The 144179-nt window shown below is 46.2% G+C and overlaps 2 protein-coding genes and 1 long non-coding RNA gene across 4 annotated transcripts; 1 reads left to right on the plus strand and 2 right to left on the minus strand.

Moving 5' to 3' along the window:
* Positions 1-22569: 22569 nt before the first annotated feature.
* Positions 22570-30622, minus strand: LOC142256833 (uncharacterized). The gene is made up of 3 exons (XR_012727572.1): positions 30469-30622; positions 30164-30337; positions 22570-22778 (listed from the first exon to the last, which is right to left on the minus strand). It is a non-coding gene; the product is annotated as an uncharacterized LOC142256833 (long non-coding RNA).
* A 23826-nt stretch (positions 30623-54448) lies between these two features.
* On the minus strand, positions 54449-80816 carry LOC142255805 (uncharacterized). The gene is made up of 6 exons (XM_075327252.1): positions 80298-80816; positions 61292-61448; positions 59668-59826; positions 58241-58406; positions 55266-55339; positions 54449-54631 (listed from the first exon to the last, which is right to left on the minus strand). Exons 1-6 carry the CDS (start codon positions 80814-80816, stop codon positions 54492-54494), a joined length of 1215 nt encoding a protein of 404 aa, XP_075183367.1. The 3' UTR covers positions 54449-54491.
* A 394-nt stretch (positions 80817-81210) lies between these two features.
* Positions 81211-113331, plus strand: PTH2 (parathyroid hormone 2). 2 transcript variants are annotated; one of them, XM_075328043.1, is made up of 4 exons: positions 93113-93197; positions 94440-95118; positions 102799-102911; positions 112844-113331. In XM_075328043.1, exons 3-4 carry the CDS (start codon positions 102802-102804, stop codon positions 113289-113291), a joined length of 558 nt encoding a protein of 185 aa, XP_075184158.1. In that variant the 5' UTR covers positions 93113-93197; positions 94440-95118; positions 102799-102801; the 3' UTR covers positions 113292-113331. The 2 variants fall into 2 exon arrangements, with proteins under 2 accessions (XP_075184156.1, XP_075184158.1); XM_075328041.1 differs by lacking the exons at positions 93113-93197; positions 94440-95118 and adding an exon at positions 81211-81288.
* Positions 113332-144179: the final 30848 nt, after the last annotated feature.

Consider the following 144179-nt stretch of genomic DNA (forward strand, 5'->3'; position numbering starts at 1 on the left):
CAAAACCACAAAGCTCCGCAATCTGTCACTGGAAGTAGCCAGGGATAATCCTTTCACAGCACCAAATGTTGTGAGAGGCGAAGAGAAAGAGGGCGACGAGTGTATATAGAGTCTGTAAAGACACGTTAGCCGGGATTTGGCAATTCCTTCCCTCTCCTACAGTCCTGCCCACGCAGCGGGGGCTTGTGAGAACACGTGCCTTGGTACACTAATCGGATGATGATGTCAGCAGGTGAATCACTAACGAGCATTTGGAAACCGTCGGACTATCTGGACCGGCTGCATCATAATGACATTATACTGTATACAGTCATATGTAAACGTTTGGGCACCCCTATTAATGTTAACCTTTTTTCCTTATAACAATTTGGGTTTTTGCAGCAGCTATTTCAGTTTCATATATCTAATAACTGATGGACTGAGTAATATTTCTGGATTGAAATGAGGTTTATTGTACTAACAGAAAATGTGCAATCCGCATTTAAACTAAATTTGACAGGTGCATAAGTATGGGCACCCTTATCAATTTCTTGATTTGAACACTCCTAACTACTTTTTACTGACTTACTAAAGCACTAAATTGGTTTTGTAACCTCATTGAGCTTTGCACTTCATAGGCAGGTGTATCCAATCATGAGAAAAGGTATTTAAGGTGGCCACTTGCAAGTTGTTCTCCTGTTTGAATCTCCTATGAAGAGTGGCATCATGGGCTCCTCAAAACAACTCTCAAATGATCTGAAAACAAAAATTATTCAACATAGTTGTTCAGGGGAAGGTACAAAAAGTTGTCTCAGAGATTTAAACTGTCAGTTTCCACTGTGAGGAACATAGTAAGGGAATGGAAGAACACAGGTACAGTTCTTGTTAAGCCCAGAAGTGGCAGGCCAAGAAAAATATCAGAAAGGCAGAGAAGAAGAATGGTGAGAACAGTCAAGGACAATCCACAGACCACCTCCAAAGACCTGCAGCATCATCTTGCTGCAGATGGTGTCAATGTGCATCGGTCAACAATACAGCGCACTTTGCACAAGGAGAAGCTGTATGGGAGAGTGATGCGACAGAAGCCGTTTCTGCAAGCACGCCACAAACAGTCGCCTGAGGTATGCAAAAGCACATTTGGACAAGTCAGTTACATTTTGGAAGAAGGTCATGTGGACTGATGAAACAAAGATTGAGTTGGTTGGTCATACAAAAAGGCGTTATGCATGGAGGCAAAAAAACACGGCATTCCAAGAAAAGCACTTGCTACCCACAGTAAAATTTGGTGGAGGTTCCATCATGCTTTGGGGCTGTGTGGCCAATGCCGGCACCGGGAATCTTGTTAAAGTTGAGGGTCGCATGGATTCAACTCAGTATCAGCAGACTCTTGACAATAATGTGCAAGAATCAGTGACGAAGTTGAAGTTACGCAGGGGATGGATATTTCAGCAAGACAATGATCCAAAACACCGCTCCAAATCTACTCAGGCATTCATGCAGAGGAACAATTACAATGTTCTGGAATGGCCATCCCAGTCCCCAGACCTGAATATCATTGAACATCTGTGGGATGATTTGAAGCGTGCTGTCCATGCTCGGCGACCATCAAACTTAACTGAACTGGAATTGTTTTGTGAACAGGAATGGTCAAATCTACCTTCATCCAGGATCCAGGAACTCATTAAAAGCTACAGGAAGCGACTAGAGGCTGTGATTTTTGCAAAAGGAGGATCTACAAAATATTAATGTCACTTTTATGTTGAGATGCCCATACTTTTGCACCGGTCAAATTTTGTTTAAATGCGGATTGCACATTTTCTGTTAGGGCAATAAACCTCATTTCAATCCAGAAATATTACTCAGTCCATCAGTTATTAGATATATGACACTGAAATAGCTGCTGCAAAAACCCAAATTGTTATAAAGAAAAAAGGTTAACATTAATAGGGGTGCCCAAACTTTTTCATATGACTGTATATAGTAAATAATATTAGGTATGATGAGATAAGCAATGTAACGCACATCTGGAGACAGCACTATTTCAGCCTTTATTGATTTCTTTTGCTTTTGTCTTTTTTGTTTGAGTTTTTCTCTCTTATTTCTGAGCATTTTCAACATTTTTGGCCACAGACAGGTTTTTTTTAAATTTTAACGAAAAATGAAGGATACCAGAAAATAATCTTTTAACCATTACATTTTTTGCGACATCTATTTTACTAGTGTTTTCCGAAAGTTTTATTGTTTTACCTCTAGAACTTCTAGAACTCTAGAAACCACTAGGACTTTGTCAATCAAAAACGTTGGTAAAATGCTCAAAAAGATGCCTGGGTGTATTTGGACACTTCACATTGACCTACATTGTAAAATATAGAGCGTCTTCAGAGCAGACAATGCCACTTACAAGAAATCTTCCAGAAAATTGCTGGTGTTCCCCATTGACTTCAATGCATGGTAGTGCCCACTCGTCACTAGTTACCAGTACCGAACACTCGAGCATGGTAGTGCCCGCTCATCACTAGTTACGAGTACTGAGCCCCCGAGCATGGTAGTGCCCGCTCATCACTAGTTACGAGTACTGAGCCCCCGAGCATGGTAGTGCTCATTCATCACTAGTTACGAGTACTGAGCACCCGAGCATGGTAGTGCCCGCTCATCACTAGTTACGAGTACTGAGCACCTGAGCATGGTAGTGCCCGCTCATCACTAGTTACGAGTACTGAGCACCCGAGCATGGTAGTGCCCGCTCATCACTAGTTACGAGTACTGAGCACCCGAGCATGGTAGTGCCCGATCATCACTAGATACGAGTACCGAGCACCCGAGCATGGTAGTGCCCGCTCATCAGTAGTTACGAGTACTGAGCACCCGAGCATGGTAGTGCTCACTCATCACTAGTTACGAGTACTGAGCACCCGAGCATGGTAGTGCTCATTCATCACTAGTTACGAGTACTGAGCACCCGAGCATGGTAGTGCTCATTCATCACTAGTTACGAGTACTGAGCACCCGAGCATGGTAGTGCCCGCTCATCACTAGTTACGAGTACTGAGCACCCGAGCATGGTAGTGCCTGCTCATCACTAGTTACGAGTACTGAGCACCCGAGCATGGTAGTGCCCGCTCATCACTAGTTACGAGTACCGAGCACCCGAGCATGGTAGTGCCCGCTCATCAGTAGTTATGAGTACTGAGCACCTGAGCATGGTAGTGCTCACTCATCACTAGTTACGAGTACAGAGCACCCGAGCATGGTAGTGCCCGCTCATCAGTAGTTACGAGTACTGAGCACCCGAGCATGGTAGTGCCTGCTCATCAGTAGTTACGAGTACTGAGCACCTGAGCATGGTAGTGCCTGCTCATCACTAGTTACGAGTACTGAGCACCCGAGCATGGTAGTGCCCGCTCATCACTAGTTACGAGTACCGAGCACCTGAGCATGGTAGTGCCCGCTCATCAGTAGTTATGAGTACTGAGCACCCGAGCATGGTAGTGCTCACTCATCACTAGTTACGAGTACAGAGCACCCGAGCATGGCAGTGCTCACTCATCACTAGTTACGAGTACCGAGCACCCAAGCATGGTAGTGCCCGCTCATCAGTAGTTACGAGTACTGAGCACCTGAGCATGGTAGTGCCCGCTCATCACTAGTTACGAGTACTGAGCACCCGAGCATGGTAGTGCCCGCTCATCACTAGTTACGAGTACCGAGCACCCGAGCATGGTAGTGCCCGCTCATCAGTAGTTATGAGTACTGAGCTCCCGAGCATGGTAGTGCTCACTCATCACTAGTTACGAGTACAGAGCACCCGAGCATGGCAGTGCTCACTCATCACTAGTTACGAGTACCGAGCACCCGAGCATGGTAGTGCCCGCTCATCAGTAGTTACGAGTACTGAGCACCCGAGCATGGCAGTGCCCGCTCATCACTAGTTACGAGTTCTGAGCACCTGAGCATGGTAGTGACCGCTCATCACTAGTTACGAGTACTGAGCACCCGAGCATGGTACTGCCCGCTCATCACTAGTTACGAGTACTGAGCACCCGATCATGGTAGTGCCCGCTCATCACTAGTTACGGGTACTGAACACCTGAGCATGGTAGTGCCCGCTCATCACTAGTTACGAGTTCTGAGCACCTGAGCATGGTAGTGCCCGCTCATCACTAGTTACGAGTACAGAGCACCCGAGCATGGTAGTGCTCGCTCATCACTAGTTACGAGTACTGAGCACCTGAGCATGTTAGTGCCCACTCATCACTAGTTACGGGTACTGAACACCTGAGCATGGTAGTGCCCGCTCATCACTAGTTACGAGTACTGAGCACCTGAGCATGGTAGTGCCCGCTCATCACTAGTTACGAGTACTGAGCACCTGAGCATGGTAGTGCCCGCTCATCACTAGTTACGAGTACTGAGCACCTGAGCATGGTAGTGCCCGCTCATCACTAGTTACGGGTACTGAACACCTGAGCATGGTAGTGCCCGCTCATCACTAGTTACGAGTACTGAGCACCTGAGCATGGTAGTGCCCGCTCATCACTAGTTACGAGTACTGAGCACCTGAGCATGGTAGTGCCCGCTCATCACTAGTTACGAGTACTGAGCACCTGAGCATGGTAGTGCCCGCTCATGACTATTCTTCATCCATCCTTTGTCCCTTTATTTCCCTTAGTTGTTGGATGCAATCTTAAGATCACTGACCTTCACCATGTATTATTCAAAACCCCCACATGTATAAGGTCTTAGCTCCACATTGCACTGATATTTTACTGTTAGCTGATTTATAGGCAGCAGATCTGCAGTGATGCTGCTTTTTACCATCTGCTCACATATTTTTCCATCCTTCACCTTTGTCATTTAGTATTTATACATGTTTCCTGTTCGGTTTGTGGCTCACCCACATGTACATACTGTAAATGATGTTCTCGGAGAAAATTCCCGAGTGTGAGAGATTCCGCATCCTTACAATCTGCGGAGGCGCTTAGATATCTAGCACTTGTTATCTTTGGTTACCGGTTCAGATCTTTGATCATTTATGGAATGTTTGATATCAGCCGTCCTCAGCGCTCTTGTGAAGTTTTAACCCATTCTTCTTTGTAGATGTGTTTTATTTGGGTGACATGTGCAGGTTTCAACGACGGTATGGAGTTTTTACCATGGAATCAGCATGAGAAATCAATCGCAGATGGACACTGCCCCGTAGCTTTGCATTAGAGTCAGAGCAATCCGATGTTTTATAGGATTGCACTCGCCCGAGCAAAACGCAAGTGGAACCGAACTCTTGGTCACAGACTTCAATAGTCCTTTGTTTCAGGGTGTTTTTGTGAGAAGTACCACACCCCAAGAAATTTGGTAGGTCTCAAGAAGGCATTAACAAGCTTGATAGTTACATTATATCATCTTACATGTTCCAACGAGCTTGATAGTTACACTATATCGTCTTACATGGGCCAATGAGATTGAAAGTTGCACTACAGTCTCTTACATGGGCAACGAGCTTGATAGTTACACTATATTGTCTACCATGGGGCACCATGCTTGATAGTTACATTACACTGTCTTACATGGGGCAACAAGCTTGATCTTGATTGTTACACTAAACTGTCTTACATGGTGCAATGAGCTTGATAGTTCGACTATATTGTCTTACATGGGTCAGCAACCTTGATAGTTACACTACACAGTCTTACATGGGGCAACAAGCTTGATAGTTACACTAAACTGTCTTACATAGGGCAACGAGGTTGATTGTTACACTAAACTGTCTTACATGGGGCAACAAACTTGATAGTTGTACTGCACTGTGTTACATTGGGCAACGAGCTTGATAGTTATACTATATGGTCTTACATGGTGCAACGAACTTGATACATACATTATATTTTCTACCATACGACAAGGAGCTTGATAGTTACACCATCTTGTCTTACATGGGGCAATAAGCTTGATTCTTACACTAAACTGTCTTACATGGGGCAGCGAGCTTGGTAGTTACATTATATTGTCTTACATGGTGCAACAAGCTTGATAGACTATATTGTCTTATATGTGCTAGCGAACTTGATAGTTACAGTACACTATCTTACATGGGGCAACAAGCTTGATAATTACACTATATCGTCTTACATGGGGCAAAGAGCTTGTTAGTTACACTATATTGCCTTACATGGTGCAACAATCTTGAAAGATACACTATATTGTCTTACATGGGTCAAATGGCTCAATAGTTACACTACAGTATCTTACATGGGGCTTTGAGCTTGATAGTTCCACTACAGTATCTTACATGGGGCACCGAGCTTGATAGTTACATTACAGTATCTTACATGGGGCAACAAGCTTGATAGTTACACTACAGTATCTTACATGGGGCACCGAGCTTGATAGTTACATTACAGTATCTTACATGGGGCAACAAGCTTGATAGTTACACTACAGTATCTTACATGGGGCACCGAGCTTGATAGTTACACTACAGTATCTTACATGGGGCAACGAGCTTGATAGTTACACTACAGTATCTTACATGGGGCACCGAGCTTGATAGCTACACTACAGTATCTTACATGGGGCTTTGAGCTTAATAGTTACACTACAGTATCTTACATGGGGCACCAAGCTTGATAGTTACACTACAGTATCTTACATGGGGCACCAAGCTTGATAGTTACACTACAGTATCTTACATGGGGCTTTGAGCTTGATAGTTACACTACAGTATCTTACATGGGGCACCAAGCTTGATAGTTACACTACAGTATCTTACATGGGGCACCGAGCTTGATAGCTACACTACAGTATCTTACATGGGGCAACGAGCTTGATAGCTACACTACAGTATCTTACATGGGGCAACGAGCTTGATAGCTACACTACAGTATCTTACATGGGGCACCGAGCTTGATAGTTACACTACAGTATCTTACATGGGGCACCGAGCTTGATAGTTACACTACAGTATCTTACATGGGGCACCGAGCTTGATAGCTACACTACAGTATCTTACATGGGGCACTGATCTTGATAGCTACACTACAGTATCTTACATGGGGCAACGAGCTTGATAGTTACACTACAGTATCTTACATGGGGCACTGAGCTTGATAGCTACACTACAGTATCTTACATGGGGCAACGAGCTTGATAGTTACACTACAGTATCTTACATGGGGCTTTGAGCTTGATAGTTACACTACAGCATCTTACATGGGGCACCGAGCTTGATAGTTACACTACAGTATCTTACATGGGGCACCGAGCTTGATAGTTACACTACAGTATCTTACATGGGGCACCGAGCTTGATAGCTACACTACAGTATCTTACATGGGGCACCGAGCTTGATAGTTACACTACAGTATCTTACATGGGGCACCGAGCTTGATAGTTACACTACAGTATCTTACATGGGGCACTGAGCTTGATAGCTACACTACAGTATCTTACATGGGGCAACGAGCTTGATAGTTACACTACAGTATCTTACATGGGGCAACGAGCTTGATAGTTACACTACAGTATCTTACATGGGGCACCGAGCTTGATAGTTACACTACAGTATCTTACATGGGGCTTTGAGCTTGATAGTTACACTACAGTATCTTACATGGGGCAACGAGCTTGATAGTTACACTACAGTATCTTACATGGGGCACCGAGCTTGATAGTTACACTACAGTATCTTACATGGGGCACCGAGCTTGATAGTTACACTACAGTATCTTACATGGGGCACCGAGCTTGATAGTTACACTACAGTATCTTACATGGGGCACCGAGCTTGATAGTTACACTACAGTATCTTACATGGGGCACTGAGCTTGATAGCTACACTACAGTATCTTACATGGGGCAACGAGCTTGATAGTTACACTACAGTATCTTACATGGGGCTTTGAGCTTGATAGTTACACTACAGTATCTTACATGGGGCACCGAGCTTGATAGTTACACTACAGTATCTTACATGGGGCTTTGAGCTTGATAGTTACACTACAGTATCTTACATGGGGCAACGAGCTTGATAGTTACACTACAGTATCTTACATGGGGCACCGAGCTTGATAGTTACACTACAGTATCTTACATGGGGCTTTGAGCTTGATAGTTACACTACAGTATTTTACATGGGGCTTTGAGCTTGATAGTTACACTACAGTATCTTACATGGGGCACCGAGCTTGATAGTTATACTACAGTATCTTACATGGGGCACCGAGCTTGATAGTTACACTACAGTATCTTACATGGGGCTTTGAGCTTGATAGTTACACTACAGTATCTTACATGGGGCTTTGAGCTTGATAGTTACACTACAGTATCTTACATGGGGCACCAAGCTTGATAGTTACACTACAGTATCTTACATGGGGCACCGAGCTTGATAGCTACACTACAGTATCTTACATGGGGCACCGAGCTTGATAGTTACACTACAGTATCTTACATGGGGCACCGAGCTTGATAGCTACACTACAGTATCTTACATGGGGCAACGAGCTTGATAGCTACACTACAGTATCTTACATGGGGCACCGAGCTTGATAGTTACACTACAGTATCTTACATGGGGCACCGAGCTTGATAGTTACACTACAGTATCTTACATGGGGCTTTGAGCTTGATAGTTACACTACAGTATCTTACATGGGGCTTTGAGCTTGATAGTTACACTACAGTATCTTACATGGGGCACCAAGCTTGATAGTTACACTACAGTATCTTACATGGGGCACCGAGCTTGATAGCTACACTACAGTATCTTACATGGGGCACCGAGCTTGATAGTTACACTACAGTATCTTACATGGGGCACCGAGCTTGATAGCTACACTACAGTATCTTACATGGGGCAACGAGCTTGATAGTTACACTACAGTATCTTACATGGGGCAACGAGCTTGATAGTTACACTACAGTATCTTACATGGGGCACCGAGCTTGATAGTTACACTACAGTATCTTACATGGGGCTTTGAGCTTGATAGTTACACTACAGTATCTTACATGGGGCACCGAGCTTGATAGTTACACTACAGTATCTTACATGGGGCACCGAGCTTGATAGTTACACTACAGTATCTTACATGGGGCACCGAGCTTGATAGTTACACTACAGTATCTTACATGGGGCACTGAGCTTGATAGCTACACTACAGTATCTTACATGGGGCAACGAGCTTGATAGCTACACTACAGTATCTTACATGGGGCACCGAGCTTGATAGTTACACTACAGTATCTTACATGGGGCACCGAGCTTGATAGTTACACTACAGTATCTTACATGGGGCTTTGAGCTTGATAGTTACACTACAGTATCTTACATGGGGCTTTGAGCTTGATAGTTACACTACAGTATCTTACATGGGGCACCAAGCTTGATAGTTACACTACAGTATCTTACATGGGGCACCGAGCTTGATAGCTACACTACAGTATCTTACATGGGGCACCGAGCTTGATAGTTACACTACAGTATCTTACATGGGGCACCGAGCTTGATAGCTACACTACAGTATCTTACATGGGGCACCGAGCTTGATAGTTACACTACAGTATCTTACATGGGGCACCGAGCTTGATAGTTACACTACAGTATCTTACATGGGGCACCGAGCTTGATAGTTACACTACAGTATCTTACATGGGGCACCGAGCTTGATAGTTACACTACAGTATCTTACATGGGGCACTGAGCTTGATAGCTACACTACAGTATCTTACATGGGGCACCGAGCTTGATAGTTACACTACAGTATCTTACATGGGGCACCGAGCTTGATAGTTACACTACAGTATCTTACATGGGGCACCGAGCTTGATAGTTACACTACAGTATCTTACATGGGGCACCGAGCTTGATAGCTACACTACAGTATCTTACATGGGGCAACGAGCTTGATAGTTGCAGTATATTATCTTATATAGTGTGATGGTTTAATAGTCTTAAATGAGACAACGGTTTGCTTGAACATAGATAGTTGACAATTCCAAAAATTTTGTTCACAATTGTGACACTTTGCAATGTTAGAGCCTCTTTGTAGACGATGCAGATCTATTTTTAACCCTTTAATCAGCTACTGTAATAAATTTGGGCCATTTTACAATTATTTAGTCTAAGTTTATGCTTTTTCAAAAATACACAGGATTAATAAGTCTGATTCAAAGTGGTTGGTGCTCACGTGCCATCTGCATCCACTAGAACGAATGGTCGCTGCTCGCTACAGTTACATAGAAATTCAGCTCTGCTACATTTGTAAGTGGATCCCATCGCACCAGATAATAAGACAATGCTGCCATCTAGTGGTAAATTACTATATTGCAATGATCATTCTGTAATAGTTTCAGGCTGGGGTGTTAGTGCAGGGGTAGATATATGGGATTGGTGTAATAGGGGGCCCAAGAGGTTAGGGGGCAACTACCACCTGCAAAACAGCAGCAATGTCTGTCACAGACATGTAAAGAGGGGCATTATCAGCTTTTGGACTGCAAAGGCCCTTATAATATTCTTGCACAGGGACCCCTTCTGTCTGTGCAAACCTTAGACGTTCCTTGTAAGCACACATTATATTAAAAATATTCCATTATGTTATTTTTAGTTGGTCATCATATACTTCACAAGTTGCACAATCCCAAAAAATTGTTTCTTGAGCGTCTCACATTGATCAGTTGAATGTATACAACAGTCAATATCTTATTACTGTTTCTATCCATACTATAGAGGCAGATACAATGACCAAATGTTTGTCTTTACTGCACAACACTGTCCATATAATTGTGATTACTATACATGAGCCTGATCCATGGACGCAGCATCTACAACTTACAGGACTTAGGCTGTGTTCATATTTTTCATTTTTTTATTGGGATTATGGAAAAAATTGCAAAGTATGAATTCAGCCTTAAACAATCTTCTTTCAATGGGTTACTTCTCCATAACTGGGTTCAGGTAGCTGGCATGGGTATGGTGAATCCAGTGGTTGGATGCATCAGATTTTTGTGCACTGACTTCACTGAGATCGAGATGTGTTCTATTTATGCACAGCAGCCAATCAGCAGAGGCCAAGCTGCAGAGGGAGCAAAAGAACAGCAGACTGAACCAATGAGGTGACAGTAGGCGTGTCTCAGACTATTACAGACTCCCAGGAAGATACAGTAGGTAAACTGCAAAATTGAATAATTTGTAAGAGAATCAACAAGGCCGATGATGCAGTCATCTGAATAGGAGACGTCTCCATTGATCTCTCCACTATTTATCTATCTCATTGTCATGCAGAGACTAGGGGAGCTCCGTGAGGCCAAATACACAACAAAACAATGGTAATATCATGACAAACAAGCAACGGTGGTCCCTAGAGCTAGTATGAGGGAAGATGGACACCTCCTCACTTACCTGCCGCTGTACCCAGCACTCCTAGCCAGTCCCTATACAGGTTCCTCACCGAGCCGAAACCTGAAGCCCTGAGATGACCGTACAATAGTCCTGGCTAAGGAGTGAGCAGGTGAAGGATGTTAGTCCCACCACTGCACTGATGCAACACACCTGGAAAGGAAGACAGACAGGGGAAAAACACCACAACAAACTGCTGCTGTCAGCAACAAAACTGCAGCCACTACTGCAACTCCAAAAGAGGGTTTCAGAGGCTCCTTCCAGCTCCAAGGCCAAAATTCAAATGAATCAAGAACAACCGCCACCCTCTGCTGATAGCAGGGGGTATATAAAGGTCTGGGTCTGGGAATAGTCCAAACCAAAAACACCTGATCAGGAGTCTGAGGCTGCTAAAAGCAAACTGACATTAACCCTCTCTTACCCAAAGGAAAGAAAATCCCATATAAATAGCAGAGTCTCACCAGGTAAAGTGAGACTCAGACCCAGAACCTGTCACTAATCTCTTATAGCAGAGAGACGACTGTGGCACTCATTTCACTTTGATGTACACCGGAACAGGCTCAGATACAACTTCTCCCTAGACTGCCCCGGTCAGGACAACTATAAAATGTTACTCTGTAGATAGGATTAATATATGTAGCTTTATGAAATTGTATTTTATTATATATTGTGTATTTCTCTATGATACAGGTCAAGGTGGTTTCCTCCATTATATGATGGAAGGTGTAATATAATGAATGAAGTTGGCCCTGGATGTCATAGTTGTTAAAATTAATCTGCTACCAGGTTTTTGCAAAGCGCCGCACGATGTAGGGGCAGAGACCCTGATTCTAGGGATGTGGAACTTAATCACTGGTGGGAGCTCGGTTGGACTACCTGGCAGAAGATTCACTAGCCCTGTAGGGATAATGTTCTACTGATAAAACCCTGATTTCATAATAAAAAACTATAACAATCAGCCCAGTAAGTGATACATCACTGGAATCATGGTCTTTGCCAGTAAATCCTCCTGTTGACATTTTTTTTAAGTGTGGTGGGTTTGATAAGATTGATGTTAGGAGACCTATGCCCCATTTGTGAACAGGGAGAAAATGTATTCAAGAGGTTTTCCACTACTAATGTGATCCCCTTTCTTTTATCCTAACTCTTCCTAACTAACACTTTCCTAATATACTTCTGCTAGCTACTATGCTCCTGTAAGCTTATATTTAAGAGGCTCGTAAATTGTTGTTGTAGCTTTGATCGGTTGGAGACCAGAATCGGACCAACGGATCAGGGATGTCACTGGTGGGGGTAGGGTTGCCTGTCGGTGAGTGACAGCAGTCTGAGCACTCATGCCCAGATCACACTTCCTTCTCCTCTCAGCCCCCACCAGTGACGTGCTCTGCTCAGTTGTTCCGATTCTGGTCTGCAGCCGGAAGAATCAAGGCTACAACAATAAAGGTATTTACAAATCTCTTATAGATACGTTTTCAGGAACAGAGTAGATAGCAGAAGTATATTAGGAAAGAGTTAGTTAGGAAGAGTTAGGATAAAAGGAAGGAGTTCACATTAGTAATGGAAAACCTCTGATAGAGAACACAACTGGTGCCAAAAGCTATTTACCAGGTTGAAAGCCAGAGATCCCTTCCAGGTAACTATTTTTTCCAAAGTAATTTGTGTCATGTAAAACTGTGGAAGGGCCGTCACCCCCCTTGTGTCCACCATCAGCCACAGATCGTCATGATGATTATCTGATCGTCCTGGAAGCTTAAGGTATTTACGACATGGGTGATGGTATATCTACAGAAAACAAAAATGCAGAGACAATCCTTTGTGCTATTGGCGGGAAAACTTCCAAAGCAGGTTTTAAACGTTGCGTTAATGCTAGAAAAATGAAAAACATATTGTCAGAATCCCTGTGTCGTGCGGAACCCAGAACACCATCTCGCTTGACGGGGAGATCGCCGGAATCACGACAAATTAGTATTGGCCAGTAAAATCGTACTAGAGGCGTTGTGTTTGGTATCAATGTAACTGTAAAATCGAGATATAAAATATGATGCTAATATCTTTCACCTGTGTGACCCAGGGGCCAAGATATGTAAAAAGCTAGAATTATGGAACTTTGTGAACAATCTCAAGCCCAGCCCACAAGAGACAGTAAAATGATGTCACAGAGAAAGGGGAGTCACTAAGGCATAAGAGAGACTCGCTCCAAGGGGGGAGTCAGTCAGTACTTGGAGGGCATCATGAAGGGTGATGCTGGCCGTTCTTCTACCATCTTCTTCTCTTGTAGTCCCTCCCTCCCTAAGTAGATGCCACTTCTATGGCATAAGCTTAGTAAGTTTCACGTTTTATACCTTTTATTTTTAATGTAACTGCCTACTGTATTTGTATTTTTCCCTTTTGTAAATTCTTGTATATTTTTTAAACACTGCCTATTTTCGGATTAAATATATAAAAATTTAATAGTTTCTCTCCTCATGCTTTATATACGAATCCAATAAACCCAAAGGGCCTTATGCTATCCTGAAAAGCTGGGTGGTGGCAGCGTAATTTGTTATTGCATAGAATTATTGGAGTGCTATCATTAAGGGTACCGAGGTGTATATTTATATTCCATTATCGGGAATTGGTGATATATACATTAACCCTTGCTGTGAGACCTCCAATATTTGGCATTATCAGCTCAGCAGCCTCATTTTATGCATTGTCCTACAGTACCAAAAGTGGCCTGCAGACAAGGGGGGCGCTAGAGAGTAGTCGTGTGTAACAAATCAGCGAACAACTGCGGGATTTTCTGAGTGACTTCCCCGGCTGTTCATGACAATTTGGCATGCTCCTGATCGAGGGAATGAGAAGGAAGGACAGGGAACTATCCACTGTGTACGGGGAAAAGTATCCTGTTAGACACTGCCAAAGAAAGCAACAGGTTGTGACAGGTTTCCATTTACTTTATTTAGCATTGAACTAATAGGGCAGCTTGACTGAATGCCAGGATGCTCTATAGAAAGATGAGGAGGCAGATACACGGGCCTTCATGTGGATGTGACATGGAGCAATTACATAAATATTCTTCCAGACCAAGTCTACCCCATTGTTTAAATTATTCACCTGATGCGTTGGTCTCCTACCACAGGATAATGTCCAATGCACGCTGCAAAAACTCTTCAAGAATGGCTCAGTGTTCCCCAGATCTTGATCTAGTCGAGCAGCAGTGGCAAAAAGTCTGAACCATGTCCCTTTCCCAACTTCAGGACTTAAAGAGTAACCTTCGTTTTAATTTTTATTTGTAGATATGAAAATAAGCAAGTTGGAGTTAGTGGAAGATAGATATTCTGCTGCAAGTTCTCCTGAAATTACAGTTTTCCATAAAACTTCATAGGCACCAACTAATATCCCCTATATCTCCACAAAGGGAAAGTCTATATTCTCTGAGGATAGGAGATGTCAGTTGATACTCATAAATTACTATGGAGAAGAGTAATTGTTGTTTCAAGAGAACTTGCAGCAGAATGTCTGTCTCCTCCTCTCTCCATACAACTTTATAAGCACCAACTAATATCTCCTATCTCCGTAAAGGGAAAATCTGTATTCTTTGAAGACACATTTTTCCATTACTCAGATATGAGATGACAGTTGGTACTCATAAAGTTGTATGGAGAGGGGACGAGACAGACATTCTACTGCAAGTTCTCCTAAAACAAGTTACTCTTCTCCATAGAACTTTATGAGCACAAACTGTCATCTCCTATCTTCAGAGAATAGATACTTTTCATTTATGGAGATAGGAGATAGTGTCCATGAAGTTTTATGGAGAACTGTCATTTCAAGAGAACTTGCAGCAGAATATCCAACTGTCTCTAGCTTCATAGAATTTAAAAAGCACAAAATGCCATCTCCTATCTTCGTAATGGGAAAATAATGTATCTTCAGAAAATACAGATTTTCCCTTTACAGAGATAGGAGGTATTAGCTGGTACCCATGAAGTTTGATGGAGAACTGTCATTTCAGGAGCACTTACAGCAGAATATCTTTCTATCTCTAGCTCATTAGAATTTAAAAAGCACCAAATGCCATCTTCTATCTTGGTAATGGGAAAATAATGTATCTTCAGAGGATACAGATTTTCCCTTTACAAAGATAGGAAATATTAGTTGGTGCCCATGAAGATTTATGGAGAATTGTCATTTCAGGAGAACTTGCAGCAGAATATCTAATTGCCTGAAGCTCCATATAATTTAAAAAGCACCAAATGCCATCTACTATCTTGGTAATGGGAAAATGTATCTTCAGAGAATACAGACTTTCCCTTTACAGATATAGGAAATATTAGTTGGAATATTTGGTGCCCATGACGTTTTATAGAGGAGAACTTGCAGCAGAATATCTAACTGCCTTTAGCTCCATAGAATTTAAAAAGCACCAAATGTTATCACCTATCTTGGCAATGGGAAAATGTATCTTCAGAGAATTCATACTTTCCCTTTACAGAGATAAGAGATATTAGTTGGTGCCCATGAAGTTTTACAGAGAACTGTCATTTCAGGAGAACTTGCAGCAGAATATCTAACTACCTTTAACTCCATAGAATTTAAAAAGCAGCAAATGTTATCTCCTATCTTGGTAATGAGAAAATATATCTTCAGAGAATACAGACTCCCTTTACAGAGATAGAAGATATTAGTTGGGGCACAAGAAGTTTTACGGAGAACTGTCATTTCAGGAAAACTTGCAGCAGAATATCTAACTGCCTTTAGCTCCATAGAATTTAAAAATCACCAAATGTTATCTCCTATCTTGGTAAGGGGAAAATGTATCTTCAGAGAATACAGACTTTACCGATATAGGAAATATTAGTTGTGCCCATGAAGTTTTATAGAGAAGAACTTGCAGCAGAATATCTAACTGCCTTTAGCTCCATAGAATTTAAAAAGCACAAAATGTCATCACCTATCTTGGTAATGAGAAAATATATCTTCAAAGAATACAGACTTTCCCTTTACAGAGATAAGAGATATTAGTTGGTGCCCATGGTGTTTTATAGAGAACTGTCATTTCAGGAGAACTTGCAGCAGAATATCTATCTGCCTCTAGCTCCATAGAATTTAAAAACACCAAATGCCATCTGCTATCTTGGTAATGGGATAATGTATCTTTAGAAAATACAGACTTTTCCTTTACAAAGATAAGAGATATTAGTTGGTGCCCAAGATGTTTTATGGAGAACTGTTTTTCAGGAGAACTTGCAGCAGAATATCTAACTGCCTAAAATTTAAAAATCTCCAAATGCCATCTCCTATCTTTGTAATGGGAAAATCTGTATGCACTGCAGACAGAGTTTACCCATGAATTGAGAATATTAAAAATTATTGATTGGTCCAGGATGAATAAGAAATAGATTACCTGATAAGATATATTCCAAAAATGCTTAATTTCACAAGCAGAGTTGATTTATGTGGGGATATAATGGTTACTCTTTACAGTCCTGTTGCAGGATACCACAAATCACCTTTCTTTTTTCCTAACCTTTCCTAACTAACAGTTTCCTAATAGAAAGAGAGATCTTGTGGGGTTCATGTCTCAAGATTTATTTTTTTGGGGGGGGCTTAAGTGAGACCTATACAAAATGATCAATGTAACTTAAATCCCTATCCAGACATGTTGCTTGTTACATTCACAGAAGGAATCCCAAGACCTGGAGCCAACATCTAAGACCAGAACAGACACTGAAGAACGAGTCTGAAGAAAAGGACACGACTTTATTAATTTATTTTTTTACAAAGTTGTAAACAATTACATATTTCGTGAAACGCGTCGTCATTTCGCCACATTTTACACTGTATGTACAGAAATAATCTACATGAAAATCTGTCAAACGCTACAAATAAATTGCATGACGTAACTAGTTATACAATTCTTTGTCAAACACATCTCTATAGGTACGGCCACTCGGGACTGAAATGCGTCGGGTTTTATGACTCACATTTAAATATAGAAAATCTGCTGCATATTAAAGTATTAGTAAAAGGGATGAGACTTTGGGAAATCGATCCACGTTCAAACTCTACAAAAATCGACCTCCGCTGCGGATTTATAATCTTTACCTCATCAATTCATGTTATAGATTTACTGAAATTGACTTTATGACAAATACTTCATCACAAAGCAGTAACCTATAGATGAATTTTGCAAAGGGAATATTTATATAAGTAAATAAGTAATTTTATATCTATAGACATATTTACAGATATTGTTATTATTATTAATTATTATTATTATTATTATTATTATTAATCCCTGGCCAATTTCCATTTATGCATTTTGGGTTTTTTCCTCCCCTCCTTCCCAGAGCTGTAAATTATTAATACCACCTCGCAATAAGATTCAACTCATCAGTACGATTATGGTGATACCAAACATGTCCAGTTTTTTTTATTATTTTAGCAGTGGGATAAAAATCAAGAGTTTGCCCTCCAGAATTTGGGGAGTTGTGCCCCTTTTTCTAAGACCAGTAATGGTTTCATTTTTCAGTCTATGGAGCTGTGTAATGTTTTATTTGTTGCAAGGCAGGATGACATTTTTACTTATATAACTTTGGGTTTGATATGACATTTTAATCTCTTGCTACAACATTTTCTGTTGTATTTCAGCAACCAAAAAAACCCCAGAATTTTGGTGTTCCCAAATTTTGTTTTTGTTTACAGTGTTTACCAATAGTGTTAATTATTTTTACATTTTGATAAATTGGACTTTTATGAATTCAGCCATACCACATATGTGGGTTTTTTAGTATCTTTATTGTTAAAGGGGCAAAAGAGAGGTTATCTTTAATTTTTATGTTTTTTACATTTTTTTCAAAACATTTTTTTTTTACTTTTCACTGTTTTTAAAAGTTCCCTTAGGGCACTATAACCTGCGATCATCTGATCGCTTGTGCTGTATACAGCATTGCTGTACATAGTGAAAATCACAGTCTCCTTTGAAGCTCAGCCATAGGTAGGCTTCAGAGGACTGCTGCTATGACAAGATCACCACCTGCTGGCATAGCAACCTATCAGCGACCCACCATCACGTTATGGGTGCGCCGATGGGAGCTTAAAATGGTGCGCCACTATGCTGGCTTGGTTAACAATCGGTGACAGAGATCCGCTCCACCTGCAATTGCTAGAATCAGGTCCTGACTGTAACACACAGCCATAACCTGCCAAGTGAGCTCACTCCGCTTACGATTTGCACTGTATATGTACGGCGGATATCGTGAAGGGGTTAAAACTTGAGATTAGGGAATTTATCAAGGAGAATTGACTTTTACTTGAACTTTACAAAAATCCATCTTCTCTTTTGTAATTTGCTCCGTACTAATTCAGCACATAGGGCCAGGAAAAGGTGAAAATACAAAATAAAAGTGACACTCATCTCTCTTGCCAAATCTTCGGCCACCTTTGCAGTTAGCTGTCCCCATTATGGTTTTCTTCTTATATCTGGGGAATCCTTAAAGGGAACCTGTCACCAGTTTTTTTCAGTTTTTTTTATTGAACCTAAAGTCTTACCTTCTGCAGCTCTCTCATAATCTTGCGAAGAAAAAACAAAAAGCCAGCACCAAATGTGCACTACAGCACTAAACATTCCAAACTGTACTTATTTTAAAAAATTTTGAGATTTTTGGCAAAAAATTGCAATTTCTTGAGCTGCTTCGCCACGTCACGGCAAATCTCATTTGAAGCAGTCCTACACTAAAATATTTTTATAAAATGTGCCATACGGCCTCACATATGAATAGTAGAACTGCTCTTAGCAGCACTCACCTGGTCTATTTCAATCCCGTACCCATGACTGAGTCATGGCTGTGGGCGGGACAGGTCCAAGCAAATGCTGCATGAAGTAAACAGCCTGTGGACAAAGCCTGATGACTTAATGTGAACAGTCACCAACCGCCAAAATCTAGACAGATGGAATACATCCCAAATTGGGGTGCAAAGCAAGGTGGAGGTCAACCACCGACCAATTCAATGAAGAAAAAACAAAAAGCCAGCACCAAATGTGCACTACAGCACTAAACATTCCAAACTGTACTTATTTTAAAAAATTTTGAGATTTTTGGCAAAAAATTGCAATTTCTTGAGCTGCTTCGCCACGTCACGGCAAATCTCATTTGAAGCAGTCCTACACTAAAATATTTTTATAAAATGTGCCATACGGCCTCACATATGAATAGTAGAACTGCTCTTAGCAGCACTCACCTGGTCTATTTCAATCCCGTACCCATGACTGTTTTTTCTTCTTTGAATTGGTCGGTGGTTGACCTCCACCTTGCTTTGCACCCCAATTTGGGATGTATTCCATCTGTCTAGATTTTGGCGGTTGGTGACTGTTCACATTAAGTCATCAGGCTTTGTCCACAGGCTATTTACTTCATGCAGCATTTGCTTGGACCTGTCCCGCCCACAGCCATGACTCAGTCATGGGTACGGGATTGAAATAGACCAGGTGAGTGCTGCTAAGAGCAGTTCTACTATTCATATGTGAGGCCGTATGGCACATTTTATAAAAATATTTTAGTGTAGGACTGCTTCAAATGAGATTTGCCGTGACGTGGCGAAGCAGCTCAAGAAATTGCAATTTTTTGCCAAAAATCTCAAAATTTTTAAAATAAGCACAGTTTGGAATGTTTAGTGCTGTAGTGCACAGTTGGTGCTGCTTTTTGTTTTTTCTTCTTTGAATTGGTCGGTGGTTGACCTCCACCTTGCTATGCACCCCAATTTGGGATGTATTCCATCTGTCTAGATTTTGGCGGTTGGTGACTGTTCACATTAAGTCATCAGGCTTTGTCCACAGGCTATTTACTTCATGCAGCATTTGCTTGGACCTGTCCCGCCCACAGCCATGACTCAGTCATGGGTACGGGATTGAAATAGACCAGGTGAGTGCTGCTAACAGCAGTTCTACTATTCATATGTGAGGCCGTATGGCACATTTTATAAAAATATTTTAGTGTAGGACTGCTTCAAATGAGATTTGCCGTGACGTGGCGAAGCAGCTCAAGAAATTGCAATTTTTTGCCAAAAATCTCAAAATTTTTAAAATAAGCACAGTTTGGAATGTTTAGTGCTGTAGTGCACAGTTGGTGCTGCTTTTTGTTTTTTCTTCTTTGAATTGGTCGGTGGTTGACCTCCACCTTGCTTTGCACCCCAATTTGGGATGTATTCCATCTGTCTAGATTTTGGCGGTTGGTGACTGTTCACATTAAGTCATCAGGCTTTGTCCACAGGCTATTTACTTCATGCAGCATTTGCTTGGACCTGTCCCGCCCACAGCCATGACTCAGTCATGGGTACGGGATTGAAATAGACCAGGTGAGTGCTGCTAAGAGCAGTTCTACTATTCATATGTGAGGCCGTATGGCACATTTTATAAAAATATTTTAGTGTAGGACTGCTTCAAATGAGATTTGCCGTGACGTGGCGAAGCAGCTCAAGAAATTGCAATTTTTTGCCAAAAATCTCAAAATTTTTAAAATAAGCACAGTTTGGAATGTTTAGTGCTGTAGTGCACAGTTGGTGCTGCTTTTTGTTTTTTCTTCTTTGAATTGGTCGGTGGTTGACCTCCACCTTGCTTTGCACCCCAATTTGGGATGTATTCCATCTGTCTAGATTTTGGCGGTTGGTGACTGTTCACATTAAGTCATCAGGCTTTGTCCACAGGCTATTTACTTCATGCAGCATTTGCTTGGACCTGTCCCGCCCACAGCCATGACTCAGTCATGGGTACGGGATTGAAATAGACCAGGTGAGTGCTGCTAAGAGCAGTTCTACTATTCATATGTGAGGCCGTATGGCACATTTTATAAAAATATTTTAGTGTAGGACTGCTTCAAATGAGATTTGCCGTGACGTGGCGAAGCAGCTCAAGAAATTGCAATTTTTTGCCAAAAATCTCAAAATTTTTAAAATAAGCACAGTTTGGAATGTTTAGTGCTGTAGTGCACAGTTGGTGCTGCTTTTTGTTTTCTCTCATAATCTTGCGCCTGCGCAGAGAGCTCACAGGTTCGCGCAAGTGCACCTATGTTTTCGGGTCTGACCGCAATGGGGCAGAGCAAAGCGTACCTGCATGAGCTGGGAATGACTGTGCAGGCACATGAGTTTATCCAGTACGTGGATGATGATGGAGGTGTCATCCACGTCAATCATCAAAGGAGGACTGCAAACAGTGGCAGGAGGGGGGGACAGGAGCCAAAAAAGAGCACGTCCATCCGACCAGAAAAGGTAATTTGCATACGTGGAGGGAGATTTTATAAATGTATTTCTGTGGTCTGCAAGGGGAGTCAGGGAACAAGGTGCCTTCATAGAATGCAGCCCAGGAGCTGCAGAAGGTGATATTTTAGGTTCAATATTGAAAAAACTGGTGACAGGTTCCCTCTAAACCTCTTCATGCTAGGTCAGGACTTTCGATCGTGACTAGTCCAGCATGCGCATCATAAGGTGGCGACGTTGTGACATCGATGTGCTCCATGACCTTACGATGCTCGCTCTAGGCCAGTGTTTCTCAACTCCAGTCCTCAAGACCCACCAACAGATCATGTTTTCTGTTGTTCCTCAATCAGGTTTTCAGGATTTCCGGAATGTTGCACAGGTGATGGAATTATTCCCTTTCTAATATCGAGGAAAACCTCAAAACATGATCTGTTGGTGGGTCTTGAGGACTGGAGTTGAGAAACATTGCTCTAGGCTGAGGCTTCCCTAGGACGTTTCTAAATATTGTAAGGTGACGACAATGATGTTACAAGGTATGCTGTAACCCTATGACGTGCATGGACATCCTAGTTTAGAGTTTTGGAGCAGGATGATGGTAAGAAGCACTGAGTACCATACGAGGTACAGCAAGCAGCAGGTTTGGCTGGAAAACTGAGAGGTGAGGTGTTTTTTTCCCTACATCTTACATATAGTGAGGGACATTTCGCTCATGAAGAACAAATTTCCCATCTAAAATTTGCACAATTTGGTAAATTCGAATGTTAACAGATCCGCTCATCTCTACTTTTAACAGAAGAAAAACCATCAGGAACTGTAGTAAGGATGAGTCCTCTATATGAATCCACATGAGCTTGGTGGCCCAACAAATCCACTTCCAATTATGAGCTTCATCCACTCATTTGACTTCAAGAAGCCAACTTTTGTACACTTCATCCAAGACAAGAGTAGCTTTACCTCGGTGGACAGACTGTTTATTGCTTAATGGATCCCATTTGGATGATCTGATGTAGGTACTCATTTGTTGAGATTCCCTTGGGGGCTTCTACCCTGTAGTCTCCTTTAGTTTCATAGGTCTCTGTATGACATGTGTGTTGCGGTGTCGGAGCGGGAGTCAACTCGGTATCTCTGAAGGAGAAGAAGTCAAGATGATCCACGGGAGTGTCCAGGTGCAGCACTGTCCAGAGACAGGAGACAAGTAGAAGAAGAGGTAACCATTAACCAACAGTAAACTTCATCTAACCTGATGCCATTTAGGAAATACTAGGCGGTCAGAGAAAGTTGGCTTGGAAATAGAATTAACCATTGGGAAAAGTTCCCACAGAGTCTTTTGAGACATTCAAAAACTACAAGTATTTAGAGTATAAACTGCGTCGGAAACTCTCCTTTTTGCAATCTTTTCATTTGACAGTGAATAGTTTAGAGTGGTTGGTTCACATTAGGTTCCACTGGGTTTTTTTCCACCATGCATTTTTTTAAAACCTCTTCAGGACATAAAAAACACTCAAAAACTCCTCAAATGGACTGAGAAGTGGATTCCCATAGAAATAAATAGAGAGGATTTTCCAAGTGTTTTTTAAACTGGTTTTAAGAAAAGTTTTGGAACAAATGAGCCCCACAAATAAAAACTTCTTATGATCTCATGGCATCTTACCTGACTATAACCCTCATATGATGTCTCGGCTTCTCACCTGACTATAACCCTCATTCGATGTCATGACATCTCACCTGACTATAACCCTCATATGATGTCATGGCATTTCACCTCACTATAACCCTCATATGATGTCATGGCATTTCACCTCACTATAACCCACATATGATATCACTGCATCCCACCAGATGATAACTCACATACGATGTCTCGGCATCTCACCTGACTATAAGTCACATATGATGTCACTGCATCTCACCTGACTATAACCTTCATATGATGTCCCAGCATCTCACATGACAATAACCCACATATGATGTCACTTCATCTCATTTGACTATAACCATCATATAATGTCATGGGATTTCACCTCACTATAACCCACATATGATATCACTGCATCTCACCAGACTATAACTCACATACGATGTTTCGGCATCTCACATGACAATAACCCACATATGATGTCACAGCATCTCACCTGACAAAAACCCTCGTATGATGTCACAGCATCTCACCTGTCTATAACTCACCTATGATGTATTGGCATCTCACCTGATTATAACCTTCATATGATGTCATGGGATTTCACCTGACTATAATCCACATACTGTATGATATCACTGTATCTCACCAGACCATAACTCACATACGATGTTTCAGCATCTCATCTGACTATAACCCTCATTTGATGTCACTTCATCTCACCTGACTATAACCCTCATATGATGTCACAGCATCTCACCTGACTATAACTCACATACGATGTCACAGCATCTCACCTGACTATAACTCACATATTATGTCACAGCATCTCACCTGACTATAACTCACATATTATGTCACAGCATCTCACCTGACTATAAGCCATATATGATGTCACGGCATCTCACCTGACTATAACTCACATACGATGTTTCAGCATCTCATCTGACTATAACCCTCATCTGATGTCACTTCATCTCACTTGACTATAACTCACATACGATATCACAGCATCTCGCCTGACTATAACTCACATATGATGTCACAGCATCTCACCTGACTATAAGCCATATATGATGTCACGGCATCCCACCTAACTATAACCCATATATGATGTCACATCATCCCCCCTGACTATAAGCCATATATGATGTCACGGCATCTCACCTGACTATAACCGACATAAGATGTCTCGTCATCTCGCCTGACTATACTGTATGTGATGATGTATGTACTGTATAATGCTGTATGGAACCCCCATGTATCTTTCTTTATAAATCTACATTAGAGCCAAACTATGGGAAAACAAACGCTAATATTAGAGTTGGTAACAAACACAGATATGCATATCAGGGCAGCGGACTACCAGTCATTATTTTATGCTGTGCCGGAGGAATATCGTTAACCTCTGTTTTGTTCTGTCTCTACAGCACCGTTAATAGCCACAGCTCATTAAATCCTTAGATGTTAGAGATCACCCTGGTTTATCAGAGCGGGGTAGAGGCAGGAGATATCCTGTGTGCTCTATTTGATGCCATCTTTAGACTGATAACAGCAATGGGGAGCAGGCTGTTACTGTGGAATCTTGTTATTTTGGTCTTTCGGTCATTGGATTCGTTGTGTTTTAGCTCTGCGCCGTCCACAATTAATTAATTGGTAGAAATGTTTTGTAGCCGAGTCCTCAGTAATATCGATGCTGACCAAGTTATTCTAAACCATTGGTGCAAAAGTGGTCCTGGTTCATGAGTTCAAAAAAATCCAAAATTACTCAGATGTTAGGGAGGTGCCCATATAGCAAGAGTTAATCTCTGCTAGTCTGTTGGCTGCCTCTAGGATCACATGTTATGAGAAACCTATGACAGTTTCTCCCTGCCTTTTTAAGACTGTGGAATCTCTCTTCCCATGCCGACTATAGCTTTTGATAAACCAGTCTGTGTGCTGTGTATCCCAGTTTGTGGTGTTTATACTGCATACTGCTTGGGGTGTTGTGGAAATCTCTCGTCATCTCATTGTTTCCTCCTTGCTCTTATTTTCCTTCTTATCACTTGTTGTCTAATACCTCTATGTGAGCGTGCTGCTTGATCGAGTTCTGGTTTTCCCTGTTTGTCTGTTAATAGGTTTAACCAATCTTGTCGTGACTCTCTCCTGAGGAGGGGGGGAATGGGTATTAGATCAGGGCTGGCCAGCTCAGGGCAAGGAAGGCGGCCCAGACATCCTCACCTTCAGAGGTATCTCTGGGAACAGGGATAGATAGGGTCCCCGTAGCCTGAAGGCCAATCTAGGAGCCCCAATCCCCTGTTATCTCCATACCACCCATAACACAGCTGCTCATTGATATGGCTGGCAGTGATCTTTGACAGCACTCCCATGCATAGGAGTGCTCTCTCGGCTGAACGCTCATGTGTTTTCTATGAGAGACATCTCTGGCTACGACTTTTCTCCAGTATAACAAAAGGATTGGCAGTCCAATAATGGATGTGCCAATTCCTGAACTCCACTGAAATCATCTGTCCAGGGGTCCTACATACAGTAGATGTTGCTTAAACCACCCAATATTGGCAAGTTCAGCTGATATTTACCTACTATATTTGGGGGTCTTAATTGCTTTCAGATGCTAATTGTAACAAATCTAATCTGAGGAACCAAAGGATGGGGCAATTGATTTCAAACCACCCAATCTTTATCTCCCCAAGCATTATCTAACAGGGAGAGTCAAAAGGCCTATATACACATTAGAGGGTTGGTCGTGTCGGCCTTCAGAAATGCAATATTTCACCTTCTTCGTGAAGACTTCTCACAACAATGTTGCTGTCCTAACTCAAAAACAAGGCTCAGAAATGCCCAATCAGGTAGAGTGGTGCTCGCACATTGGCACACCATTGCTCCATTCATGGTTTATGGAACTGCAGGAGATAGACAAATACAGTATACAACTTGATTATCTCCTGCTGTGTTCATGTCACACAGAGTTTTTAGCAAACTTCTCTGACTGTCATGGTGTCGTCGGGTCCTGTTCTCATTGCAGATTCTGACTCTTTGACCAATGGTTTCTCTGGTATCTGGGATCAACACAGGCAGACTCAGGCATGAACCTGCTGTGTGCTGATTCATAGGCAGGCTAGTGGGAGTTAATCTCTGCTAATCTGCTTGTTAGTCTTCTTTGATCACATGTGGTGGGAAAGCCAATCATATCTGCTCCCCTCGTATTTATGCTGGATGAAATCTTCAACTCATGCAGCTATAGTTTATTCTGTGTTGGTCTGTGAGCTTTGGTGTCCCAGACTTTCTGGTAAAAGTGTTTCTTTTTGCTTGAAACGGTTGTGGACTTTACCTGTCATTTTGTTGTTTCCTTCTTGCTCTTGCTTTTCTTCCTAATCTTTTATTGTCTTATACCTCTGTGTGTGCATGCTGAGTGACAGTTTTGGTTTCCTCTGTCTGTCTATTTCTGTGGGTTTCATCTCACTCCTGTCCCATCCCTACCTGTGGGAAAGGGAGGGGTATCCACTCAGGACTGGTCAGGAACAGGGTCAGGAAGGAAACTCAGGCATATTCACCATCAGGAGTATCCCTGAGATTAGGGATAGCTGAGGGTCACCTAGCTTGAGAGTCAGCTTTGGAGCCCCAGTTTCCCGCTATCCTATAGTCTTCATGACAGTTCATTTTAACAAGTCATTACAAAGAATTGTCGTGAGTGCCAATGATTGGACCCCCCCAGTTATCCCCTATTTGGATAGAAAAGAAACTGTCAAGGAGCAGCTGACCCTAAAGTTAATTTTATAACTTGGTGATGGCAGGGTTCAGAAGGTCAGGAATGATGGTACGGAATCTGCACCACAAATCCACAACAAATGACAGTACCGTACGGACAAACTGAGGACAATTGCAAAGGAAACCCAAGGCCAAGCAGTACTTAGTTTATAGCCATGGACTTATCTCAATGCTCAGTCTTCTTTTTCAGGAAGTGCAACTGAATCGTCACACTTCCGTCTGGAGTGTCTTGTCATCTATCACAAAATTACACAATCAGATCGATCCAAAGTCTTCTCACCTCAAAAGTGCAAAGGAGAGGAAGGATATGTCCTTCAATAGTGACATTGGACACCATGATAAAAAAAAGAGGGAGTGTCACTATTGGAGAACATGTCCCTCCTCTCTCTTGTCGCAGGATTGGGGAAATGAAGAGACGTGATATCGCACATAGTGATAGAAGACAACACCTGTACCGACACTCCGGTGTGAACAATGTGCCTCCCCCATGCCAGAAGCCGAGCTGCTCGGATCCGGATCTGCGGTGGCTCGAGGGTCTCCAGATCCGGGGGTCGTGCGGCCACTCAAATCAAGGGGGTATTTACAGGGGATGAAATAGAGTTCGTGACGCTACCCGTGGTATGTGGTAATTAGGAGTACCACCGCTGCAGTTGGGAGTACCCGGGGATGATGGAATAGGGCAGCAAGATGTTGTGACCCTCCACGGGTAGGGGGGATACCCCGGGGATCGATGATGGTGAGGGGGAGTGCCATTGGATGCAAAGGGGATACTTGCATACTGACTCAGTCCATTAAGCTGACACCGACAACTGGATATACCAAAGTTCTGGATACCGCTGCCGCTGAGGGGAGCTTAGTCTGGGTTCCATCCCCAATGGTGCTGCCTGGTGATCCGTGACCTGCCTCCTGGCACTCAGTTTGCTTCCCTGTTGGTCCTGGTAGTATGAAACCTGCCAGGTCCCGCTCCCCACTGTGGCTAACTGTGGGAGCTTGCTCTCAGGGTTCACACTTGGGATTTTCTGGACCGTTTTGGGTGGAAAGTCCTAATCTCCTCGTTGCCCTAGAACCCCGATTCTAGAGCAGGTGGGAACGGCTCTTGAAGACTCCGTTCTCCTCGGGTAAATTATTGGGTTGGCTGAAGCTACTTTCCGACCTAGGGTCCACATACCCTGTCGTGCCTTGGTCCCTGCCTGGTGATGGTGCAAGGCCGCCGGCTGTCCTCCTCGACAGATCCGTGCCCCTTGCCATGATCCCCTGCGCCCGGGGGTCCAGCTCCTCTAGGCCCAGACCACCGTCTGCCACCTTGATAGCTTCCCAGGAGCCCTGCTCCTGACCTCCGCTCACTTTCACTTCCCATGCTCAACTCTCTACTTCTGACACTCCTGACCTCCCCTCCCTGACCCCCTCAGGTGGGCGACTCTATTCCACTCAAGCCATCCACTGGTGTGTTTGGTGGGTGTGGTGCAGAGTGTACCTAGGATTTGATTAGCTGATGTAGGCAACACCATATAGTTAGGGACCCTAAACCAAGAAGGAGGTGGATACTGCACGGGAGGGCAGATTGTGCAATACCCTGTGATGACCTGATAGTCCAGAGGCGTCACAACAACACCTAAGAACTGAGTTGTCATTTTGTAAGGAGAAGAATGAGTATTAAGATAAGTAAACAGTTTTGCGCACATGGCTATAAACTCATTACTTTCTTGATCTAATCATCAAGAATATTGATGGTGCTCGCGAAACTTGAGAAAATATTGTAAATATCAGGATGGTATCAGTATGTTTTCGGAATGTGAAAGGAAACCAGTGTAGCCACAAGACAAACATGGAACTGTAGCACCCCACGGGACCTGCAGGGCATAACTCGTTACCGGGCGAGTGGTTTTGTGGGGTTGCTGTGAATGGCCTGACCCGGCTCCGTGGCCCCGTCATCTACAGGGAAAGAGAGAGTCAAAAAGGAGGGATGGGAGGGGTTTGCTTTGCAGCGCCACCCGTGGTGCGCGGCCAGGGATTAGCCGGCACTGCGAGATGTCGCTCTCCTCCGGGGCTGATGTTACCGCAGCCCAGATAGTCCAGCTCCTCACAGGTGCAGCGAGCCCCAGGGAGAGCAGTGGTGACAGGGGAAGGGCCGTTGGCGCTGAAGCACGAGATGGTGGCGCCGGCAAATCTGAGTCTCACACAGGGGCTGCGGTTCCAGGTCTTTTACTCACAGTTCGTGTGCTGTGTCCGCAGAGTACAGGTCATCGCCGTGATGGACCCCAGCCGATCCCGGATGAAGCAGAGGTTACTACCGGTGTTGTGAAGCATGTGAGACCTTCCTCCTTGTGCCTTGTAGTGTGGATGACCGTGGCGTGAAGCTACTTGGGAACCCCAGTGTCGGCTTTAGTTGCCATCCCGTACGCAGGTAGCGTGAAACTTGTTATGGACCCAACCGTGGCCCTAGCTCCTGTCTCTATCTGTTGCTGTGCCCCGAGACCTTTGGTGGTGGGCAATGGGATGTGAATGGGATGTGTGTCCACTTTCCCTGCAGTTTTGTTAGATTCCATGAAGGTTCCCCTAACCGAGGGCTCTGACCCGAAGAGGCTGTTGGGGACTCACCCTCTGGCTACCGAGTTGTCTCACAGCTCCACTCAGTCATCTTCTTCTTCTCTCTCAGTCTGCTCGGTGCCTGGTCGGCCCCTCTGGGGGGAGCCATAGCATCCCCCAGAGGACTTGCTCTTCTCTGCCTCAAGCTACTCTCTCTCCTGCATCCAAACTGTTCTGAGGTAAAACTCCTTCAAAAGTGAAACTAAGTGTCTTCACTCACTTTCCAGGCAGCCCCCACCTTTTTGATGACTCATCCTGCCCGGGAATTTCCCAGCCTGGCTTCCTGAGTAGTGTAAATGCTGACTCACTAACTAGGTGTTTATGTAAGTGTATTGTGCAAGCTCCAAGCACCAGCGGTTAACCTATTCTTACCAGGGATAAGCATTACACCTTAAGACAAATGCAATACTCTGTGGCAACTTAAGCCTCAGGGGCGCCACAGAAAGAAAACTAAACTCCATCCAGAAGTTGTTTTTGGTTGTATCGTAATCTAAGACCCCAGTGACATAAGACAACAGTTGTAACCACTCATCATTTATAGAACAAAAAACAATCATCGATGCACATACCGGGATCCTCAAATCCTTCTCCATAGAGTCTGTGGTGGGAAAACATTTCCTCTTTGTGTTGTCGAATGTAGATGCAGTAGATCAGAATAAGTAGACACGCAAGAACCCCAGCCATGGCCAGGAACATTGCAAGCAGTTTGTGGCCTCCAAAATATGTCTTCTTCACTTCTGGCTCTAAAAGAAAAAAGTAGCTTGAAAGATCTAGTAAAGAAGTAATGTCATGATAAGTTTCCAGTCTCAAACTACTTGTCATGTCAAAGCAGTTTTCCTGACTATACCCCACCTATGATGTCACAGCATCTCACCTGACTATAACCAACCCATGATGTCACAGCGTCTCATCTGACTATAACCCACATAAGATGTCATTGCATCTCACTTGACTATAGCCCTCCTATGATTTTAAGCCATTTCAAATGACTATAGCCCAACTATGATTGTATATCACCTGACAATAACTTATCTAAGATGTGAAAGTAGTACACCTGACTATAATGAATCTATAATATCATTGCATCTCACTTGACTATAACCCATCTATGATGTCATAGTACCTTAGCTGACTATAACCCATATGATGTAACAGCATCTCACCTGACTTTAACCCACCTATAATGTCATTGCATCTCACTTGACTATAACTCACCTATGATGTCAAGGCACTTCACCTGACTATAACCTTGATATGATGTCATGGCATCTCACCTGACTATAACCCACGTATGATGTTGTGCCGCCCCCACGACAGCCGACGGGCTGCTCGAATCCGGATCCGCAGTGGCTCGAAGGGTCTCCGAACCCAAGGCGGGGTCGCTCGGACGCTCGGAATAAAAAGGGGGGAATTATTTGGGTAGGTGGATTGGATACTGTTCATGACGCCACCCACGGTGTGTGGTAATGTGAGGGACCACCGCTGCCGTTAGGGAGCCCGGTGACGATAGTGTGGCAGCCTGAGATGTTAACCTTTCCGTGGGCAGGGGGATGATGTCCCGGGGCTCGGTGATGGTTGGCAGGGGACCCGTCGGGGGCAAAGGGGTACCATGTACTCACACAGTCAAAAGTCACTGACCCTGACACCAGGTAAACCAAAATCTTGGATGTTCTGTCTCCGTTGGGTGAGCACGCTGGGTCCGTGCCCCTTTGGTGTTGCTGGTTGGTCTGTAGCCTTGTCCCTTGCCATTGTGTTTCCTCTGTATGGCTCCCTTTCGCCTAGAACTACTCGGGTCCCGCTCACCTGCGTGACTAGGGTTCACGCTTGGAATTTTCTGGATGGATTTGGGAAGTCCTTTCCCTCCATTGTGCTAGTACCCCGATTCTGGAGCGGGTGGGGAACGGTTCCTGAAGACTTCGTTCCCGTCGGGTGAATTACTGGGCTGCGTGAAGCTACTTCCCAGCCTAGGGTCCGCGTACCCTGTCGTGCCCTGGCCCCTGCCCGGTTGTAGCACAAGGCCGCCAGTCTGCCCTCTGTAGCAGTACCGTGCCCCTTGTCACTACCCCCTGCGACCGGGGTTCCAGCTCTTTCCAGGCCAGGCCAACGTCTGGCACCTGGGACGGGTACAGGAGCTCAGCTCAACAGCGTGACCTTGTGCTGTCACCGCTGTCTCACTGCTCACTACTACTCTCTGACATCTCTGCCCTCCTTCTACCATCCCTCCATCTGGGTGGCCCTATTCCCCTCAGGCTGCCCAATGGGTGTTTGGTGGGTGTGGTGCAGAATGTTCCTCAGGATTTTTGTACACCTGTTGTTAGCAACACCAAATGGTCAGGACCCGTAACCAAGGAGGAGCGGGTACCATGCACAAGGGCAGGTTGCACGGCCCCCTTGTGACGACCTGATAGGTCAGGGCGTCACAATGTCATGGCATCTCACCTGACTATAACCACATATGATGTCATGACATTGCACCTGACTATAACCCTTATACAATGTCAGGGCATGTCACCTGACTATAGCCACCTATGATGTCATGGCATCTCACCTGACTATAACCCACCTATGATGTTATGGCATCTCACATCACTATATCCCACATGTGATGTCATGATATCTCATATGACTATCACCTTCATATGATAACATGGCATTTCACCTAACTAACTCACTTATGATGTCACAGCATCTCATCTGACTATAACCCATATATGATGTCACAGCATCTCATCTGACTATAACCAATTTATGATGTCACAGCATGTCACCTGACTATAACCCTCATATGATGTTATGGTGTTTTACCTGACTATAACCCTCATATGATGTCATGGCATCTCACCTGACTGTAACTCACCTATGATGTCATGGCATCTCATCTGATTATAGCTCACATATGATATCACGGCATCTCACCTGACTATAACCCACATATGATGACCATAAAAGCTTACCCTCTAAAGGAAAGAGAGAGGACCCTGCTGACCATAAGAGATTATACTCTACAAGAGAGAGGACCCATTACCGCTGCGAGTGGATAATCATGGCTTCTTACCTTTTTTTATGTAGCCATCCCCTTGATAAAAATGACAGATTACATAGTTTGGGATGTTCAAGAGGTGTTGCCATATTTTATAATGCGTTGAGTTGTTGATCAGTTTTAATATTGTCCGGTTTTCAGCAGAGGTTAAATTGGTAAAGATATTGAGGTCGTCATCTTCGTCGTTAAAGGGGTTACCGCTCACTTTGGAATCTGGAGAGGCGTTGAACTTATTGAGGAGGACATCTGCACTGGAGGACTCATTGGTGATGAGGTGGCCAACTATGGATGTACCATTTTGCTTTTGATCAACATGGACAACCTCAAGGGAAGAATTAGATCTATTGATCATGTCATTGTCATTGGCAGTAGAACCAATGGAGAGTCCTGCCGGTGGTAGAATGCTAGATGTGAAGCTCAGCACGTTGAATAATAGGAAGCAGAGGAATGAGACATAATACGTCCATTTGGAGTTCATTGTGTTTTTATTTTTCACTGTTCTGCAAAAAAATAATATAAAAAATAAATATATGTACAGTAAAGAAAATAATTTATAATATGGAAATGACAAGGCAAGATATAGCAAATATGAGAATTGTTGAGAGCTTCTGTAGATGAATATATAGAGAGAGCTGCGGTCAGGAAGCGAGCAAGAGTGGGGAAGCCATATGTCAAGTGTGACAAGTAGGAACTGCACAGATAAGCTAAAATCATCCAGCAACTGGGGAGTTTAGACCTCAGCAGCTAACAGGAAGTGTCCAGCAATGACCCAGGTGATGCTAAGAAGCAGGGAGTGTGTATCTGCCTCTGCAAAAGGAAAGAAGTGTCTGTTTGTCTCTCTGAAAAGAAGAGCAGTGCTGAAAAAGTGTAGTGTATGTATCCTGAAAAAAGTCAAACTACAGATGTCAGCTAGTGCAGGAAAGAGACTGTCAGGAGTGGAGAATAGTCAGGACACTTCAAAAGCAAACTTCGTGCAACAGAAGTATATAGGAGAGAAGTGACCAGTACAGAAAATACCCCTCCCCCTCAACTCACTGCATGACAAGGTACAGTGTTCTGCTCTGGGTACCCACATTGTAAGGACAAAGACTCTGTGTAAGGAGAGAAGATAATCTGTGAACAGACTGTGATATATGTTACTCTGAAAGCCCTGTGTGAAGATTACTAAAGCCTTCCATCTACTACTGCCTGGAACAAGTGTTATATAGCAGTGTGCTTGCTGGAAACTGTTATATCACCTCATGTATAGAAGATGTTGGTTAAGTGTGCCCTGATTTAATCCTTTAAATTTCCAAAGAACTCATGTTTACTTTGCCTAGCCTCCTTATATAGAGTGGTGGACATATAACACAAGTAAAGATCCCGTGTACTAAACTAAGCACTTAGAAGCTTAGAAGAGTTCCTAAAGGTGGGTTCTGATATGGGGGGGCTTCAGAGGAGGAATAATGCAGAGAAACAAGTAGTAAGGAAGTGGCTCAACTGCTTTGCTAAGCAAGGTTTGTAAGGTTACTATGGGGGTGGAAAATTAACTACCAAAAGTAAACCCTTAATATTTTGGAGGGTGGCTGTTGACATTTTGTGTGGGTAACCAGTGAAGGGTTACCTCTGTGTAGAGGTGAGTGAAGCCGAGGTGCAAACTTTGGCACTTTTTAGCTGTCCACATCATTGATTGAATTACCTAAACCCTTTGCTAGTGAAGTGCTGCAAGCTGCATTTCAAAGGCAAAGGTGTCAGCCTCTGCTGTTACTGCTGAATGAAACTGTCAGTTCAGGTTGTGAGGCAAACTAATCGTGATTCATTCCAAAACGTTTATGTCGCGGGCGGAGGAGGGGACGCTGCGCTCACCCACTGCTCGGGTCCGGCTGCTGCTGCTGCTCGGTGGTGGCTCGAGCGGTGGGCCGGATCCCGGGGACTCGAGCGGCGTTCCTCGCCCGTGAGTGAAAGGGGGTGGTTTGGGTTTAGGGATATTGTCCGTGACGCCACCCACGGTTGTGGTGAGATTGGTGACACCACCGCTGCTCTGGACGGGGATCCCGGGAGCGATGACAGGGAGCAGCTTGGATGTTGGTTCTCCCCTCCGTGGGTAGGGGGTTGGTTGTCCCGGGGCCCGGTGATGGGGTAAGGATGATGGTGGCAGGCGGATTACGGGACCTGGACCAGGTGAGGTGCAGGGTCGCGGTGGCAGCGCTGAGCCGCACGGCACGGTGGTACTCACTCAGCCAGTAACGAATACACAGTCTCCGGTAAAACAAACGGCTGGATGGACGGGTCCCACAGACGGCTGCGGTGTTTCTCCTCCCGGCAGGTTGATGGTGACTGCCTTTCCCTGCACCTGTGTAGTGTGTACGGTTCCAATGGGTTCCCACCGGTAACCCGCTCCCCAGCTTGGATGGGTGCTGAAGGAGCCCCTTTTGCCCGCAGGCTCTGGCCCTGGGAACTTTAGCCTTGGTGGTGACTGTGTTTCCCTTCACGGTTTGAGCTGTCGCCTTCTATCGGGACTTGACTGCTGGGAAACCCCGGAGGTTCCCTTCGCTAACGGATTTGACAATTTCAACGGCGACTCCTAGCCTTGTCGGGGTCCGTAAGCCCTGCCGGATGGTGCTGGCTTCTCTTTGTTCACCGGTCCGGTACCGCCGGGCCACCGCCCGTCCACGGTCCTTACGGCTCACTCCAATCGGCCTTTCCTGCAGACGGTCACCACTGTCTGCCAACCTTGCTGTAACGTCCGGGCCACACACCCGGACCGCTTTCTGTCTGCTCCACTACCACTTTACATCCTCTCACTTTCACTACTCAACTCCGAACCTTTCCTTTTCTCGCCTCCAGGACTGTGGACTCATCGGTGGGCGGGACCAACCGCCTGGCCCACCCCCTGGTGTGGACATCAGCCCCTGGAGGAAGGCAACAAGGATTTTGTGTTTGGCTTTGGTGTGCCTAACCGGGGTGTGGGGTGTGTTGGTGTTGTTCTGTGATGACCTGGCTTGTCCAGGGCACCACATTCCCCCTTAGTAAAATGCAGACCGTCCGCGGGCTGCCTGTCCATCACCGGTTTTATTTTCACAACTGAAAAGATAAAAACGGTAAAACATGTAACAAACATAAGCATACTTTTCACTCTTCCCCATCGGGAGGCACATTACTTTAAACGTTACCAACATGTTTGTAAATAACAGTTACGGCTTCCGCTCTCTCCCACCCAAGCAATCTGACCCTGATGCTGCCCCTAAGCAAATGGGCAGCACCCCTTGACCCCAGTCCAGCACCAAGTTGCCCGAGCGGGTTCTGTCCCTTTCAGGGGACCCACGTCCATGGGGAACCCTTGAACCCCCCGGAGGATCGCCATCGGTTCCGGTGGTGGCTGGGCCCCAGCCTACTCCACTGCGGGCCCTTCCTCCAATCTGCCTCTCCGGAGGCGGTTACGGTTTCAAGCCAACAACAATTTTATTTACATGCCACCAAGTTTGTGGTTGCCCTGCAAGTTCTCGGGCTTGTCCGTAAGTAGTTCCTTACGCAACGGTTGCAGACAGTCCCTACGGGGACAACAGTGCTTCGTAGCCAACGGACTACCACAAACAAAACTGTAGGGTCCCAACGGAGACTTGCCGTAGGGTCCCAACAGGGACTGGCAGTGGTAAAGGTAAGGCCCAGGGGCCGCAGGTCTGGGCCCTCTCCCACAGACGCTGCGGGCTCCGCTACCGGTGGCAGGGGTAACGGGTCGGTCGGGCGTTGGCCGCGGGCATGGGCAGTGAGGGAGGTAGCGTGGTGGATGGCAGCAGGACGGGCCCCTCAGCCGTATCGACTGATCCCTCGGGGACATAGGGGCGTGGGTCGCTTAACCGCTCCTCTGAGACCACCTCCACTTCGGATGCCCAAACGGTTGCGGCCAGGCCCTTCATCTCTGACGTCCACTTCGCCAGCATGAAGTGGACTTGGGCCGGGAGCTCCTGGCACATCTTGCTTCTGGATCCAGGAACGTGTTTCAGCAGAGTCCTGGCGTCCCTGCATGCTGCAGCGCTAGTTACATTCGGCTGCAACCACCGCTCCTCCAGCAGCTCCGTCCCCCTTAGTCTTTTTCCGGCTCCTCCTCTATAGGGGCGGGGTTTAGGCCTTCGCGCCTCCACTGCTCGAGGAGACGCTTGAGCGGGGATTTTTCGCGCCCAAGATGGCGGCTTCTCCAAATTTTCGGCCGAACACCTCCGGCGGTCACAAGGCGCACCTCTACCAGACGGCAGAGCGGTAAGATCCTGTTCGTGACGCCAAGTTGTCGCGGGCGGAGGAGGGGACGTTGCGCTCACCCACTGCTCGGGTCCGGCTGCTGCTGCTCGGTGGTGGCTCGAGCGGTGGGCCGGATCCCTGGGACTCGAGCGGCGTTCCTCGCCCGTGAGTGAAAGGGGGTGGTTTGGGTTTAGGGATATTGTCCGTGACGCCACCCACGGTTGTGGTGAGATTGGTGACACCACCGCTGCTCTGGACGGGGATCCCGGGAGCAATGACAGGGAGCAGCTTGGATGTTGGTTCTCCCCTCCGTGGGTAGGGGGTTGGTTGTCCCGGGGCCTGGTGATGGGGTAGGGATGATGGTGGCAGGCGGATTACGGGGCCTGGTGAGGTGCAGGGTCGCGGGGGCAGCGCTGTGCCGCACAACACGGTGGTACTCACTCAGCCAGTAACGAATACACAGTCTCTGGTAAAACAAACGGCTGGATGGACGGGTCCCAAAGACGGCTGCGGTGTTTCTCCTCCCGGCAGGTTGATGGGGACTGCCTTTCCCTGCACCTGTGTAGTGTGTACGGTTCCAATAGGTTCCCACCGGTAACCCGCTCCCCAGCTTGGATGGGTGCTGAAGGAGCCCCTTTTGCCAGCAGGCTCTGGCCCTGGGAACTTTAGCCTTGGCGGTGACTGTGTTTCCCTTCACGGTTTGAGCTGTCGCCTTCTATCGGGACTTGACTGCTGAGAAACCCCGGAGGTTCCCTTCGCTAGCGGATTTGACAATTTCAACGGCGACTCCTAGCCTTGTCGGGGTCCGTAAGCCCTGCCGGATGGTGCTGGCTTCTCTTTGTTCACCGGTCCGGTACCGCCGGGCCACCGCCGGGCCACAGCCCGTCCACGCTCCTTACAGCTCACTCCAATCGGCCTCTCCTGCAGACAGTCACCACCGTCTGCCAGCCTTGCTATAACGTCCGGGCCACACACCCGGACCGCTTTCTGTCTGCTCCACTACCACTTTACGTCCTCTCACTTTCACTACTCAACTCCGAACCTTTCCTTTTCCCGCCTCCAGGACTGTGAACTCCTCGGTGGGCGGGACCAACCGCCTGGCCCACCCCCTGGTGTGGGCATCAGCCCCTGGAGGAAGGCAACAAGGATTTTGTGTTTGGCTTTGGTGTGCCTAACCGGGGTGGGGGGTGTGTTGATGTTGTTCTGTGACGACCTGGCTTGTCCAGGGCGCCACATTTACACCCACCATCAGGAGACCAGTGACAACTTCGTTTTGTTTGGTCTGATTTTTGTGCCGGAAAAGGAAGTATCAGAGGTGGAAGAAGAATCTGCATAACAATCCAATACTATGTGATCCCTGCTGATAGAAGGTCATAGAAGCTATACATCCAATGCAAGTATATTCAAAAAGGTTTTGTTTTAAAGAATTATGTTATATGGCGAAGGGTAGGAAAAAGTAGTGAAAAAAATGAATACTCCCTTACTATTTAATGAGTAAAGAGAATTAATGAGTTAAGTAGCAATAACTGCAGGTTTACTGCTTCTATCCAAATGAGAGTTAATAAATCTTAAAGCTTATTCAATCTACCAGGAATTAAAGCGACAGCTGTTCCTTTTCCCCTGACGGCTCGCTTGTTGTTCTCGGCTTGTTTTCTCCTAGGCGTTTTCATTGACTTCTAAAACCTCTTGTTTTGTATCATTTGTGCAGTCAACAGATACATTCATACACAGCAATTACTGATAATGCTTTGCTAATATGTGTCACAAAGTACTATGTCTATGCCGGTAAATTATTGTTAGATCATAGGCAGGTAAAAAAGATAAAATCACTCTATAATGGTTAACACATAAAATACAACTTAATCATAAAAATAAAAATGTTTTGTAAAAAAAACAAACCAAAAAAAAATCCTAAAAGAAAAAAAAAATACATTCATGCCAGCAGTTACTTTCTCTCTCCTCAAGGGTGGTGTTTAGCCAAACCCAACCCACACAGAGTGTGTCTGGGTGGATTGGTCCTTATGGGGTGTTCCCAAGGACATAAATGCTTAGACTTTGTCCATTAGAATGGATGGAAGGATGCTGGATCTGGAAATGCGGGTCTCAGCCTTCCTGGCGAACAACAAGTCACATCACGCCATGTTGATGCAGTGGGGTCACACCGAGCCATAGCTTAATTCAAGGGAAAGGTTCAATCTACTTTCCTTCCTCTGTATCTAAATATTGCTCCCACCCCTAGCACCCAGGATATTTTGCTCCCATCCCTAGCAACCAGGGCATATTGCTCCCACCCCTAACACCCAGAACATATTTCTCCCACCCCTAGCACCCAGGATATATTGCTCCCATCCTAGCACCCAGGACATATTGCTCCCACTCCTAGCAACCAGGGCATATTGCTCCCACTCCTAGCACCCAGGGCATATTGCTCCCACTCTTAGCAACCAGGGCATATTGCTCCCACTCCTAGCAACCAGGGCATATTGCTCCCACTCTTAGCAACCAGGGCATATTGCTCCCACTCTTAGCAACCAGGGCATATTGCTCCCACTCTTAGCACCCAGGACATATTGCTCCCACTCCTAGCAACCAGGGCATATTGCTCCCACTCCTAGCACCCAGGGCATATTGCTCCCACTCTTAGCAACCAGGGCATATTGCTCCCACTCTTAGCAACCAGGGCATATTGCTCCCACTCCTAGCAACCAGGGCATATTGCTCCCACTCTTAGCAACCAGGGCATATTGCTCCCACTCTTAGCAACCAGGGCATATTGCTCCCACTCTTAGCAACCAGGGCATATTGCTCCCACTCCTAGCACACAGGGCATATTGTTACCACCTCTAGTACTCAGGACATATTGCTCCCACCCCTAGCACCCAGGATATATTGCTCCCACCCCTAGCACTCAGGATATATTGCTCCCACCCCTAGCACCCAGGATATATTGCTCCCACCACTAGCACCCAGGGCATATTGCTCCCACCCCTAGCACCCAGGACATATTGCTCCCACCCTAGTACCCTGTGCATATTGATCCCACCCCAGTATCCAGGGCATATTGCTCCCACCCCTAGCACCCAGTGCATATTGCTCCCTCCCCTTGCACCCAGTGAATATTGCTCCCAACCCAGTACCCAGGGGATATTGCTCCCACCCCTAGCACCCAGGATATATTGCTCCCATCCTAGCACTCAGGACATATTGCTCCCACCCCTAGCACCCAGGACATATTGTTCCCACCCCTAGCAACCAGGGCATATTGCCCCCACCCATAGCACCCAGTGCATATTGCATCCCATGTAGTACATCCATATACTGGCAAATCCCATGCCATTAGAGGCTACTACACATGTGAACCAAACTTTGTAGTGTATGTCATCAAGTGCCTGTGTGGTCTGTTATATAAAACTTGGTACCTAAACGCCAACATTTCGTAACGGCAACACATTCAGTCTTACAAAACTGTTACAAACTATTGATCAGGTTGAAAGACCACAGATAAGAATTCCTCAGGGTGAGGGCACCGGCTATTCCCATTCCTGTGCTTGGTCTATTCTATTCTATACCCTTCCTCTAGTCTATGACTAGAGACAGGACGGGTCGAAACATCACTTTTTGTTTTTTCTAAACTAAGCATTACATTGTTGCTTTCTTTGTGTCATACACATGAATAAACTGATCCTCATCATTAACATTTGTGAGTGCGGTGGATTTACTATTTACTAGCTGATAATGCAGCCTAAAGACACACCCCCGAGGATCCCGTAAACCACGACTCATTAGTAAATACCATAAAAATGATTACTATTTACATTGGTATTGGGATGGCATCCTACTCCTCCAGTACCTCCTATTGTGGACTGAGTGCAGACCAATACATTCTCTTATTACCAGATGAGACATGTTTCCTTGTGAAGATGATAAAATTTTGCACTACAGAAAAAACTTTCAAACCCGTCAAACCATATGACAGATTTTATTAAAAAAAAAAAGAAATCAGGACACTCAGAGGAGCAACAGGAAAAAAATAAAACCAAAAACTAACTAATTTTGACCCAGTTTCGTGTTCTTTTTTTATTCCCATAGCTCACCGAGGTATTCTGGTTTTAGGTTTTCTTAAACAATCCAGCATACAGTTTCAGAAATATAGAAGTTTTTTTTGTAGTGCAAATTTTTATCACCTTTACAAGAAGGGTGTGCTATATTAGATAATGCAGGCCAGTCTAAAGACACGCCCCTGAGGATCCTGTAAACCACACCTCCTTTGTAAAAACCATCAAAATTAGCACAAAATAGAAGGTCTCACATCTGGAACCATATGGAGGATTTAAAAAAATCCTCAAACCCATAATACTCAGTTAAAACTGGCTAAGTTTCACCTGGTTTTGTGTTTTCTTTATTTTATTTCCATTGCTCTTGAGTTTTCTGGGTTTTTTTCTTATAAAATCCACCATACAGTTCCAAGATATTTGAACTTTTTTTGTGGAGTGCAAATGTTATCATCTTTACAAGAGGGTGTGTCTCATTTGATAATAACGCAGAGCAGTCTAAAGACACGCCCCAGAGGATCCTGTAAACCACACCTCCTTGGTAATGACCTTAAAATGTTAGTACAAAATAGAAGGGCTCACATCTCTGGAGCCATATGGAGGATTTTCTTAAAAATCAAACCTACAATACTCAGGGAAAACTGGCTAATTTTGACCCAGTTTCATGTTCTCTTTATTTTATTCCCACTGCTCCCCTGAGTACTCTGATTTTAGTTTTTCTTATGTAATCTACCATACTGTTCAGGAGATTTAAACTTTTTTTGTGTAGTGCAAATTTTTATCATCTATACAATTGGGAGTGTCTCATTAGTTAATAATGCAGAGCATTCTAAAGACACGCCCCTGAGGATCTGTAAACCACACCTTCTTGGTAAAAATGAGCACAAAATAGAAGGCTGCACATCTCTGGAACCATATGGAGGATTAGAAAAACACAAAAACTCAAACCCATAATGCTCAGGGAAAACTGGCTTATTTTGACCCGATTTCATGTTCTTTCTATTGTATTCTCATTATTCCCCTGAGTATCCTGGTTTTTACTTTTTCTTATATAATTGACCATACAGTTTCAGAGATTTGGAAGGCTTTTTTTTTATCTAGTGCAAATTTTTATCACCTTTACAAGTGGGGTGTGTCTTATTATATAATAATGCAGACCTGTCTAAAGACACGCCCCTGAGGATCATGTAAACCACACCTTTGTAAAAAAAAAACCTTCAAAATTAGGACAAAATAGAAGGTCTCACATCTGGAACCATATGGAGGATTTTAAAAAACAACAAACCCTCAAACCCATAATACTCAGTTAAAACTGGCTAATTATGACCTGGTTTTGTATTTTCTTTATTTTATTTCCATTGCTCCCGAGTTTTCTGCTTTTTTTCTTATAAAATCCACTATACAGTTCCAAGAAATTTGAATGTTTTTTGTGTAGTGCAAATTTTTATCATCTTTACAAGAAGGTGTGTCTCATTTAGTAATAATGCAGAGCAGCCTAAAGACACGCCCCTGAGGATCCTGTAAACCACATCCCCTTGGTAAAAACCTTAAAAGTTAGTACAAAAAAGAAGAGCTCACATCTCTGGAACCATATGGAGGATTTAAAAAAAGAAACTCAAACCCATCATACTCAAGAGAAAACTGGCTAATTTTGATTTGATTTTGTGCTCTTGTTATTTTTTTTCCCATTGCTCCCCTGAGTATTCTGTTTTTTTCTTATAAAATCCACCATACGGTTCCAAGAGATTTGAAAGTTTTTTGTGTAATGCAAAATTTTAGCATCTTCACAAGTGGGCGTGTCTCCTTAGGTAATAATGCAGAGCTAAAGACACGCCCCAGAGGATCCTGTAAACTACGCCTCCTTGATAAAAACCTTAAAAATTAGCACAAAATAGAAGGGCTCACATCTTTGGAACCATATGGTGGATTTAAAAAGAAAAAAGAAAAACCTCAAACCCATAATACTCAGGGGAACAGTGGAAATAAAATAAAGAATTAAACCTGGTACTTTTGACCTAGTGACAGGTCCTCTTTAAGTGAAAGTTAAAATAGAAGGGTATTAATCATAGTGTTCCCCTTTAACAATATACAGTCACTTCATTTATGCCTATTATTCACTTTTTGCCTTATATGACCCCACAGTATTACCTTGTCTGTAAAGTCATATCCAATTCCATGTGGAAAACGCAACTAAACTCATATTCTAAAATTAAATAACACATTACTGGAATTTTTTGGCTTTCTCTACTTATTAGCAGAGGGTAGGGTCCCACGTAAAGGTCTCCGGCCGTGTTCTCATGCAAAAAACAGTATTTAGCGTTAAAAATAATTTTTGCAATTGGGTTTCATTAAAAAAATGTTCATAGTTTGCCTTTAATAGCTTCTATGTTGAACTGCATTACTGGGCGCAGACTGAGCTAACAGAGAATCAGTCAGTGAGCATATTCTTACATTTATACATTGTACTGCATTACTGGGTCCATAATGGGCTAACAGAGAATCAGTCAGTGAGCTTATTCTTACATTCATACATTGTACTGCATTACTGGGTGCAGAATGAGCTAACAGAGAATCCGTCAGTGAGCTTATTCTTACATTCATACATTGTACTTCATTACTGGGTGCAGAATGAGCTAACAGAGAATCAGTCAGTGAGCTTATTCATACATTCATACATTGAACTGCATTACTAGGTCCATAATGAGCTAACAGAGAATCAGTCAGTGAGCGTATTCTTACAGTCATACATTGTACCGCATTACTGGGTCCATAATGAGCTAACAGAGAATCAGTCAGTGAGCTTATTCTTATATTCATACATTGTACTGCATTGCTACCGTAGGTGCAGAATGAGCTAACAGAGAATCCATCAGTGAGCTTATTGTTACATTCACATAGGAGAGTTTATAGCTCTTTTATCTGTCTTTTTCTGGGGTCTCTTAGCTGACTATGGACCATAGACCACATCAAAGTTGAAAGTGCAGACCAAAAAAAGCCCATAAAAGCCAAATAGTGCAAAATTTTCAATACAACTTAATTGTAGAAATATTTAGCCCCAAAACCACTTAAAAAAAGTCTACTAGGCTTAGACTAATGCCTCCTAAATTTGTTATAAAGAAAGCATCTGCAGGCAACATTGATTGTCGACATAAAGGCCGTGCTCAGACGAGCATATTTTATGGTGTGAATACAGTCATACTGAGTTCAGGTGACAGATCCTGAACTTACAGCCTTGTAGACACAGATTAGGCGGTGGTCAATCCAGGCATTGTGGTCTGTATATGGGCCGTCTGAGCCCGGTTTAAGGTTTTGTTTCTAAACTATTGACCCTATTGAGGTTGCAGGTCACAAAAAAAATATCAGCATTAGGAATGGGACCTGTCAAGCGGAAATCCAGTTGCAGATTTTGCATTTTGACCTCCAAGTTACGGTAGGAGCATCCTTGCCAACAGGTGCAACTCTAGAGGCAAGCAAATTTAGGAAACGATCATCCTTACCTAGTTTATGCCCCAGGCCTGGTCCGTTTGCTATCGGCTCTTATAGCTAATGTAAGAGCTGAGCTGATGTGCAGGTGTTGTCACCTCTCGCACCTCCCGAGGATTCTTCTTTTACAGAAAAGAATGTGAATGTGACACTCCCAACCTACCTGTTATGGATACCAACATCCTGGATTCATTGTCCCAAGAGCACAGAGCAGAGAGGCAGACGGTGCCTGCTCAGCGGAGTGTTACAGCTGCCGTCTGCTGCTCTAGCCTATGTCTTACCTAATACCTGAAGGTTTCTTATTTATTGTTAATATTAACCATAAAGGGAATTGGTCTGCGCCTAAAACCTGATTCTATCCCCTTAGGCTCGTGCAGACAGTCAGAGTGTGATCCGACCAAACATCAGATCATACTTAGCCCAATGTTATTATATAGTACTTGTCTGTCTGAGGAGAGTTAAAAAAAAATTCGGATTGCTCTCAGATACCATTCGAGTGCACAGTCCAATTCTCCCAATGAGAGAAAAATAGTCATCTGTACCTAGCCTGTACCTGTCACATAGTGCACGTAGCCACTATAAAACATAATAGTTTTAACTTTAGTTGAATACAAAAAAAATGGTTATCTGGACCTAGCCTGTACCTGTTGCGTAGTGCACATAACCCCTATAAAACAGAATAGTTTTCATATTAGTTGGATAGACAAATAAATGGTCATCTATACCCAGCTTGTATCTGTAAAATAGTGCATGTAGCCCCTATAAAATGGAATAGCTTTTGTGGCACCCTGGACAAGCCAGGGGCCACAGAGCACAACACCCACTCACCCCCACACTCCCAGCAGGCACACCGAAGTCAGACACAAAACCCTTGTTGCCTTCCTCCAGGGGCTGATGATCACACCAGGGGGTGGGCCAGGCGGTTGGTCCCGCCCACCGAGGAGTTCACAGTCCTGGAGGTGGGAAAAGACAGTTTCGTTGAGCTCAGGCAGAGCTAGAGTCTAGTTTTGACAGTGAAAGTGGAAGGAGGAAAGTGTGGTAGTGGAGCAACTGACTGACAGCGTCCGGGTGTGTGGCCCGGGCGGAACAGCAAGGTTGGCAGACGGTGGTGACCGTCTGCAGGAGTGGCCTATCCGAGTTACCGTAAGGACCGTGGACGGGCGGTGGCCCGGCGGTAACGGACCGGTACACAAAGAGAAGCCAGGACCATCTGGCAGGGGCTTTTCGGACCCCAGCAAGGCTAGGAGTCGCCGTGAATTTACCGAATCCATTAGTGAAGGGGAGCTAATGGGTGTCCAAGCAGTCAAGTCCCAACAGAAGGCAACAGTCCAACCAACAGAGGGAGACACCGCCACCGCCAAGGCAACCGTTTCTCAGGGCCAGCGCCTGCGGGCAAAGAGGGGCTCCTCCAGCCCATATCCAAGCTGGGGAGCGGGTTACCGGTGGGAACCCATCGGGACCATCAACCGTACTTAGGTGCAGGGAAAGGCAGTCACCATCAACCTGCCGGGAGAAACAACACCGCAGCCGTCTGTGGGACCCGTCCATCCAGCCGAGTGTTTTACCGAGAACTGTGTCTTCATCATTGGGCTGAGTGAGTACCACCATGCCGTGCAGCACAGCGCTGCCCCTGCGACCCTGCACCAGGCCCCGTAACCCGCCTGCCATCCATCCCTACCCCATCACCGGGCCCCGGGACAACCAACCCCCTACCCACGGAGGGGAGAACTAACAACAAAGCTGCTCCCTGTCACCGCTCCTGGGATCCCGTCCAGAGCAGCGGTGGTGTCACCATTATCACCACAGCCGTGGGTGGCGTCACGGACAATAAATCCCCACAATCAATCCAAACCCCCTTTTCTCTCACGGGCGAGGAGCGCCGCTCGAGTCCCCGGGATCCGGCCCACCACTCGAGCCACCACCGAGCAGCAGCACCAGCAGCCGGACCCGAGCAGTGTGAGAGCGCAGCGTCCCCTTCTCCGCCCGCGACAACTTGGCGTCACGAACAGGATCTTACCGCTCTGCCATTGAGTAGAGGTGCGCCTTGTTATTGCCGGAGGTGTCCGGCTGAAAATTTGCCGAAGCCGCCATCTTGGGCGCGAAAAGTTCCCGCTCGAGCGTCTCCTCGAGCAGTGGAGGGCGAAGGCCCAAACCCCGCCCCTGTGGAGGAGGAGCCGGAAAGAAACTAAGGGGGATGGAAACAAGATGTCTGCGCCCGACGGAGCCGCTGGAAGAGCGGCGGACGCAGCCGTGGAAGCACCCGCAGATGGGAACGGGCCTGCCCAAGTCCCGGCCACGCTGGCGGGGGGCGCCACGGCCCCAGCTCTCGCTCAGGTGATGCCGTTCTCCTTGCCCTATGTGCCCGGAGCTGCCTGGCTACCGCAGTACGATGGGAAACCTGATGCCTTGCAGGTTTTCCGGAAGAAGCTCAGTCCGCTACTGGAATTGTATCCCCTGACTGATAAGTCAGGGGAAGTTGTACCGTGAGCTGATTAACCCGAAGACTCATGAGAAAATCCGCCAGTTGGTGATTCCCCAGGCTAACGTGCCCACCGTCCTACGAGCATACCATGATGGTGCTGGACACTTCGGATGGAAGAAGCTGGAAATGCTGCTGAGAGAGCGGTTCTATTGGAGTGGAATGCGGGAATCTGTAGAGGCCTGGTGCCGAGAGTGTGGCCCTTGCACGCTGAGAAGGAAGGACGAGGCCAGCCAGAAGGCGCCCCTACACCCGATTGTTACACATCAACTGCTGGAGCTGGTCGCCCTGGACCATGTAAAGCTCACCCCCAGCCGAAGTGGGTACACCTACGCTCTAACCATCGTAGACCACTACTCCAGGTTCATGGTGGTTGTCCCAGTCAAAGACCTAACTGGCCGTACCGCCGCTAGAGCATTCCAGGCTTATTTTTGCCGACCGCATGGATACCCTGAGAAGGTGCTTACAGACCAAGGCCCAGCCTTTGAAGCGGAGGTGTTCCATGAATTCTGTCAGTTGTACGGCTGCAAGAAGATCCGGACCACGCCTTACCATGCCCAAACTAACGGCATGTGTGAAAAGATGAACCACCTGGTCCTGGGTCTCCTCAAGATGTTGCCGCTAGAAGAGCGGAACCTGTGGCCGGAGAAGCTACCTGACTTGGTTGATATGTACAACAATATCCCTTCCAGCTCCACGAAGTGCAACCCAGCATACGTGATGAGAGCTCGTCCCGTCCGGTTACCGGTGGATCTGGACATGGGATTGGAAGCCCCAGAAACACTCCCTTCGACAGCTGAATGGGACGCTCGGCGGAGGGTGCAGTACCGACAGATTCAGGAATATGTTGAGAAGAACTTGAGTCGGAGTCGGGAGCAACAGGAGCAGCGCTTCAACCAGAAGGCGTCTGCTGGCCCTTTCCAGCCTGGAGATGTGGTGCTGAAGCGAAAAAGGAGGACCCACAAGCTGGATGATCAGTGGGAGCAAACCCCATATGTCATACAGCCCACAGGATGGGAGGATGGGAAGGCTTACCAGATCAGTCGTGACCAAGGGGGCACCCTGGCCACGGTTTCCCGGGACCATCTAAAGAGGTGCCCACCAGTGTTGAGGGCAGCGGCTGAAGTTCCGGTTCCTAAACCAGCGGAAAAGGCAAAAGAGGTAATCCACACCGTGATGGGTGACTTCCCAGCGGACTGGCCCACACAGAATGGCGCAGTGATTCTTCCAGTGATACTGTTCCCACAACCCGTGGATGAAGAAGTGATGGAAGTGGTCGACCAGGAGCCAGTGCCCAGGGATGAACCTGTACCCAGCTCCCATATGCCTCCGCCTGCCCCACACGATAGCAGGGAAGAGGGACTGATTGTTCCCCTTTCCCCACTGCCTGTCCCCACTGACATGGGACCCCGGAGGTCCACTCGTCCCAACCTAGGTAGACCCCCCACTTAGGTACAGGGAAACTGTTCTTTAAAAGGGGGGGGGGAAGTGCGTGTGTGTTAAGAAAGTACTGTTTAAAGTTTTGAAAGTTTTGCAAAAATGATAAGGATAATCTACCGATGAAGTCACCTGATTGCCATCTGATTTACTGCTGATTGAAACTGGTTGTTGCCGGCACCGTTGTCCCCGTGGGGACCGTTCAAAAAGTTGCATAAAGAACTCTTTATGAACAGGCCCGAGAACTTGCAGGGCAACCACAAACTTAGTGGCATGTAAATAAAAATGTTTGTTGTGGCTTCCACCGTTACCGCCTCCGGAGAGGCAGATTGGAGGAAGGGCCCGCAGTGGAGCAGGCTGGGGCCCAGCCACCACCGGAACCGGTGGCAATCCTGTGGGGGTTTCAGGTGTTCCCCATGGACGTGGGTCCCCTGAAAAGGACGAAACCCGCTCGGGCAACTTGTGCTGGACTGGGGTCAAGGGGTGCTGCCTGTTTGCTTAGGGGCAGCATCAGGGCCAGGTTGCTTGGGTGGGAGAGAGCGGAAGCCGTAACCGTTTGCAACCGTAACATTTTAAGTAAGAGTACCTCCCGATGTGGGAAGAAGTTATTATAATTGTATGTGTGTTACCGTTTTTCTATCTTTTTTCAGTTGGTGAAAATAAAACCGGTGATGGACGGTCTGCATTTAACTAAGGGGGAATGTGGTGCCCTGGACAAGCCAGGGGCCACAGAGCACAATACCCACTCACCCCACACTCCCAGCAGGCACACCGAAGTCAGATACAAAACCCTTGTTGCCTTCCTCCAGGGGCTGATGATCACACCAGGGGGTGGGCCAGGCGGTTGGTCCCGCCCACCGAGGAGTTCACAGTCCTGGAGGTGGGAAAAGACAGTTTAGTTGAGCTCAGGCAGAGCTAGAGTCTAGTTTTGACAGTGAAAGTGGAAGGAGGAAAGTGTGGTAGTGGAGCAACTGACTGACAGCGTCCGGGTGTGTGGCCCGGGCGGAACAGCAAGGTTGGCAGATGGTAGTGACCGTCTGCAGGAGTGGCCTATCCGAGTTACCGTAAGGACCGTGGACGGGCGGTGGCCCGGCAGTACCGGACCGGTACACAAAGAGAAGCCAGCACCATCTGGCACAGGCTTTTCGGACCCCAGCAAGGCTAGGAGTCGCCGTGAATTTGCCGAATCCGTTAGTGAAGGGGACCTCCTGGGTTTCCAAGCAGTCAAGACCCGACAGAAGGCAACAGTCCAACCAACAGAGGGAGACACCGCCACCGCCAAGGCAACCGTTTCTCAGGGCCAGAGCCTGCGGGCAAAGAGGGGCTCCTCCATCCCATATCCAAGCTGGGGAGCGGGTTACCGGTGGGAACCCATCGGGACCATCAACCGTACTTAGGTGCAGGGAAAGGCAGTCACCATCAACCTGCCGGGAGAAACAACACCGCAGCCATCTGTGGGACCCGTCCATCCAGCCGAGTGTTTTACCGAGAACTGTGTCTTCATCATTGGGCTGAGTGAGTACCACCGTGCCGTTCGGCACAGCGCTGCCCCTGCGACCCTGCACCTCGCCAGGCCCCGTAACCTGCCTGCCATCCATCCCTACCCCATCACCGGGCCCCGGGACAACAAACCCCCTACCCACGGAGGGGAGAACTAACAACAAAGCTGCTACCTGTCACCGCTCCCGGGATCCCCGTCCAGAGCAGCGGTGGTGTCACCATTATCACCACAGCCGTGGGTGGAGTCACGGACAATAAATCCCCACAATCAAACCAAACCCCCTTTTCACTCACGGGCGAGGAGCGCCGCTCGAGTCCCCGGGATCCGGCCCACCGCTCGAGCCACCACCGAGCAGCAGCACCAGCGGCCGGACCCGAGCAGTGGGATAGCGCAGCGTCCCCTCCTCCGCCCGCGACACTTTCACTATAGTTGGATAGAAAATAAATGGTCGTCTGGAGCTAGCCTGTCACATAGTGCACGTAGCCCCTATAAAACACAATAGTTTTAACTTTAGCTGGATAAAAAAAAATGGTTTTCTCTCATATGTAAAGGAAGACTTTTTGGTGCACCGGCAAGGGCTGAGTGCTGCCTAAATTGAATCCCCTGACCTTCACGTCCACACTAACACTACTGGCATCAAGTAAACACACACAGCAACCTCAGACCTCTCGGTCTGCAGCGGCCCTCGTTACTGCATCAGTGTGCAGGGAACGGCAAATTATATATATATATATATATGATTGGTCACAGGGACTGTGTCACGTAACAACATCATGTCAGCCCAGGGAGAGTGAGTGCTGACACTGGAGAAGAATATAAGTGTTTTACCCACTAATTTTGATACCCAGCCATGATAAAGCCGACAGCTAGGTGCTGGTATGCTGGTATTCTCAAGCTGGGAAAGCCCATAGGTATTGCACCCCATATAAGACTCCCTCATTATTAATACGGTAAGTGGAAAAAAAAAAAGCTGCATGGGATCCCTCTTATTTGGATAAACATCCAAGATAAAAGCATAGCTGGGGGCTGCAGCCTGTAGCCGTGGGCTTTATCTGTGCTGATATCATAATATGATGGGCCCTACGCCAATTTGTTTTATTTTTGCACCACTATAGAGATGCAGTGTGTGCAATTCAAAGCAATCACGCACACTGTCAGACAGAGTGGGGGTGTGGTCTGACAGCAACCAAAGATGCCGGGACTGCCGGTGGTTGGTGCAAGCAGTAAATACGTATGAGGATAATGAGCGGCCCGTGAAGTAGCGTCACAGCTGTGCGGCAGACTCGGTAAGTATAACGTTTTATTCCCAATTTTCCGTTTCCTTTATTTTTATTTTTTAAATTATCCAGGTAACCAAATCCAGATAGTTACAGAGTTTCCTGAGAACTCTGTGTTTGGGGTCGGTGCACTGATACTAAATATCCAGTATGGATCCCTAATTTTACAGTCTAGGTTCGCCCATCACTACTTGTTACATGTGAATTTTTTCATACAAATGTGCAAATTCCTATTGTGCTCCCAATAAGCCCAGCAAATGATCCAATCGCCCGACTGCGAGTGTCAAACGCTCATTCGTCAATTGCCAGCTTGCCTAATTGCATCTTAAAAGGCGTTTACAATATAAACACGTTCAGCGTACACAAGGTACTAGAAAAGCTGGAATGTGTGTGCCGCCTCCTCAGCAGGCGAACTGCTCAGATCCGGGGTTGCGGTGACTCGAGGGTCCCTGGACCCGGGGCTCAATGGCCACTCGATTGGAAAAAAAGGGGTATTTACAGGGGATGAGTCAGTTACGCCACCTGTGGGTCGCTGTCATGGGGAGTACCCGGGGCAGATGGAGTGGGGCAGCCAGGTGTTAATCCCTCCACAGGTAGGGAAGACCTTGGTACACTGCAGGGTTGGTGCATGGTGCTGTGCAGGCTTGCTGGGCAATCATAACGCAGGGAGAGGGGCAGTGTACTCACTCAGGTTGTTGTGATGTTAGATACAGCCAATGAAGCAGACTCACACTGTAGTAAACCAAAGTCTCCGGGTACCATTGCAACTGCAGGGAGCCCGTCCGGGTGTACGTTCCCACCAAGGTATCACTTAATGGTCCGAAGCCTGCCTACATGCACAAATGTAGTTGTTCTTGTGACCCCTTGGCCTGAAGCTGTCCAGATCCCGCTCCCTATATGTAGTGGCGCTATGCTCTCGATGGCTGCCACTTGGGATCTCAGTGTGTCGCATAACCTAGAAAACCCTATTCCCCTCGTTGTACTGATGCCTTCGATCTCTGATCTCTTGGGGAAGTTCATAAAGAGACTCTTCCTTCCAGGTGAATTATCAGGACGTTGAACAGTTTCCTGATCTAGGGTCCTGTACCCCGCCGTGCTCTGTTCCGGTCCAGTTACTGGACTTTTCGATGTCGACCGTCCAAGACTAAGTCAGTACACCCCTTTCCAATACCTTGCGACGGGGTCTCCGACTCCTCTGGTCCCGGCCACTCAACCTAGGTCACTCCCAGGAGCTACAACTCACAGCTCCTCACTCTTTAGTAGCTACTACTCAACTCCAACTCTAAACTGAAACTCACTTCCTTCCCTCCCACCAGTCTGCCTGACCCCCTAGGTGGGTGGCGCTTTTCCAGCTAGACCAATCCACTGGTGTGTCTGTCAGCTCATGATGTGGGGTGTGGTTGGGAGTTGTGGTGCTGATGGGAGTGATACCAGTTTTCAGAAACCTGCAACCATGAGGGGGAGGGGTAGGTCCCGCATCATAGAAAGAGGATGCAGTACTTTGTGACACCCTGATATAGTCAGGGGCGTCACATGTGCACATGGCTCCCTGCATAAATGGAGGCTATGCTCCCACAATCAGTTTTTATTGGGCTTTTGACACCGCAGAATTTCTGCACCCTAGTAGATTGGTGCAGAGACTGTAGTCATGGGTGAGGGATTGAGTCCGGACTCTACGGCACGCTACATAAAAAATACCTGGCTCTGGCTGGGTGTGTGAACTGTGCTGTGTAGGCTGGGAACAAACATAAGCCACCGACTGGTCAGGACTGGATAACTACTCACACAAAGACCAACAGTTCACTTTAGGATGCCCTCACACAAGTGTATAGCTCGCATGAGTATCGGAATGCATCACTCGGTGCGGCCACACACTCTCTGGACAGGAGCATGTCAGCCGCATAGAAATACATGCAGCTGACCCGCTCCTGTCAGCAGAGAAGCCAGCCGAGCCGGGTGATGCGTTCAGATACTCATGCGAGTTATACGCTTGTGCGAGTCAAGCCTTAAACAGCTACTCTACAGTTTATTCTCCACCACAATGTCAGACCAGATAGCTGCAAATACCATCCAGCACATTACAGTTTTCCATAGCATTTTAAGACACATTTCAACTCCCCACTGGGTTGCTTTAGATTTTACTGGTTCTGTAAACCCAGCACAATCCAGTCCAGCGTTACAACACACACACACACCTTGTCATCTTCCATTTCTCCTTAGCAGTTGCTCAAAATCTTTTGAGGGGTGGTCAATAGGCAGACCTTGCTCTTAGTTCTCCCAGGGTGTGTATGATTCCTACCTCTACAATTCTCCTACATATATCTCCTGTATCTCCCCCCCCCTCCCCGGAAGGTGAGGGGGGGGGGGGGGTTGGGTAACTTTAAAAGCTCATGCCATAAGTGCCCTCCTCTATGTGTCTTCCAGGGTGTATTGCAGTCCCTCCTAATTTTTGACAGCCCACGCACGCTTTGCATGATTTATGAGTCTAGGTTTCCCACTAAGAATTTTAATAGAATGTGTAGGAGGTCCTCCTTTAATATGTAACGCAGGCTGTATCAGAGTCCCTCTTTCCCTATAATTTTTGGCAGTTCCTGCATTGTCCACATAGGCTTTGTAAGGTTTAGAGTACCTCCTTCATAAATTAAACCGGTTATGTCTGACCATGTCACACACACAATGTGTTTAGCGTGTGCTGTCCCTGTGCTATCCGCATAGCACAAGGACAGCCTGAGCCTCTATACTTGCCTATTCATGGCGCTGCTGTGTCCGGTGCTGCTGTTGCTGCTTCCGGTCTGAGGGACAGTGAATATGCGATGAGCGGGGGTCGGAAGCAAGCGACTGCAGCGCTGGAGACTGGCGACTATAGAAAACCATTTTATTTCCCGACATATGTCACACTGATCACATCAGTGTCCGGTCCTTGTGACACCCATGCTGCCAGAGAAAAATGAACATGTCTACGTGTGGGGCACATAGACACGTATGCTCCACACAGACTGTGAAAACACTCCTGTGTGCAAACCCATTGCTTTTAATGGGTCTATTTATGTCCGTGCCTCCGGTACGTGTGAAAACAGACCTCACATGTACCGAGACAAATGTGTTAAGAAGGCCTAAGGTTGCATTTACTGGTCAATACCGGTAAGTGTAGCTTTATTTCCCCCTCCACGATGTTCTCTACTGTATCATAGGCGATGGGGAAATATGGTGAAAGACTCGAGCATTCGTGCTCGCTCATTATTACTTTAATAAAGCAGGTGGCTCTGGAAAAATTGAAAACCTTTCCACTTGGAAAATAAAATAATCTTTAAAAAGCAAAAGATTACAAGAGTCAAAAACTTTTATTCATGGATAAAAAACAAAAACACTTTCTACATTGACAATTGACATTGTATTAAATACAAGGAGGTAAACTACTTCTGTATTGTGAAAGTCACTGCAAGGCTGACCAGCAGCATGAACATTGAGATACTGAGCAGGACCGTGATGACCACCATTCCTCCAGAGCGTCCTTCAAATACGAAGCGCATCTCTCTCGGATTCGGAGGAAGATCTGTAGTTCAACCAGAAACATTTATTAGCGTACACTGTAATAAGTCCTTACTCAGGTCGGGTCCAGATGAGAATATGGCGTATGATGTGAGAATCAGATGGATTATGCGAAGGACACTAGGCTCAGGCTCTGCTATGAGTGAGAGCAGAGTTTAATCTACTGTGATTGTATTAGGTGCGGAGAAGATGGGAACACTAAATTTCTCCATCTGTTCCACAAGTCAGACTGTATTGATGACATCCAAGTCTAGTCCAATGTTGCACACACCCATAGACTTGATAGGTGCGAGACTTCCTGACAAAAAAAAAAATAAGATCTTTGTGATTGGATCACAGGTGTAGAGAAGATGGAGAGATTATTCTCTCCATTTTCTCAACTGCCTATCTCTGCATAAGTCAGACTGTATTGATATCTGAGTGCAGTCTGATATTTCACACACCCATAGACTTGTATGGGTGCGAGACTTCCTGACAAAAAATAAATAAAATCTTTGAGCTTCTACCATTAAAAATTGAAGGAGTTTAAACATGTATGGAAAATAAAATATATCTAGAATGGATGTCTGAATGAGGTTCTACTCCAGTCCATTTCCGGCTTTAACTGGAGGAATTCGGGGCAGTATTTGGACACTCACCTCGCGTCATGAAGGGCTGGGACCAGTTGGTGTAGGCAATCTGTTTATTACTGTTATACAACATAAAACGGATCCTGCAAAAGAAAACCATGCCAATTGCTTTAAATCCAAAGAACAGAAAACTACTACAGAAGAGTTTATCTGTCACAAGCTCAATGCATACTAATTAGAGGGGAGATCTATAATATGCGGGGGGGCAGGGTTTAAAGTATCAGGATGATAAAAATCAAATGTCCATGCAACAAACTCCAAATTAGAACTAGGAAAATCAATTCTCTAGATTTTTATTTTAGATGTTTTCGTTAAGAAACTCATCAAAAGGTGAAGAAAGCAAGTCCGGTCATCAGACGCGAAAGAAGATAACGAACAGAGCCACAAATTGGCCTGACAAACTTTTAATGGTGCTGTAATGTTACGGGAAGGCATTTGTCTGCATGGCAGGAGGGGGAAATAGCCCCACTGAGTCTACTGACGTCAATTCATACACGTGGGAAGATCACAATGTTTACTGGTTAAGTGTCAGATGAGCAGAAAGTTTTTAGCTCCACCATGATCTTAGGAAGAGTACAGTAGTTTGTTAACCTCTTGTATCAAGTAGCTACCCAACTGCTCAGTTTGCATCTATAATGCTATGTGAAAGGCCTCTTTTTCAGGTGGTGGGGGGGGGGGTACCTCAAAGTGCCCACCCCCTAAAAAAAAAAAAAAAAAAAAAAAAAAAAAAACCCTCACTGTTAGTGTATTCAGGCTTTTGGCAGCTTAACCATTTCAGGTTTCGAAAGACACCTATCGGTTAAAAGAAATTACCAGACCATTCTTCTGGTGTGCACCATATGGAACATTTCTTTCTTTGCAATACAAGTGAATAGGAAAAGTCCAAAGCCCCCCTCTCCAGTTTTCTTTGGAGAATTTTCAAGTTTGAGGGGAGTGGGGGCAGGAGGAACAACTAGAGCCTAGGAAGTGACCAGACAGTTGACCCAGGGCACAAAAGCCAACGTATACCGAAGAGTCACTCGCTGGGGCCCAAGTTTGAAGCATCAAGTGCACATACCCTTAGCGTAAATTAGGCAAAGGGTGGGGGCAGGAGAGCTCGGGGCAGAAAAAAAAAAAAAAAATAAAATAAAACACACACAACAAAAAAAACAAGTGCAGTAGTGTCTAATCCAAGTATCACTATGTAGTTAGAAAGGCGATACACTCACCTGATAAGGTTGTGTGAGCCACAACCTCTAGCATTGCAGTATTCGCTTGCTTCAACTCTTCAGATTCACCTATGAGACTGCCACTCTTGTTTTCATTTCAGCCCTGCAGTATTTACACCCCAATCAGATTATGCACACTTTTTTTCCCCCATTTATCCATTTTCTGTGATTTTTTTTTTTAAATTGGGTAGGGAGGGGGGGGAGGGGAATTGACAACTGTGACGCCCTGGACAAGCCAGGGGTCACAGGTAATGACATCACCACACCCTACACCCCGGTTAGGCACATCAAAGCTAGACCCAAAAATCCTTGTTGCTTTCCTCCAGGGGCTGATGTTCACACCAGGGGGTGGGCCAGGCGGTTGGTCCTGCCCACCGAGGAGTTCACAGTCCTGGAGGCGGGAAAAGAGCAGAGTTAAGCTAGGGAAGTGAAAGTGGAAGGAGGAAGAAGTGAAGTGGAGTAGAGCAACTGACTGAGAGCATCCGGGTGTGTGCCCCGGACAGAGACAGCAAGGTTAACAGACGGCGGTGACTGTCTGCAGGAGTGGCCTATCGGAGTTGCCGTAAGGACCGTTGACGGGCGGTGGCCCGGCGGTACCGGACCGGTACACAAGGAGAAGCCAGCACCATTGGCAGGGGCCTTTCGGACCCCGGCAAGGCTTGGAGTCGCCGTGAACTTGCCAAATCCGTCAGTGAAGGGGACCTCCGGGTTTCCAAACAACTAAGTCCCGATTGAAGGCAACAGTCCAACCGTATGAGAGAGACACCGCCACGGCACCAGTTTCTCAGGGCCAGCACCTGCGGGCAAAGAGGGGCTCCTCCGGCCCATATCCAAGCCGGGGAGCGGGTTACCGGTGGGAACCCATTGGAACCAACAGAAGTACTAGGTGCAGGGAAAAAAAGACAGTCACCGTTAACTACCGGGGAAAAGCAACAGCAGCCGTCCGTGGGAACCGTCTTTCCAGCCGTGTGTTTTACCGAGAACTGTGTCATCGTCTCAGGCTGAGTGAGTACCACCGTGCCGTGCGGCACAGTGCTGCCCCCGCGACCCGGCCCCGCAACCGGCCTGCCATCACCCATCCTCCCACCCATCACTGGGCCCCGGGACAACCAACCCCTACCCACGGAGGGGAGAACTAACAACTCAGCTGCTCCCTGTCACCGCTCCCGGGATCCCCGTCCAGAGCAGCGGTGGTGTTACCAAAAATCACCACAACCGTGGGTGGCGTCACGGACAATAACCAAATCCCCACCACCAATACACCCCTTTCACTCACGGGCGAGGAGCGCCGCTCGAGTCCCCGGGATCCGGCACACCGCTCGAGCCACCACCGAGCAGCGGCAGCGGCCGGACCCGAGCAGTGGGAGAGCACAGCGTCCCCTCCTCCGCCCACGACACAACCAGTATATAAAAAGGTCGAGGGATTGCAAAGCAGCAGCATAGCTATGAGATCAGAGTGCACAGATCATTAGACCGTGTTTTAAAAAACAGGAAAGAAAGAAAAAAAAAAAAAAAAGAAAAAAAAGAAAAAAAAAAGTCCAGTGGGATTGGGGTATATTACTGCAGAGCTGAAACACATTGAAAATTAAAGTGACAGTTCCATAATAAGTGAATAATAATCTGAAGGGTTAAGTAAGGTGGGAAGGTGCTGTAGCTGCATAGTCATTCCAACTGTAAACGGACCTGTTATATACACATACTGCACTTACAGAAGCAGAGAAAAGAAATTGATTGTTACTTCTCAGAATACAACAAGAGCCATCATATCTAACTTACAAGTACGTCGTCCCCGGGAGAACTCGAATTACTTGATCAGCGTTCTGATTACTGAGGTCTGGTCCTACTTGAAACACGTATAGATCTAATGGTGAAGGTTCTCCAAACATGGATTTGCATTGTGGTACATTGAATCTGTCTGGTACAACAAAGGTTTCATTGTTTCCTAGGTAAAAAAAAAAAAAAAAAAAAAGACAAAAGAAAGAAATACTCAATGACAGAGCTAAAGTAGGAAACCAGTCATAATACTAGGACACTATTAGACTGCGTTCACATGCATCGGTTACAATGTGAGAATGTGGCAGTAGGGTATGTGCCTATGGTGTCTTTCAGATTGATTTGAGGAAGGGCGGGGGGGGGGGGGGGGGGGGGATGAAGGAGAAAAAAAAATAAAAAAAATAAATAAAAAAAAAAAAATAGTAATGTAGCCATAACCCCTGAATTCTCCAGAACCAAGCTTACTGTGTATCAAAAGCATCCTATAGGGAATGTCCACTTCAGTCCTGTGGAAGGTCTGGCTATCATTTCCAAAAGGTGGTCTTGAAGGGCTGTTCCAACATTAGCAAATATTCAGCTATCGACAAGATTGAGAATTCCACTACAGAGACCATCACAGATCCAGATAACAGCGCTCTGAAGTGCTCTCTCTAGATCTATGGTGTAACGCTGAACATCAATTATTGCTGGAATATAAAGGGAGACCTGCAAAGTGATTTGTTTTCAATAAGTGGAATTGAGACAATATTTTTTGGGGAATGTGACTGTACGCCACAAAGAACGCAGATTGAAGAAAACAAGAGTTTTGGGTAGGGCTGAGATACTTTGAGACCATAGGAATGAGATGAATCTGCAGACTAATGCTGGATCCTGCTAAATTTGGTCAGATCTATTGACAATCTGAAGTCTGTAATTGGACCCGTTGAAGCACAAAGGAGGTGCGAAACGGCCGTCGTCCACTGGGGGCCCGTACCCGGCTCTTTCCTGCACTGAATGAAGTAAATAAAGCACTTTGGAATATTGGATGGATTGTGTCGTGGCTTTTTCTCTTTTGTTGGATTGGACAATCTGAAGCCTGTGCTGACCTTAAGGCCCCGATGCACAAGATTAAGTGGGCTGAGGAACTCACCAACAGTCCAATGAGTATGGGCTTCAATGTAAATCAGGCTCTGGACTCGCATGCGAATAGCACTCGGACCCTGGCCTTACTGAGGGTGAAAATGGGAAATCAGATATTTGTTGACCAGTTTTAGACTTTGATTAATGGTAAAGTATGATGTACACAGGAGATCCGGGTGCTGCCCAATAGTGCACACTACAATATTACATCAGATTCCTAAATATTATGGCAGAAACACCTCTGTATAAGATTTGACATTTGGAAGCACAGTAGTGATGTAGAGAAATAGCTATAATAACGCTCTGCTTACCCAGGATCTGGACCTCCACCTCTATCAGAGAAGTACTTCTAGGAGCTACAGATACATCCAGTGCCCGGAGCATCCATGCCTCATACAGGCAGTAAGGGGGCATCAGCCAGATCACAGAAGAAAGGATTATGTCTTCAGAAAAGAGGGAAATTTCATATTCTGAAAAAGGAAAGAAGTGGGGAAAAAAAAAAAAAAAAAAAATTATAGAAGTGGGCAAGAGGGGTCATAGAGAGCAATGGGGAGACAACATCTGAAGTAGAAGCTCATGTGGACTGGACAATGGCAGGAGGAAGAGAAAGCCTTTGTAGAGCAGGACTACTAGACAGGAAAAAAAAAAAAAAAAAAAAAAACACACCACACTTAGCAATTCTAACAAAGTGGAGTGGATTTTACTGTGCATTTAAAAGGGAAATTAGCAGATTTTTGCCATTTCATCTGAAGACAGCATAGAAAGCTAAGATTTAAGACACAGAATTCAGCGATCTGTCACATGGCAGGCTGTGTGTCATTTACTAAAACCCCAGTAATTATTGCTGCGACTAGCCGACACTCGTCCAACTCCACCCCCTTCTGTGATAAGCAGCTCACTGTCTATAGACATTGTAAATACAGATACAAAAAAAAACCAAAAAAAAACAAAAAACCCCTCATGGTCTATAGTGTCTACAAGTGGTCATGCTTAAGGGCACAAAGAAAAAGGCCTTTAAAAGATGGCCACAAGACAGCACACTCCTCAAGATCAACTACATACAAAAAAAAAAAAAAAAAAGGAGGAGTTTTAAAAAAAAAAAAATTCATAAAAACAAAATTTTACTTAAATAGGTTTTTAAAAAAATTATATAATTTGAGATATATATATATATATATATATATATATATATATATATATATATAAATTTTTTAAAAAACCTATTTATCTCAAATTATATAATTTTGTTTTTATGAATTTTTTTTTTTTAAAACTCCTGCCTTCTATTTTTTTAATTCAAAATCTGAAATATATATATATATATATATATATATATATATATATATATATTTCAGATTTTGAATTAAAAAAAAAAAAAAGTTTATATTATGTACACCCCCCCCCCCCACACGCACACAATATTTTTTTCCCCCCATTTCTACTCCATATTCTGTATAGCTTGTAAGATTTAATGTCTATCTCCACTGTGGAAAATAGACCTGACTGTGCAAATTGTGGAAGGGTGAATGAGACCTAAGGCTATGTTTTGTAGGAGATAAAATCATGGGGGAAAATTCCCCCCCCACCATGATTTTATCTCATACAAAACATAGCCTCATAGTCATATTCACATTTGCATAATTTGCACAGACATGAAATCTTCCCTTTATACTTTGCTTAGTGCAAGCTATACAGAATATGGAGGAGAAATGCAAAAAAAAAATAAAAAAAAAAAAAATGTGAATGCGTGAAATGGCTTATCACACCCTCTGGTGTGTGTTTGCTGGACAGTATATATAAGTGCACCCTTTACTGGGCGTCTCCTTCCAAGCCTCATAAAAAAAAAAAAGCATACAATTAAAAAGCCCAATGTGCCACCTGCTTCACACTAACTTCCAAAGATACTTCCATACACAAAGCCAAGGAGAATCTTACTGTCTAGCTGTAACGCCGGCTGTTGACTGACAATGCATCTTGTAAGAAATAAGACATTGAGTAAACTCCTCCATGATATGAGCCTCATTTCTCCAGGAGAACAGCCCCACTCTGCTGAGCTGCCAGAGGCCAAGTGTCTGGGATTGTCTGCAGCTCTCTAGATTGCTAATTAATACCCTTGGTCAATGATCATTCACTGCTCTATGGTGATGACTACACACCCACTCATTAGGCCGGATTCACACACAGCAGAGATGGGTCAGGCTGCTTTCACACTTAGGCCTGTGACACACATCCGTGCCTCCGGTACGTGTTTGTCATTTTTTACACGTACCGGCGGCACGGAGACACGTTCAGCAATGCTACCCTATTGTAGCAGGCAAACACGTAAAACCACACGGAACGTGTGTCCGTGTGCGTTTGTACGTGTGTGCGTTTTTCAAAGCGCTGACATGTCAGTGTTTTCTCCGGCAGCACGGGTGTCACACGGCCCGCACCCGTACCACACGGGTGTAGTGTGGATGCGGTCCCGTGTGACACGCGCCGGATAAAACACACATGTCAGTGAAAAAAAAAAAAAACATTTACTCACCTTCTCCTGCCCTCCTGTCTCTGCCGCTGCTGCCACTTGCTGCCGACCGCCGCTCATTATTCCATTGAATATTCACTTCACTTCCTGGCAGCAGCAGCAGCGAGGAGACGGGCGGGCTGGAGACCGAGGATCAGCACCACGGACAGCAGCGCGGACAGCAGGAAGGACCAGGTGAGTATGTTAATTACCGGTTCTACGTGTGCTATCGCGGATAGCACACGTAGAACACACGTGTCCCGCACGTACCAGAGACACGTACTTACCTGCACGCAACACGCAGGGGAAATACGTGTCTCTCGGCACGTGCGTGAATTTCACGTGAATGTGGCAGAGGCCTTACGTTATTTTGCATCCGTCGCAATCCGTCACCTTGAGGAATTACGGTATTCTGCAAAATATTTTGCAGGAATCCAGTTTTTTCCCCATAGACTTCTATTAGCGATGGATTGTGACTGATGGCCTTGTGTTGAATCCGCCACATGGCGGATCAGTTGTTTACTTACTGACGGTCAGGCGGGAGCAATGCTACATGTAACATTTTTTGGAGCGGCAAAAAAACGCACTCCGAAGGATTCCGTCGCCATCCATCACAACCTATAATGTATGTCTATGGTGCTGGTTTCCGGTATACTCTACTGAGCATGCCCAGTATATTTGGCACACCCACTGGGATGTCCCAAACACAAACGGATCACGACGGATCTGTTGTAAAATGGATGTAACGGACGCGACGGATCAGTTTTTTCACAGGATTCCAGTGAACGGAATCGAGTGAAATAACACATCCGTTGCGTCAGTTGACATCTAAAAAACGACGGATCCGTCGTTCAGTCTCAACGATGGACCTGGCCAATTTAAAACAACACAAGTGTCAAAGTAGCTTTATTTAGGCTGCTTTCACACATCAGTTTTTTGGCATCAGGCACAATCCGGCAAAAAATGGATAAAACGGATCCGGCGCCGGATCCGGTTTTACCCTATAGTCTTATATTGGCACCGGATTGTGCCACATGGTGTTGCGTTTCATCTGGCGTGCGCCGGATCCGGCAAAAGTTGTCTGTTCGGCCGCCGGACAGGACGCACCATGTACGGCCTCTTTTACACATCACTTTTTTCCATCATGCGCAATCCGGCGTTTTTTTTGAAAAATGAATCCGGCACCGGATTCGTTTTTCCCTCATAGTGTTATTTTTGAGCCGGATTGTGCCGCATGGGCTTGCTTTTTGATCCGGCGTGCAACGGATCCGGCGAAATGTGTCTGTGTGGCTGCCGCAAGGAACGCAGCATGCAACTTTTTTTGTGAATGTCATAAAAACAGATTGCGACGGATCCGGCAAAGTCCGTTTTTTTACAATGGTAGTCTGTGGGCGACGGATCCGGTAAAGTTTTTGGGCATGCCCAGAACATATGTAAATTCACTTCTGGAATGAAAAAAAACCCCTCTCTCGCCGGAAGGGGAAAAATGAGACTGATCTGTTTTTTTGCCTGATCCGTCACATCAGTTCTGTCACAATCTGTGACGGTTCCGTCGCACCAGGCACAATCCAGTTTGTGCCCGAAGAAAAAAAAATGTGAAAAAGTAACGTTTTTTGTTGAAATTATTATATCATAATTATTATGTCATTATACAACACACCGGACGGCGCCGGATCCATCATAATACGGCAAAAAACGCAATGCAGCGACGGATTGAGCATACTCAGTATTGCAATGGATCCGTCGAAAAACAGAAGAAACGGATGGAAAAAAACTGATGCGATGGATGCGTTTTTTCGACGGTTCCATCGCAGAAAATGTTCTCGCCGGATTTTGCCTGATGCCAAAAAACTGATGTGTGTGTCCACCCCCGGAAAGTGTACACTCCTGAAAATGGTGCACAACAGATCGCACGCAACTACGTCTTGGGTGTCCACCCCCGGAAAGTGTATACTCCTGAAAATGGTGCACAACAGATCGCACGGTGAGTCCATCTGCACCATTATAGTCAATGGCCCCATTGGCGCATACATCCAAAACCCGGGGAGTTTGGATGGAAGCCCCAACAGGACCACCAAATGGAGATTGGAGCACAGTGTATAAGGGGCCTTAGCCTAAGGGCGGCTTTGCACGTTGCGACATCGCACGTGCGATGTCGGTGGGGTCAAATCTAAAGTGACGCACATCCGGCGTCACTTTCGACATCGTACTGTGTAAATGCTAGATGATACGATGAACGAGCGCAAAAACGTCATTATCGTATCATCGTTGCATTCACCGACATTTCCATAATGCCGGTGCCGCGACAGGTACGATGTTGTTCCTCGTTCCTGCGGTAGCACACATCGCTGTGTATGAAGCCGCAGGAGCAAGGAACATCTCCTTACCTGCCGCTGGCGGCTATTCGGAAGGACGGAGGTGGGCGGGATGTTTACATCCTGCTCATCTCCGCCCCTCCGCCGCTATTGGCCGCCTGCCGTGTGACGTCGCTATGACGCCGCACGACCCGCCCCCTTAGGAAGGAGGCGGGTCGCTGGCCAGAGCGACGGGCGCAGGGCAGGTGAGTGCATGTGAAGCTGGCGTAGTGATAATTTTCGCTACGCCAACTATCACACGATATCGTACTTGCGACGGGGGCGGGGACTATCGCCTGCGACATCGCAGCATCGGCTTGCGATGTCGCAACGTGCAAAGCCCGCCTAAAGCGGGCTTTACACACTGTGATATCGGTCCCGATATCGCTAGCGTGGGTACCCGCCCCCATCTGTTGCGCGACACGGGCAAATCGCTGCCCGTGCCGCACAACATCGCCCAGACCCGTCACACTACTTACCTTCCCGGCGACGTCGCTCTGACCGGCGAACCGCCTCCTTTCTAAGGGGGCGGTCCGTGCAGCGTCACAGCGACGTCACTGAGCGGCCGCCCAATAGCAGCGGAGAGGCGGAGCTGAGCGGGACGTAACATCCCGCCCACCTCCTTCCTTCCGCATAGCAGCCGGGAGGCAGGTAAGGAGAGCTTCCTCGTTCCTGCGGTGTCACGCGGAGCAATGTGTGCTGCCGCAGGAACGAGGAACAACCTCGTTACTGCTGCAGTAACTAATATTTGAGAATGGACCCCCCATGTCACCGATGAGCGAGTTTGCACCTTTTTGCAATGATGCAAAATCGCTCATCGGTGTCACACGCAACGGCATCGCTAATGCGGCCGGATGTGCGACACCAATTTCGTGACCCCAACGAGTTTGCATTAGCGATGTCGTAGCGTGTAAAGCCCCCTTAAGGCCTCATTCAGACATTCTATGGTTCTGTACGAGTGCTCGCCATAGTTTGTACTTGTATCTGTGATAGTCTATGGGTCTGTGCACATGTCCATGATTTTTCAAGGAAAAACGCACAGACATCTCCAGTTTACATTTGAGCATTGGATAAAAATCAAAAATAAAAGTCAATGGATCCATGAAAAATCGGACTGTCATGGAGAAGGTGGAGAAAGTCCATGCATTGTGGCCCGATCTTGGGCTGATTTATTGGGTCTCCTAAATGCACCCTTATACCATGAACTGCACCTGTACATAGGAATTCCATTGTAAAAACCATATGTACATTTTGATGGAGTTTTTGATCTAAAGGCCACTTTACACGCTGCAACATCGCTCAAGCGATCCCGTTGGGGTCACGGAATTTGTGACGCACATCCGGTCACTTTAGCGATGTCGTTGCATGTGACACCTATGAGCGATTTTCCATCGTCGCAAAAATGTGCAAAATCACTCATCCGTGACATGCCCCCCTATTCTCAATTATTGTTGCTGCTCCGTGTACGATGTAGTTCGTCGTTGCTGCGGCAGCACACATAGTTATGTGTGCCACCGCAGGAACGAGGAACCTCACCTTACCTGCGTCCTAGAAGCAATGCGAAAGGAAGGAGGTGGGCGGGATGTTACGTTCCGCTCATCTCCGCCCTTCCGCTTCTATTGGGCGCCCGCTTAGTGACGTCGCTGTGACACCGAACGAACCGCACCCTTAGAAAGGAGGCGGTTCGCCAGTCACAGCGACGTCGCTAGGCAGGTAAGTAGTGTGACGGATCTGAGTGATGTTGTGCACCACGGGCAGCGATTTGCCCTTGTCGCACAACCGATGGGGGCGGGCACGCACGATATCGGTAACGATATCGCAGCGTGTAAAGCAGCCTTTAGGCTCTGTGCACATGACACTTCTCGAGTGAGTTTTCTTATGCATTGCCAGTGGTTCTACCACCGATCTTGCTCATGTCTTTCGATTCATGCTATGTACAGTCCCTGACAGAAGTTCTGTCGCTTATCCATGTTATGTATTATGTAAATAAAAGCTTATAACCTGACTTTAAATTCATCCATTGGTTTTATAAATTACTCTTTTGAAAGCTGAAACCCTCCCAAATTGGTTTAGGTTATGAAAATAAGTTGCGGCAAAGCTGAAATATTGATAATTTAATGAACACAGAAAGCTAGGATTGGGTGCAATTATATGTCAAGCCGATGTCTTGCCAAACTCTGACATTTCTGTGTTCATTAAATGATCAATATTTCAGCTTTGCAGCAACTTCATTTTCATAACCTAAACCAAATTTGGGAGGGTTTCAGCTTTTAAAAGAGTAATTTATAAAACCAATGGATGAATTTAAAGTCAGGTTACAAGCTTTTATTTACATAACGTGGATAAGTAACAGAACTTTTGTCAGGGACTGTAGTTTGGACAGCGAGCAACATCCAAGCGGAAGTACCTGAAGAATGGACATGCCACTTCTTTTAACCATTTCCAAACCCTGAAGGGGTTAAAAAAAACTAACATAAGGCGTTATGACAAAGCCGTTGCTGTGCACTATGCTCATTTTATGGAGTGCTTATGCGGCACTTATCAAGTGGATTCCATGCAAAAAGTTAAGGTCATAAAAGTCGTCCATATCTGCTATAATTTACAACATTGTAGTGGCGTAAATTATAGTGAATCTATTGTTAACCGCGGCATACTTTTTAAAAAAAAACACTTTGGAGCTGGCGTAAAAATGCCAAAAGTATCAACATTTTTGCACAGCGTAGAGTTGTAGAAGATTTGGGACTTTTCCATGCCCCCTAGACTCCTCACACAAACATTATGATGCCCCTACAGTGTCGCTTCCATACAGACCCCCTGAATGTATCCGCTCACAGTATGATGACCCCACAGTGTCTCACTCACACATTATGAAGCCACCACAGTGCCTCCCTTAAATATTACAGTACCTCTCTTACTCATTAGAATGACCCCATAGTGCCACCAGCAGCTATGATGCCCCCAAGCATTTTCATACTACTGGTGCCTCACACACAATTTTATGCCCCCACAGTGCCCCCTTGCACGTTATGATGATGTAGCGCCCCTGAAATCCTCAGGGCACTACAGGGAACTGCATCCTCTTGGGGATGCAGGACCTACCCCCTCGGACCTGGAGTACCAGTGCCGATTCCACCAAAACACAATATAAATCCTAGTTCTCCTCTCCACACTAGGCATAGAGGGTGTGGACAGGCACATGAGCTTCATGGTTGCAATTCCCTATAGGAGGCAAAAATGCTTAAAGAGGCTTTTCCCAAAAGCAAATTGCATTTTAATCAATAGATATTACTAATAGTAACCACTAATCTTGTTGTTCCACTGATATTAAAATAAACAATGCAGCCTGCGACTGTTTCTTTAGGCTAGGAATACAAGGCTGTGACAGATAGCAGGACCATGGTATTGTTTCATTGCAATATCCTTTCAACGTGGTTGCACTATAACATTATAGTCACAATAAAGCCAAACCTTTTAGTTTTTTGTTTTTTTTTAAAACATCTTTTTTATTCAAATTTTTAAACATAACAAAAAAATTAAACAGTCAATTCCATGGTCAAATAGTAAACATCAGCATACACGAGATTGATTTGTTCGTCAATGCAACGTCAAACCTTGCAAAGGAAGAAAAAATAAAAGGTAGTATCACAAACAAAGAATAAGAATGTGAGAGTGAACCCTTCCACAATTATGTTCTTGCTATGATGTCGACTACCATCTCCATATGGTACATGCTAAGTGTCTAATGATGGTTCCAAAACCCCCAACGTCCCTCCCAGGTCTTCCAGACAATACTATTCTGTATGGTGGAAAGGGCTAATTATTTTCAGGATTTCCTGAGGACTATAATGAAAACCAATGAATTTTTTCCACAGCGGAAAAACTTTTCCTGCTGACTTTTCTTTACTCCTTTCTGCTTCTATCAGTTCCAGTCCACATAGATGTTTCATCTGAGAAATTATTGCTCCCATCGATGGAGTGTTTGGTTTAAGCGACTCACTAAACAAAGCCCGAAGAGCCACCACTAAAAATGTGTGGATGTGTGGCGCCCTGGACAAGCCAGGGGCCACAGATAACAACACCTCCACACCCCACACTCCCGGTCAGGCACACCGAAGTCAGACACAAACCCTTGTTGCCTTCCTCCAGGGGCTGATGTCCACACCAGGGGGTGGGCCAGGCGGTTGGCCCCGCCCACCGAGGAGTTCACGGTCCTGGAGGCGAGAAAAGTAGGACAGATGAGTTGAGGAGTGGAGAGAGATTAGTGTTGGAAGTGAAAGTGGAAGGAGTGAAGTAGCAGTTAAGCAGCCTGAAGTTGGTCCGGGTGTCTGGCCCGGACAGATCAGCAAGGTTGGCAGACGGTGGTGACCCTCTGCAGGAGTGGCCTATTGGAGCTAACCGTAAGGACCGTGGACGGGCGGTGGCCCGACGGTACCGGACCGGTACGCAAAGAGAAGCCAGCACCACCCAGCAGGGGCTTACGGACCCCGGCAAGGCTAGGAGTCACCGTGAATTTGCCAAATCCGTTAGCGAAGGGAACCTCCTGGGTTTCCCAGCAGCCAAGTCCCGTCAAAAGGCAACCGTCATACCGAGAGAGGGAAACACAGTCACCGCCAAGGCTAAAGTTCCCAGGGCCAGAGCCTGCGGGCAAAAGGGGCTCCTTCAGCACCCATCCAAGCTGGGGAGCGGGTTACCGGTGGGAACCCATTGGAACCGTTACACTACATAGGTGCAGGGAAAGGCAGTCACCATCAACCTGCCGGGAGGAGAAACACCGCAGCCGTCTGTGGGATCCGTCCATCCAGCCGTGTGTTTTACCGAGAACTGTGTCCTCATCATTGGCTGAGTGAGTACCACTGTGCCGTGCGGCACAGCGCTGCCCCCGCGACCCTGCACCTCGCCAGGCCCCGTAACCCGCCTGCCATCCATCCCTACCCCATCACCGGGCCCCGGGACAACCAACCCCCTACCCACGGAGGAGAGAACTAACATCCAGGCTGCTCCCTGTCATCGCTCCCGGGATCCCCGTCCAGAGCAGCGGTGGTGTCACCAATATCACCACAACCGTGGGTGGCGTCACAGACAATAACCAAATCCCCACAATCCAATCCCCACCCTTTTCACTCACGGGCGAGGAGCGCCGCTCGAGTCCCCGGGATCCGGCCCACCGCTCGAGCCACCACCGAGCAGCAGCAGCAGCAGCGGCCGGACCCGAGCAGTGGGAGAGCGCAGCGTCCCCTCCTCCGCCCGCGACAACTTGGCGTCACGAACAGGATCTTACCGCTCTGCCGTCTGGAAGAGGTGCGCCTTGTTACCGCTGGAGGGCTCCGGCCGAAAAATTGGAGAAGCCGCCATCTTGGGCGCGAAAAATTCCCGCTCGAGCGTCTCCTCGAGTAGTGGAGGCGCGAAGGCCAAAACCCCGCCCCTGTAGAGGAGGAGCCGGAAAGAGACTAAGGGGGACTGATGGCGTCTGGCCGCATGTAGCCCGCAGCTATAAAAGCAGGGACACCAGGACTCTGCGGCGATACTGGGTTCCTGGAAGACCTCATTGCCAAGATGCACAGTCCGACTACCAACGATGACGCTCCCGCACCCGGCACGGCGATGTGGCTGAGAGACCGGACCACCCCGCTGAGTAACCGTCTGCAAGCCCACATGCAGCTCCTCCTGGAGGAATGGGAGACCGACATGGCAGACGTGGTGGCTGCTATGCAGAGATGCGAGGTGGAAGAGGATTTGGAGGAGCGGGTAAGAGACCCACGCCCCTGTATTCCCGAGGGATCGGCCACTGCGGCTGATGAGCCCGGCCTGCACCCGCTCACCCTGCCTCCCTCCCCGCTACCCGTGTTAGCTGCTGCCGCCCCGCCACTAGGCCCGCTACCTGTCCAACCAGTAGCGATACCCTGCCAACCCGCCCCGGCGGACCAGCCGGCTGCAGACGCTCAGGACCCCCCTGAACCACTCCTGTGGGAGCCGCTGGGACCGCGGCCCCTTAACGAAAATGGGCCAGAAGTCCCGGCAGTGATTGCGCCAGACCCCGAGTCCAGGACCGTGGCATGGATGAAGGCCCGAGTGATTGAGTTCCACCGACGCCAGCAAAGTCAGATATACCTCATGATGGAGCAGTGGACCAGTGAAGTGGAAACGCTGGTTGCAACTTCCCCATTGTATGGGAAGGGAGCAGATGTGATGGAGCCGATGGGTAGCCCACGTCCCCATGTCCTACCAGGACCGGCCACTGCAGCTGGGGGGCCCTGCCCTGTCTCGGCCCTCGTATCATCCCTACCATTATTCCTGGGGCACCTCAGCATTGACCAACCTGATCTACTGCCCCACGCTACCGCGGAAGAATCTGATGTGCTGGATACTGGAAGCCAGGAGGCTGTGGCAGCTGGCGGCAACCCGCCTGACGCAGAGACAAGTGATGGTGACTCCAGTGACTCCAGCTCCGGTGCTGAGCCCACCCCTGAAAGTGAGGTGGCAAGTGAGCGTCTCCACTACGTGGAGAACTGGTGGTTTATTACACCCCGTGCAATGGTGGAAACGGAAACCGGGCACCCTTTTCACAGCAGGCCTGTCACTGCATGTTTGATATGCTGGTGGCGGAGGATGAGGCCGACATAGAAGAATTGGAGTAAGGGCAGCGGAATCCCATTGCAGTGTCCCCGTTGGGACCACCAGTGTTAAAAGTACCGTTTAAAAGTTGAAAATGAATGATAAGAAGAATGATAACCGAAGTTCACCTGATTGACATTCCGTGATTCAAACCGGTCGTTGCCGGCACTGTTGTCCCCGTGGGGACTGTTTTCATGTTTTGCGTAAGGGACTCCTTATGGACAAGCCTGAGAACTTGCAGGGCAACCACGAACTTGTGGCTTGTAAATAATTATGTTTGTGGCTTTCACCGTTGCCGCCTCCGGAGAGGCAGATTGGAGGAAGGGCCCGCAGTGGAGCAGGCTGGGGCCCAGCCACCACCGGAACCGGTGGCGATCCTCTGGGGGTTTCAGGGGTTCCCCATGGACGTGGGTCCCCTGAAAAGGACAGAACCCGCTCAGGTAGCTTGTGCTGGACTAGGGTCAAGGGGTGCTGCCTGTTTGCTTAGGGGCAGCATCAGGGCCAGGTTACTTGGGTGGGAGAGAGCGGAAGCCGTAACCGTTTTGCAACATTTAAGTAAGAGTACCTCCCGATGTGGGAAGATGTTATTATAATTGTAACCTGTTTTACCGTTATCTTTTCCAGTTTGTGAAAATAAAACCGGTGATGGACAGGCAGCCCGCGGATGTTCTGCATTTTACTAAGGGGGAATGTGGCGCCCTGGACAAGCCAGGGGCCACAGATAACAACACCTCCACACCCCACACTCCCGGTCAGGCACACCGAAGTCAGACACAAACCCTTGTTGCCTTCCTCCAGGGGCTGATGTCCACACCAGGGGGTGGGCCAGGTGGTTGGCCCCGCCCACCGAGGAGTTCACGGTCCTGGAGGCGGGAAAAGTAGGACAGATGAGTTGAGGAGTGGAGAGAGATTAGTGTTGGAAGTGAAAGTGGAAGGAGTGAAGTGGCAGTTAAGCAGCCTGAAGTTGGTCCGGGTGTGTGGCCCGGACAGATCAGCAAGGTTGGCAGACGGTGGTGACCGTCTGCAGGAGTGGCCTATTGGAGCTAACCGTAAGGACCGTAGAGGCGGTGGCCCGGCGGTACCGGACCGGTACGCAAAGAGAAGCCAGCACCACCCGGCAGGGGCTTACGGACCCCGGCAAGGCTAGGAGTCGCCGTGAATTTGCCAAATCGAACCTCCTGGGTTTCCCAGAAGCCAAGTCCCGTCAAAAGGCAACCGTCCAACCGAGAGAGGGAAACACAGTCACCGCCAAGGCTAAAGTTCCCAGGGCAAGAGCCTGCGGGCAAAAGGGGCTCCTTCAGCACCCATCCAAGCTGGGGAGCGGGTTACCGGTGGGAACCCATTGGAACCGTTACACTACATAGGTGCAGGGAAAGGCAGTCACCATCAACCTGTCGGGAGGAGAAACACCGCAGCCGTCTGTGGGACCCGTCCATCCAGCCGTGTGTTTTACCGAGAACTGTGTCCTCATCATTGGCTGAGTGAGTACCACCGTGCCGTGCGGCACAGCGCTGCCCCCGCGACCCTTCCCCGTCCAGAGCAGCGGTGGTGTCAGCAATATCACCACAACCGTGGGTGGCGTCACGGACAATAACCAAATCCCCACAATCCAATCCCCACCCTTTTCACTCACAGGCGATGAGCGCCGCTCGAGTCCCCGGGATCCGGCCCACCGCTCGAGCCAACACCGAGCAGTAGCAGCCGCAGCAGCAGCGGCCGGACCCGAGCAGTGGGAGAGCGCAGCGTCCCCTCCTCCGCCCGCGACAGATGTTTCTAGGAATCTTTACTTTGTCTACCATACTCTGAGATTCAGATTCGGGGGGGGCGTAATTGGTGGAAGAGCAGAGCCTGTGGTGTTTGTGGAAGTTTCGTTCCCCAACATGCTTGAATCTGGTCCCTAAAGCCTGCTTTACACCATACGATCCAGCATACGATATCGTATGCGATCATATCCGCCCCCATCGTATGTGCGGCATGTTCAATATGTTGAACGTGTCACACAAACAAATAATCCCCCGTCACACGTACTTACCCATCCATACGACCTCGATGTGGGCGGCAAACATCCACTTCCTGGAGTGGGAGGGACGTTCAGCGTCACATCGACGTCACACGTAAACATCCCGCCCACCTCCTTCCTTCCGCATCACCGGCGGCCGCAGGACGTAGGTAAGATCTGTTCATCATTCCGTTTTACCGTTCAATCGCAATCGCACGTAGCTGTTACATGCTACAATGTAACTTACGATACCGGATGTGCGTCACTTACGACGTGATCCCGCCGACACATCGTAAGATACATTGTAGCGTGTAAAGCACCCTTTACTCGCTTCCAATATATTGTTACTTCTGTGCACTACCACACCCCATGCCACAGGTTCGTAAAGGGCACCCCACACTTAGGACACTTAGGACACGCTGCAATCCGGCCAGGGCAGCTATGGGAAGGCGGGATGTTAAAGCCATACAGCGCTGTGTGCATGAGCTTGAAATAAGTGAAATTTTGACACCATCTTTTTGGAAAATCCTCAGTAATGCTGGGTACTGGAGTGTGAAGCTCTTCCTAGCTTGACGCACAGACACACATAGTTTGCTGAAAGCTCTTCTTCGCTTGGCCACATCTGCAGAATAATCCTCGAACAGAAGAAGTTTCATTCCTCTTAGACCCGCAACACACATCCGTTTAATTTGTACGTGTGCGGTACGTATTTGCACGTACCGGAGACACGTAGACACGGAGACCCATGTTATTCAATGGTAGATGGCACACACACGTAAAATCACACGGAACGTGTGTCCATGTGGTAAATACGTGTGTGCGCTTTTCTACCCGGACGACATGTCCGTTTTTGGCCGGCAGCACGCAGGCACGGACCCGCTTTAGTCTATGGGTCCGTGCCTGCACGTACCGCACACAGATTATCTCCGTGTTCAGCACGTTTCGTGCGTGTGCGTTTTTACACTAGCGATCTTATTTTTTTTTTAAATTAAATTCAGTATACTTACCTTTTTTTCTGCTGTTCTCAGTCATACTTACATTGGCGCTCGTTTTTTTTTCTTCCCCCGGCTCATACCGCTCCCCGATCACCAGCGCGGCGAGGAACAGCTGTGCAGAGAATACGCGGCAACAATTACTTTGAATATGCCGGCCGCTCATTAATCAATCTCGTATTCCCTGATTTCCCCACCCACAGACGCCTGTGATTGGTTGCAGTCAGACACGCCCCCCCACGCTGAGTGACAGCTGTCTCACTGCACCCAATCACAGCAGCCGGTGGGCGTGTCTATACTGTGCAGTAAAATAAATAAATAATTAAAAAAAACGGCGTGCGGTCCCCCCCAATTTTAATACCAGCCAGATAAAGCTGTCGCGGGCGGGGAGGGGACGCTGCGCTCTCCCACTGCTCGGGTCCGGCTGCTGCTGCTGCTCGGTGGTGGCGCGAGCGGTGGGCCAGATCCCGGGGACTCGAGCGGCGTTCCTCTCCCGTGAGTGAAAAGGGGTTTGGTTTTGGGGATTTATATTGTCCGTGACGCCACCCACGGTTGTGGTGAGATTGGTGACACCACCGCTGCTCTGGACGGGGATCCCGGGAGCGATGACAGGGAGCAGCCTGAATGTTAATTCTCCCCTCCGTGGGTAGGGGGGTTGGTTGTCCCGGGGCCCGGTGATGGGGTAGGGATGGATGGCAGGCGGGTTACGGGGCCTGGTGAGGTGCAGGGTCGCGGGGGCAGCGCTGTGCCGCATGGCACGGTGGTACTCACTCAGCCAATGATGTACACAAAGTCTCCGGTAAAACACACGGCTGGATGGACGGGTCCCACAGACAGCTGCGGTGTTTCTCCTCCCGGCAGGTTGATGGTGACTGCCTTTCCCTGCACCTGTGTAGTGTAGACGGTTCCAATGGGTTTCCACCGGTAACCCACTCCCCAGCTTGAAGGTTGCTGAAGGAGCCCCCTTTGCCCGCAGGCTCTGGCCCTGGGAACTTTAGCCTTGGCGGTGACTGTGTTTCCCTCTAACGGTTGGACTGTTGCCTTCTGTCGGGACTTGGCTGCTGGGAAACCCAGGAGGTTCCCTTCGCTAACGGATTTGACAAATTGCATGGCGACTCCTAGCCTTGTCGGGGTCCGTAAGCCCCTGCCGGATGGTGCTGGCTTCTCTTTGCGTACCGGTCCGGTACCGCCGGGCCACCGCCCGTCCACGGACCTTACGGCTGGCTCCAATAGGCCTCTCCTGCAGACGGTCACCACCGTCTGCCAACCTTGCTGTTCCGTCCGGGCCACACACCCGGACCAACTTCTGTCTGCTCCTTTACCACTTTCCTTCCTCTCACTTTCACTTCCCAACTCTAATCTGTTCTGCTTTTCCCGCCTCTAGGACTGTGAACTCCTCGGTGGGCGGGACCAACCACCTGGCCCACCCCCTGGTGTGGACATCAGCCCCTGCAGGAGGCAACAAGGGTTTTTGTCTGGCTTAGGTGTGCCTGACCGGGAGTGTGGGGTGTGTTGGTGTAGTGCTTGTGACGTCCTGGCTTGCCCCGGGCACCACATTCCCCCTTAGTAAAATGCAGACCGTCCGCGGGCTGCCCGTCCATCACCGGTTTTATTTTCACAACTGGAAAAGATAAACTGTAAACATATTACAAGTATATTAACTTCTTCCCACATCAGGAGGCACATTTCTTAGCGTTGCTAACGGTAACGGCTTCCGCTCTCTCCCACCCAAGCAACCTGGCCCTGATGCTGCCCTCAAGCAAATGGGCAGCACCCCTTGACCCCAGTCCAGCACAAGCTACCCGAGCGGGTTCTGTCCTTTTCAGGGGACCCACGTCCATAGGGAACCCCTGAAACCCCCGGAGGATCGCCACCGATTACGGTAGTGGCGGGCCTGGGCCATCACTTCCCTCCAGGCCCATCCTCCAAATCAGCCTCTCCGGAGGCGGCTACAGTTTAGCCATAAAACATATTTATTTACACACCACAAGTTCGTGGTTGCCCTGCCAGTTCTCGGGCTTGTCCGTAGCAGTTTCTACACATTGGGTTGTAAACAGTCCCCATGGGGACAACAGTGCTTCGTAGCCAACGGGCTACCACAAACAAAACTGTAGGGTCCCAACGGAGACTTGCCGTAGGGTCCCAACGGGGACTGTCAGCTGGGTCCCAGGGGCCATCCACAACACCTGGCTCCGGTACAGCTTCCTCCTGCAGCTTTCCCACAGTCCACCATCGAACAGCACGAGCCCCCAACGCCACCCTCACACAAGGGTGACACTGTCCCACAGGACTCCATTTTCAGCTGCCGATGATGCGGGTATGACTGCTCCTCCAACCGGACTCCCTAGCCTTGAGGGCCGTCTGGAACGTCAGCAGAGTCCCAATGGGGACCGACAGCAAGGTAACCGGGAACCGCTACCATGCTCTAACTTTTCTTTCTCAATCAGCAATCCCGTGGCGCAGCTGCCTTTGCTGCCGCTCCCGGTGCGGAGCACTTTCTGCTTGCTCCGGTTCAGGCGGGGTGGGAGAGGGGCCCAGCCGGAGTCCCCCCGTGCCGGCTACGACCGGTACCTTCGGTAATGAGGGACCCCGCTGTGACATGGCCTGCTCTGCCTCCTGGCAGCTGCATCCCCGCCGTGCCTCCGGTGCATCTTTGCTGACGGGCTCAGCTTTCGGCTTCTTCCATGGAAGCGGATCAGGGTGGTCACGAGCTTCTGCTGCAGGTCGGTCCGCCGGGGCGGATTGGCAGGGTACCGCTACCGGTGGTGGTGGTAGCGGGCCTAGTGGCAGGGCAGCAGCAGCCAACACGGGTAGCGGGGGAGGTAGCAGGGCGAGCGGGTATGGACCGGGTCCCTAGGCCGCGGTGACCGACCCACTAGGGGTGCAGGGGCGTGGGTCACCTACCCTCCCTTCCAAGACTCCCTCCACCTCACATCTCCGTATGGCCGCCACCACTTCCGCCACGTTAGCCTCCCACTCCTCCAGGAGGAGCTGCATGTGGACCTGCAGACGGCTGCTTAGCTGGACGGTCCGGACTTCCACCCACGCTGCGGTGCCAGGCGCGGGGACCACGGTGTTGTCGGTTGGACTCAGCATCTTTAGCAGCGGCCTCTTCCAGGAACCAGTGAATGGCCGCAGGGTCCTGGCGTCCCTGCTTCCATAGCCGCGGGGTACATGCGGCCAGACGCCATCAGTCCCCCTTAGTCTTTTTCCGGCTCCTCCTCTACAGGGTCGGGGCTTTGTCCTTCGCGCCTCCACTGCTCGAGAAGACGCTCGAGCGGGAATTTTTCGCGTCCAAAATGGCGGCTTCTCCAATTTTTCGGCCGGACACCTCCGGCGGTCACAAAGCGCACCTCTACCAGATGGCAGAGCGGTAAGATCCTGTTTGTGACGCCAAGTTGTCGTGGGCGGGGTAGGGACGCTGCGCTCTCCCACTGCTCGGGTCCGGCTGCTGCTGCTGCTGCTCGGTGGTGGCGCGAGCGGTGGGCTGGATCCCGGGAACTCGAGCGGCATTCCTCGCCCGTGAGTGAAAAGGGTTTGGTTTTGGGGATTTATATTGTCCGTGACGCCACCCACGGTTGTCGGTTGTGGTGAGATTGGTGACACCACCGCTGCTTTGGACCGGGACCCCGGGAGCGATGACAGGGAGCAGCCTGGATGTTAGTTCTCCCCTCCGTGGGTAGGGGGGTTGGTTGTCCCAGGGCCCGGTGATGGGGTAGGGATGGATGGCAGGCGGGTTACGGGGCCTGGTGAGGTGCAGGGTCGCGGGGGCAGGGCTCTGCCGCACGGCATGGTGGTACTCACTCAGACAATGATGTACACAAAGTCTCTGGTAAAACACACGGCTGGATGGACGGGTCCCACAGACGGCTGCGGTGTTTCTCCTCCCGGCAGGTTGATGGTGACTGCCTTTCCCTGCACCTGTGTAGTGTGTACAGTTCTAATGGGTTCCCACCGGTAACCCGCTCCCCAGCTTGAAGGTTGCTGAAGGAGCCCCTTTTGCCTGCAGGCTCTGGCCCTGGGAACTTTAGCCTTGGCGGTGACTGTGTTTCCCTCTAACGGTTGGACTGTTGCCTTCTGTCGGAACTTGGCTGCTGGGAAACCCAGGAGGTTCCCTTCGCTAACGGATTTGACAAATTGCACGGCGACTCCTAGCCTTGTCGGGGTCCGTAAGCCCCTGCCGGATGGTGCTGGCTTCTCTTTGCGTACCGGTCCGGTACCGCCGGGCCACCGCCCGTCCACGGTCCTTACGGCTGGCTCCAATAGGCCTCTGCTGCAGACGGTCACCACTGTCTGCCAACCTTGCTGTTCCGTCCGGGCCACACACCCGGACCAACTTCTGTCTGCTCCTTTACCACTTTCCTTCCTCTCACTTTCACTTCCCAACTCTAATCTGTTCTGCTTTTCCCGCCTCCAGGACTATGAACTCCTCGGTGGGCGGGACCAACCGCCTGGCCCACCCCCTGGTGTGGACATCAGCCCCTGGAGGAGGCAACAAGGGTTTTTGTCTGGCTTAGGTGTGCCTGACCGGGAGTGTGGGGTGTGTTGGTGTAGTGCTTGTGACGTCCTGGCTTGCCCAGGGTGCCACAAAGCCATACGGCTGAAGGCTGGTATTCTCAGGATGGGGAGACCCACGTTATTGGGAGCCCCCCAGCCTAACAACATCAGTCAGCAGTCGCCCAGAATTGCCGCATACATTATATGCGACAGTTCTGGGACTGTACCTGGCACTTCCCAATTTGCCCTGGTGCATTGGCAAATCGGGGTAATAAGGAGTTATTGGCAGCCCATAGCTGCCAATAAGTCCTAGATTAATCATGTCAGGCATCTCCCCGAGAAACCTTCCATGATTAATCTGTAAATTACAGTAAATAAACACACACACCCGAACAATCCTTTATTAGAAAAAAAACACTAACAAATTGCCTTGTTCACCAATTTAATCAGCCCCAAAAAGCCCTCCATGTCCGGCGTAATCCAGGATGGTCCAGCGTCACTTCCAGCTCTGCTGCATGAAGGTGACCGGAGCTGCAGAAGACACCGCCGCTCCTGTCAGCTCCACGCAGCAACTGAGGTGAGTAGCGCGATCAGCTGAGCTGTCACTGATGTTACTTGCGGCCAACGCTAAAAACAGCTGATCGTGCTATTCCCTTCATTAGCTGAGTGGAGCTGACAGGAGCGGCGGTGTCTTCTGCAGCTCCGGTCACCTTCATGCAGCAGAGCTGGAAGCGACGCTCGACGATCCTGGATTACGCCGGACATGGAGGGCTTTTTGGGGCTGATTAAATTGGTGAACAAGGCAATTTGTTAGTGTTCTTTTTCTAATAAAGGATTGTTCGGGTGTGTGTGTTTATTTACTGTAATTTACAGATTAATCATGGAAGGTGTCTCGGGGAGACGCCTGACATGATTAATCTAGGACTTATTGGCAGCTATGGGCTGCCAATAACTCCTTATTACCCCGATCTGCCAACGCACCAAGGCAAATCGGGAAGAGCCAGGTACAGTCCCAGAACTGTTGCATATTATGTATGCGGCAATTCTGGGCGGCTGCTGACTGATATTGTTAGGCTGGGGGGCTCCCCATAACGTGGGGCTCCCCATCCTGAGAATACCAGCCTTCAGCCGTATGGCTTTATCTGGCTGGTATTAAAATTGGGGGCGACCGCACGCCGTTTTTTTTAATTATTTATTTATTTTACTGCACAGTATAGACACGCCCACCGGCTGCTGTGATTGGGTGCAGTGAGACAGCTGTCACTCAGTGTGGGGGGCGTGTCTGACTGCAACCAATCATAGGCGCCGGTGGGCAGGGAAAGCAGGGAATACGAGATTGATTAATGCGCGGCTGGCATATTCAAAGTAATTGTTGCCGCGTATTCTCTGCACAGCTGTTCCTCGCCGCACTGGTGATCGGGGAGCGGTAAGTATGAGAGAGGGCTGCTGACTTCAGTCACTCGGGGGATTAGCGGTCACTGGTGAATCCTTCACAGGTGACCGCTAATCAGTAAACGGCACACAGACAGAGCCGCAGCATGACAATGAAGTCGGGTGAAGTTCACCCGAGTTCATTCTCATCGCGCAACTCTGTCTGCTGTCAGCCGACATGTATCAACGACATTGTGCAACACACAAACGGACATTCCACACGGACATTCCACGTACACATACACGGTCATTTTACACACAAACACGGACATTTTACACGTACACATGGCTCGCATACGCCATCACACGGATGCCATATGTACCGGAGAAACGCCCCAAAAAAGCGCAACACGGACCCGAAAAATAGACCGTAAGACACGTTCGTTTTTTTGCGGAAGTGTGTTTTAGGCCTCATGATCAATGGTTGGGTTCTCTTTCTGTAGGCCCTTATTATGTCAAACTTGTCGTTGTAGTCCAAAAATTTCATGATCACTTGGTGTGGTCTTGTCTGATCACCAGATTTTTGGGCATGGGAGCGCAGGTCTGAGCCCACCCTGTGAGCCCTTTCGACTCTACAGTCCTTATTAATTCCCAGAGCCGCCGGGAGATCTCTTTCACATAAGCGTTGAAGTTCGGCTATGGGAACCGCTTCATATCGCCCCACCATTCTCAGGTTGCTCCGCCTGGACCTATTCTCGAGATCTTCAACCTTGTCCGCTAGGCGTTTCGTTTCTGCGACCATTTCCTCTAACTGTGAGGACAGTTGCTTGTTATCTTCTTCCAGGGATGACACTCTCTGTTCCAACTCCTCTATCTGTCCTTTATGTTTGTTTAATTGCCCCTGAAAGTTGTGGAGGGCATTCTGGATAGCTTTCTCTATGGTTTTCTGGATCTCTGGCATGATATTAGCTGCAACCTCTGTTGCCATTGTTATAAAGTCTACCGTTTGCATGTGCATGTCAACTTCTTTGTTGCTGTCATTAGAGTGTTCAGCAGATTCACTCATAAAGGCATTGTGAAGCGGTTGAGATATATCAACAGAGACTTGTTCTTCCAGGGGGCTTGGTGCCATTTCTTCCTCCCTGTCGTTGCTGGCCCTGTCTCTTACGCGAGAGTAGTCCATTTTTTGTGCACTACGTAGGAGGTACCACTTCATAAATCACAGGTCTGTAAGTTGCAAAAGCACCGTCCCTTTAACGAGGGGTGACAATAAATTGTAGTGTGAGGGTCTTAGTATATGAGTGGCTTACTGTCAGCTCCTTCAGAAGCCAGCAATCAATTTATAAGATGCAGTTGGGTATGATGGCCACTAGAGGGAGGCAGTATCCTGCAGATGGCTCTGTGTGAGATGCACTATATTGTTTCACCCACTAGATGTCTCACTTCCTGCTTCCGGGGATCCAGCAGTCGGGCAGTTTTCAAAGAGAAAAAAAAAAATAAAAAAAAAATTGGAGGTTTCCCGCCGAGAAATCTCTCGCCAGCCTGTGTCAGTGCTCAGCATGCATCTTTCTCTGCCCTCCAGCAGTCCTCTCTCTTCAGCACAGGTGAGGGCACTACTTAGCACAGTCTAGGGGGCAGAGGGACACCAGTGGGGACCTCAACCAGCAGTTCAGTGATCCGTGGTACCCAAGGAGGGGAGGGGGGGGGCGTGGACCACCCCGACCTACCCCTGATCCAGTCTCTGTCCCTGGCCTCAGCTCTTAATGGCAGGCTCCAGCCCAGCACTGCTGTGTTCGGTCTTCCTCACTATAATCTGGCCAGAGCGAGGGATATCAGCGGCAGTGTCCACAGCAGGGGTCCTGGGTCAGGGGATCCTCCGGTCTCTACCCCAGTGCAGTGCGTCTGCCAGACCTTCAATCTGTCTCTCACCCAGCTTTTTCTCAGGGAGTCTCTTGCAGAGGCAGCTATCCACCAGCAGCTGTGTCTTTGGGTTGTTGGATGGGCACAGATCTGTCCCTGATTCTTAGTATGATCTCTTGAAGGTGCAGGAGCTCCTCACCACACGTCCTACATCCTCAGCGCCGGAACAGGAAGTCCACCTTTTAGCTTTTCATTGTCACGGTGACAGACAGTCATGTGGTTTCTGGCCATAGAAGGTCACAACGTTTGGCTGCGCATAATGCTCCCTGACTTTCTATTGTTCCTATTGCCAGTATGCATTACACTAGATAACTTTCCTGCTGGATTCATCTCTCGCCCTTTTGGACCCAGCAGGAGCTCGCCTTCCACCCAGCTGCTTATCATCAGTATTCTCTTGGTGCTTAATACCACTTCCTCCCTTGGACTGGTGCTGGTGATATTTTTCAGTTCATTCAAGGCTTTGTTGCAAGCAGGAGGCTTTTACTCCTCTGTCTGCTGAAAACTTTGCTGATCTTCTACCTGAGTCTTCTGTGGATAAGTAGTTCATGCATTTTCCCCCTGTGTGTCCTCCTTGTGTCATCTATAGTTGTTTAGTAAGGTTGATGAAGAGCTCATCCCATCCATTCCCTATTTAGGGTCCAGTACTAGTAATACCTAGGATCAGGAATCCAGCTTGGTGCATAGGTGCAGAACCTATCTAGGGTGGTGCGGGACCCCAAGGACCAGCAGTAGGGATATCTAGGGTTAGGTATCCGGCTTGGCACATAAGTGTGGAACCTATCTAGGGTGGTGAGGGACCCCAGGGACCAGCACTAGCGATACCTAGGGTCAGGTATCAGGCTCGGCACATAGGTGTGGAACCTATCTAGGGTGTGAGGGACCCCAGGGACCAGCACTAGCGATACCTAGGGTCAGGTATCAGGCTCGGCACATAGGTGTGGAACCTATCTAGGGTGTGAGGGACCCCAGGGACCAGCACTAGGGATACCTAGGGTCAGGTATCAGGCTCGGCACATAGGTGTGGAACCTATCTAGGGAGGTGAGGGACCCCAGGGACCAGCAGTAGGTTTGGTCAGGGGTCACCATCTTCCCTCTCCCTAGACACAGGGTTTCCCTTCCCTTTCGCCGTTCACTTGGTACTTCCCCGTACCTAGTGTGACATTTAGTTGCAGGTCTCAACCAACTTTTCCATCACAGTTGCTTCCATTGTGTCTTTCCTCTGACCTGTCTGCGGTTTTCTGTGCAGTCCTGGCCTGAATTTTGGACCACTTCACCCCCCCTTTTACACACTTCTTATCAGCTGGCTTGCTTTTGCAAGACTGATGAACCAGCAAATGTATCATCACTCATCAGAGATTAGTGGAATTACAGTCCTAGCTTCACAGCTGTCAAAAAGCTCATCATCATGGCCATCATTGGCATGCTGGTAATTGTAGTTCCCCAGCAGCTGATAAGGAGCACCCAGATACTCATTACAGGAAAGAAGGACAGTGATTAGTGATTCTTTCCTAGACATATGAGATGAACCTTCCACGCTCCAGAGATGTCCCACCGATGACCTCTACATTTGACATGATCCGCAGCAGACCCTCAACTGATCAATGACACTCAAGTGTAAGGATCCTGAAAGAATATCCTGTATATTTAGTTTATTTTAGGCTTGGTTGATCTACACGGCTATAAATAATGTGCCATAAATAGGCCGAGGACAGCGTGAAATGTTAGATTTCCTAATAAAGAAAGCAATAACCCACAGTAACTAACAAGCTACGATAGAAAACAAATATCCCTCTGTAATTAGCCGCTAATCCTCCCGCTGCACCATTGCCCTACAGATTATTCCTATTTATGCCTAAATTTAAGGCCCTCAATTGTCACCTACCATTAGATCATTGCGAAAAATAGACCCTGATATTTGGGATTCGATTGTACTTTACTATGAACTGCCCCATAAAAAAGTGCTAGAAAGTGAAGTTTGCATTTTGAAACGGTAAATTATTATTTTTTTAATTTTTTTAATTCTTTTTATTTATGGTATATTAAAGGAGTAACGGTCACTTTAATATTTTGTTTTGTCCTTCTACATAAATCAATGACATACGTGAAAATACAGATCTTTGTAAAATACTTCTTTCTCCTCTTGGAATATTCTTTCATTCTCAACATTCAAAATTCACGGATAACGTCCATCTTCAGTGATTACATAGTTTCCCATTACTGAGATAGGAGATGACAGTTGGTGCTCATAAAGTTATATGGAGAAGAGAATTTGCAGCAGGATGTCTGTCTCTGCCTTAACTGTCATCTCCTATCTCAGTAAAGCCCCCTTCACACGTTTTGACCATCCGATGGCCATCCATGTGTCTTCCATGTGCTATCTGTGGGCCGTCGGTGTGAGCGTGTATCTGTGCAAACTGAATATAATACATAGTAACAAAAAGGAGACAGATGCACTCTGTAGCGCTAAGATATGTGGAACAATGAATATGGGAATATATACATGCATTACTGCTATGGAAAACATGTAAAAATTGAGATACGTAGCACACAAAAATGGCCAGATTGTATATGAGCCCAACAGCCAACAGGAAGGAGACCCCATTTTTGTTGAGTCCCTATCAAACCAATGCCATCAGTCTTTTTTTTAAGATGATAGGGTTATGCCTTGTGATTGAGCACTAGTGCTCTTCAGCCTCAGGCAATTTCAATTCTCCATTTGCAGGTTCCTGTCTGCCATAAATTGTAGGGTTTTTCCAATCCAAACAGAAGCATTGGCTTGATAAAGACCCAACAAAAATTAGGTCTCCTTGCCGCTGGCTGTTGGGCTCACATAAAATCTGGCCAACTTTGTGTGCTGAGTATCTCAATTTTTTCATGTTTTTTCATAGCAGTAATGCATGTCTATAGTCTTATATTCATTGTTACACATATCTTAGCACTACAGAGTGCAACTGTCTCCTTTTTGTTACTATCCATCATTCCATTGGCTGTTGGGCTCACATAAAACTGGCCATTTTTGTGTGCTAAGTATCTCAATTTTTACATGTTTTTTCATAGCAGTAAAGCATGTCGATATTCCTATATTCATTGTGTCACATATCTTAGCACTGCAGTGTGCAACTGTCTCCATTTTGTTGGTCTGCATGTGTATGACATCCATGTGACAGGTACTAGAAAAAACCCATGACACTGAAATTAATGTTTTTTTATGAGTAAAAGATGTGCAAAGAGAGAATCATAGGGACACAAAGTAAAGGTCCTTTTTGACTTTAATTAGTATGCGTGTGAACGTGTCTCCAATACGTGTGAAAATGAACATCACACCTACCGAGACAGGAATGTGTGAAAGGGGCCTAATCAGTATATAAAGCACTTGTTGAGCATTGTGTATACAGTGAGCAGTAAGGCAGATGTGTTAATAAACCTTGTGTAATGCTGTGTTCTTGCCTCTCCCCTTCTGCAAGGACATGCTGTCACTCACTGGCGCGGCCCACTTATACCATGTGCCCAGCATTCCTGCTTGCTCCTCCACTTGGTTCCTCCTCCTCCCGCCTCCTGGAGTCTGTGCGTGCATCACAAAACCTCCGGGAGTGCTTCTAGGAAGTGCCTGCGTGCCACTGCCCCTCTCTTAAAGGAAGTGCCTCTCAGCCTATCACTGAGAGGCACTGGGTATTTAAGGCAAGCTCCCACTAGGGGAGTTGCCTGCTCAACACCATCTGTTCCTAGTCAGTTGAGTTCTGTCTAGTCAGTTGTCAGGTCATACGTCCCATCCTGACCCTGTCCGTCCCATCCCATCCTGTCTGGTCCCATCTTGTCCTTGCCTGTACCTGGTCCTAGCCTGTCCTGCCTGTTGGCACCTGGTTCCAGTCCTGTCCTACCCGTACCTGGCTACCAGCCTGTCCTGCCTATTAGCACCCGGTTCCAGTCCTGTCCTGCCTGTACCTGGCTACCAGCCCATCCTGCCTGTAGGCACCTGGTTCCAGTTCTTTTCTGCTCGTACCTGCTCCCTGTCCGTCCTGTCTTGTTGGTGCTAGAGACTCTGCCTTCCCGTCCTGGCCATGCCATTTGCCTTGCTTATGACTTTGCCTGTCCATGCTGCCCTACTGGTGCTAGGGACTCTGCCTGTTCGTCCTGCGTGTGCTGTCTGCCTCGAGCCACCCTGGTGGTCCCTGCCTGCACCTGAGACTCTATCCTGTCTGCTCCTGTGTCTACTCCTGTCCTGGTGGTAAGCTGCCACAGTTCTGAACTTTACCCCACAGGAGGGTAGGCCCGGGATACCCCTGTGGTCAAGTGGGTCCACTTCCATTTGCCGCTTCACCATCCCCGGGGTTGAGTGTTACACCTTGTCTGCCTACTCAATGGGGAGTCTGGCTGTGTCTGACAGCTGATTTCCTGCTCCCAGAGCTGCATTATGTTCTGTAGCTCTTATGCTATGCAGTAGCATTTTAGAATGTCACTACAGAGTATAATGCAGATTGTCTATACATTTACAGTATACTCTCTGGGTGGTCCAAGAGTATGTAAAAAATATTATTGACTAGGCCCAATACACAAAGCAGAAAGATAAAAGGACAATCTCTATCCAAAACCTTATAAATTATGGCATGCAATTGCCTCTAATATTATTGAATGTTGCCAAAATTGCAAATGATATGTCACTAATTCTTATCAAAAAAGATCTTTTACTCTAATTTTATGCTTAAAAAATACAAAACTATATAATCTGTGCATAATATTAAATGGAGTAAGCTAAACAAACGTACTAACTTCATCCCATAATGTGTTATTAAGGTGTTAATTTGCTTTTGTTGCTTTGATTTTCTTCTTCTCTGAGCCATTATTACTGCTAAAGACTAGATAGGAGCCAAGTGTTTGTTTCTAGAGTCTACGGTTACACCTTCCATGCCGCAGATAAGACACTAAATCGCCCATGAGATGTAAGAACAGAACAGGGGCTGGAGGTCACAACTCTGGAACATAAGTATTATTGTTGTCATTAATAGAATGAAGGTGGAGTCGCCAGGACCAAGCGCGGATCCACCGAATGAAAAAAATCTAATTAGGTTTGAAGAGACCATCGAAATGTAAAAGGATTTTACGTAGTTTACCATAAACAGTCAAGTAAAGAAAAAAAGCAAACCATAAAGGAAGACTTTTTGTTAAAATCTAGCAACATTTTATTGGATTTCTTTTCTGTTTTCCCCATATTCTTATATCTAGAAATACACATGTAGCGCCCCTGAAGCCATCAGGGTGCTACAAGGTTCTGCATCCCCACAAGGATGCAGGGCCTAGCCCCTTAGGGACCCAGAACCCTAGTGTCGGTAACACCAAAAACCCAGGTAATCCCAGTTTCCCCAACATTCCCCCACACAATGGTACTTACAGTCAGGGCCAGAAATATTTGGACAGTGACACAAGTTTTGTTATTTTAGCTGTTTACAAAAACATGTTCAGAAATACAATTATATATATAATATGGGCTGAAAGTGCACACTCCCAGCTGCAATATGAGAGTTTTCACATCCAAATCGGAGAAAGGGTTTAGGAATCATAGCTCTGTAATGCATAGCCTCCTCTTTTTAAAGGGACCAAAAGTAATTGGACAAGGGACTCTAAGGGCTGCAATTAACTCTGAAGGCGTCTCCCTCGTTAACCTGTAATCAATGAAGTAGTTAAAAGGTCTGGGGTTGATTACAGGTGTGTGGTTTTGCATTTGGAAGCTGTTGCTGTGACCAGACAACATGCGGTCTAAGGAACTCTCAATTGAGGTGAAGTAGAACATCCTGAGGCTGAAAAAAAAGAAAAAATCCATCAGAGAGATAGCAGACATGCTTGGAGTAGCAAAATCAACAGTCGGGTACATTCTGAGAAAAAAGGAATTGACTGGTGAGCTTGGGAACTCAAAAAGGCCTGGGCGTCCACGAATGACAAGAGTGGTGGATGATTGCCGCATACTTTCTTTGGTGAAGAAGAACCCGTTCACAACATCAACTGAAGTCCAGAACACTCTCAGTGAAGTAGGTGTATCTGTCTCTAAGTCAACTGTAAAGAGAGGACTCCATGAAAGTAAATACAAAGGGTTCACATCTAGATGCAAACCATTCATTAATTCCAAAAATAGACAGGCCGGAGTTAAATTTGCTGAAAAACACCTCATGAAGCCAGCTCAGTTCTGGAAAAGTATTCTATGGACAGATGAGACAAAGATCAACCTGTACCAGAATGATGGGAAGAAAAAAGTTTGCAGAAGAAAGGGAACGGCACATGATCCAAGGCACACCACATCCTCTGTAAAACATGGTGGAGGCAACGTGATGGCATGGGCATGCATGGCTTTCAATGGCACTGGGTCACTTGTGTTTATTGATGACATAACAGCAGACAAGAGTAGCCGGATGAATTCTGAAGTGTACCGGGATATACTTTCACCCCAGATTCAGCCAAATGCCGCAAAGTTGATCGGACGGTGCTTCATAGTACAGATGGACAATGACCCCAAGCATACAGCCAAAGCTACCCAGGAGTTCATGAGTGCAAAAAAGTGGAACATTCTGCAATGGCCAAGTCAATCACCAGATCTTAACCCAATTGAGCATGCATTTCACTTGCTCAAATCCAGACTTAAGACGGAAAGACCCACAAACAAGCAAGACCTGAAGGCTGCGGCTGTAAAGGCCTGGCAAAGCATTAAGAAGGAGGAAACCCAGCGTTTGGTGATGTCCATGGGTTCCAGACTTAAGGCAGTGATTGCCTCCAAAGGATTCGCAACAAAATATTGAAAATAAAAATATTTTGTTTGGGTTTGGTTTATTTGTCCAATTACTTTTGACCTCCTAAAATGTGGAGTGTTTGTAAAGAAATGTGTACAATTCCTATCAGATATTTTTGTTCAAACCTTCAAATTAAAAGTTACAATCTGCACTTGAATTCTGTTGTAGAGATTTCATTTCAAATCCAATGTGGTGGCATGCAGAGCCCAACTCGCGAAAATTGTGTCACTGTCCAAATATTTCTGGACCTAACTGTAGCTAGGGTGGGACCAATGTATGGCCGCCTAGAGGTGGAGCCACTTCAGTCCACTAGTTGACCAGGTGGGAGGGGCAGACTGTGGAGAGTAGTCGGGAAGACAGTAGTCAGAACTGCGGTGACTGCTGAAAGTGTCAGACAGCAGGAGTGTGAAGGTGGAAGCGAATGGACATCCTGACTCGGGTTAACGGTGACCTGATTCCCAGGAGAAGTGGTTGCTGGTGGAGTACGGTGGAGTACTCCCGGAACTACGCACGGACGGGGTAAAGGACCCTAGGATAGGAAAGAGCATCAAGCCGACCTGTTAACACCTGTACAGCAAAGGGGACCATCAAGGACTTTGCTGACCCTAAAGAATCCGAAGACTCAGTAGCAAAGGGAGAACCGGGGACAGGACTAGAGACTCCAACCCCACAGGGTTCACGATACCATCACATGGACAGAAGTGGACAAACCACAGAACGGGGACCCCCAGTGTTCTATACCACGGGGACCCACTTACCAGAGACAGGTGCAGGGGAAGAAGGTACCAGAAAACCAGACTGGCACTAGGACGAAGGGGACCTGGAGAAATCAACCGTTCTCGGGCCACCTGTTACCATCTCAAGAAATGAAGTAAACCAGTTGCACTGAATACCTATGTGGACTACCTTCTTCCGATGCCCACTGCACCATACATGCACTGGGGCAAAATTCTACTTGCGGAGGGACTACCATTCTAGCTGCCAATACCACCAGCCCCAGTAGAGACATTTTGCAGCGGCGGCTCCCTACACTTAGCTGCAACATCGCAAGTGGCGTCACGAATAAACTTTATTAAACCATCCCCTGTAAATATCCCCATTACAAAAAGGGCCCAGGGCACGGAACTGGGTAACGGTCACCATCGTGACATTCCCAAGACGTACACTGCCCGGAACCTAGTACCCCATATCCCTAGGTGCTACACACATATATTACCCCTCCTAAATTAGAGGTAATCTTGTTACACATAGAGATCTTTGGACATTGGTGACGATTCAGAAAACTGATGTAAATGCTTTGAAAAGTTGCAATTTCTCAACTTTTGGTCTTTTTTTCACCAGAATGAGCCAAAAAAGGTTGAGTTTTGTGGAACCAGGGTGGATTATTGCATTTTCATATCCGCTAGGCAAATTCGGCAAAAATGCTGGTGTTGTGAATGCCAGAAATGCTATTCCAGTCCCTTGTACAGTACATGAAAGCCCGCACCACTCACTAGAGGCACTGATATTATACATGTACCAAACTAGCACATGGGTAAAGGTAGAAAAAAAGCTTATGCCACTGCAGCCGCATTCACACCCTACTGGTTCCTGTACAGACTAGAATGTCCCTACCTGCACACCTAGAAACCACAGCTCCCTTAAAGGCCATCAAGCTGTTTCTCATACCTTGCGAGGAACCAAAGGGGAGGCTACTATGCACAACTAACCATATAGAGAAAGTTTGCCGAAGTAAAGGGTAATCCAAGGTGAGCAAACATAAAGCAGGTACACAAGTGAAAAAAGGAGAAATAATAGATGCAGGCAAAAGTAACCTCCTACAAACCTAACAGAAAACAGAAGAAAGGTGTGTGAAGGTGGGAAGCCCACCTGCAGTAGTCGCCTCAGGGACATCACTCCACCTTCAGGGAAGCCACGGGGTCTTCACTTTGGTATTTCTGGCCACAGGTATGTCGGTTTTGTATGAATATGAGTAGTGACGCCACTCACGGTTTGCGGTCAGGGATATGGGTGACCGCCACTTCAGTTCTAATGAGCGTCTGGGGCTGATGGAGTCTGCAATCGGATGGTGTGGCCTCCCATGAGTGATGCTGGCCCCAGGGGCTTGGGTGTGTAGAACAACAGGTCCCAGAATAACTCAGTCTCAGTCTAAAATGTCTTGCATCTGATCTTTACTCACTTTTAGATGTTTTGTGAGGTGCCCGGGCGATGCTGAGATTAAACCAGGAGAAACCAGGTATCCTTTAGGCCGGTCTAAGGGTACCCATTAACTTGCCTCCCTAGCACTTCTTGTTTTGGATAACCCCTGACTTGAAGTACCGTGGGATTCATCCAGGGAAGTCGCTACTGCCTTTTCTCCCCTTTTTGGCCCGTTTGCTGGCAGCGTGGAACAAGTGAGATGGCTCCAGGCTCGATCCCTCTTATGGGCCCCCTCGTTGCTGCTGAGGCTCGGACTCTAGATGGTTGGTGAGGGACTTGTAGTTCCCCTCATCGACAGATTTAGCAGATCAATAAATGGACGTCTACTCTAGGGACCTGTTCCTCGTGCATGCTTAGTCACCAGAGGCCCCATACTCGACTGACTGACTCCCTCAGTGTCTTTCTGACTCACTGGCAACCGTTCTCCCCCGCTAACGGCTACTCCACGTGCAGGGTCTGACTAGCGTGTGCTCACCTGCCTGCGTCTCTTAGCAACTGCTGCGTTCCACTAACAGACTGGCGCGCTCCCCTTCTTTCCTGACAGCCTCTGCAGCTTTAGCTTCCAGCCCCTCCACTACACCCCTTGATGAAATGTGGAGGCAAGCCCCCTCTTGGGTCTGCCCAAGGGTCCCCTCTCAAGGTGTGGGATACCTGGTTGCTATGTGTCTGTGCGTACACACCCTATTCCAGCCTTTAGGATTACCTGAAAGTAGTGCCCCAGCATGGGTGCAGTACTCAGTGGTGCCTGACCAGGTCAGGGACGCCACAAAGGCAAATGAGAAATACACAGAGCAAATACAACACTGGTTTGTGCTTAAAGAGGATAAACCACCAATATTTTCCTATATAAACTAAAGCCAGTGCTATACTGGCACTACCATGCTGATTCTATACATACCTTTAATTGTGAGATCAGATGTATACTTTCTGAAATATAGGCCGGTAAAGTTCGTGAAATGCACTGTTACTTGATTGATAGCAGCTGCAGAATATCTAAGAGGTGGGTCAGGTTTTGCTAGTTATTCCCGCCCCTGCTTGTCCTTTCTTGTCTGTCAGGTAACAGGAGATCATGTCAAGATTAAGGGGATAGGAAGAGGCATAAATAGGTCACAGTCTGAATACCTGGAGGGTAGTGGATCAGAGCAGAGGGACAAGGCAAAAGAATGGTCAAACAAAGTCAATGGTCAGGCAGCAAAAGATCAATTCCCAGAGCGTAGATACAAGAAGACAACTAACACAACTGAGCAGAAGATTAACATTGGCAGTGCTCTGGGACTTACTGCTCAGCTAAATAGCTGGGCAATTACAGGAAACCTCTGAAGAAACCCAGCACCTCACTGTGTGAAATTGGAGAACTGAATTGTCACTTCAAACACTGACAGCACAGCACGCCCCAGCTCCAAGTTGGATGACTCAGCTGTCACTCACCCAACTCAGCTGCCCTGATCACTGAGCAGAGGAATCTTGACAGTTCTATAAAACAGTGAAAAAGGAAGAATAAAGTTAAACAAATTGGAATAACTTAGTCAAAGTCCTGACCTTAATCCTATACAAATAATGTGGATGGACCTGAAATGAGCAGCTCATGGGAGAAAAGCTACAAACATTACAGAGGTGAAGCTGTTTTGCCGGGAGGCATGAGCTAAAATTCCTCCAAGCTAATAAAGAGGACTAATCACTAGGGATGATCGAATACCTCAAATATTCGGCTTCGCAAATATCCGACGAATAGGTCGCCACTATGCGAATATTTGATGTGCAATGTAAGTCTATGGGAAGCCCGAATAGTTCAGAATAGTTGTTCTTCAGGTTTCCCATAGACAAACATTGCGCATCGAATATTTGCGAATAGTCGAATAGCGCCGACCTATTCGGCAAATATTCGCAAAGCCGAATATTTGAGGTATCCCTACTAATCACCAATTACTGAAAACATTACTGTTGTTCTTGCGGGATGAGCACTGCATAAGTGGGTCCACTGGACCGAAGGTTCGTTCACTTGCCTCGGGGAGCAAACTGGACCGTCTGCCGAGTGTTCACTACTACTACCGTAGGTGAAAGCAGGTACATGCGCTAGTAAGCTGCAAGTAGAGGGCAGCCGCAGGGGATCAGCAGTACCCTGGCAGCTGGCGCCATGGACACAGTACAGTCTTTAGGTAGAAGCGGCAGCAGCAGGAGGGGTAACGGATCTGTCTGGGATGGATGGAAGGATGATGAATACAGCAGCAGCGACTGGTGTGGATACTTGCAGAGGTACTGTGTAATCCGGCCGGCGAGGATGGTAGCATCAGCAGCAGATCAGCAAGATGGCACAACACTGAAGTATAAACCAATGTCAGCATCAGCAAACAGCACAATATCTGCAGCCGCATTAATGGAATTGACAACTAGCAATGTAACTAACTTATTGCCAAGGCACTTCCTAGAGAGAGGAAGTACTTTAAATACCTGTAGCCTCTCACTGACCTGAGACGCACTTCCAGGTGAAGGGACGATGGCCCTTTAAGAAAAGAGGCGTGACCGTGTGCACACCCTTTGGGAAGCTTCCAAGGTGCACAGAAACTCCAGGAGACACCATCATGCATTGGGGATGGAACAGCCACCACAGGACGTCCGGACAGGTGAGGAAACCAACATCCCCACTACGGATGGGGCCAGGACAGTGCGGGTACGCCGTAATGGGCGTTAGTTACTGCTACACTAGGAGGTCACACCATATTCTGAAAACAAAGGTTCACTTACTTTTGAATCTCAAACACATGTTACACTGAATGATTTTCCTTAAAGGGAACCTGTTACCTACTCACCTGTGGTGATGGGTGTCACTTGTTTCGGTTTGATGCCTCCTTTATCTTTGTGATCAACACCCTCCTACTTGCTTTGTGTGAATGACACATCCTATGTCATCCACACAGTGTCCTCCTTTGCGCTCATGTGCACGCGCACTTCTCTCTGCCATGCTGACGACAGAGCAAAGTATTGTAGTGCGCATGTACGGGCATTCTTGGACCTTTCCCTGCACTTGTGCATTACATAACTTTACTCTGCCCTCAGCATGGCAGAGAGAAGTACGCATGCGCAGGAGTGCAACAGAGGACACTGTGTGGATGACATAGGAGGAGGAGGATGGGGATTGCAAGGATAGAGGAAGCGCCGGGTCCATATCAGCAACGCCCATCTGACCGAACTGGATCGGACTGCCCCACAGGTGAGTAGGTGACCGGCTCCCTTTAATAAAAAAGACAAAGTCTAATATTTTGTTACTCTTTTGTTTGATTTAACACTTGTTATTTAGTTTTAGAATTTGTGTGAAAATCTGATGTAGGTTGTGCAGAAAAATTGAAAATTAATTTTTCAACTCTAAGGCCGGTTTCACTCATCCGGCTTTTGTCCATTTTATCGGATCCGGCGTGCTCCCGTACAGTGTTTACATTACAATCGCCGGGCTGCAACTTCCTGGTCACATGCTCCGGTCACATGGCAGCATGTGACCGGAGCTTGTTGCGCGGCCATTGTACTTTATATACTGTACGGGAGCGCGCCGGATCCGACAAAGTGGAGAAATGCCGGATGTGTGACACCGGCCTAACACTTATATTGCAACACCAAGAAGGAAATGTGGTGGAATTATAAAAATCATAGGTCATTTCTGTAGTAAATACCTTCAGTATATACAAATTGCAATATTAATATGTGATTCTATAAGGGGTCTTGGCATTGCAGGACTTGATATAAATGCCAAATATTAGTAAAAAAAAAACTTTATTATGATACAACACAACTTCATTATTCTCCAACTTTGATTCACTAATGATCCATTCGGAATATAATATTTCCTATGTTGCTATCATCTGTCTTTTTAGCTGGAGAGGCCGGTGACTCACGTCTGGTCCGCGAGCCGCTCGCACTTAACAAGCAAACGAGGGCTCTCATTCTGTAAACAATTAGCCCTTCACCGTTACAATTTTTAACAAGGTCACCCTTAACCTCAACTCTATAGGTCAGAGGGTTTCCTGAACATTTTGATATCGAAAATTAAGTACAAGACAACAGGAAGAGAGAAGAAGGAATGGGGGTTAGGCGAGAGGTCCGTCATTTCTGCTGACTTTGAATTAAAATGAGCAATATTGGATTTTTCCCTGACACAAGTCTCTCTCCTTTTGCCTCTGCAAAAAACACTCACCTAATTTTTGCATGTCATTATTCGATTCATTAAAGCGTCCGAGTTACCCCCTTTACTGGTGTGAATGTAATCTCTTGAGAAATAAATGCTAAAAATAAAGTCACTTCTACTATTTTCGAACGTTCTCCTCCCCCATGTCTCGACACCAGAGCGCATCTTCATCGTTGTTAAAGAAATATCAAGAAGACCCATGAGCAGAGGTGACACAGTCAATTTTGTATATAGAGAAAAAAAAAGGCAAAGTACGTCATCTCATAACTGTACTTACATATCTATAAAAAGAGAAGAGAGCTTGGAGGATATGCAAAACATCACAGGACTTCTATCCCCTCAAGACAACGGGTTGACTGGAGATCCAGGTAATAATAACCTCCATTATCTTCTTACTAATACCAAATGTGGCTATCGTGCCTATTGGCCGAAAAATGTTCTCATAGTTGGAGTTGAAAAACTTAAACTCCAACTATGAGAATATTTTAAGTTAAGATATCTTAAAATTAAGATGTAGGAACTAAGTTATTTCTACAATTTAATTTTAAGATATCTTAAGTTTTTCAACTCCAACTTGGGTCAATAGACTTGATAGTCACCTAATTTAGTTTATAATTTATTAGTCATTACTGAATTATTTTTAAACTTCTGTTTATAACTCTATAAAGCTAATTTACTTTTATTTAGTTCTTTAGAATATTAGATATATTGGATTGATTGATGGTGACTACTAAGTCAGTCCTACATCTAAATTTTAAGATATCTCAAGTTTTTCAACTCCAACTTGGGTCAATAGACTTGATAGTCACCTAATTTAGTTATATTTTATTAGTCATTACAGAATTATTTTTAAAGTTCTGTTTATTATTATATAAGGTTTATTTACTTTTATTTAGTTCTTTAGAATATTAGATATTTTGGATTGATTGATTGATGATGACTACTAAGTCAGTCCTACAACTTAATTTTAAGATATCTTAGTTTTTCAACTCCAAGTTGGGCCAATAGACTTTACAGTCACCTAATTTTTAGTTTATTAGTCGTTACTGAATTCTTTTGAAATTTTTGTTTATAATTATATAAAGTTTATTTACTTTTATTTAATTCTTTAGAATATTAGATATATTGGATTGATTGATGATGACTACTAAGTCATTTCTACTTCTTAATTTTATGATATCTTAAGTTTTTCAACTCCAACTTAGGGCAATAAATATGATAGTCACCTAATTTAGTTATAATTTATTAGTCATTACTGAATTCTTTTGAAAGTTTTGTTTATTATTTTATAAAGTTTATTTACTTTACTTTAGTTCTTTAGATATTTGTAGTTTGCTGTTACTTTTAGAATTATCGATAAAGGGAGATGGATTGATCGATGGTGACTACTAAGTCAGTCCTACATCTTAATTTTAGTTCTACAGCTCCAACTTGGGCGAATAGACTTGACAGTTATCTAATTAAGTCTTAATTTATTAGTCGTTACTGAATTCTTTTGAATTTTTTGTTTATGATTTTATAAACTTTTATAAACTTTATTTACTTTACTTTAGTTCTTTAGATATTTCTAGTCTGATGTTACTTTTAGAATTGTAATTATCGATGAAAGGAGATGATTGACTGATGGACCTAAAAATGGATCAATAGTTGAACTGAAATGTATAGAATGTATAATATACAATCAATAAATGTATCACTTACAACTATGTACGCACCTTTCCCATCTTATATACAAACCTTGTTCCTTTGGTTTAATTTTCAAACAATAAATCCAGCAGGCATTCAATAGATGGTAACATGCACCATCTTCTAAGTATTAGAAATGGTCCAAATTAGACTTTGTGCAAATCAACTATAGCTAGATCCAAAATATGTCTTTACTAACAAATATTACAGAATGGGGCTGAAATGAGATGCTTGACTTGAGAAAGGTTTTTTTTTTCTACACTGATAGTTGTATCACTTTGCATGTATGACTTATACCTCTAAACCAGTGTTTCCCAAACCCCCAGTCCTCATGGCCCCCAACAAGGCATGTCTTCAGGATTTCCTTACTATTGAACAGGTGATGGAATCATTATTAAGGCATCACCTGTGCTATATTAAGGAAATCCTGAAAACATGACCTGTTGGGGGTCATGAGGACTGGAGTTTGGGAACCACTGCTCTAAACTGTTCTGAAATTCTGTACTGCCCCCTGCCTTGGATTATTATAGGAGCATTTTTCAACCCCTTCAGCACCTGGCGATTTTCCTTTTTTTCCTCCCCTTTTTCTAAAAGCCATAACTTTTTTGATTTTTCCGGCAATATTGCCATATGAGGGCTTGTTTTTTGCGGGATGAGTTGTACTTTTGAATAACCCCATAATTTTTTCCATATATTGTACTGAAAAACGGGAAAAAAATTCCAAGTGCAATGAAATTGCAAAAAAATGCAACTCCACAATTGTTTTTCTGATTTTTTCATTCATCATGTTCACTATATGGTAAAAGTGACATGGCGTTATGATTCAACAGGTCAGTGTGAGTTCGTAGATACCAAACAAGTATGTTTTTTATATTTAATTGGTAAAAAAAACTAAAAAAAAACAGAAATTTGGCACACAAAAAATGACGCTTTTGTCACTATTTTCTGAGACTTATAACATTCTATTTTTCGGAATCTGGGGCTCCGGGATGACTTTATTTGTGCCCTGAGCTGACGTTTTTAATTATACTATTTTTGGCTAGATGTGATATTTTGATCGCCTTTTATTGCATTTTATCGCAACATTGTGGCCACCAAAAAGGTAATCCTGGCTTCTGTTAGCTGCACATGTCAGCTGATTAGAACAGCCATCATGTGCCAGGAAAGGTGCAGGCTCAGAGTCTCAACCCACATCAAAGGGAGCGACACGACTTATGACGTAACGGTATGTCATAGGTTGTAAAGTGGTTAAGAACCACCAGAAAGACCCAAGAGCCTGAAAAGATTAAAATGTATCCACAACATCAGAAAAGTTTAAATATGTAATAGAAGGTGATTGGGAAGATTTTTAAAGTGTAACAAAACTTTAATTTGCTTATTTTTTAAAATAATGTTGTAGTGATGGGTCAGCTCTTGTTTCCTCCTCTGAGCTTTCTGCCAATCAGAACATTCTCCTATAGCAGCTCCTCCCCTGAGTTAATGACAGAGGTGCTGATCTCACTCATCACTGCCATCATATGTACTCCAATTGATTATGTTCTAATATCAGTGAAGGAAAATATATATATATATATATATATATATATATATATATATATATACAGCCATTAATGTCTAAACCGCTGGCAACAAAAGTGAATACACCCATAAGTGAAAGCAGCCGATTTGTGCCCAATTAGCCATTTCCCCTCCCCAGTGTCATGTGACTCATTAAGGTCTCAGGTGTGAATGTCGAGCAGGGGTGTTATATTTGCTGTTATTGCTCACACACTCTCTCATACTGGTCACTGGAAGTTCAACATGGCTTCTCATGCCAAAGAATTCTCTGAGGATTGTTGCTCTACATAAAGATGGCCGAGGCAGTAAGAAGATCGTCAATACCCTGACACTGAGCTGCAGCACGGTGGCCAAGACCATACAGCGGTTTAACAGAACAACTCAAAACAGGCCTCACCATGGTCAACCAAAGAAGTTGAGTGCATGACGCTGACGTCATAAATAGAAATTGTTTTTTCAAAATAGACTTGTGAGTGCCAGCATTGCTTCAGAGGTTATATGGATGGGGGGTGGGTCCGCCTGTCACTGCTCCTCTCCTAAAGATGATGCACAAGAAAAGCTTGCAAACAGTTTTCTGAAGACAAGTAGACTAATTACGTGGTATAACCATGAACTTTGGTCTGATGAGACCAAGATAAACTAATTTGGTTCAGATAATGTCAAGCGTGTGTGGCGACAACCAGCTGATAAAGACAAAGACAAGTGTGTCCTGCCTACAATCAAGCATGGTGGTGGGAGTGTCATGGTTTGGGGCTACATGAGTGCTGCCAGATGTGGGGAGCTACAGTTCATTGAGGGAAACATGAATACTAACATGTTCTGTGACACACTGAAGCAGAGCATGATCCCCTTTCTTTGTATTCCAACATGATAACCACAAACACATATCCAAGACCCCCACTGCCTAGCTAAAGAAACTGAGAGTAAAGGTGCTGGATTGGCCAAGCATCTCCAGACCTAAAGCCTGTGGAGCATCTGTGGGGCCTCCTCAAATGAAAAGTGGAGTAGTGCAAGGTCTTTAATATCCACCAGCTCCATGATACCATCTCTGTGATATCGACATGGAGGAGAGAAGAGGATCCAGTGGCTCCTGTAAAGCTCTGTACTCAAGAAAGTTAAGGCAATGCTAGAAAATAATGAATGCCACACAAAATATTGACACTTTGAGCATAATTTGGCCATTTTCCCTTAGGGGTGTACTCACTTTTGTTGCCAGAAGTTAAGTCATTAATGGCTGTGTTGAGTTATTTAGAGGACACCAAATTTACACTGTTATACAAGCTGTACACTGATACTGTACATTGTATCAAAGTGTTATATCTTCAGTGTTGTCCCAAGGGGTATACCCACTTTTGTGATATACTCTATATACTTATATAGAGAAAGATAAATACCTTAAAGGGAACCTGTGAGGTCCAATATGCACCCAGAACCATGAGCAGCTCTGAGTGCACATTGCTAATCCCTGCCTAACCGTCCCTGTATACACTAGTATAGATAAAGAGATCTATAGAAAAAGTATTTCAAAAGATCCTTTATGATATGCTAATGAGTGCAAGGACTAGTCACAAGGGTGTTAGTTCCTGTGCTCATTCCACCCTCTTAGCATGATGTTAGCATGCCCACAAGGACGTGCTAATATGCTATTCAATGCCCATTACCCGATATCACCAGTGGTGATGCGTGTACCTGTGTCCATTGTCACCACCTCTCAGACGCCGAGCTTAAGATTAGTGTGCATGATTAGCAGTCCCAGCACTTCAGGTCATGCGCACTAGATCTCTATGAATCCAGGACACGTACAAACAGCTTCATAGTGCGCATAACCTGAAGAACGGTGGCTAATGATCATGCGCACTAACCCTAAAGCCGGCGTCTGAGAGGCTGGGCAATGGTCATTGAATAGCATGGTAGCACACCCCTGTGGGCGTGCTTGAGCACAGGAACTAACGCCCTTGTGACTAGTCCCCTCGCTCATTAGCATATCATAAAGGATCTTTAGAAATACTTTATCTAAAGATCTCTTTATTTATGCTACTAGATACAGGGAAAGTTAGGCAGGGACTAGCATTAGGCACCCAGAACTGCTCATGGTTCTGGGGGCATATTGCACCTGATAGGTTCCCTTTAATAAAGTGATTTGCAAATATTCAAACCTTTTCTATGCTGACCAAAATTACATACATATATAAATAAATAAAATTAACTCCTGAGCAATCCTGCCAAAGCAAGGATCAGATCGGTTCTGGATCGCCGAGACTGAGATCGTTGATTGGATCGACTATCCAAGCCGAACCCATTAAATTCAATGGGAGGCAAAAGTGATGTGTTGTAAAATGGTGTGGAGGGCTGTAAAAGAAAGAAAATAAAAAAGGGTTAAAGCAGTACATACTAACAGAGTCTCCTCGTGGCTGCAGCGCAACTTGCGGGTCTGACAATTATCACTAATGCATATTCACCGCTTTGCCCTTTCTCAGGTGTCTATGATTGGCTGCCGTTGGACCACAACCCACCCTCTGAGACAGTGTCTGTGATTGGTTGGAATCACGCACGCTGTCTATGTGCTTATGATGATGATAAATAAATAAATAAAAATGTAGTAGGCCCCCTGTGTTGATACCAGCACAAATAAAGCATATGGCTACAGGCTGCAGCCCCCAGCCATCTGCTTATCATGGCTGTGTATCAAAATAAGAGGAACTGCATGCATTTTTCTATTTAATTATTTAAATAAATAAATAAGTGATTTTAAAAAAATGCATGCTGTTCCCCCCCCATGTTTAATAACCAGCTAAGATAAAGCCCGACAGCTGTGGGCTGGTCTTCTCAGGCTTGGGAGGCCCATGGTTATTGGGCACCCCCTCAGCCTAAAAATAGCAGCCTGCAGCCACCCAGGATTGCCGCATCCATTATGTGCGACAATCCCAGCACTTTACCTGGCTCAACCTGGCTGCCCTGGTGCGGTAGCAATTGGGGTAATAAGAAGTTAATGACAGCTGTGAGCTGCCACTAAGCCCTGGATTAGTGATTGGTAGGCGTCTATAAGACTCCCCCCACTAAGCCTGTAAGTAAAAAGGAAATAAACACAAAGAAAAATCCTTTATTTAAAAAAGTCCCCTCTTTCACCAATTTATTAAACACCAAAACCCCCAGGTCTGACATAATTCACACTGTGAGGTCCCACGACGATTCTAGCTCTGCTACATCTGAAGGCACAGCAAGCAACCATAGAACGTGACTGCATGCTGTAACTTCAGGCAGAGACTGAGCTGCAGCGATCAGCGGTGACATCACTCAGGTTAGTTGCGATCACAGCTGGAGGTTCCCACGGTTTTCCACCTGTGACCGCAGGTAACCTGACCTTAGGAGACCTCAATGAACTCCATGACCTAACTTTAGAAGGTCACCTGAGGTCAGGTTACCTGCGGTCACAGGTAGAGGGCCGTGGGAACCTGCAACTGTGACTGCAATTAACCTGAGTGATGTCACCACTCATCGCCACGGCTTAGTCTCTGCCTGAAGCTACAGTGGACTATCATGTTCTATGGTCACGTGCTGTGCCTTCAGATGTAGCAGAGCTAGAATCATCAAAGGACCTTGTGTGGATTACTTTGGACCTGGGATTTGGGGGGTTTAATAAAGTGGTGACAGAAGGTGGGGTTTTTTTGGTATTTTTTTCAAATAAAAGGATTTTTGGAGTATTTGTTTATTACTTTTCACTTACAGATTAGTAATGAGGGGTTTCATAGACACCTCCCATTACTAATCTAGAGCTTAGTGGCAGATGTGGCCTGTCATTAACCCCTTACCCAGATTGACACTGCACCAGGGCAATCAGAAAGAGCTGGGTAAAGTTCTAGGATTGTTGCATCTAATGGATGCAACACTTCCGGGCATTTGGAAGGCTGCTATTTTTAGGCTGGGGGGTCCAATAACGATGAGTCTCCCAAGCCTGAGAATACCAGCCCCCAACTGCCGGCTTTATCATGGCTTGGTATCAAAATGGAGGGGGACCACATGCTGTTTCTTTTAAAATATTTATTTAAATAATTGGGGGAAAAAAGCCTCTTATTTTGATACACAGCCAAGATAAGCACATGGCTGTGGCTTGCAGCCTGTAGCCGTATGCTTTATCTGTGCTGGTATCAATATATAGGGGAACCGCAAGGCATTTGTTTAATGTATTTAGTTATTTTACACCAGCAGCATAATTCTGTCAGAGAGGGTGAGGGCACGGTCACACTGCAGCCAATCAGAGACGCCAGTGGGTGGGGAATGCAGTGAATATGTATGAAAGATAATTATTGGTCCCAGAAGCAGCACTGCAGCCACAGGGAGACTCGGTAAGTGTTTACTGTTTTAACCCTTTTGCTTCTTTTGTCACAGTGGCCAATCACAGCCATGCCAATACTTGACATAGCTGTAATGGGTAGGAAGAGGATGGTTTTTGCCATCCAAACATTTACCGATTCTTGCAGAAAATGTTCGGATGTCCGATCTTGATCCGATCAGGCCAAAGATCGTACGATTTTAACATTTTCTGATCTTTGCCGATCAGGATCGCTCATCGCTACTTTGGAAGTCTGGTGGTGGTCGATCACGTATGGTTTCCCAAAGGTTGGATATGATTAAATACAACATTGGGAGCCTTGTTGTCCCCTTCAGCAAACACTAAGGAACATTGAAGTTACCCTGAACAATATTGTTGACATAAAGGACACTGTAGACAAGTATCTAAAATACGTAACTAGGATTGAACAATTAATTATTCATATTATTAATACATATTTTTCTATATTCACCAGGGCATGGAAAGAATTGCTGTTGGGCACGACTTTTTTCAGTTCGCGGTCCTTTTGGGATGCTGCATTGTGTTGTCCTCACCAACCATAATACCCACCATTCGGAACCCAGTCAGGCATGTACTGATGTTCTCCTTTCTATCTGGCTCTTATTCAACTCTGTCCAAAGGTTTTTCACACTTGGATGCAAATTGTCTCAACTTCTAGAGGTTGTCAGAGGCCGATTGTGGTCATAAAATTAATGACCGGCAACATAATCTTATTATTTTAGACCTGGAGCAGTATAAGTTTTTATTTTCTAAACACTTAGACCCCCTTTCAGAGGCCGCTCACCCAGCAAAACCAGTTTTCTCTTGCTGTGCACTGATGATGGGCAAACACCCAGAAACACGTCTGCAAAATACATTTTTGGTTTGGCTTCTTATCTGAAGTTAATATTGATGTTTAGGATTGCTACCTCCGAAAGGTGGCACTAAAGTTTTAGTCCTCTTCCTCTCTGATGAGTCCATTGAAATATGTATTTATTAAAATTTTGGAATTGTTTTTATTTTAATTTATTCATTTAAAAACAATTAAAGTGCCACTCCATCTGACCCCTGTCTTATACTCACCTTCTGGAGGCTTTACCTGCTACCGACGCCATTCTCTTCAGGCTTCGGCAATTTGTGACTTGCCAGTGACTCTAATGTTTCATGGAGTCTTCCAGAGGTCACAACTCAATACAAGTCTATGACAGCCTCATTCTGGCCTCATTATGGCCTCATTCTGTCTCTCATAGAGATGCATTGACTTGGTGACTTAAAGAGGTTTTCCACTACTCTTACATTGATGGCCTATCCTTACAAAAGGTCATCAATGTCTGATTGGCCGGGTGCTGACACCCCACATCCACGCCAATCTGGCTGAGACAGTTGCCGAAATGTTCAGTTTAGGAGTAACCTCTTCTGATAGTGTCGCGGGCAGAGGGGACGCGCTCGCCACGCTCGGGTCTGGGGCTTTTGCTGCTGCTGCTCGGTGGCTCAAGCGGTGGACCGGACCCGGGGACTCGAGCAGCGCTCCTCACCCGTGAGTGAAAAGGGGGTGGTTTGGTTAGGGAGATTGTTCGTGACGCCACCCACAGGTCGTGGTGATAATGGCACCACCGCTGCTGGTAACGGGGATCCCAGGAGAGATGGTAGGGTGCAGCTGAGATGTTATCCCCTCTGTGGGCAGGGGTTGATGATCCTGGGGCCTGATGGTGTAACGGGGAGGCTGGATGGCTGGGGTGCAGGGTTGCAGGGACAGCGCGGCGTGGTGCCTGACGGCACTGGTGTACTCACTCAGACAATCACTGACAAAGTCTATGGTAAACCAAAACGGCCGGATGGACGGGTCCCGCAGCCGGCTGCAGTGTTGTTGTTGTGCTCTCCCCGGACGGCTGGTGGTGGCTGTCTTTCCCTGCACCTTTTAGAATGTTCTGACTCCTGTGGTTGCCCACCGGTAGTCCGCTCCCCGGCATATAGGTGCTGTAGGAGCCCGTTTTGCCCGCAGGCGCTGGCCCTTGGATCTCTAGCCTGTGGCGGTGGCTGTATATCCTCTCTGGGTGGACGGTTGCCTTCAATCGGGACTTGGTAGTTGGGAAACCCCTGGGGTTCCTGTCACATTCGGATTTGACTATTGACGGCGGCTCCAAGCCTGGTCGGGGTCCGATGGCCCTGCCTGTGTGCTTAGCTTCACTCCGTTCCCCGGTCCGGTACCGGCGGGCCGACGCCCGACCCCGGTCCTTACGGCTCTGCGGAGTTCCACTAACTCCTGCAGACGGCCACCACCGTCTGCCAACCTTGCTGTCAGTGTCTGGGCTCCAACCCAGACACCCAAGTGTTCACTCCTCTCACTTTCACCTCCTGAACTGATCTGACACTTTTCCCGCGTCCAGGCCTGTGAACTCCTCGGTGGGTGGGGCCAACCGCCTGGCTCTGTCCCACCTAGTGTGGACATCAGACCCTGGAGGGAGGCAACAAGGGTTTTGTGTTTGGCTGCTGTAACTGCCTAGGGTGGGGGTGTGTGTGTTGGTATGTCTGTGGCTACCTGGCTAGTCCAGGGCGTCACAATAGCTGTCGAGGCCAAGTACTGCACATTCGAACCCTATTGATTTGAATTGGAGGCGGATGTACAGTACCCGGCCGCGGCCACTATCAGAACATGGGGAAGCTCCAGAACTGAGCATTTCTGGCTGCCTGCTGCCACTGCCAACACTGAGAACAGTTGATCGGTGGGGGTGCAGGGTGCAGGGTGTCGGACCCCAACTGATCAGAAATGGATGACCTATCCTATTTAAAAGTAGAGGATAACCTCTTTAACTTCTGACTTCCGAACAGTCAGAAGTTACAGTCACAAGATGGCGCCTTGAGACAAGAGCAACATCGGTAAAAGGTGAAGACACTAGAAGGGGAGACTATGACAAGGGTAAGGGGCTTACATTTTAGTGCAACTCTGAAGTGGGCTTTACACGCTACGATATCATTAAGGTATTATCGTTGGGGTCACGGTGTTAGTGACGCACATCTGGCGCCGTTAGCGACATCGCAGCGTGTGACACCTTTTAGCGACCTTAAACGATCGCAAAAGTGGTCAAAATCGTTGCCCATGGAGAGATCGTCCTGAAACAAAATTTGATTAGCGATGTTGTTCATCGTTTCTGCAGCAGCATATATCGCTATGTGTGACACTGCAGGAACGAGGAACATCTCCTTACCTGCGGCCGCCGGCAATGCGGAAGGAAGGAGGTGGGCGGGATGTTATGTCCCGCCCATCTCCGCCCCTCCGCTTCTATTGGCCGGCCGCTTAGTGACGCCGCAGTGACGTTGCTGTGACGCCACATGAACCTCCCCCTTGAAGGAGGGATTGTTCGTCGGTCACAGCGACGTCGCTGCACAGGTATGTGCGTGTGACGCTGCCATAGTGATAATGTTCACTACGGCAGCGATCACACAATATCGCACACACGACGGGGGCGGGTGCTATCGCACTTGACATCGCTAGCAATTGCTAGCGATATCGTAGCGTGTAACGCCCGCTTGACCCTGAAAAAAAAACGCTCGAGCGGTGTTTCAGAAAAAATAGTAACCTTGTATTTTTCACGCCGGTCACTGGGGCTTTTTAGACTCATACTTCGTCCTTTCACAAAGTCTTTTCAGTTGTTTCATTATCATCAGAGTCAAGATTACAATGACACAAAGACAAAGACCTGATAAATAAAAAGATCATTTTCTTCTGATATTCCCTTTACATGGGTTATCAGGCAACATAAAAAACCCTCTCCATATCATTTTTAAACATGATTTAGCATCTTCACTTGTATCCGTTATCAAAAAGTTGTATCCTTCATTGGCTAACATCCTGTAACTCTTATTATCTAAGTGCTGAAGTTGAACAATTCCCAGCCTGTCCACATGTGTGACCATCACGCTCTTCTAAAAAGGCCTTGATCTCCTTGCCCCCCTCCCATTGATCCCTGGGACATCAATATCTTGTGTCCACAAGGGGCTACAAAATCAATCTCACTCTGTTAAAGCACCTTGATGTCTTCTGTAGGGTTGAGCGCGGTTCGTGGTTCGAGGTTCTCCAGTTCTAGGCTCGAGTGATTTTGGGGGCTGTTCGAGATCGAACTAGAACTCGAGCTTTTTGCAAAAGCTCGATAGTTCTAGATACGTTCGAGAACGGTTCTAGCAGCAAAAAGCAGGGCTTTTTACAGCTACAGTGTGCAGGAGCCATCGCTGGCAGCCTGCCAGAAGCTGGTAACCAAGATAAACATCGGGTATCCAAGCAAAGCGCTTTGGTTAGTAACCCGATGTTTATCTTAGTTACGTGCAGGAAGCCCACACTTCCCCGCTCAGCTCGCTCCGCCCCCTCCTGCCCGCGGCATGTACACATACATACACCCACACACACACACACACACACACACATGGTCCCGCTCGGCTTACCTGCGGTGATGAAGTCCCACCATCCCGACCTCAGCGCTGTCACTGTCCTCCATGGCCGCCGCTTGTCACATCACCTCTCGCTTCCGACCCGAGACTGACTAGCGGTGACGTCACGGGCCTCTCGCGATGCTTGGCTGTGAAGGCGCTGGTCATTGAACTCAGTGACAGGGGCTGTCAGCAGTGCAGGAGATCAGCGCAGGTAATGTACCTCACTGACAGCAGCACTTGTCATCCCCTGCAGTGACCTGGGCTGACCCATTGATGTTAGCTCAGGTCACTGCACTGCTCTCCCAGCCAATGGGGAACATCCTGCTCTTCATTGACTGGGACAGTGTGAATCGTCATGGCAACCCCTTGGATTACAGCAGACCTGGATTTGTTTTTCATTCTAATAAATTGGTTAAAGAGGGAATGTTTTGGGGAGTGTTTTTTCAAATAAAAATGTGTTTGTCGTCTATTTTTTTTATTACTGACTGGGTTGGTGATGTCGGGTATCTGATAGACGCCTGACCTCACCAACCCCAGGGCTTGATGCCAGGTGACATTATACATCTGGTATTAACCCCATATATTACCCCGTTTGCCACCGCACCAGGGCGCGGGATGAGCTGGGGCGAAGCACCAGGATTGGCGCATCTAATGGATGCGCCACTTCTGGGGTGGCTGCGGCCTGCTATTTTTAGGCTGGGGAGAGTCCAATAACCATGGACCTCCCTAGTCTGAGAATATCAGGCCCCAGCTGTCTGCTTTACCTTGGCTGGTGATCCAATTTTGGGGGACCCCTACGTGTTTTTTTTTTTTAATTATTTATTTAATTTAAAATAACAGCGTGGGGTGCCCTCAGTTTTGGATTACCAGCCAAGGTGAGGTTGCCAGCTGTGGTCTGCAGGCTGCAGCCGTCTGCTTTACCCTAGCTGGCTACAAAACTAGGGGGAACCCTACGTCATTTTTTTTCATTTTTTTGGCTAAATACAAAGCTAAGCACCCCTTAGTGCCACATGAAAGGCACCAAAGGGTGCTCCACTTTTTCTCCACTTTTTCTCCACTTTTTCTCCACTTTTTCTCCACTTTCTCTCCACTTTTTCTCCACTTTTTCTCCATTTTTTTCTCCATTTTTTATCCATTTTTTTCTCCACTTTTTCTCCACTTTTTCTCCATTTTTTCTCCACTTTTTCTCCACTTTTTCTCCACTTTTTCTCCACTTTTTCTCCACTTTTTTTCTCCACTTTTTCTCCACTTTTTCTCCACTTTTTCTCCATTTTTTTCTCCATTTTTTCTCCACTTTTTCTCCACTTTTTCTCCACTTTTTCTCCATTTTTTCTCCACTTTTTCTCCACTTTTTCTCCATTTTTTCTCTCCACTTTTTCTCCACTTTTTATCCATTTTTTTCTCCACTTTTTCTCCATTTTTTCTCCACTTTTTCTCCACTTTTTCTCCATTTTTTTCTCCACTTTTTCTCCACTTTTTCTCCACTTTTTATCCATTTTTTTCTCCACTTTTTCTCCACTTTTTCTCCACTTCTTCTCCACTTTTTCTCCATTTTTTCTCCACTTTTTCTCCACTTTTTCTCCGTTCTTTTTCTATGGTCGGTCTACCCATTAGCTCTGCCATGCATACTGTAGCTCTACACCTACTGCACATGTTACTTTATGATTGACATCTCTTTCGTACCAGAGCTGTCTAAGCCTACTCTGACCCCATATTTGTCATTACTATATTGTCCTTGTACTGTATTATGACATTTGTATCATGTGTTTCATTTCTTGCTGTGTTGCAATTTTTTTTGCTGCATCCCAATTGTACCTCTACATTGTTCGAGTTTATGTTATTGTTCTCTCACTCTTATGTGATACTGATTATTGTCATTTTTCATGATTACATGCAGATAAGTCCAATATGACGAAGGCTCAGGCCGAAACGTCATTTGTAACTTGTTTTGGACAAAAACATATATGCTTATGAAAATTTTTTTTTTCTTAATACGGACCAATAAAGAGTGATTTTGCATTACTATCCGTTGTGACTTACTGACTTAGTCTGGGAGATTTAGAGTGCCGAGGTTACTTACTAATTTTATCTATTATTACCTCTGAGCACCTATATACCAGTGAGCAGAGCTTCCTCTACAGTAGTTCTCCTGATTAGGCATGCCCTTACCTCATGAGCAGGGCATTGCAGCTTTGGTAGCAACCATTACGACATGGACTCTGCTGCTGTGGACCCGAGAAGAGTGAGTGCAGATTCATTGCACCCACACTCCTCACATGAAGGGTCCACACTCCTAGAAAATGGGGGATACGTTCCCTGAGTGTCTCCCCCCCATATTCTAGACGGTCCAGAGTCGTCGTGGGACCCCTTTATTTTTTTTCTTACAATAAATTGGTGAAAGAGGAAATGTTTTGGGGACTGTTTTTTCAAATAAATTTCTTTTGTCGATTTTTTTTTTTTTGTTAGTACTGACAGTTTATGATGTTGGGTATCTAATAGACGCCATGACATCACAAACTGCTGGGCTTGATCTCAGGTGACTTTACAGCTAGTATCAACCCGATTTATTAGCCCGTTTGCCACTGCACCAGGGCACGGGATGAGCTGGGGTGAAGCGCCAGGATTGGCGCATCTAGTGGATGCGCCACGTCTGGGGTACCTGCGGCCTGCTATTTTTAGGCTGTGAAGGCCCAATAACTATGGACCTTCCCACCCTGAAATTCATGAAATAATAAAAAAAGGGTTTCCCTTTATTTTTGGTTCCCAGCCGGGTACAAATAGGCAACTGGGGGTTGGGGGCAGCCGTACCTGCCTGCTGTACCTGGCTAGCATACAAAAATATGGCGAAGCCCACATAATTTTTTCAGGGGGCAAAAAACTTCTGCATACAGTCCTGGATGGAGTATGCTGAGCCTTGTAGTTCTGCAGCTGCTGTCTATCTGTATGGAGAAGAGCAGACAGCAGCTGCAGAACTACAAGGCTCAGCATACTCCATCCAGGACTGTATGCAGAATTTTTTTGCCCACCAAAAAAATGACGTGGGCTTCGCCATATTTTTAAAGGCTAGCCAGGTACAGCAGGCAGCCACGGGCTGCCTCCAACCCCCAGTTGCCTATTTGTACCCGGCTGGGAACCAAAAATATAGGGAAGCCCGTTTTTTTTAATTATTTCACTTATTTCATGAAATAATTAAAAAACAAATGACGTGGGCTTCGCCCCATTTTTGTGTCCAGCTGGGTACAACTAGGCAGCTGAGGATTGGAATCCGCAGCACAGGTAAGCCCGAGGTTTCTGGGCGCCTCTGCTGCGGATTTCAGTCTGCAGCCGTCCCAGAAAATGGCGCTCTCATAGAAGCGCCATCATCTGGCGCTGTATCCAACTCTTCCAACAGCCCTGGAGCCGGGTGGCTTGTTGGGTAATCATGAGTTAATACTGGCTTTGTTTTACTAGCCAGTATTAAGCCAGAGATTCTTAATGTCAGGCACGTTTGACCCGGCCATTAAGAATCTCCAATAAAGGGTTAAAAAAAACACCACACAGAGAAAAAATACTTTAATAGAAATAAATACACAGACACATTAGAGACTCCATCTTTATTACCCCCTGTCAGCCCTCCACGATCCTGCTCTTCTGTCTTCTTTCTTTCTAGTGTAGTAGTAGTGACGATTGTAGTGAGGAAGGATGAGGTTCACCAGCTCATCACTTGGGGCTGGGGAACCTCATCCTCACTACAATCCTCACTACAATCGGGAAGCAGCGTGCAGCCTTCACTCCGTGAGTGATCAGTGCTGGCTATTAGCGGTAACAGCGGTAACGCTGACAGACGCGTTACCATAGCAATGGTGCTCTCGGAGCCGCGGTTAGCGGTGACGTCACCGCTAACTGCGTTGCTATGGCAACGGTGATCTCCGTTAATGACCGGCTGTGTCAGCCGGTCCCTAACGGAACGGGGAGTCGACCGTGTGCTAGAGCATGTCGCCGGTACACGGCGATACACATATGTGCACCGTGTACCGGAAAGATGCACTCGCAGGTCCTACATGACGCGTCATAGTCATGTGACCAGTCTGTAGTCAATGAGATAATAGCCACGTGACTGGTCACATGGCTATTTTGACGTCACGATAGGTCCTGCATCTCTGCTGGCAGTGCAGGTCACCGGGAGGATTAAGCGATCATCGGATGGAATAGCGGCAGGAGACAGAGTGCAGAAGGGATCGCGGGGACCGGTAAGTGTTATGGCAATGTTTATTAACTGTTTGTGTACATTTATAATGCATTTTTATGTGTTTGTGATTGCCTCCCATTATAGCCTATTGGTTCGAGTTCGGTTCGTCGAACGTTCGACGAACCGAACTCGAACGGGACCCCCGTTCGGCGAACCGACCTCGAGCCGAACCGCGACCGGTTCGCTCATCTCTAGTCTTCTGATCAATGACGAGCCAACAGAGTCAGGAATCAGGATGGACGAGGCACATTTCAGACACACTGTACGGAGCAGCTCAGGTCCTCTTTACTATTAGATAAAGTATTACAAAATATGTCATGACATTGGCTCATAGGGGAGAACATAGATAAAACTATGACTCAATGCTCTAAGTCTTCTGAGGACAGGGCTCTCCCTTAGATTGAGTAATGGGAATGCGGATACCCACAGTGCAGGAAAAGAATGGGGACCATAAATAAAACTTGTACCTTCTAATAAAATGGATAGACATGATACTGATCTGGAAATGATGAAAATATCGAAACAAACTTTTGTAAACATCACGATTTCGTCAGTCTGGAGTAAGAGCCCCATGTGCAGAAATCCCGACACTAACAACTTGTCTGCTATTAGTGAGGTTATTAGTGGCCGTCAGAGGAAGGTTCTGCTGCACTGAATGAACTTAGGCAAATCATCAAGATCCTCTGCTGGCAACTCTTGTGTAATCACCAACGAATGACGTTCTATATGTGATCAGTGGGAGACAAGTCCAGAGACACTGCAGGCATGGGAGACAAGTCTGGAGACACTGACCATGTATGTCCCAGTTGTGCTTGATGGGAGGCAAGTCCTAAGACACTGCAGACCATGGAAGCCTGTTTAGGCAAATCATCAAGATCTTCTGCTGTCAGCTCTTGACTAATTAATTACCAAACAATGACATCCAAGGTGTGCTTGATGAGAGCCAAGTCTGGAGATGCTGCAGATCATGGTAGCAGGTTTAGCCCAGACAGGCTGGTATTGCATTGGAAAATGGCTCCTGGAACACTTTGGATAAATGGTTATACTGTTGATTTCATATTTGCTCTCTTAAGTATTGCAAGGGAAATGGAACAACACACATGAAGCCCAAGGCATGAAACTCTGTCTGCACAAACCACCAAAGGTATTTGCGTCACTTCTACCTACGAGAAAGACATCCAGCTCCAGGTGCTCTATTGACCTCTCTCAAAGGCTCTCATGGTGCAGATCATAAGGGCAACAGAGGGTGTTATGAAGGTGTTATGAAGGTCTATCCTCTTCAGCGATGAACCTCTCTTTTGTCTCAGATGTTATGATAGCAAGAGATTGTTCTGGAGACCACATGGGTAATGTCATGAGGGGTACAGAAGTTTCTCACACTACTGTGACCAGCCTGCATGGTCTAAATATGCTCCCATGGCTTGTAGTGTCTCCATCGAGTACACACGAGACATCGTTGGTCAGAAATTGCACAGGGAGATACCAGCAGAGGATCTTGATGATTTTCCCAAGTGCATCCAGCGGCAGAGCATTCCTCAGATGACCCTTAACAACCTAACTGATAGCAGCCAATGCCCTAAGTGCGGAGATTTCTGCACGTGGTGCTCATACTGGATACCAAATAAATTGAGATGATTGGAAAATTATGTTTCCTTTTTTCATAATTTGAAGATAATTAACATGTCTATCCACCCTGTAAGTGTCATCCACTGTCAATAACTATTGGGACCACCCATTGTCCTCCTAAGCTTGTTCTGTAGCATGTTTGTTGGATTGGATACAGATTGGATTACATTTTCAAGGTGAAGGGTTCCCTCTAGACTTGTTTTGAGCTTTTTAATGACTGTTTCTTTCCCTTTCATTCTAGACTCTGGAAAAGAGAACTCTCTGACCAGTCTCTTAGTGACAAACAGTTAAATCCTTTTCTTAGTCGACCAGACTCTTGGAACCAACAAGTCCCCTCTATAACATTCCATGACTGGAGTCTTAAGATGCTGTCCTCAGACGTGCTACCGAATGAGTCTCCAAATGAGAGGGCCAGGAAGTTGCTCATGCAGCCCATCACCAGACAGCTACTGTTTGGCTCCAATGATGTTTCGAAAAAAGTTATAACAGACGATTCCAGCCTTAACAGAGGAATCAGTGACCAAAGATGGCTGTCAATATGGCCTACTAATGAAGAGATGGAAAAACGAAGCATCGTGGTGGCAGATGACGTTGCCTTCCAGGAGAGGAGTAAAATGCTGACTGCAATGCAAAGACAGAAATGGCTAAATTCATACATGCATAAACTTCTAGTGTTCAATTCCACTTAACAGTTACCAATGGTGAACCTCATATTATGTGTCTTCTATGTTCCCGTCAATAAATAGTAAAACTAATTTTTGTTTTTGGGCAAGTGTGTGCAATACTCCTCCTCTCACCTTCTCCTCCCGCTTTAGCTATCCATTCAGAAACAAGTTCCTTGACATAGCTTCTTGTCTCTTCATATCGTTAACTCCTCTTTGGCCACCCTCCTTACCATTGCCAATCTCGCACATACTCCATAGAGCACCTAAATGTTGTTATTTCAAAATAATGCCATAACTATTTTACCCACAGATTAATGCTACATGGATGATGCCCTTAAAAGTGCCAAATATTGTAGCTAGACCCCTAAAAATAATTGTGCCACTGTAACGTTGCAGCCGATGTTAGGGCAACAAGTGTGATTAGTAGACCCACTGACCACAGGGGGGACTTGGGCTTAACATTTAGTGGGAGAGAATTAACTAAGCGCCTACCAAGAGGTGGGAAGCAGGTACCATTCGCGGAGCAGTGACTGGGACTGTGTCAGCTGACCCCCAGAATAAATGATGGACTCAGGTATAGACAGGTACAGGCGGGATGACTGAGGCAGGCTGCTACAGACAGGAACGGTGGGTACAGCAGGGACAGACAGGTATGGGAAGGCAGGCACAGGTGATGGACACAGGGGTAAGAGTACCTGACAAGTAGCTATCAGACTGAGACAGTGACTAACTAGGAGAGTTGCACAGGCACCTCCCCTAATGGGAGGATGCCTTAAATACACAGTAGCTCTGAGCCATAGGCATTTCCTGGAAATACCACGCGAGCCCTTTATGAGAAGGGCTAGTGCGCGTGCGCGCCCTAAGCACACTCCCAGGAGACATGGGCTGTGTGCACAGGCCCTAGGAGGAGGGGAAGGAGGCAGCGACAAATGTGGATGCGGGGGGAGAGGTATGCGACTCGGCTGGGGCAGGTCAGTGTCCCCGCAAGAATTCCAGCAGTACAACCAAACAGATAGGGCTCCATGTTGTGCCCTGTACAGTAGTGCTGCTCAAAGAAAATTGCACATGTGATAAAAATTCCATGCTTTGTACACCACACAGTAAGTGGCACTACAAAGTAACAGCGACCTTCTCAATCCACCGGAACAGTAAAAGTGAATCATTAGGGCTTCAAATGTTCAAATTGCCATTGTTGTAATGGTGATGCCCACTAGTGATGAGCGAGTATGCTTGTCACTACTCGGTACTCGCACGAGTATCACTGTACTCGGGCTACTCGGCGGGGACCGAGTAATTTCGCGATACTCGTGCTGTACTCGTGGTCTTCATCCCTGCATGTTGGCGCTCTTTTGAGAGCCAGCCCTCATGCAGGGATTGGCTGGCAGACCACTGCAATGCCACAGCCCTGTTAGTTGTGGAATTGCAGTGATTGGCCGGCCCGCACAGCGTGACCGAGCCTTTATACCAGCGGGCGCGCTGTGCTCTGCACACAGCCATCTCGTATTCCCTGCTTTCCCCGCCCACAGGCGCCTATGATTGGTTGCAGTGAGACACGCCCCCACGCTGAGTGACAGGTGTCTCACTGCACCCAATCACAGCAGCGTATACTGTGCAGTGACGTTTTTTTGAGCAGCGGAATCCTTAGGATTTCACTGCGCATGCTCTCTCTGGATCCCTGGACCCGTAACCAAGATAAATATCGGGTAACCAAGGAAAGTGCTTTACCCGATATTTACCCTGGCCACGTGTGCAGGGAGCCCGACACTTCCCTGCTCGGCTCCGCCCCCTTCCGCACTTCACTCCGCATGTGTATATATATATATATATATATATATATATATAGTCCGGCGTTGTATGGCTTGTCTCACCCTCCCCACCGCTTGTACCCTCATGTTTCCCCTGCAATAAAGACGGAGTGATATGGTGATCATCTGGAGTGCGACTTTCTTTCTCCTTTGGATATATATATATATATATATATATATATACACACGCACACACACACTCACCTGTCCTCAGCGCCATGGCCCCGCTCGGCTCCACCCACTCCGCACTCCTCCCCCCGCACAGATTCTCGGCGGCCGAGCGATCAGCTGATCACCTGGCGCTGGGAGCGATCAGCTGATCACCCGGCGCTGGGAGCGATCAGCTGATCACCCGGCGGCCGGCTTCTGGGAGCGATCAGCACAGCAACTGAGGTGAGTATCGCGATCAGCTGCTGTCAGTCAGGTAACCCACGGCCACCGCTGGATCCAGTGGTGGCCGCGGATAACCTTAGTGACAGCTCAGCTGATCGCGCTACTCACCTCAGTTGCTGTGTGAAGCTGACAGGAGCGGCGGTGTATTCTGCAGCTCCTGGCACCTCCATGCAGCAGAGCTGGATGCGACGCTGGAGGTCCATGGATTACACCGGACATGGAGGGCTTTTTGGGGCTTATTAAATTGGTTACGAGGAAATTGGTTTATGTTTTTTATTTCTAATAAAGGATTTTTTCGTGTGTGTGTGTTTATTTACTGTAATTTACAGATTAATCATGGAAGGAATCTCGGGGATACGCCTGACATGATTAATCTAGGACTTATTGGCAGCTATGGGCTGCCAATAACTCCTTATTACCCCGATTTGCCAACGCACCAGGGCAAATCGGGAAGAGCCGGGTACAGTCCCAGAACTGTCGCATCTAATGTATGCGGCAATTCTGGGCAGCTGCTGACTGATATTGTTAGGCTGGGGGGCTCCCCATAACGTGGAGCTCCCCATCCTGAGAATACCAGCCTTCAGCCGTCTGGCTTTATCTGGCTGGTATTAAAATTGGGGGGACCGCACGCCGTTTTTTAAAATTATTTAATTATTTATTTCACTGCACAGTATACACACACACACTGGCTGCTGTGATTGGGTGCAGTGAGACACCTGTTACTCAGCGTGGGGGCGTGTCTCACTGCAACCAATCATAGGCGCCGAAAAGCAGGAAAGCAGGGAATACGAGATTGATTAATTTTCAAAAGAGGAAAAGCCGCCGGAGTTTAGTGAACAGCTGTGCAGCGCCGCGGCAGTGATCGGGGAACGGTGAGTATGAGAGAGGGGGGGAATGACCGACAGACTGTGAGAGGGGGACAGACAAGACAGAGAGAGAACGACAGACCGACAGAGAGACCGACCGACGAACTGAGGGAGATAGAATGAAAAAAAAAAAAATGACCGACATCGCTAGTAAAAAGCACAAAACGTGCGTTTTGGACATCGGAGTGCCACACAATGTTTTTACGTAAAATCTTTCATGTAATAATCTCAAAAAGTAACATACACCAGCTCTATCTCACTATTGGGTATGTGCCCTTAACATTTCCGCCATGAAAATTCATTTTGGTGTCATTTTGGAAGGTTTTCTGGCGAGTCCGTAAAAATGGCGTAAAACTCGGACAAAATTGTTCACAGCTGTGACTTTTGAGTGATAAATGCTTCAAGGGGTCTTCCCCATGCTGTTGCCATGTCATTTGAGCACTCTTCTGAAACTTTTGTGACATTTTTAGGGTTTCTACATGCTGCCGGGGGTCATTTCAGAAAAATACTCGGGTCTCCCATAGGATAACATTGGGCTCGGTGCTCGGGCCGAGTACACGAGTATCTTGGGATGCTTGGCCCGAGCCTCGAGCACCCGAGCTTTTTGATACTCGCTCATCACTAATGCCCACCCCTGTGCCCCCTTCAAAGTAAAAATATTCATTTCCTACCCCAACAGTGTAATATTGCCCCATTTATGCCCCATTAAAATTTAAGCATTACAACTACATGCGTGCTCTCTAAAAAGTAATAATGTGGTCGCAGTTGGACCAGGAGACACAAGATCCTTTCGTGATAATCTCCTGCTGATAAGACACTAATTGTATTAAAACAAAAACACAGCCCAATAAGTTACATAATGCCAGATTCAGGGTCTCAGCTCCTACAATATGATGTTCTCAGATTACGTATCAAAAACCAACTGAAGATTCCGTTTGACCAACCTGTCACAAGGAGGTTTTTGCAGGCATGGCCAACTGTCATGGTGGCATCAGGATCTGTGGAGCCTGCCTGCTATCTTCTCTGATGTCTGTGATCAGTGCACGTAGACTCGGGCTTTGACCACAGACTTGTGGTTCATAGGCAGGCTCACAAGAGTTAAAGGAGTTGTCCGACCATAAACTTCAATTTTTATTTTTTAAACTAATCTGTGCTGTATTGTCATCTAAAACACCCCTATATTTTTTTTTTTTGTTTATAACTTTTGTTCCTCTGGAATTATATCACTTTATTCTCTTCAGACAGTTTATTTACCAGCAGCTCAAGCAAGCTTGACTTTTTCCTGTCCTTGTTTGCCAAACCTCACAGTCAGAGCTGGCACCGCCTGGCCTCACTATCCAGCCCCGCCCTCTGCACACTCACTGGCTGCCAGCATTCTGCCCCAGCACTGACCTCTCATCATTCCAGCATTGGAAATAGCAGAGCACAGATCCTGCTTCTCTAAATTGTGACAACACAATCACCTCACTTCACATCCACAATGGTGACAGATAGAGTTGTCACATGTTCTTCTTTATAGATACTGAGAAATGAGATATGAGAAACTAGCTATGCCTCACAGAAAGAAATGAGGAAATTTACCTTGCCTCAGAGCAGTCCCCAAAGGAGTAGATAGCCCCCGACATATAAAGATTATGATAATGTAGGAAAACACAATTCTCAGATAGGAAAAATAGATTTAGAAAAGGCAAGGCCCAACTAACTTGATACAAAGAAAAGCAAACTGATTGTGGTCAGTACAAAAATACCAATCTCCTGATAGTAAAAATGGCCCTGGAGGTCGAACGACCTTACCCCCACTATATCAGGTACTCTTGTAAATAATGGAAGAACAAAATACAAAAAAAACCCCACAAAAATACAAGAGTGCAAATAATCAAGTTAACTATATGGGAGAGAAAAGGCGCAATAGGGTCTTACCTGATATATTGGGCAAAATCATAAAGAAGTAATGCACTCACCTGATCGGGTTGTGCCAGTCACAACTCCATTAACAGCAAAAGTGAGCGCCCAAGCGGTCCAGCAGCAGCCCTGTTACACAAGTGGAACATCAAAGGAAAAAACTGGAGAAAACAGGTTTTATGCCGCGCTTGAAGCGCGCGTGCTACAGGCAGTTCCCACGCTTCTGAACTCATCTGACCTCCTTGTGAGGATACTGCTTCTTTCCATGTGCAGCGCGCTTGCGCGCTGCCTTTTTTCCCACGGCTTGAACTCACTTCACCTTCCATGGCAAGAAAATCTTCTCTATCTTCACGCATGCGCACAATACTATTTTTTGATTTCTTCTTTTTTGATCTTTTAGATCCATCTAGTAATGTCCGAAATACACACTTTATCACCCTTTTTGTAAATGCTTCTTTGTCTTATCAAGATCCTACGATTAAAATAATTAAAATAATAATAAGAATAATGATATTAATAAATGGAGATCATAATAATTTAGCCTGCAGGTACACACGCTGTCACCATATACAGTGCATGTCTTTTCAGTCATGGTAATGACTGTGAAGCAGCTAGTGATTTTCACAGTTCCTTTTTGGGTTTATATTAATATATGTCTAGCTTCCTTGCATTTTTATATGTATATGTATGTGCATAGATTCATATGTATATGAATATTTTCATTGTTTTCATTATTTTTATTAGCTATTTTTGGCACTTTTTGACAGTCCTTTGATGCTATTTTAGATTTATATGTAATATTTGTTTCTTTCAGTGTGACTATGATGAGGCTCAACTCCATGTGGCTATGAGTCATCGCTCTGCAGCACATGGTGAGCTGACGTCATGGGCAGGGATTTCCTCTCTTTGTCTTCCCTCCCCTTTTCATTGCTTCTTAAAAGGACTCTTCCTTGGCCTCTGTAAAGTTCTTTTCCCTGAAGAAGGAGACAGTTGGGGTCTCCAAAACGCGTAGGAATGAAACAATAAAAGAATCATCTGTTCTGACATCAATGTCTGTGGTCTTCAAGCGCGGCATAAAACCTGTTTTCTCCAGTTTTTTCCTTTAATAATCAAGTTAAACAGTGAGAAACTCCCTTATCCTGCAGGAGAGCTAGCAAAGGGGGAACCCCCATACTCACACACAAGAAAAACCAAACTCCATCTGCAAGAAAACAGATACAAAACAAGGCAAAGAAAAACAAATGCCCTAAGGTGTAAATCAGGAAGCAAGGAAAAAACTGACAACTTATCTGCAGAAGTCTTTCTCAGGGAAACAGGGAAGGACAGAACTCCAAGCCAGGAACAGAGACTGAGGAAAATACCATAATAACTGGCACCAGCAAGGCAAAAAGGGATCTCCTATATAGACTAGACTTGTCTGCAATAGGACTTCCCTAATTCCCAATTAACGCCGACACCTGTCTGAGTCACAGGCTCAGACTCAGCTCCACTACCATTCCTGGCCACCAGAGGGAGCTCCAAAACAGCACCCACACAGACGACATTCACAACAGCTGAGTTTAGCTATGTCACATTACAAACCCTTCTATCACTTTTCCTGCTTTCAAAACACTGTTATCTGTGCTGTACAGCCCCTCAGATGTTAGATAAGATAGTGTTATGGTAGTGGAAGGGAAGAGTGACAGTTGGTGGGAAAGAGAACGGGAAGGAAGGCTCAAGAGGGGACCAGTGAATAATAGGGTTCAAGTTTGAGAAGACGTGGTTTCGGTGCTAGGGCCAGTTAGAGAACTCTGTGGTAACCTTGAGAGATCCAGAGCCTACGGCTCACTTTGACTGGCTTAGAGAGTCATCTGGCTAGAGAGCTGTCAGGGCTAAGAATCGGACAAAGGTGAACGGAAAAAGGGGGAAGAATGCTCAGACCCTAATGAGCTTGACTTTAGATTAGATGTTAGATGAGATAGTGTTATAGTAGTAGAAGGGAGAAGTGACAGTTGGCGGGAAAGAGAAGCGAAGGCTCAAGAGGGGACAAGTGAAGAATAGGGTTCAAGTACGAGGAGATGTGGTATCAGTGATAGGACGTGAGGTGACATTGAGAGGTCCGGAGCCTACAACTCACTCCGGCAGGCTTATAGAGTCATCCGGCTAGAGAGCCGTTGGGTGGGTCCCAGAATTGGACAAAGGTGAATGGACAAAGGGGGAAGGAGACACATACGCTGAGGAGCTTGAGGACTAGATCCAAGATAGCGGAGGACAGGTCGAGCGGCAGTACCCCACACAAAGAGGAAAGAAGGAAAGGAAGGCCTTGTCTGTCATAACGTTGTGAAGAATAAAAGTGAACGATTCTGGTTGGCTAAGGGAACTCTGGTGTCATGTGTGCTTCTGACTACTGTCCACAACGATGACTGCCAGCAAGGTGATGGATACCGGTCTAAAGAAACCAGTAAGTACATGCACCCCATCCGAAGGCACATCAGCACATAGAGTCTACTTGGCAAAGAAGTGTGACACCAGAGCGGCCCCGCACTTTCCTTCTTCAGGAACATCACTCACACACAGGAGTCAGGTCTAAGTATAAGGGTTTCTCCAAACTTTATTAAGTTGCACAAGTTAATATTTCAAAGAATTCATGTGGTTAATTTCATAATATGAAGAAGCCAATAAAATCAACTTTACTTCCCGAGTCTACTAACTATCCAAATAATCTGACATCATGCCACCAGACGGAGCCCAATTAATTTTTGCACCTGTGTATATAGCCTCTTATTTCAAATGTTTCTCAAAAGATAATATTTGTGGGCATTATGCCAAGAAAGATTATCATCTGGGAGTCATGCCAAAAGAAAATTACACATAATAATAAAAGATAACATAATTAGCCAAAAGCATCTGACTCGCCCACCCCAGGGCTATGGGACACCCGGTGCCGGGCTGGACTAGTCCGGGGGTAATCAGTGGTGGCGAGGCCCGACTCCGTGGCCCTGGTGGGTGTCAGTTAAATATGGCTGATGACTTGAGGTTTGTGTTCGTGACGCCACCTGTGGTTTGCGGCTATTAAGCCGCCGCTGCTGTGTGAGGCCTCTGGGATGATGTTATGGCAGCAATGGTAGTACTGCTCCCCACAGGTGGAGCTGAGCCCCGGGGACACTGTTAGTGCTTGTGAAAGTCTATGGTGTTGTGTGGCTAACACGGTGCAGGGCCGACAGGCAATGAAAGAACCAGGCACAAACAACAGTCTCTTTACCTTTTCCTCTTTTACTTTGGGAACAGTCCAGTCCTGGGAGACCGTTACAGGTGGTGATGGGGATCCGGTCGGCCTGGAAGTACTTGGGGTGATCTTTCTGGCCAGCTGAGTATGAGGCCTACTCCTGTGCTTTTCTTGTGATGTTAGGACCCTGCTTCTCTGAATCCAGCAATGGCCCTCTCTGCTGCTGGGACTGATGGTACGTCCCTTTCCCTCTGTAGCAGGCTGCGCAGGCCCTCTCTGGTGCTTCTCTGCTGGAGTCCACACCGTGCCCTGATGCTGCAGGTGTGCCTTCGGGATGTTTATGGGCCGGGTGCTTGCAGCTCTCCTGCCCTTCGGATTCGGCTACCAGGGAGTATTTTAAGCCCTGGTGGCCACAGACTCCGGTGTCCAAGTCTCTCTCCGCTGCCTCTCTGCTACTCCTGCTTCCCTGGGCCAAGCTACTCTAGCTCTAGGCCCCAGATCTACAGGACAGCACACTCGGCGTCTGCTTCCTTCCACTTCTCCCTACAGACTGAACACTACTTCCTCCCGCAGGTTAGACTTGAGGAAAGCTCCCTGGAATTCCAGGTTCAGAGCTCCCCCTGCTGGCCGGAGGGAGAACTGCTTTGGGTGTTAAACTTGCTGGCCAATGGACCTCCCCATTACCTCCAGGCTCAGCATTAACCCTTTGGGAGGGCAATGCTGTTGTGGCGACCAGGTCCTGGGGCGCCACACTCCCCCTTAGTTAAATTCAGTACTCCCGGACTGTAGAAAACAAAACAAGACATACATGTTACAACCTTAAACAACTATAAGAGTCCAGTGTGGCTCCCTGCCGGGTGTCCATTACACTGCTCCATGGGGGACCCGCCACGATAAAACCCCCAACGTAGGCTCTGGGCGTGCGTCAGAGCATTGATGACCCCACTCTATGCACGCCGGACGGGTTTTTCTTCAGGGGTGCTGAGCACACTGGTGCTAACTATGTACAGCTAGGTGTTGGCCACCCATAGTCCAGTGGCCCAATTGTCTATTTTCTTAATCAAAAAAGAAAAACATTTTATACACAACATTACAGACATTTCACATAACTATTTACATTCTGTTAGGTATTTTATTTTCTATGTTCTATACCTTGGAGGGGGCTGTCCCCGAGTGCTACGTTGGGACCGGCGTAGCTCTGGGGTTTGTCCCTGACTACTTGGAGTGTCTGCCCCCCCCGTGTTATTGGTAGGCCTAACCCTGACAGGGATGCACGTTGGTTGCCTACGGGATCTCAGATTCGCCAAGGGTACGGCAGGTTCGCCACTGACCGGGGGTTGAACCTCCTGTTCCACTGCTGGCGTGTCATCTTGTGTTGGAGCGGATGGTTCTTTAGTTGGATCTGGAACCTCTTCTGTTTCTGGCTCGACCAACTGCGGGAACGTCAACACTGGTACCACTATGGCATTGTTTATTCGGGTCCAAGTTTTGGGGAATTTCCCAAGGATTGTTTGGATCATCTCTCCCTCTTTTTCTTGACTTTGGGGACTTTCTTGTACTTCTTCTACTTCTTTTTGGATTCTGCACCATTCGGGGCATGCTTTCAGGCGGTCTCGAGAAACTGCTTGATAGGTCTTGCCTTCATCTTTGCTTATGAGGCATACCTTACTATTGTCAAAGTTGGAGGGGATAATGGTGTAGGGTTCATTCTTCCACTGATCATCTAATTTATGCGCCCTCCGCTTTTTCTTGAGGACCTGTTCTCCAGGCGCTAAGGGAGTTGCTGGAGCGGTTTGATTGTAATGCTGCTCTTGTCTCGTTCTTGCTTGGGACAGGCTCCTTTCTACGCATTCCTGGACCTTGCGGTACTGCTGTTGTCGCTCTGTATCCCAATCTTCTATCTCCTGAACCGCTTCAGGTGACACAGTCCCCATCTCAAAGTCTACAGGCAACTTGCCAGGTCTTGCTCGCATCAGGTAAGCAGGGCTGCAGTTGGTCGAATTTACTGGGATATGGTTGTACAGGTCTACCAGATCTGGTAACTTCTCTGGCCATTGGTTTCTTTCTTCCAGAGGTAGAGTCTTGAGCATATCAATAACCACATGGTTCATCTTCTCGCACAATCCATTGGTTTGGGGGTGGTACGGTGTGGTTCTGATTTTCTTACAACTGTACATGTTACAGAACTCTTGGAACACTTCTGCCTCGAATGCAGGACCTTGATCAGTCAGTACCCTTTCAGGGTAACCGTGAGGTCGACAAAAGTATGCCTGAAATGCTCTAGCTGCTGTTCTGGCTGTCTGGTCCTTCACGGGCACTACTACCAGGAAACGAGAGTAATGGTCCACAATGGTGAGGGCGTACACATAGCCTGACCGGCTTGGTGTTAACTTCACGTGGTCCAGGGCCACCAACTCCAGGGGCTGCTTTGTGACAATTGGCTGTAGGGGAGACCTCTGGCTGGCATCATCTTTCCGCCTCAGGTTACACGGACCACAGTCTCGGCACCACTTCTCAACTGTCTTTCTCATGTGCACCCAGTAGAACCGATCACGGAGTAGGGTCTCCAACTTCTTCCATCCGAAGTGTCCTGCGTTATCATGGTAAGCTGCTAGGACCATTGGAGCATCCCTCTGTGGGACCACTATCTGCCAGACGAGTTCATTCGTTCGCCAATTGACATATCTCTTGCAGAGCTTGCCTTCGTACGTGAACAGTCGTCCCCGCTCTTTCCACAGCTGCTGGGCTTCTTCTGGAGCATCTGGGCCAAGATGGGTCTCAGCTTGTGCTAGCTTTTCTTTGACCAATCGCACGGCCGGGTCACCGTTCTGTGTCTCTTCCCAATTATGGTGGAGTAATGGGTTGACCGAGACCTTGTGCTGGCTCGAGCGCTTCACTCCTACAGCATGCTCACACTGGGAAACACCTTGGTGATGGAAAGCCGGTAACTCTATCTCTTCGAGTTCATCCAGGTCTTCTCCAGACTCGGGTAAGTGAGGCATTCTGGACAGCGCATCCGCATTGTTATTCTTCTTGCCAGCCCGGTACTTGATGGTAAAGTCAAAGTTGGACAGCCGGGCCATCCATCGCTGTTCCAACGCACCTAACTTGGCTGTTGCCAGATGCGTCAACGGATTGTTGTCCGTGAAGATGGTGAACTTGGCCGATGCCAGATAGTGCTTGAAGCGTTCAGTCACTGCCCAAACAATAGCGAGGAACTCCAGCTTGAAGGAACTGTAGTTTTCTGGATTCCTTTCTGTGGGCCGAAGCTTCCTACTGGCGTAAGCTATCACCTTCTCTCTGCCTCCCTGCACCTGGGACAGAACTGCTCCCAGTCCCACGTTGCTGGCGTCTGTATACAGTACAAACGGCTGGCTGTACTCAGGGTAGGCCAGAATTTCTTCTCCCGTGAGAGCCCCTTTCAGCCGGACAAAGGATGTTTCTAGTTGGCTGCTCCATTCAAATGGAGGGCTCTGCTTCTTAGCCTGCTTTGGCTGGCCCACCAGGAGATCTTGAAGGGGCGCTGCTATCTTTGTGAAACCATCAATGAATCTTCGGTAGTAGCCCACCAGCCCAAGGAACTGCCGCACCTCCTTTACCGTGGTGGGTCTTAGCCAGTCCTTGATTACGGTGACTTTCTCCGGATCAGGTGCCACACCTTCTGCGCTGACCATATGACCCAGGTACTGTACCTTTGGCTTCAAGAGGTGACATTTGGACAGCTTTATCTTCAGGCCATATTTCGACAAGGACTCAAACACTTCTGCTAAGTGCCTCAGGTGGTCTTCATAAGTCTTGGAGTAGACTATGACGTCATCCAGGTACAACAGCACGGTTTCAAAGTTGTGGTGGCCCAAGCAGCACTCCATCAACCTTTGGAATGTCCCTGGGGCATTGCAGAGCCCGAATGGCATACAGTTGAACTCGCAGAGGCCCATTGGTGTCGTGAATGCAGTCTTCTCCTTGTCCGCCTCTGCCACGGGAACCTGCCAATACCCACTGGTGAGATCCAAGGTGGAGAAATAGTTAGCTGACTTTAAGGCTGTTAGTGACTCCTCTATTTTGGGTAGTGGATAAGCATCTTTATGTGTAATGCGGTTAATTTGTCTGTAATCTACGCACATTCTCATTGTACCATCTTTTTTCTTTACGAGCACTAGTGGAGCTGCCCAGGGGCTACAACTATCTCTGATAACCCCAGCCTCCCTCATTTCCCGTAACATCTCTTTGGCACGCTGATACTGTGCGGGGGGTACAGGGCGGTATCTCTCTTTAATGGGATGATGATCACCCGTGGGGATTTGATGTTTAACCCCTTTCACCTGCCCAAAATCTAGGGGGTGTTTGCTGAAGACCCGTTCGTACTCCTGTACCACCCGGTAAACCCCATGCTTTTGGTGTGAGGGGGTGGAGTCAGTGCCCACATGTAATTTTTGGCACCAGTCTTCCAGCTGCCCCTTGGAGCCATTGTCTTCCGCCTGGTCGGACGGGATCAAGGGTTCCACTGCTTTGATGGTATTGTTGCTGACAGTGTACAGTTTTGCTACAGTGGCGTACCGGGGCAATTTGGCTTCCTCCTCCCCACAATTCAGGACATGGACGGGCACTCTCCCCTTGCGAACGTCTGCTACCCCTCTGGCTATCAGGACTCCAGGCCTGCTGTCTGAATACACCGGTTCTACCAAGGCCTGGTAATCCTGACCCTTGAGGCCTATTGCTGCCCGACACCATATCAACATTTCACTTCTTGGGGGTATTGCAATGGGGAGGGGTCACTTACCCTCACACTGCCAATTTCTCCTCCGGCCAGCTCTACCTGCTGCCTCCTCATCAGGGCTCGGATCTCCCTCTGTAGGGCACGCTGCTGCCCGGAGCTGGCAGTTTCAGACGCCTGTTGCAACAAGATTATCACTTCGGCAATACAATTTTCTATCACATTTGTACCAATGGTTAGCAATGGGTCAGATTCTTTGCGATCAATATCTACAATTATCATCCCCTGACATGGCAATTCTACCCGCCCCACTTTAATGGTTACTTCTTTATACCCAATTTGAGGCAAGGGCTGACCATTACTGGCCACAATTGTTAAATCATCATCTGGGCCATGGTCAATGTCTGAATCAGCCCAATATCTTTTGTACAGTTTATAAGGGATGGTTGTTACCTGGGACCCTGTATCCAGGAGGGCATTCAAAGGGATCCCATCCAGCACAATAGGAAGGACCGGTCGTCCTCCCACATATTTGCTGCAGCTGGGGGTTGAGCCGGGCTTCCTTACATCTGGGGGTCGGCTCCTGGCCCCAGGCTCGGCCCATTTAAAGGACAGTGTCGTGCAATGTGGCCCGCCTGGCTGCAGCGGCGGCAGATCGGTTGTCCCGTTGAATCATACCGGTCTGTGTCTTTTCCTCGGGTCGGCGGAATCCTCCTCTGTCGCATCCATGGGACGTCATCTGGGCTGGAGGCCAACTCGATTCTTGCAGGCGATGGGGTCACTTGTAGAGACTGCACGGTCTTGGCAAGGGCAGCTACAGTCTTGGTCAGCTCCTGGACCTGCCGTCTGAGCTCTGCAGTGGGATCCTTATCCAGGGACTGCGCCTCAGCCCCTGCAGCGGCTCGTGTTGCAGGCACCACCCCGGGGTACGTGATAGCAAGAGGCCGGAGGGGTACTGGGTCATTCGGTGTAGATTCTCTCAGTACCCGGATGGCCTGGTCCTTAAACTTTGCAAAGTCCAGAGCAGGGTTCTGCAGGACCATGATACGCAGCTGGGTCCTGTGGGCATCTGACAGGAGCCCCTCTATGAACTGCTCAGTTAGGAGTTTGTGTTCTTCACGTACACTCTCTGGGTCCACCTGTTTAACTGCTTTCAGGGCCTCCTGCAAGTTTAAGGCATAGTCCCTTATGCTGTCTGTGGCCCGCTGCTTGCACCCAAAGAATCTCATCTTTATCTCTGCTGCGGCGCGGGTGTCAAAAGTACTCTTTAACTTGGCCAGTATCTGGGTTGCTGTCCCTTTATCTGTATCAGGCCAGGACTTCACTTCACGCTGGGCCGCGCCGGCTAGCTGCCCCATTAATATGCCCACCTTCTGGCTCTCAGTCAGAGGATACACCCGGAACAAGCTGTGCAGGCTTTCTCTGAAGTCACTCAAGGTATGGGACTCCCCGGAGTACTGCGGCAGCCATTCTGCGCCCGGTATGTACGGCATGGTGATCGGCATTACCGGCGCTACAGCGGGGGCTGGGGCGACGGCGACTGGGATTGCTTCGGCTGGCGCCGCGGCGTCTCGGGCTATGGCAGCCACCTGCCCTCCCTCCGAGTCGGACATCTTCCTCCCCCTTAGTGAACCTTACCAGGCTCCGTTCACTTTTCAAATTCCTTTCTGGGTCGCGCGGGGTTAACAGCGCTCTGCTCTGATGGCGCGCTCCCTTCGCGCTCTTTGTCAGGCACGCCCCCCTTTTTCCTGCGCTCAGCGAGGCTAATGGCGGCGGCAGTTTGCAATCAGTAACACAGTCTTTTAAGCACAGTTTCTGCAGGCGCACAGTACCCGGTGGGACCGGGCACGAAATCCTGTTCGTGACGCCAAAAGTTGACTCGCCCACCCCAGGGCTATGGGACACCCGGTGCCGGGCTGGACTAGTCCGGGGGTAATCAGTGGTGGCGGGGCCCGACTCCGTGGCCCTGGTGGGTGTCAGTTAAATATGGCTGATGACTTGGGGTTTGTGTTCGTGACGCCACCTGTGGTTTGCGGCTATTAAGCCGCCGCTGCTGTGTGAGGCCTCCGGGGTGATGTTATGGCAGCAATGGTGGTACTGCTCCCCACAGGTGGAGCGGATCCCCGGGGACACTGTTAGTGCTTGTGAAAGTCTATAGGGTTGTGTGGCTAACACGGTGCAGGGCCGACAGGCAATGAAAGAACCAGGCACAAACAACAGTCTCTTTACCTTTTCCTCTTTACTTTGGAAACAGTCCAGTCCTGGGAGACCGTTACAGGTGGTGATGGGGATCCGGTCGGCCTGGAAGTACTTGGGGTGATCTTTCTGGCCAGCTGAGTATGAGGCCTACTCCTGTGCTTTTCTTGTGATGTTAGGACCCTGCTTCTCTGAATCCAGCAATGGCCCTCTCTGCTGCTGGGACTGATGGTACGTCCCTTTCCCTCTGTAGCAGGCTGCGCAGGCCCTCTCTGGTGCTTCTCTGCTGGAGTCCACACCGTGCCCTGATGCTGCAGCTGTGCCTTCTGGATGTTTATGGGCCGGGTGCTTGCAGCTCTCCTGCCCTTCGGATTCGGCTACCAGGGAATATTTTAAGCCCTGGTGGCCACAGACTCCGGTGTCCGAGTCTCTCTCCGCTGCCTCTCTGCTACTCCTGCTTCCCTGGGCCAAGCTACTCTAGCTCTAGGCCCCAGATCTACAGGACAGCACACTCGGCGTCTGCTTCCTTCCACTTCTCCCTACAGACTGAACACTACTTCCTCCCGCAGGTCAGACTTGAGGAAAGCTCCCTGGAATTCCAGGTTCAGAGCTCCCCCTGCTGGCCGGAGGGAGAACTGCGTTGGGTGTTAAACTTGCTGGCCAATGGACCTCCCCATTACCTCCAGGCTCAGCATTAACCCTTTGGGAGGGCAATGCTGTTTTGGCGACCAGGTCCTGGGGCGCCACACATCCAAATGAAGTGTACGGAAATTAAAAATGGTGACGCTCTGATAATGACCCTTTTTGTGAAGATTTGGAACGATACCCAAAAGTGTCTATGGAAGACAAAAGACGAGGAAGGTGACACTAAAAGGGACTTAGGAGAAAGTTGACAAAAAATGAAAGCTCAGACTCACCTGATCACTCACCTTTGAGGCTGCTTACTCCCTGTCATTAACTTTTCAAAACAAACTGTTGGGTGCTTATAATTATACCAGCTTTGGCCATTATATGACTTGCGTCTTGCATTTTTCACCAGTTTTCCCCTATGCAGGCACTCTCTCTAAATTTCAGATGTCTCTGAGCTTGTGAGTGGAGACCAGCTGCTATCATGTCTCCGATACACAGTAAACAGAAACAGAGGGATCCCTGCCTCTTCTTTATCGGTGTAACACATGTGCAGAAACAGCAACAGCATTGAAGACAATATATAACAGTATGGAGTTTCCCCAAAAATAAGACCTACCCCGAAAATAAGCCCTAGTAGGATTTTGGGACTTTTTCAGTATGCTTAAAATATAAACCATACTCCAAAAATAAGCCTTAGTTGCGGTTCCATTAGGAAGTGTCGAAGCAGCTAAAAAAGTTAAAGAATATAGGAGGACATTTCATCAAAGAAAGAAAAGAAAGCAGACACCCCAAAAAGAAAGAAGACACTTTCAAAAGAAAGCAGACACCTCCAAAAGAAAGAAGACATTCCCAAAAGAAAGCAGACTCCCCCAAAAGAATGCAGACTCCCCCCAAAAGAAAGAAAACATTCCCAAAAGAAAGAAGACAACCCCTAAAAGAAAGCAGACACTCCCAAAAGAAAGATGACATTCCAAAAAGAAAGCAGACACTCCGAAAAGAAAGCAGACACCCCCAAAAGAAAGCAGACACCCCCAAAAGAAAGCAGACACCCCCAAAAGAAAGATGACATTCCAAAAAGAAAGCAGACACTCCGAAAAGAAAGCAGACTCCCCCAAAAGAATGCAGACTCCTCCCAAAAGAAAGAAAACATTCCCAAAAGAAAGAAGACAACCCCTAAAAGAAAGCAGACACTCCCAAAAGAAAGATGACATTCCAAAAAGAAAGCAGACACTCCGAAAAGAAAGCAGACACCCCCAAAAGAAAGCAGACACCCCCAAAAGAAAAAAAACATTCCCAAAAGAAAGAAGACAACCCCTAAAAGAAAGCAGACACTCCCAAAAGAAAGATGACATTCCAAAAAGATAGCAGACACTCCCAAAAGAAAGCAGACAGTCCCAAAAGAAAGCAGACAGTCCCAAAAGAAAAAATTGCACTCACCAGATCCCAAACAATTACAGTTGACAAGTGCTGATGGTGGATGAGCTCTCACACAGAGATTTGTGTCGCTGTCAGGTCCCTCGCCCCTCCGGCTGCATTGCACTGCAGCTCTCACAAACAGATCGGGTAGCAGTATCAGTCCACATGAGTGATACTACTTCCAGTCACCAGGGGGAGCCAACCGCTGTACAACACAGAGCAACCTGACAGCAATGCAGATGTGTATGTGAGAGCCCATTTACTTGCCAACTCAAAATTGTTTAGTTTATAATAAGTGTGATTCTTTTGGGGATAAAATTGCTTGAAGCTGCAACCTAAGTGTGTGATGAGTGCTCCACACTGAAGTGACAGTAACAAATTTGAAACATTCATCACTGGGATAGACCCCAATGTTAAAATAACTTTGGCTAGCTCCTATAGGATAACACACAGTTACTGGATGTATTTGTGACACCCCTGGACTATCAGGTTGTCACAGGATACTGCACAAACTGCCCTTCTGTGGAGTATTCCAAGTCCCTCATGGTTCTGGGTCCCTATCTAAATAGTGTTGCCTCCAACAGCAAATCAAATCCTAGATACACCCTGCACCACACCCACCAGACACACCAGTGGACGGCTTGAGTGGAATAGAGTCACCCAACTGGGGGGTCAGGGAGGGAAGGTGAGGAGTGTAGTCAGTAAAAAGAATCAGAGAGTGAGAGTGAGAGGAGGTTGGGAGCGGTGGCTCCTAGAGAAGCTGTCTAGGTTGCAAACAGTGGTCTGGGCCTTGAGGAGTCGGACCCCCAGTTGCAGGGGATTGTGGCAAGGTGCCTGGACCTGTCGAGGAGGACAACTGGCAGCCTAGCCCTATCACCAGTCCGGGTCCGAAGGCACGACGGGGTACACGGACCCTAGGTTGGGGAGTAGCTTCAGGCAATCTGACAATTCACCTGAGGAGAACGGAGCTCTAATGATCTGTCCCACCCTCTCCAGAATGGGGGCATTAGCACAACGAGGGGGATAGGACTTTCCAATCCAAAACGGTCCAGAAAATTGCAAGCGTGAGACCTGAGAGCAAGCTCCCACACTTAGCCACAGTGGGGAGCAGAGCCCGGCAAGTCCCATACTACTACTGGGCCACCACGTTGAAGTTAAACTTAGTGCCAGGAGGCAGGTCACGGATCACCAGGCAACACTATAGGGGACGGGACCCGAACGAGCTCCCCTCAGCGGCACCCAGAGAGTTGGTTTACCCAGTTGTCAGCGTCTGCTTATTGACTGAGTGAGTACGAGAGTGACCCCTGCACACCACGGCACCCCTCACCGAGTCCCGGGGCATCCCCCTTACCTGTGGAGGGCTACGACACCTTGCTGCCCCACTTCCTCACCCCGGGTACTCCCAACGACAGCGGCGGTACTCCCAATTACCGTACACCATGGGTGGCGTCACAAACTGTAAATACCCCCTTTCACTTGAGTTTCCGCACGACCCCGGGTCCGGAGGCCCTCGAGCGGCTGAAAACCCGGATCCGAGCAGCTCGGCTGCTTCCACAGGGGCAGCACATAGTGGTGACTGTTACAGACACAGGGTTGAAAACTTTTTTTACATTATATCAAGAGATGGAAATAATTTTTTTTGCATTTTGAGACTCATCATCTTAAACACATGACAGACTGTCTTTCATATAGGCAATTTTTAAGAGCATTGTGAGTAATGAAATGGAGTTAGATAACTGCTTTTCAATAATGTCTCCTAATCTACCAGAGAGGGGTTATCCCGACCGTGTACTTTGTAACTAGAAGAATGGGATTAATATGATGGAACGTGATATGGTGATGAATGCGCGGCGGGATGGATGGAACTCAGACAGGATTCCATTTGTGTTACGTTTTTGTGAACAAAGTCATCTCATTGCAGGAGTAATTCCAAAACACAGTCTGATGCTGGAAAACTGTATGTAAGATGCTCCAGAGCGTCTGCATCCTCCTCTGTTTATATATAGAAGGACCGCAAACATGAAGGGCAGGTTGGCCCATTCTGTTATTGGCTCACTTCGGACAAGTAGCCAAAAGTACTTAAAGGGAAAAGTGAAAATTACCTATTGTTTAAACAACGTTTTGTTATATCATGATTATTATTATTATTATTATTATTAATAATACTAATAAAAATAATAATTTATGAATAAGAAATAATAATATATAGAATTATTATTTATATTATTATTTTTAATAATAATAATAATAATAATAATAAAAAAAATAACTTATGAATGAGAAATAATAATATATACTACTGTTATTATTTATATTATTCATAATACTAATACTACTACTATTACTAATAATAATAATTATTATTTTTATTATTATTATTATTATTATTATTATTATTAATCTTGCAATTTTCACAGTGGCCACAGTGGCCACTAGGGCTTTTTTATACTCATACTTCCTGCCATTTTAGGAGGAGTTTTCAGCAGTTTCCTCATCATCAGAGGCAAGATTACAGTAACAGGTTTTAAGCAGGTGCCTTATCACCAGAGGCAGGGCTGCAATGACAGGTTTTAGGAGGAGTTTGCAACAGTTTCCTTATCATCAGAAGCAGGATTACAATGACAGGTTTTAAGAGGAGTTTTCAGCAGTTTCCTTAGCAGCGACAGGACTACAATGACAGGTGTTAGGAGGAGTTTTCAACAGTTTCCTTATCATTAGAGGGAGGACTGCAATGACAGGTTTTAGGAGGAGTTTTCAACAGTTTCCTTAACAGAGACAGGACTACAATGACAAGTGTTATGAGGAGTTTTCAACAGTTTCCTTATCATCAGAAACAGAATTATAAATTAGAATGACAGGTTTTAAGAGGAGTTTTCAGAAGTTTCCTTATCACCAGAGGCAAGACTACAATGTCAGGTTTTAGGAGGAGTTTTCAATAGTTTCCTTATCATCAGAGGCAGGATTACAGTGACAGGTTGTAGGAGGAGTTTTCAGCAGTTTCCTTACCATCAGAGCCAGGATTACAGTGACAGGTTCTAGGTGGCATTTTCAGCAGTTTCCTTATCATCAGAGGCAGGATTACAATTACAGGTTTTAGGAGCAGTTTTCAGCAGTTTCCTTATCATCAAAGGGAGGATTACAATAACAGAGGACACCTCTAGTCACAGTTGATAACGCAAGATCCTTCAATCACAATAGATGATATCACAGCTTCCCTTTTCCTCCTCCCTTCACGATGACCTTTTCAGACAGTCATTAGATGCTTCACTACAAAATATAGGGTCTGAGTCTGTTTACTGGGGCTATTTACATGTGTTGTTTCCTGAAAGTTTAAAAACACCCCAGTGGTTAATGTGAAAGTTACAAAAATTCTATTTTTCATTCATACTCGTAGATTGTGATATGTAAATTATTTTTTTTTATAAATAAACAACTTATTTTCAAGGGTGGCCATTACTCGCACAACTCCTTCTCAATCGATATGTTTGCCCCCAGTAAAATAACACCACATACTCACCTCGCACCATTCCAGTGGTGATGGCACTCGTTCTCCCAGGGCGCTCATAACATTCTTACATCACGCAAGCCCTGAGGCCAATTAGCATTGGCTTCACTTTCGCCGCCTTCGGACATATCAGGAGGAAGTGAGCAGCAGCCATTGCTTTGATTTCCTTTTGAGTTTCAACTCGTCTGAAGGCGGGAGACTAAAACTGGTAATGATTTGCTGAAGGGCTTGTGTAGCGCCCCTGAAACTATCAGGGTGCTAAAAGGTTCTGCATCCCCACAAGGGATTCAGAACCCCAATGCCGGTACCAACAAAAACCCAGGTAATCCCAGTTTTCCCCAACAATCCCCCATACATACCCAGCTAGGGTGGGACCATGGATGGCCGCCTAGAGTTGGAGTCAATCCAGTCCACTAGTTGACCAGGTGGGAGGGGCAGACTGTGGACAGAGAGAACACAGAAAGTCAATAGTCGGTCTAGGAGAGAGTTGACGGAGGAGATGTTCTGACGCGGGTTAACGGTGACCTGGTACCCAGGAGAGTAGTTGCCGGTGGAGCACGGTGGAGTACTCCCAGAACTACGCACCAATGGGGTACAGGTCCCTAGGACAGGAAAGAGCTTCAAGCCGACCTGTTAACACCTGAACAGCAAAGGGGACCATCAAGGACCTCGCTGACCCTAAAGAATCCGAAGACTCAGTAGCAAAGGGAGAATCGGGGACAGGACCAGAGACTCCAACCCCACAGGGTTCATGCTACCGTCAGTTGGACAGAAGTGGACAAACCACAGAACGGGGACCCATTTACCAGAGACAGCTGCAGGGGAAGAAGGTACCAGAGAAACCAGACTGGCACTGGGACAAAGGGAACCTGGAGGCGAAACCAGCCGACCTGGGCAACCAGTTACCATCTCAAGAAAGTGAGTAAACCAGTTGCACTGAATACTTGTGTGGACTCCCTTCTTCCGACGCCCACTGCACCATACACCCGCTGGGGCAAAACCCTACTTGTGGAGGGACTACCATACTAGCTGCCAATACCACCAGTCCCCGTAGAGACATTCTGCAGCGGTGGCTACCTACATATAGGCGCAACACCGCAAGTGGTGTCACATGTGAACATTATTCAACAATCCCCTGTAAATATCCCCATTACAAAAAGGGCCCAGGGCACGGAACCGGGTAACGGCCACAAACGTGACATTCCCAAGACATACACTGCCCGGAACCGAGTACCCCATATCCCTGGGTGCTACACTTGCATGATGTTACAACGTCATGTGAGCCACAGGGGGGCAAGTGCCAACAGTGTGGGAACAGCGACAACAACCCGAGGTGAGTATTTGTGTTGTTATTTTCCCATGGGCAAACAGACAGCATGAGAAGGAGTTGTTTAAGCACCTTTGAAGGGTTGTCCAGTGGGTAGGAGCCCTCACCGATCAGCAGAAAGGGAAACTTTTATACCTATTGTAATGAACCGACCTGCACTCCAGTCATTCTCAATGGGCTGTCAAGTACTGGGGAGATGTTTTCCAGCATCAAGTAGAGGGAATGAGTAGAGCAGCGTTTGGGCATCCAACCTGTTGCTCCATTTTGTAAAGGAGGCAAAAGCTCCTTTGTTGGGGAAACAAATTCCATGTTTCGATGATCTGTTCGGGTTTCAGTGCCCGAACACCCTGTGCGTAGGTGATAATGAACAACCCATGTCAGTTATTTTTAGAGATGGGTGGACCCAGACTGTAAAAGTCTGGACCTGTGAAGGTTAAAAGGTACCCTAGTGCCTGGCCTGGATATTGATCTGGATCTGGCACTTGGGTAATACAATAAAGTAAAGAAAAAATAAAGAAAAAAATAAAAAAGCAAGTGATGCGTTATACTTACCAAGGCTCCGCTGCAGCTGTAAGATTCACTTCCGCGGCTGCTCATTACCTTCATTGCATATGCACTGCTTTCCCCACCCACCAGTGCCTTTGATTGGTTGAAGTCAGACAGCGCCCACAGCCTATGTAACAGGTTTTCCCTTGTCTGTCTTTATCTTAAGGTTTCAACACACCACTTTCCCATCCCTCCCTTAGGGTGCCTTCACACTTTAGCGATGCAGCAGCGATCCGACCAGCGATCTGACCTGGTCAGGATCGCTGCTGCGTCGCTACATGGTCGCTGGTGAGCTGTCAAACAGACATCTCACCAGCGACCAGTGACCAGCCCCCAGCCAGCAGCGACGTGCAAGCGATGCTGCGCTTGCACGGAGCCGGCGTCTGGAAGCTGCGGACACTGGTAACTAAGGTAAACATCGGGTATGGTTACCCGATGTTTACATTAGTTACCAGCTCACACCGCTTAACTTAGCGTGTGCAGGGAGCAGGAGCTGGCACTGGCAGCGTGAGAGCTGCAGAGGCTGGTAACGAAGGTAAATATCGGGTAACCACCTTGGTTACCCGATGTTTACCTTGGTTACAGCTTACCGCAGGCTGTCAGACGCCGGCTCCTGCTCCCTGCACATTCAGGATTGTTGCTCTCTCGCTGTCACACACAGCGATGTGTGCTTATCAGCGGGAGAGCAACAATAAAAAAACGAACCAGGGCTGTGTGTAACGAGCAGCGATCTCACAGCAGGGGCCAGATCGCTGCTCAGTGTCACACACAGCGAGATCACTAATGAGGTCACAAAAAACGTGACTCAGCAGCGATCTCAGTAGCGATCTCGCTGTGTGTGAAGCACCCCTTAGGGAAGGGGGAATAAGATCAGGATGGGTGAGGATCAGGGCCAGGAAGGAGACTCAGGCCTCTCCACTATCAGCAGTATCCCTTGGATTAGGGATAGTATTGGGACCCCAAATTAAAGTACAGCTTAGGCGCCCCGGTTCCCCGCTATCCCATACACATTGGGTGACTTTTGTACTTTATTTGTAAGCCAAAGCCAGGAGTAGAACAATCAGAAGAAAAGTATAATAGAAATATGGGCACCACCTCTGTATTTTTTACCCACTACTGGTTTGGGCTTAAAAATACTGAGTTAAAATACTGACCAAATACTCATTATGTGCCTGTGGCCTTACAGATAGGCAGCTGTATCATTTCTGGGCATGTTTGTATAGAGGAGAGACAATGAGTGCAACCTCTTGCACATCCATTGTAAGGACCTTTTGCGTCAGACTCTTGAAAACAGAAAGTGCTGAAGACCTTCTTGCATTGAACTATGTTATACACTTGGAGCATTTGCATTGTTGTATATCTCTCTTCAGTCTATTATTGTCCATATAAAAGGCTCAGTGATAAACAAGTCTCCCAGGCTCCAGCTACTTCCCTGCTGTGTTACCCAAGGCTCCTTACCAACAGAGAAACAAGTTCTGGAATTTCAATGTGAGTATATCACCAATGGCATCTACAGGCTACAGCAATGTGTTGTTGGGTTTCAGATATTGGAATAAAGATTTAGGACTAATTTGTTATATTAAATAAACATATAGAATTAGTATATTCAGCACAATATTAATTAGAGAGCAGTATTCTTAGTATTTCTTCATGCATCTACTTCTTTGATAGATATATAAATATATATATATATATATATATATATATATATAAAAGATTATATATAATAATATAATATATATTTTTTTTCATATATATATATATATATATGTATAATTCTTATACATAAATGTTTTATATCATAAAAATAATATCTCATGTAATATCAACAATTTTCATGTTGTTGTGTTCATATATATATATAATTTAATATTATTTTTTATCATATATTATATACATAATAATATGAAAATGAAAACTACTTGAAAAAAAAACCAAACATGAAATGAATATTATTTTTAGCATATATATATATATATATATATATTTAGATATAAATTATATATAATAAATATAATATATAATAGAAATAATATTATATATAAATATAAATAAATATATAAATATATAAAATATACATGTATATATATATATATATATATATATATATAGCCAACATTATTTTCTATAGTTGTCATATTATTTTTGCCATATATATATATATATATATATATATATATACATATATATATATATATATATATATATATATATATATATATATATACATATATATATATATATACATATATATATATATATATATATATATATATATATATATATATAAAAATAAATATAATAAAATATATGATAAAAATAATATTAAATTATATATGTTTAGGAATGTATATATATATATATATATATATATATATATATATATATATATATAATAAATATAATATTGCATTTTATATATATATTTAAAATGTCTAACATTAATTTCAATAATTTTCATATTATTTTTCTCATATATATATATATATATATATATATATATATATATATATGAGAAAAATAATATGAAAATAAATATAATAATATAAAAATATAAATAATTTTCATATTATTTTTCTCATATATATATATATATATATATATATATGAGAAAAATAATATGAAAATTATTGAAATTAATGTTAGACATTTTAAGTATATATATACATATGTATATATATATACACACACATATATATATATATATATAATGTAATATTGTATTTATGAGATATATATATATATATGTATATATATCATGTACCTATGTATATATATATATATATATATATACATTCATAAAGTTAAATAATTTAATATTATTTCTATCATATATTATATTTATATATATATTATAGTTTATATATCTATCATTAATTAAAATAATTTAATTATAGTATTTTTATTTTATTCAATATATAGATACATATATAGTTATAGATAATAATTTTGTATTATTATTTTTATTATATACATTGCTATACATTATGACCTATATGATAATGATATATAATAATAAAACATTAAATTCAATCATCTTCATATTCATATTATTTTCATTTTATATATATATATATATATATATATATATATATAATTATTTCATTTTGTATATATGATTTTTTTTATATATATCTATATATATACATAAAATCATATATAATAAAAATATATATATATAATAAAAATTAGAATATTTAAATTAATGTTAGATAAAAATGAAGTAGATAAATAAATACTAATATTGATGAATAATACTATTATCTAATTAGCATTGTGCCGAACATGATATGATAATTGTATATACTGTATTTATTTAATATACCGAAGCAGTTCTGAATCTTTAATAAAAAAAAAATAGAAATTTCATACATAAATATCTGCATGATTCAATAAAGATATGAATGGAAATAGTTCAACAGCACAAAATTAAATATTGTTGGGGACAGCGTTATTCTTGCTTTCTTTGTAGCAATATTGGTATAAATAGTGAGTGGTAATAAGCATTCAGCATGTTATTAAGAATAAGATCCTTCAGGCTCCAGTCACACTTGTGATGTTTTTGAAGATAGATTTTGCATTTTATTTTCTTTTGGTCCATTAACTGGATTTATGTGTGAATCCAGACTTTCACATATTTTTAGTTGATGGCTGTTCTGTGTCATGTAGGAAACGAAAACAGCAATTTATTTATGCTTTTTGTATTTCCACACTTTCCACATTTTGTATCAAAAAGTGCTCAAAAGGTGCATCTTATCAACTGATATAACCACTTATATCCTTAAACCAAGAATATACAAATGATGCCTTACTTCCATAAAAAATTAAACTTTATTTCATATAATTAAAACATATACATAGACATAATGGCACAACAGGGTAGCGAGGGTGCAACTGTAACTCCCACTAATTAGAGGGAGGGTGGGTTAGGAACCAAGAAAAAGTCCCTTAGGTCTTTGCATGACGCCTTAACTCTTAAATATAGCAATTAATTACATTTGCAGATATCGGTTTATCATGATGTGCATCCATAAGGGTCATATAGGGTAAATAACCGGGAGTAAACCTCTAGTGGTAAGCTATTTAATAAAAATATATCTTTTTTCAAAGTAATCACTTACAAATTGACCAGCCTCCTGAGGAAGCCCTAGGCGGTGAAACGCGTTGAGGCGCGGTGGGTGGTGAACGAATTATTCTGGTCAGGTCTGTATACTATTATATGACTTCCCTACTCTTGCAGCGAATGATGGCTAACGGAATTCGTGACTCACACCCGGCCTCGTTAGCGACGTCTACGAGCGACCTCTAACGATCCGAAATACTCACCTTATCGTTGCTCGTTGATACGTCGTTCATTTTCAAAATATCGTTGCTCGTTCTGGACGCTGGTTGTTGGTCATTCCTGAGGCAGCACACATCGCTACGTGTGACACCGCAGGAACGACGAACAGCACCGTACCTACGTCCTCCGGCAACGAGGTGCTGCTGCTCTCCGCCCCTCCGCTTCTATTGGTGGCCTGCTGACTGACGTCGCTGTGACGACGCACGAACCGCCCCCTTAGAAAAGAGACTATTTGGCGGCCACAGCGACGTCGTTAGAAAGGTATGTTCGTGTGACGCGTACCGGCGAGATCGTTCACCACGGGCAGCGAATTACCCGTGATGCCCGAACGACGGGGGCGGATGCGGTCGCTTGCGACATCGCTGCGTGTAAAGTAGCCTTAAGAATAAAGATAATTGTGATAGAATCACAGCTTGAATAATAGTAACAATAGATTAAAATCAATTGGACAAATATAATCAGTGAAAAGTTTGTTTATTTTGGAATGACTTTAACCCTTTAATGCTATAGAAGATGTACAAGTGCATCTCAATAAATTAGAATATCATCGAAAAGTGAATTGATTTCAGTAATTCAATACAAAAAGGGAAACGCATATATTATGTAGAGTCATTACACACAGAGGGATCAATTCCTATATATTATGTAGAGTCATTACACACAGAGGGATCTATTCCTATATATTATATAGAGTCTTTACACACAGAGGGATCTATTCCTATATATTATATAGAGTCTTTACACACAGAGGGATCTATTCCTATATATCATATAGTCATTACACACAGAGGTATCTATTCCTATATATATATTGTATAGAGTCATTACACACAGAGGATCTATTCCTATATATTATATAGAGTCATTACACACAGAGGGATCTATTCCTATACATTATATAGAGTCATTACACACAGAGGGATCTATTCCTATATATTATATAGAGTCATTACACACAGAGGTATCTATTCCTATATATTATATAGAGTCATTACACACAGAGGGAGCTAATCCTATATATTATATACAGTCGTTACACACAGAGGGATCTATTCCTATATATTATATAAAGTCATTACACACACAGGGATCTATTACTATATATTATATAGAGTCATTACACACAGAGGGAGCTAATCCTATATATTATATACAGTCATTACACACAGAGGGATCTATTCCTATATACTATATAAAGTCATTACACACACAGGGATCTATTCCTATATATTATATAGAGTCATTACACACAGAGGGATCTATTCCTATATATTATATAGAGTCATTACACACAGACTGATCTATTGCTATATATTATATAAAGTCATTACACACACACAGGGATCTACTCCTTTATAATATATAGTCATTACACACAGAGGGATCTATTCCTATATATTATATAAAGTCATTACACACACAGGGATCTATTCCTATATATTATATAGAGTCATAACACACAGAGGGAGCTATTCCTATATATTATATAGAGTCATTACACACAAAGGGATCTATTCCTATATATTATATAGAGTCATTACACACAGACTGATCTATTGCTATATATTATATAAAGTCATTACACACACACAGGGATCTACTCCTTTATAATATATAGTCATTACACACAGAGGGATCTATTCCTATATATTATATAAAGTCATTACACACACAGGGATCTATTCCTATATATTATATAGAGTCATAACACACAGAGGGAGCTATTCCTATATATTATATAGAGTCATTAGACACAGAGTGATCTATTTCTATATATTATATAGAGTCATTACACACAGAGGGATCTATTCCTATATATTATATAAAGTCATTACACACACAGGGATCTATTCCTATATATTATATAGTCATTACACACAGCAAGATCTATTGCTATATATTAGGCCCCCTTCACACTTCCGTGAAAAACATGCACGTGTGTTACGGGCCATTTTTCGGGTCCGTATCCCGATTTTGTGTCCGTTTTTATGGTCCGTGTGGCATCTGTGTGAATTGTGTATGCTAGCCGTGTTTGTGTGTAGAACGTCCGTGTGTGCGTGTGGAATTAACGTGTATGTGTACGTGGAATGTCCGTGTGGAATGTCCGTGTGGAATGTCCGTGTGTGTGATGCACAATGTCGTTTATAAATGTCGGCTGACAGCCGACAGAGTTGCGCGATGAGAATGAACTCGGGTGAACTTCACCCGACTTCATCCTCATACCGCGGCTCTGTCTGTGTCGAGTACTGATTAGCGGTCACCTGTGAAGGATTCACCGGTGACCGCTAATCCCCCGAGTGACTGAAGTTTCCCCCCCTCTCTCATACTCACCGATCCCCGATCCCCGGTGTGGCGCTGCACGGCATTCACACTGCTTCGGCGGCTTTTACTATCTTGAAAAAGCCGGCCGCTCATTAAACAATCTCGTATTCCCTGCTTTCCCGCCCACCGGCGCCTATGATTGGTTGCAGTGAGACACGCCCCCACGCTGAGTGACAGCTGTCTTACTGCACCCAATCACAGCAGCCGGTGGGCGTGTCTATACTGTGCAGTAAAATAAATAAATAAATAATTAAAAAAAAACGGCGTGCGGTCCCCCCCAATTTCAATACCAGCCAGATAAAGCCATACGGCTGAAGGCTGGTATTCTCAGGATGGGGAGCCCCACGTTATGGGGAGCCCCCCACCCTAACAATATCTGTCAGCAGCCGCCCAGAATTGCCGCATACATTAGATGCGACAGTTCTGGGACTGTACCCGGCTCTTCCCGATTTGCCCTGGTGCTTTGGCAAATCGGGGTAATAAGGAGTTAATGGCAGCCCATAGCTGCCACTAAATCCTAGATTAATCATGTCAGGCGTCTCCCCGAGATTCCTTTCATGATTAATCTGTAAATTACAGTAAATAAACACACACACCCGAAAAAATCCTTTATTAGAAATAAAAAACACAAACATATACCCTGGTTCAACAATTTAATCAGCCCGAAAAAGCCCTCCATGTCCGGCGGAATCCAGAATGGTCCAGCGTCGCATCCAGCTCTGCTGCATGGAGGTGACAGGAGCGGCAGCACACACCGCCGCTCCTGTCAGCTCCACGCGGCAAATGAAGAGTGCCGCGCGATCAGCTGAGCTGTCACTGAGGTTACCCGCTGTCACTGGATCCAGTGGATCTAAGCTAATAGAAGCATTTCACAACATATATTTCAACACCACAGATATTCCACACAGATTTAACTAAATTGGCCAAGTAATGTGCTCCGTCTGTCTCTTTCCAGGTCTGTCTCTTTCCCCGTCTGTCTCTTTCCCAATCTGTCTCTTTCCCTGTCTGTCTCTTTCCCCGTCTGCCTGTCTCTGTCTGTCTCTTTTTTGTCTGTCTTTATCTCTCTTTTTCATTCCCCATCTGTCTCTTTCTAGGTCTGTCTCTTTCCCCGTCTGTCTCCCTGTCTCTTTGTCTGTGTCTTTTCCTGTCTGTCTCTTTCCCTATCTGCCTGTCTCTGTCTGTCTCTTTCCTTGTCTGTCTCTATTTCTCTGTCTCTTTCCCTGTCTGTCTCTATCAAGGTCTGTGTCTTTCCCTATCTATCTTTGTCTGTCTCTCTGGTTGTCTCCTCCTTCCCTGTTTGCCTGTCTCTGTCTGCATGTCTGTCTGTCTGTCTCTTTCCCCATCTGTCTCTTTCCAGGTCTGTCTCTTTCCAGGTCAGTCTCTTTCCAGGTCTATCTCTGTCTGTCTCTTTCCCCGTCTGTCTCTGTCTGTCTCTTTCACCGTCTGTCTCTGTCTCTTTCACCGTCTGTCTCTGTCTGTCTCTTTCCTTGTCTGTCTCTATCTCTCTGTCTCTTTCCCTGTCTGTCTCTCTGTCTGTCTCTCTGTCTGTCTCTATCCGTCTCCCCACTGACACCTTATTACCTCACATATAAGCTTCTTATACTATGAATGTCTTTTGTTCCTATAGCAACCAATCACAGCTCCTACTAATAACCTGTAGTTCCAGGCTCCATTTACTTTAATGGAGCCATGTTTTTTGGAGAGTAACTGTAAAGCGCGGGGTTACATTTTCCTGTCAAAACA

This window comes from Anomaloglossus baeobatrachus, chromosome 11, assembly GCF_048569485.1.
Source record: "Anomaloglossus baeobatrachus isolate aAnoBae1 chromosome 11, aAnoBae1.hap1, whole genome shotgun sequence".
Classification (NCBI taxonomy): Eukaryota; Metazoa; Chordata; class Amphibia; order Anura; family Aromobatidae; genus Anomaloglossus; species Anomaloglossus baeobatrachus.

Coding starts and splice junctions, on each gene's coding strand:
- LOC142255805 (XM_075327252.1), bottom strand. CDS start 80,816: ATGGCACCAAGCCCCCTGGAAGAACAAGTCTCTGTTGATATATCTCAA. Junction 58,407..59,667: donor GGTGGAGGTCCAGATCCTGG/GTAAGCAGAGCG, acceptor TTTTTTACCTAG/GAAACAATGAAACCTTTGTT. Junction 55,340..58,240: donor CTCCCGGGGACGACGTACTT/GTAAGTTAGATA, acceptor TTTCTTTTGCAG/GATCCGTTTTATGTTGTATA.
- PTH2 (XM_075328041.1), top strand. CDS start 81,244: ATGCATCTTTCTCTGCCCTCCAGCAGTCCTCTCTCTTCAGCACAG. Junction 81,289..102,798: donor GTCCTCTCTCTTCAGCACAG/GTGAGGGCACTA, acceptor TATATTCACCAG/GGCATGGAAAGAATTGCTGT. Junction 102,912..112,843: donor ACCATTCGGAACCCAGTCAG/GCATGTACTGAT, acceptor CTTTCATTCTAG/ACTCTGGAAAAGAGAACTCT.